The following is a 124598-nucleotide window of genomic DNA, read 5'->3' as shown; positions in this document are numbered from 1 at the left end:
AAGCTAAATGCTTTTAAACTCATAGACTACCAGCAATGAGAAAAAATATGGCTGCATGAATGTGTACTGTGTGTAAGTGATGCTACAGGCGGCTTAACGACAGCAGAATCGGGACAGACAAGTCCAGAGCAGGCATAAAGCTCACAATCAAAAGGCGCAGGAAATGTCAGGGGCCCCACCAAGCCATCCATCATGAGGGCGGGGGGGTGTCGTGTGGTAAATATTGATTATATCTGATCCTCTCCCTCCCTCGCTCCCCCACCCCCCTACAGGGTGTCAGGTCGGATTACATCAAAGACCATCGTGACCTTTTCCTGGTGGACCGACATGGAGATTTATGCTTTGGGAAGATGACACGGGGGCTACAGTATCTGTAAGTAATGGTGGTGGTGGGGCATCTGCTCCTTAAGAAATTATGTGGAGTCTGTAAGAACAGAGGACACCGCCCTGTGGTGGGTGCAGACCTCCGTGATGCTGTGAGCCCCTCTTCTGCTGCCAATGAGCTCCCCCAGAGCAGAGAGATGATGTCATCACAACAGTGCCCCCCCCCCTGCGAGGTACAATATTCAGGCCCAACCTCAATTTAAAAAAGAAAATGGATGCGAATGGATATAAAAAAAAAACTCAGCAAGAAGTTCATGAGCGCACCATGGAAGGTTCCATAAACAAGCGTGAAGCTCCTCACCTTCATTGAACGGCTGTACCAGGCCACTGGATGCAATGTATGGGTGCATCATTCCGTCACCAGGGCTCGGCAGAGGCGGATCCCCAGGGCACTCATAGCAGCCTCTGGCAGAGTGGGACAGGGAGGGTTAGCACTTAGCGATGTAACTGCACACTGCCAGGGCTGGGCTTCCAATCCTGCCTCTCGCCTGCATCATCTGCCCTGTGGAGGCCCGCTGTCCCATCCCTGTCCTGGAGCCCCTTTCGTTTGTCGGAGCCTCCCAGATCACTGTGGCTCTGTCCTGGGTGAGTGGAATGACATTAGCAGAAAACCTGCTGAGATGGCTGCTCTAGGTTTCCACAGCGATGGGATCTGATTAGCTAAGAGCTGCCAGCCCTGGGATGCTGCTTGTGCCCCGGTCTGGCTTAAAAAAAAGAGGAGATTTATGGTAATTAAGTAATTATGAGGCCGTCGTTCCTCCAGTCTGCGGTCTGTCTTCCTCGCTGTCTCAACGCGGGGCTCTGGGTACGCCATGGAAGTCCTTCTTTTCTTTGACTTAGTGTTCCTTCAGGAAATTTGAGCCATGCTTTGTTGCCATGCTTGCTGTGGGCAGGAACCTGCTTACTTTTGCATATAGCACAGCCACAAATACAAAACAAAAAAACAAGAACACAAGAATCTCTCCCGGTGATGTCAGAGGTTTTCAAAACATTTTTCAGACGTAAGATTTCTCTCTCTATCCATCCATCCATCCATCCATCCATCTAACAGTCACTAACTAACACAGGATCAGAGGAACCCTTGATCTGCTGCAGTGGGTTGGTGTCCCATTTTGGGTTGTTCCCTGCCTTGTGCCTGTGGGCTCTAGGATAGGCTCTGGTCCCCCAACAACACAGCACAGGACACGTGGGAATAGAAGATGGTTGGATGATAGATAGTTGGATCTGACTACTTTCTGACTGCAGGGATCTGTGTATTTACTGAGGAAATGGGGGTGTTTTGTGGACACCCAGTAGCCTCGCACCTTCGGGTCAGTCCCAGAGTTTACATCCCCTCCTGCAGGGGTACCAGTTTCCTCTTGCTGTCCAAAAACGCGCCTCGGCAATTCGACGCCTCCAAAGTGCCCGCGGTGAAGGAGCCAGCTCTGGCAATCGACCAGCGGATCGCTGCGATGCTGAAGCCATTATGGAGCATGGATGTAAGCCCCACGCACCATCATCACTGCGGACCCTGACGGCTTCATCAGCCAGGCAGCACACAGCCCACTGGCTACTCTCTCCCCCCATCTCCTTATCTCTCCTCCTTTGCCCTCCATCTCTTCCTCTGCATCTCTCTTAAGAAGAATCTGGAAGAACAGATGCCTGCTAGGGACCTTAATCATGATAGGAGGAAGTGAATTCCAGGATTTTTATAAAACCTTTCCCCACCCCATGTATGAAACTGAAACTGAAAGATGCTGGTCTCTCAAAAGCATCACCCCCCAACAGTTTATTCGCATAAGCAATGGAATATTGCGTCCCAGGAAACGAGACAGGAAACAGCGGCGGTGAGGGGGGCAGGATGGTTGGCACACCGCTAATTAGCATTTTCTACCGACAGAAGGGGATGCGAAGGCTCGTCCATAATGGCTGGTCTCCACGGCAATTGCTGGTTGACAGAGGAGTCCCATCAAGTCCTTCGTGAACCACTGCTCCTGAAAACGACTCTTACATCAGCACCAGCCTGTAATTTCCTGCTCGTACCCTTTTACGCATTCATGGCTGCAATTCGGGGTAAGTGACTTTCCCGCGGGGGAGTAACACTCAGGGGTCCTCTCCACTCAGAGGTTTACTTCCTTAAATGAAAAGCTCCATCATTTTGTTTGTTACTTTTTACATTTCTGCAGTAGGTACTGTACTGTAGGAGAGACACAACCACAACCTCCCACTCCTCCTGGTTAATGAGCACTGATGTCTACATTTTTATGTTTTATTTATCAGACACTGTTATCCAAAATGACATATGTTTTTTTGAGAAAGTAGGGTCAGACAGTCCCTGGAGCAATTTGGGGTTAAGGGCCTTGCTCAGGGGCCCAACGGTGACATCATTGTGCCGACTCAACATTCCAATGCCAGGCACAGCTCTCTATCAATCTGCCTTGATTATCCTTTGTATCGGCTCTCTCTGCAGGTGTTGGGCATCCAGCACCTTGAGGGTCGACTGAGGAAGGAGGATGCTGCCACCAGCAGAGGACCCCCCCCCCAATGACCTGAGCCTCCTGTCAGGTCTGCATATCATCAGCTTTTCATACGAGCAAGATCTCGTAGAAAAACAAGGACCAGCAACCAGGGGAAAGCCTCATAACAGCAGACAGGAGCATCAAAGTCAGAGCTGTATTATAAAACGGTGCAGGAGATAACTAGGAACGCTGAGATGGGCCAGAGAGTCGACCCATGGGCAGTACGGTGGCTTACTGGGTAGCAGTGCACCATCAGACACGGGGGTATGGTCCCCAGTCTAATTTATGCCCCCTAGTCTTAGCTGTACGTGTGTGGAATTGCTGCATGTTCTCTGATTGCACGTATTTCCTTCCATAGCCCAAAAATATGCAGACCCTGTGGTGGACTGGCGCCCCCTTCAGGCTGCCCTCTGCATTGTCACCCCCTGCTTCTTCATACAGACTCAGACAAGCTATATGGACAGATGGACAGATTTTATGCTCCATTGAATTCCGATACATATTAGAGTGTGGATATCCCTCAGCGGCCACAGAAAGTGATGAAGTTAGGAAGCAGCATAAATATATTGAAATAATTATCTAGTGATGAATCAGATGATCCTGATATAATTTTTAAAATGGATTTCCAATCAAACCAGCAGACCTGCTGGAATTGCTTCTTCAGACCATTAGATAAGTCTGGCCACGCAGTGGCAGGTGCTCAATGCAGTAAATGGCTTAGAACGTTTCATGCCAAAACACATTCAAAGCTAAAACAAAAAGAGGACAAAATGTGTGTATGAGCGAAGTAAACATTACAGAAACATTGCATGTACAGTACTGTGCAAAAGTCTTAGGCAGTCAAAAAAAGTTTAAAGCTATTTATCTCAATAGCAAGAGAATATTTGGATTTAACATTACAACAAATGCAAATTAACAGTAACACAATAAAAATAAACAAGAACTGTTCTTCAAAAAAATCACATCTTACATCTTCCCAAACCTCTCCTCAGGGGCACCCCAGCCATTCCAGGTATTTGTTACTTTTCAGCACCAGCTAACATAATTCATGAACTTAATTACTGAAATAACTTCATTTGTATCAGTTATCCAAACATGGCTAGTGGTCAAGCCAAAAAATACATGGATGTTTTGGATGGATGCTGCAAACACCAGAGTGACTTTCAGAGGCTTGGAAATGGCAAAGCTGACACACTTTGACAGACATAATGTCATAGTTTTGCAAAAACATAAAGTTCATTTACATTTTCTTTGACTGTCTAAGACTTTTGCGCAGTAATGTATGAGCTTTCCAACAAATACAGGACGGTATACTTACCAAAAACAGCACAGGCTTTCATTTGCACACACAAACACACAAAAACAGAGTCCTTTCAAGTGGGTATAGATTACAGGCCAGTGTCAGTTATTTCAGTATATTCTCACAGGCTCTGTAATTGTGCCCATATATGGGATAGGAGCTGAACATGGGCCCAGCCCTGGAGGTACAAACAATGTGACATTAAAACGCCAGACAGGCCCAAAGACTAAACAGCGGCTGCCGATTCTCAGGCGAATATGAGGACAGCATGTTGGTGGGTCACGCCGGACAGGGTACATGGGGGGGGGGGGGGCAGTGTTACATAAAGCAGAGATGGAGAGCCATGACCTCGAGGCACAGTGGATGGCGAGACACGCCGAGATAGTCATCTCGCAGACAGGAAAGGGGGAATCTGGAACCTCCAGCCAGTCATCTGGCCCCAAGGTCACAGGGGAGTCAGGCCGCAGCCCCCAGCGTCGTGTTGCAGGTTTCTGTAACACGCCGAGGACGCCGTCAGCATGACCGAGGCGTGCAGATTCTGCCGAGACGGCGAGTCTTTCCTGTGGAGACATATCGAACCATTAACGTCTAGCTGGCCGCACCTTCTGAACACGTGATGCTCCTTTGCAGGCCATCGCACTCCTACGGACCGCGTTTCCACTCTGCGTTACTCTACATTTACATTTATTTCTTTAATAGACACTTTTATCCAAAGTGATTTAGGTTTAAAAAGCAGGGCCAGACTGTCCCTGGAGCAAATTGGGCATGCAGGCTTTCCTAAGGGACCCAACAGAGACTCAAGGCGCTTTTCCACTGCACCAGGTACCATGCGTTTGGTACTTTGAGAAAGTACCCAGAGTTCGATACTTCAAGGTGTTGCTTTTCCACTGGTGTAAAAACTGGTACTGGTGCCGAATGACATCATAACACAAGGCAGCGTATTTTGTACTGAAATCGAAAAATTACTGTAGTATCTTATAGGGCTGGTCAATGTGCAATATTAATACCAACATCGCATGTTATGCACTTGCAATTCGTACACCGCTGGTCAGCTATATCAAAATAAGGCTTTTTCTTACTTTCAATTCTGGATGGACATTATGGCATGGGGGTTAAAATTTCACTGAAATATTTTCACTCAGTTACTCTGTCATAGGAAAAAAAAACTTAAATTATTTTATTATTCCTTTAATAGATTATCTAATATAAGTTTAAAATCAGTTTCAAGTTTACCTCTGCTGCAATTGCATGAGTGCTACATGCGTTCTCCAAGACAATCATAATCATTTTCATTCTTCCTGTTCAAATCAGTCCTTGACAGGTTTGTGACAAATTTATGAACTCCTTTTCTTGTTTTATAAACACCCCAATATTTATTACAACAACATCACATCGGTAGAACAGCACGCCAACCCAACCCAACGTACCGAAAGTACTGTACCAAAAGTACTGTAGTTGGTGTGGTGGAAAGCACCCTTTGTTGATCCTAGGATTCAAACCAGCAACCTTCTGATCACAGACACAGCATCACAACCGCCCCCACACTCGCTGTGTGACAGAGTGAAACCGAAGCGCAAACACAATCTCTGTGTCGACACCCGTCAAATAAATGCTCAGGGACACATTTACCTGGTGCCAACATGACATATTCAGGGTGAATTTACAACACCTAATTTATACTGAAAATGTGTATTAATCATGTACAAGTGCTACGAACAGGCACGATAATACATAATCACGACTGTTTCTGCATTACACCTGGCTCCTGTTGGCTGTTGCTCATTTTTATGTGGCTTCCTGCCAGGGTGGTTGTCACAGGGGTATTATGGGTATAACTTTCCTCCTATCGCTTTCTCATTGGTTGTGATTCGAAGCAGGTCTCTCAGCAGCCATTAAGGGGGCTTCTTCCCCAGCCCAAACCCACATGACTAAAGTCCCTAGTCCGGTATTTCCACAGTAGCATAACTCCACAGAGGTGACCTCTTAGTATCACTGACAAGCTGTCAGGGCCAAAAGCCGGGTTTTCTGATGCAAAGAGCAGGCTGCTATGAGGACTCTGGGTCCAGATTTAAGTGTAGGGGGGGAAGTTGTCAGAAAAAGGGTTGGGGTTACTCCAATGGTAGGAACCTAACAAAATGAGAGCGAGTTGCCTTCAAACCCAAGAAGTGATTTAACTGATTGCCGTTCTTGTTGTTCTGCAAATAGAGGGTCACAGTAAGAAGACCAGTGCATGACAGACAACCAGATACATGGCAGTCACCTGATCACGCTTTCACAGAACAATCCAGAAGAAAATCTGCAAGTGAGATGCCTGGTCAGCTAGCTTGGTGTTTCTTCTGTCAGTACGTTTACATGCACAGCTAAGTCGAGCTACGGTTATAGCTTGACTACGCCATTTAATAGGACTACCGTCCTTGTCCCAGTGTACATGCACGGGAGGGGAATCGATTTATTGACTGAAGTATGTCCCAGTCTGCTACAATAGGTGGCAATATGGCTCCTTTTAGCTTGTTAGTATTGGGCTTTTTCCGGTTGACTTATTATGTCACAGATGTAAAAAAAATAATAAAATTAATAATAATGGATGCGTGGACAAATTAAGTGACACAAGCTTTAATTGCGATCTGGTCAGAAGAACAGATACAACAAGATCAGGATAGCATAACAAGAAATAAAGTATTTTGTATAATATACTATGACTGCATGGTATTGGAAATTTTTCAAAATTTGCAATGTTATTTTGTTGTAACAAATATTGAGGTACTTATGAAACAACTCAACTTAAATTTCTCACAAACCTGTTTAGGAGTGATTTAAACAGCAAAGATGAAAATAATTATGATTGTCTCGGAGAATGTATGCAGCGCTCATGCAAAAGCAGTGGTTGTAAAACTTTAAACTGATTTTAATATTTTTATACTAGAAAATATTGAAAAGGAATAATCATTAAAACTGCAAAGCATGCTAGATTTTTTTTCCTATGACAGAGTAATGTTGTGATGGCATTCAGCGCCAGTACCAGTTTTCACGCTCGTGGAAAACCAACACCTTGAAGTACCGTACTTTTGGTACTTTCTTGAAGTACCAAAAGTATGGTACCTGGTGCGGTGGAAAAGCGCCCTTTAGTTGAGCGGTGAATTGGACAGCTTTACATGCTGTGTATTTCATACGTGCTGTACGTCCTCTGCTATGCTCCATGCTCCTTCTGTTAATTCCAGATTGAAGCCCGAGGGTGGAGGGGGACCTGTAGAGTATGTGCAGAGTGCCTAGTTTGTGTCTGACTGAATGTATACATGCAGTAAATCGACTCCCAATTGTATTATCTGGGTGTCTTAGTCCGTCTGGGTGTCAGACTGAGGCTTTGTTCTAGAGTCAGTAGGTCCCTGAGTAAGTCTGTTTACCTGGTCCATAAGCTATAAGATCAACGGTGTAGGAAGCTGGGAGCTTGTCCACACCAGACGAATGAGACGAAGACAGATATTCAGAGCTAGCTGGGTCCTGCTGTTGGCGGACTTAATCCAGGCTTGGGTTGACAGCTCAGGGGTGGACGTTTCTTGCCAACCGCCACGCGTTTCTGCTCTTTCATTATTATGATTTCTGACTGTGTGTGAGAACCTGAGGGTGTTTTTTTCGCAGCAGACGATGCTGGGATGTAGAAGCGTTCTTCTTCCTGTCTCTGTTTGGGGGCCGAGCACACACGCCCGCTGAATGCCAGGGCCACATAGAAAAGGGGAAAAAACACAAATCAAGATATTCTCAACAGATAGTATCAGCGGGAGTGCTTTTTCTGAGCAGCCCTCATGCTGTCAGCCGCCGTTTGAGGCTGGCCTGAGCTCCTGAAATCCGGTCAATAAATCAATAGGATCCCAGATGTACTAAAGGACTCCAGAGGGGCTCAGGGATAACGGCAGACAGAAAGCAGATGCCAGAGCCCAGGCAGGCAGCCTCTGCGTCCATTACCCACGTTAAGACGCCACGGGAATCCATGGTGCTCATGCTTAGGCACCATTATCGCCACGGCGACCAAGGTTAATACAGCTGCCATTGAATACAGGTAAATAAAAGCGTGTGATTTATTGTGATCACATGCTTATAATAAAACTCCCATTTAATCCTAAATAGATCCATCACCAGCATCGATCTGTCCAGTGTTTAGAGACACTCATAACTTTGCCCTGAAATCAGATCTCCAAGACTTACCTAAGTTATGATTGTCTGTATACATTTAGTTAAATGTTAATAATTATTCTTTGGGAATACTTGATGGACCAGACAGCATAAAAGTGGACACGATAAAGAGCAGACATGATGAATTGTTCCGAAGTTGGATGCTTACGGCATGATTCCCGGTCCGGCTAGGGCGTGCCTCTGCTCTGTGTACTCAGGAGATATCGATTTCTCAGTTCCACCCCTGGGGGGGCGCTCATTCATATTCCTACTCAACCCAAAAACAAACATAGGTGAGATCCCATGCCGGTCAGACCCATCTCATTTGTCACGGGCTGTGACGTGTTGACTTAAGACTTCACATTTTTCAGACCCACAGATGAAAACATTACACAGTCTAATTATATCATTATTAGTATAATTAGTCTGTTATCCCACAGCAAACATTGCAGTATCATAGCTTCAGCATTCACTGCTACAATAGATCCTTCTCTTCTGCTAGTTGATGCTACAACATTCCATGTAAGTTTGCATTGTTTACTACTGCACCACCCGCTGGCCAAAGCTTCAGCATCTGTCTATGCCACGTAACCCCCCTTCCCAAATTCATTTGAGGATGAAGATAACCTACTTTTTCCCAGAATGCCTATGTTTGTGCATGTGCTGGTTGACTCCAGGTCAACCTCGACTTGGTCTCTTTCAAACTGCCCCCCCCTCCGTGCGTTTGGGTCAGTCTATGGTCACCCGCCACATCGCCCCACAATTATGTGTTTGCTGAACCCTGTCTAGCATCAAGACCAGGACGCTATGTTTTGGCTACTGATATATTTAGGCGTAAATCACAGAGAACAGAGTCCCATCAGTCGGAGGTGATGACTGAAAAGCTGTGCCACTGCCGCGAGAAAAGAGGACAGAAAACGAAGCGGTCCTGTAGATGGCAGCTCAGCAATGGAAAGAGCGGCATTTATTTTAATAATGTTGTTTCGTGGTGGGTTTGTGTTTTGCTTCTTAGACTAAATCTGGTCCTAAAAGAGGTCCGGGAAGCACTGCATGTCAAATGGACACTTCGGAGGGCAGGGTCTAGATCAGATACCCAGGATCCCCAGGTGCAGGCATGGAAAAAAGAACAGCCGTTGGGAGCAGAAGACAGAAAAACATAAAAACATCTAAGTACTGGCATGTTTCTAGATCATTCCGGGTGATTGTGTTCCGCCTGGAATTTCATGTGAAGCCACTGAACACTAATGTGACGTCACAGCGTGGGAATGATGTTTTGTCTGCCATTTGACAACCCCTCGCTCTAAAACGACCCCGGGGGGCATGGGGGGATTTGTGGGGTCAGAATAGCCCGACTTGGCGTGACAGAGTCCCGCAGCTGTACATGAGATCAAATCACAGGGAAGTCGACCAATCAGAGGAAGGTCACTCCTGCCTTTCTACATGAAAGAGGGATGGTGAAAGGCAATACTCTCGAGAATGGATAAAACGATAATGAACTTGAAGAGGGCAGATCAGAGGTCATCGTTACTTCCAGCAAAGCATTCTTAGATGGCTCAGTCAGATCTGTCACTGTTTATAGTGAATTTACATTTTACCATGATGAAAAACAAGCTGAGGGCCATAATCATCTTTGGTAAACCGACGGAAAATCCTGCCGATCAAAGACAAAAGGGGTAATTTCCCAGCCTCTCCTTCAGAACCCATTAGTGTGTGTGTGTCTACATCCCACAAACACAATATCTCTGAAGGACAAAACATAGAGGCACATCTGAGGCTGGCCGGGCCCCAGGGCTTCATCTCCTGGCAAACACCCAGTGTAGTGGTGTAATGCTGCCATAAATCTCTGTGATGAGCACGGGGGCCTGTTACACTGGCCTCTGGAACGGTCCCAGCTTCACAGAGGACCAAACAGAGCTCCAACCTCTCGCAGGTGCGGCCCCCTGACCCCTGTGGCAGGACGGCCAGCAGACAGTCTGCGCTGGGTTGCACAGGGACTAGCAATGCATCTTCTCTAAGGCCTGTAGATGCACTGCGCCCAGTTACAACGTGGGAGGACCAGCAGCAGGATGCAGGTAGGGAGAGAGCTCCCTGACACTACTCCAGCTTCAAGCCTGGAGCCCCCACACAGCTCACCGGCTGCCTCGATGCCCAGCCGGGTTTATCCTCATTCTACCGGATCACCCGCAGCCCAGCAATAGATCCGTGCCTTTAAATATCCAGCCCCCCCCCCCGCGTCTCCTCTCTTCTTCTCCTCAGGTGTCTCCTTAGCTTATCTCCTCTTGGGCAATGGTGGGACACATGCAGCCAGCTCAGAGTGATTTATTTACTATTTTTACGCCTAACTTTGGCAGGCGGCCGACTCGCCAGGGGGAGGTGGGGGCATGGTCGCTTGGATTAGCGTGTGATCGGCTGACCTCTCCCTCGACAGGCTGCGGGCTGCATGTCCGGGGGGGGGGGGGGGGGGGGGCACAGTGCTGCGGCTCCCTACTTGCGATTATCCTCTGTTATCTCGCTGTGATGCTGGAAGGGCCTTAATGATGCCGGAAAGGCCATAATGAATGATGGCTGCCATGGAATTGGTGCAGGAGGGACCCTGGGGGGAAGGGGGGAGGGGCGAGGAAGGCGGCCTGCCTCGCTCAGTGTGCCGAATCTGGGCCGGGCTCATGGACCCCACTGCAGAGCTGAGGCCGGCTTGTCCTGTCAGCATGCCCACCAGGTGCATATACGGAAGCAGGTCCACAGGGGCACCAGCCCTAGCTGAAAGCTGATTGGCCCCCAGAGTGTCCCCTCTTCTGTTACTCATCGATTTAAAACATATCATTGGCTAATGGTAAGGTTGGCCCCTCTGTATGAATTATGGCCCCTGCCTTAAAAAATCCTAGAACTGTACTTCCCACCATTACATAACTGCCCCACGAAGGAGACATGGGAACGAGGAGGGGTGACTCTCCGGACCACTTTCACGTCTCCCAGATCCTGCCATCCATAGCTGCACCCCAGTGGAATGAAGCTCCCTTATGTTGAGATTCCTGCAGGGTTCTGAGATCAGGCTGGATGAGGCCCCTTGCTGACCTGCACGGTGAGGACAGGGACTGCAAAGGGGCGTTTATGTGGCCTCTGACCTGATACTGTGTCTACGTTCATCCTCAGGGGAATGTTCCATATCTGGGAAGGTGACGGGCATATAAAAGGCCATTCTTATCAGCCAGTTGAGTGACAGTGGAGCAGGCCAATCGCCTGTCACATGGGACCAGTGGCTCTGTGGCCTCGCCCCTGGACACGCCCCCTGGTCTTTTGTATATGTCACCAGGCACCATGTCTGCAATCACCTATTAGCTCTTCACGCCAGATGGAGGCGTCCTGCAAGCTGTCCAGCAGGCAAGAATTACAAGAAAATAGTCACAAATAAATAACAAGGCGAGTCGTATTTTAATACTCTGTAATCTCTGCCTTGGCAGTGACCTGAGGAATCATGGGATTATCCCTGGAACCTGAGGCCGGGGAGGTGAACATGAACATTATTTATCCTTTAGTGACGGGAGAACAGCCATCTATCACCACCATTTCAGGGGGTGTAGCTAACATGTAGCATTTCCTTTAAAGCCCCCCCAACCCCGCCCGCCAGAATAAGAATCGGACACAGCTCCTGCATTGCCCCCAGCATCCTGGGTTTTCAACCTGTCTGCATGGAGACACTGAATGCACTAACATCACCCTGTGACATTCTGGGAAAAGGGGTGGTATTTCTAGAAGAAAACTTACCATACAATCTCAGGTTTAAGAAAAACACTTTCTTCTAACTGGGCTTCAGTTCTGCAGACAAGTGGCCGTCTTGGCTGTGATTTAAAAAATGACTGAGTGACCCCTGGTCTTTCCAAAATAAACTCTCTCTGACCCTCCTCGCCAGTCTGCTCTGGCTCATGACCTGTGACCAGCCAGATTAAGATGCTTCACATTTTTCAGCATCTGTCCAGGCAGGCGTACAGGGTGGCAGGCTGCTAAGGCGGGACTGGGTGTATCTTGGGATTATGGGAAATGCAGCCGGAGAACATCTCATTGGAGAGCATGGCCAAGGCTAAACAACAAATCACTCTACGATGTGTGCAGGCAGAGGAGTCGCTATGCGGATGGAGCCAAAGACACCTACTGGACAGCTACTTGCTTGATAGGTATGTGACACTCCCATCTTTGGGCTCTGAGGGCCCCTGCAAGTCCATCCTCGTTATCCATTTATTTACACGTCACGAGGAAATGACTTCAGCATTTACAGAATCTCCACTACGGCATACACCTGGCCAAGGACGTATGGACAGGCGCTTCATGGCAGAACAACAGATTTTTACATTAGTTGGGCCAAACTGGTAGAACCTTCTGGAGTTCCTGGTCCTCACATCAGCTCTGAAGATGTCGTCGGGTGGATGAGGTCACAGCCGCTTTGGCAGTGAAGATGGCGTCCATGGACAAAACTGCCTCGTTCAGTGGTCGCCTGCCAGCTCTCAAGAATGTGGTGGATCAAGGGGTGCCGTGAGAGCCAGGGGTTATTTGAGGCTTAACTGAGGAAACCTGCAGAGTTCATCAAGCCCCCAGCTACTGATTCCAGATGCTGTCCATTCAGGAGGATTCATTACGGATGTGAGGGCAGTGTACGGGCATGTCGGGGTGGCTCTGAACACCGCAGGTCATACTGCCAAGTCATTGTTTAATACCGAAATTAAATAAGCAGGGCTTGGCTTCTGTTCACACGAGGGGGTGTGGGGGTTCATCGTAAACCCCAATGCTTGTGGATACGTGTGTTTGGCAAACACGCAGGCCAGGTAATTTATAAAGGCTTCCCAGTCGGATCTTGCATTTAATGTAATGCGTCTGGTAAACATCTCGACTGTGAGCTCCTGACCTAACTCTGTCTATCTATTGTCTTCCTGCAGCGTGAATTGCGATGTATATACAATGGTGCCTCGGAAACCAAGAAAAAGAAGAGAAACTCCCAGACTGGTGCTTATGTCCTTTAAAACCAGCTCTGTTGTGCTGGATATTTTTCTAATCTAATAGTTTTTCTCAAACTTGTTCCAGTACGAGCCTATTGAAATAGGCAATTTACCTCAAAGTTAGCCCATGTAATTAAATCTTTAAAGCACTTAATCATAGCTATATAAACAATCAGTTGTGGCTTATTACCTATAACTTTTTCTGTCCATGGCATCACTATACATACAGACGTTTGTCTTTTTGTGACCAAATCAAATTACAGCACACTGAAGTGGACCGGACTGAATAACATCATCGCAAACAAACCAAAACCCTCCTTGAACTGATTGAGCAATCGTTTCACGCCAAAGATTTATATCGGTGAAACTATAGGCAGGGATCTAGGCTCAAATGCTGTCCAGCTTATACGATACATAGTCATGTGACATTGTTATGTGACATTATCATGTGACATCTTGTCATCTTGATCATGCAGGGTTAATGTGGAATGTAGGCCTCTGATACACAGAAATCATCATCTCACTGCCCCTCAAACATAACCATACAGCATAACATCTTCATTCACAATGTGTGCAAAAGTACTTGACAAGATTTTACTATCCTTAACTCTCTCTCTCTGTCGCTCACTCTCTCTCTCCCTTTCTCCTTCAGGCTGCTAAATCTGATGGAAAACAGGGGCATATTGATAGAGAACATCTCATTTCAAACCCTCTCAGGGGACGTTTCTTCAAGCTCCTCCCTATCCGCATAAATAATTGCTGGATAGAATAGGAATCTCGTGCCCGTGATGCTAATCCACACACAAGTTCGCCGGGAAGGCATCCAAAAGGCTAACTGTTTCTCATATTAATGTAAATGCAGACTGTGCCTCTTTGACAATCCAGTTTGAATAGAGATCTGGCCCGCCAGGTGTCATTTTAGTTACAGGTCGGACGATCAGTGTTTCTGTGTGATGGAAATACGGGCCCTTCGCAATGCTCAGCCTCCCTGTACCAGCCAGGTCTCAGCACTACCTTCTTGCACGCTGAAAGTGTGGATAAGCTCGAGGTAGAACGAGCTCCTCTGGGAACCGAGCCCATCTGGATAGCACCATCATGAGTTGCACTTGGGCGCACCACCTGCCGCCTCTGGCCTGTGGGTGGCGCTATAAAGGCACTCTGGGGACAGAAATAGAGAATTACTGCTCCAGATGTTGTTCTCCGTGCTTCAGATACAAACGTGGAAAAATACAAAAAAGGATCAAAGTGGAATACTAATGCGGACCGGGTCATATCTATACTGACAGTTTATAGACAGATAACTCAGGTTTTGCCACAGTCTGAGACATGAAGCAATACAAGCTGTTTGCTTGATGTGGATCTTTGTGTTCATTCACTTTCATATCGCTTAATTTACTAGATGCTTCTGCAAAGTCACAGGAAAGCACCAAACCATGGGCCCCGCTGGTGGGGAGGTCTTACTATGATTGGCTGGAGGGCATCTCACTGTGATGTGGTCAGCCAGTTCCTGGATGAACCATGGCACGGAAATGATGCTCTCCTGCATAACATATTTCATGGCTCCGATATGCTTTCAGATTGTATGTGTTAATTGAAGACCAAATGTCCAAAACTCACATAATCCATGGCATACATTTTCAAGAAAGTAAGTGAAAGTGAATTTTGACAAAGCTAACAGAAATTCCTTGTTAGATTACATGAGGACTGAGCAGGGGTGTACTTACTATAAGGCAAGGGTAGGTAACCACCTGGGGCCCCCAAACTAAGGACCCCATGAAGACAGTTTTCCAAAAGTTACATTTAAACATATAACATAATATGACAATTTAAATGATAGCGACATGTATGTTATTTGCATTTTTAGCTGTAATGGACTGTTCTACTTTGAGATTTTGCACTTCCCAGATACTGCAGTGTACTGGTTGTTCACGGACAAGTGAAATGGCACAATGTAACAAGAAGTGGCACAAAGATAGCAGACTAACATTACATCACTCTTGTCTGATACTGTCTCGCTGGAGTGGTAGACAACTTGTGAACAGAAGTTGAGAGAACATAATTAAATGAATGTATGCAAAAAACCAAGACTAACCTTAGCAAAGGGAACGAATAAACGACCTAAATTTGACTAATCTGTCCAATGGTCCGATACCCCCCTCCCCCCATCAGCAAATTTTCCTGACAGCATTCCTGCCCCCACCCTGATTGGTAAGCTTTACCGCTGGCACCCTGTGCTTTGATTCGCATATTATTGATGTTCCATCATTTTTAATTCTCTCTCGTTTTTCTTTTTGCTCCCAAAAAACCCCCATAGCTCACTTAGGGGTCTTGGGTTGGAGCCCATGCCAGCCTAGGACACCCAGAGAAGCTAGTCCACCCCTGGGACTGGGTGGGTTTAGGTTCTCGGTGCTGTAACATATCATGAGTAAGCCTTACTTTAGGTCACTGGCAGTCTCAATCTCAAAAATGACAAAAAATGGACTGAGTTTCAGCTTTTTAATCACATTGACTAACGCATAACTAGCTGAGGTTTTCAGGCAACTGTGAACTTTGATTCCTGCAGTGGTATTGACCAAACCCTGAGCAGGCTTATCTATGCAAACCATCACCTTACCAGATTCACAACAAGTGTAAGACAGAAGGCTGTGGGGTCACAACCCACACAAGGAACATATAACCAGGTCAGTCTATCCTGGCGGTGGCTTTTGTTCTTGCTTTCAGAAATATGTACTCCAGATCCCCCCACCCTCAATATGAGGGGGAAGAGCAAAGCAGAGAATTGGGGTGAAAAACCATCAGGAAGCACAGCTACCCCCTCTCCCCCCACCTCCCAGCAGCTTCACACCCTAAGCGGGTGGATAGCAGGAGAAGGAAGTGAGCGTGGCGCCCCCTGCTGCTGCCATAATTTCCATGACATATGCAGAGCAGCATGAACCAAAGCGCATGGAACCATTCCCCAGCCATGCCGCGCAGTGTGATATCCTCAAGGCCAGCTCGATGAGAATCCAAGATTCAACAAGAATCCAAGAATGCCGCTATTCGCTCTTCTGTGTTTCCATACCGTCCTCCTCAGATGTTTTCTGCAGCCGGCATTTCAGTGATTAATTTCTTCTTGCATTGTTTATCAATGGTGCTAACAAACTCTGCTTGAGACAGCTGTACCTCCCGCCCCACCTCCATATAGTTTACCTTCCGCAAGTTGGTCTCCCAAGGGTGTCAGACCTTGAGCGTCTTTCAGATCCTGAGCAATGAAACAGGGGACAACTGTAACAGAGTTGACAGCATTTGCTTTGTGTGGTGTTATGAAACTGTAACAGGGCTGATACAATTCACTTTATTTGGTTGTTACAAAACTGTGACAGGGCTGGCAGTATTCGCTTTGTTTGGTTGTTACGAAACTGTAACAGGGCTGATAGCGTTAACTTTGTGCGGTGTTATGAAACTGTAACAGGGCTAATAGCATTGGCTTTGTGCGGTGTTATGAAACTGTAACAGGGCTAATAGCATTGGCTTTGTGCAGTGTTATGAAACTGTAACAGGGCTGATAGCATTGGCTTTGTGCGGTGTTATGAAACTGTAACAGGGCTGATAGCATTGACTTTGTGCGGTGTTATGAAACTGTAACAGGGCTAATAGCATTGGCTTTGTGCAGTGTTATGAAACTGTAACAGGGCTGATAGCATTGGCTTTGTGCGGTGTTATGAAACTGTAACAGGGCTGATAGCATTGGCTTTGTGCAGTGTTATGAAACTGTAACAGGGCTGATAGCATTGGCTTTGTGCGGTGTTATGAAACTGTAACAGGGCTGATAGCATTGGCTTTGTGCGGTGTTATGAAACTGTAACAGGGCTGATAGCATTGGCTTTGTGCGGTGTTATGAAACTGCAAGAGGGCTGACAGCATTCGCTTTGTTTGGTTGTTACGAAACTGTAACAGGGCTGATATCATTCGCTTTGTTTGGTTGTTATGAAACTGTAACAGGGCTGATAGCATTGGCTTTGTGCGGTGTTATGAAACTGTAACAGGGCTGATAGCATTGGCTTTGTGCGGTGTTATGAAACTGTAACAGGGCTGATAGCATTGGCTTTGTGCGGTGTTATGAAACTGCAAGAGGGCTGACAGCATTCGCTTTGTTTGGTTGTTACGAAACTGTAACAGGGCTGATATCATTCGCTTTGTTTGGTTGTTATGAAACTGTAACAGGGCTGATAGCATTCACTTTTACGGTGTTACGAAACTGTAACAGGGCTGACAGCATTCGCTTTATGTGCTGATCCGAATCTGTAATAGGGCGGATAGCATTCACATTGTGTGTTTATCTGAAACAACCATCCACTCCAAATCTGTAAGGGACTTTCTTGAAAGGGAAGGACTTTTATTTTATAGCCCAAAACTCTTTGAGACACTTTTATTAGCCATCTATGAAGAAATGGACCTTCGGGACCCAACATAAATTTTGTGACAATGTCTGGGCATTGACAAGTTCCTGATACGTTCTGGAATGTCTCAGCTAAAAACAATATCTTATCAACAAAACCTTACGACAGAACAGCTCCTTGGTCCTCCTAATCCTATTGTGTACCTGCTGGCCTCGTCTCCATGTCCCCAGCCTCCAAACTATTTCTGGAGTTACGTCTTCTATTCTCTCACTCCTACAAATGTAGCTGTGCTGAAATTTAATAATGGTGTGCTCTGTAAATCCTCTGGAATATAAATTCCATCAATCTTCCCTAGGGGGTCGATGGATCTGCTATTCTTTGCACCATCTTGGGCTAATGGCCATACTGGAGCCTTCGGAATGAATTCCATTGTGTCCAAAAAGCTGGAGACAACTTGACACTGGTTGTATGATGAAAGCGCGATGAATCTTGCACATAAGAGAGTTTTGCAACAAGTAGGTGAATGTGATTGGATTATAACCATAAATTCTTCCTCTCATTTTTTCGTAGTGGGGAGAGGCACCCAAGTCGGTAATGGTCGCATCTGAATTCTGGATTTCTGGGACAGTGCTTCAGGGTGGGAAGTAGCAGGATTTATCTCCCTGTCAGCACATATCCTGAAGAAGCAAAATGTAACAGATGGGAGGACGCTTGCAGCCGATACCCCACGCCTGCTAAATAGCAGGCTTCTCAATAGACACCCTTACCTGTCCTTGGCTTCCACACATAAATCGTCAAAAGGCCCTCAAAATTGATAGCTGTTCCCGGAATTCACCAATCCAGCCTCTGTGGTTCGTAAGCACCCACCTGCTGCTGGTTTTAACATTAAAGGGGGTCAGGTGATGTTTCATGAGAGGAGACCAGGTGGGATGAGGCCAAGACGAATCTGACTAATCGACAAGCAGCCTGTAGGTCTCCTGGCCACAAACCTTGTCAAGGCAACATACATGGCTTCCTGTCACACACATACTAAGCTCAATGACCCACAAACCAACTTTCTTGATGGTCAAAGCTGTCCTGTTGACACCCAATTCCCAGTGAGACATCAAATGCCCCTGTGGAAAATGGTTCGGATAAAACTGAAGAAATACACACCCCTTGCTGGTATGGGCAACACCTTTCTGCATCTGTGTTTCTATGAGGTAGACTGGTAAAACTGGCTAGCGTCTCCTCAACAAATTTCAGCTATGAATTGCGAAGACAGTCCTCCTGCAGTCACACCATGATGAAGAGGGGCAGAAACACAATTTCCAATTTACAGGCTGCCCTCGTTTTTTTGCCTGATGCTGATGTTATCTTTGGGTGGAGCCCAGATTGCTCCCCTGAGCTGACCTATCATAATGAGCCTTGCAAGCCCTACGTAGGATTATTTAGCAAGCAAATTTCTCATTGGCCCATGACTCCTTCCTCTCCAAGTACTGTGTAGCGAGCAGTGAGTTTCAAGCACTAATTGACTACATTTAAATTAATTTGTTATGCTCGTATTTATTTTCCAGAAATAAATCAGGGCTCTGTTTTTGCTTTTACAGAAGGATAGGAGATAAGAATCTTATTTTGTAACATTCTTCATAATTACTTATATCGCCCTAGCCGCAATTCAATTAGAATGTTTCTTTCATAAAAAACAGGAAGATCAGGACGCCGTTGATCTTGATTCAGTTCATGCCTCAGAACTGGAAGCGGCTACGTTTGTTTCTCGCTGGAGGGAAATCAAATGACTTCACAGATTTTTAAGGACGGCCGCCAAGACCACCGAGCCGTTAAATTAATTTTCTGCGTTTCCCTGCCACTCCACTCCAGAACGACCTCCGTCACCTTCCCATAGACATCGCCGTTGGTGACCCACTTTGCAGCAGACGTCGCCTTTGCGACCACACCCCCACCCAATGGGGAGATCACCTGTGCGGTGATGATGTAGCTTCATCCCATTGATGCTGTGAGATTTGTAATGCGACGCGATTGGTGGGGGGGAGGGGGAGGGCTTCACAATCATCATGACAACACCAAGCTCTGCCTTCCATGTGTCGACACAACCGTTATCTGCACAGTGCAGAGTTTCGTGTGACCTGTATGTTTCACATTCTCCCTGTTATCTTCTAACCCAATTCCTCCATCATCCATCATCTGAAAAGTTACCCCCCCAAAAATTCAGAGCTCAAAACACATACACTTGCCCCCTTAATATTCCTTCGGAACTTTGACCACTGACCCCTTGCCTGCCCTCGGCCGGTTGCAATCAGCTTTGTCACTGATGCAGCTGAGCTTTGGAGATGAAAGTCCCCTTTTCTTTTCACACAATGAAATAGATAAGCACAATTAATCCATCTGATTGCGTCTGATTGCAGAACCTAGATGGACCAGAGAGAGCCATCTCTGATGTGGTGGAATGTATATTAATGATTCTATCTGTCCAACTTCTAACTGCGAATCCTGGTTGCAGTCGTCGGCACACTTTCCTAGGTAGCACTGGGTGCAGGACTGCAGTGCACACACAAATGTGACGGGGGTGGGGGGGGGGTACGTGGCTCAGCAAGTCAGGACACTGTGTCTGTGCTCACAAGTTTGCTGGTTCAGTCCTAGGCTAGCTGTTTCATCATTGGGCACCTGAGCAAGGCCCTTAACCTCACATTGTTCCAGGGACACTTTGACCCTCCTTTCTTGAAATATATTGTTTAGGATAAAAGCAATAGCTAATATAAAAAAAGTAGGTAAGCAGTCATACTCTATGGCAATTCAATAATAACAGTTTGCCAGCCAACCGCTTGGAGAACATGCAAATGCACATGGAGCAGGGAAGTGATTTCGACCCCCAGCTCTGCAGGTGTGATCCATCTTGCCACCTTGAATGATCATTTTGTCATGCCAAAATAGTACTTGCAGTAGTAGTAGGTGAGATTATGGCTGCCATGGTTGCAGCCCAACTATGCATTCAGGTCAGGTGACTCTCAGTTGAGGGTTCAGCACCTGGATATTAGACCAGTAGGCTTCCAGCTCCAAGCCCACTCAGCCGCTGAACCCAGCACCGGTAAAAAATAGCATTTGAGTGTAACGCCATAAGCGGCATTAACATCAGTGCCTGCCAGCCACAAATGAGGCTAATTATTCCGCTCTCATTGTGTGGGACCGGCGAAGTGCCCATTAGGAATGTGGATTTATTCCCAGCTAGTGTCAGCGGTACGCTAGCGCGGCACCCGTGAGCCGGCTCTCCGTCGGCGATGAGTCATGCCACCGCGTTGCCCGGGAGACTTGCAGCCGACCGGCATCGTGGTACCTGTAATCAGTGTAATTAGCAGGACAGAGGGTGTGAGTACTGCTGGTGTCTCAGAGTGTGCGCCTCTTTGCTGTTTCACATTGCGGCACCGCTGACCCTCACGACATGGAGATGGGGGGGGGCTCAGATTGCAGGGTGCAGGGGGAGGGGGCACTGCTGAGTTAATCGTTTCCTGGGAAATGCCTCCTGGACCAGACAGCAAGCCCCGATGTCGACTGAAAGGGTAGAGCATCCAAGAGTGAAAGAAAAGGTGCGAGAAGCAAGGCATGACATCGGGGGTGGGGGTGGAGGCGGGGCATAGGATGCAGGGCCCTATTAGGGTGCATCAGTCCTAATCATGCACCTAATTAGCATCAGCCATGACCCGACGTACCTATATAAAGCCAAGGTTAAACTGACTGAAATATATACATCATTAAAATTCATTCGATCAGGGCCTTTTTTTGTATGGCTTTAAAATTCAAGATAGACACACACTAATCACTAAAAGGAGACAGAAACGGTCTCATCACGAGGTTCCCGTACTCTTTCACCATCATGAATAAAGGATCGTGTGGGTTATGGTTTGTTTAAGCGGTGCTTCATCTTAAAACAGAAAATCAAAAGTGAGTCACGCTAATATGCTTGACATTATGAAAGTAATAAATTGTAATGTAAAATTAATTTATAGGTAATGAAAGCAGCACCGGCTGTCAGGCTTGTCCCATATAATGTCCTCAATTTACGCCCAGCCAAGCGTCTGTATGTGCTGCGGGGGGACGAGCACTACGTAAAAATAAAATTAGCTGGCAGATAGCTCCTTTTCCCGGAGCAGCTCACTGGCACTTGGTTGGACTATAAAGTAAAACCTGTTCTGGGTGTTTTTAGAGGATTATTAAAATGGGAACCTGACGACCTTGGGTGCTGTTGCGTCTATCCGTGATGCTGTCTTATGGACATTCCTAGATCTTCCAGGGTTCACCGTGTCGGACAACTGGGCCCCATCAACCAGCTGTTACTTGCTGGGACGTGGCTGGGGGGGTCCTCACTGTCCTGGCTGGTGCACATTTGAGGTTTGGACCCCAAAGCAAAATGTCTCGTGCAGTTTGGTTCCGCCCCCGGCCCCGCCAACATTACCCCACGCCCTGCCCAAAGCTTCTTATCTAAGGCCAGGCACATGGCTTATCATTCCACCCCCCGCCCCCCACCTCCTCTCCACTTTGTTTTGCTACTCACAAAGTCATAGGTTACTTCACATTCAGTTCCTGCTCTGAAGATGAAAAGTTTGGACCCATCCTGGGGCGATCGATCGAATCTGTGCCTTAACTGCAGGCTGTATCTGCGCTTCGTTGGATCAAAACGAAGAAAACTGGGGCTTTTCTGAAGCCACCCCATCCCACTCACAAAATTTCCTGGCAACACCCTGGCAGCTAGGATCGTGGAGCAGCCCAGCGCTGTTCGGTGTCACACAGCAAAGGAGGCAGGGAGCCATTCTCTCGTTTCCAAGACCTGACAGCTGCATCTCCGCATCCCTGAGGCGACTCCCCAGTAGCCCTGTGGACAAGGTGGGTACTCAACTGGGACTTTGCAATGGTCTGTCCATGTCCGCTGGTCATTTATAGACCCTGAAAATCCTATAAAATCCCAGCGAGTGGGGTCAAAAACCACTGGTTAGAGAGTCTGGTCCCTATGGGGACATCAATTATTCCCCCCCAGTGTGAAGGTGCAGAAAATATACACAACGAATTCTGTTTGCATCATCTGCTAACACGTGTGCACACACACACACACACACACACACACACACACACACACACAAGTTTGCAATTATATCTTTGGGGAGACCATCCATTCATTTATATGGGCATAACCCTATTTACAACCCTGATGACCTTAACCCCTACCCAGCCCTAACCTTAACCATAAGTAGCTAAACAAAATATAAGACTTTTGGCATTTTTAGTTTTTGATTGCAGTCAAACTGAGGGGACATTTCATCCCCAGAATGTAGTGCATACCTGGATCACACACATGGGGGCGGGGGGTGACAGGCTTTTTTTCTGACCCAAATAGATGGGGGTGTCCTGCCTGCAGTCCTAGGCTTAGTTTTGATGTGAGAAATAACAGTGAGCATCCTGTCAGCTGAAAAAGCCCCCCTAAGATATAAGAAGCTTTATCGCCTCCTGCAGACAGCGAGAGGTACATGCATACATACGCAGGTGATATAGGCGATACAGGTGACATGGGCAAGACGTCACCCAAGCTGGCAGCACTCGCTGCTCAGCCGCGCCTTAGTGGGAGATGGGGGCTCTGACCTGAGGGCGGGGGGGGTGGTTAATGTCGTGTAACCATCCAGCTGGAACACACCACAGGGATTGCTCGCTCACTCAGGGGCTCGGGGGTGATTAATGCTGCTCTGTGTGATGGGGGGGTAGGAGATAGAGAAGAAGAGAGGGTAAGGGGAGGAGAGAGGGAGAGAGAAGGGAAGAGAGAGAAGGAGAGAGGGAGGGAGAAGGAAGGAGAGAGTGAAGGGGAGACCGAGGAGGAGAGAGTGAGATATGGGGGAGGGGAAGGAGATAGAATAGCAAAGAGAGAAGAGGGGATAGTGGAAGATGGGAGGGAGAGAGGGAGAGAAGAGGAGAGCGTAAGAGATGCAAAGCTATGGCGCTGTGGAGGGGCAGCTGTCTGAGGCCACTGCTCCGGACAAAAAGCCTCTCAAAATGTAGAAGAGACCGATTATGACTCAGTCAGGGTTGCTGCAGGGCCGGCATCTGTGTGCTGGGGGGGGTGGGAGCACAAGGGGGTCCCCTGGCCTGGGAGGGGGGCAGGAGCGGAGGTAGACACGTGCTCGCTTGGAGCCAGCTGTAGCCATACTAGAGATTTGGGCTAAAAGAAACAGAGCAGGTCAGAGCAGGAACATGATGAGACAATAGGGGGCAGCACTTTACATTTCAGACCCTGAAGGTTTATGCTTCAAGCCCCAGGATGGGGTCCAGCTGTTGTGCCTTTGAACATTTGAACCTGAATCAGCCCAGTAAGACACTCAGGTTAAGTCTGAAAGTGCAGTGGTGGTGGTGGGGGGGGGGTGAATTTCATGGCTGTCAGTGCTGCTGATATCCCGCTGGTCTGAAGGGGGTGCCGTGCCGATGTGAAAGCGCTGCTCTCTCGCCATCACATCGGCACTCTGTGGCCTCTCCCTGCCCCCCCTAGGCGAGCCACTGACGACACACACTAATCACCGTCCCTCCCCAGGGAGAAGTGGTGGCCCATTCCTGCCACCGCCAAAGTCATCACCCGCCCTCCCCAGCCTGACGTGAAGCTGGTGACATTCCCTGATAATGTGGAGGGCAGCACAGGTCACATCTTTTTCATTACTGCCAAACAGAAAAGCATAAATTCATCCGTAAAAGGAGTCGCAATGGACGGCCATTTGGACCAGGAAGCAGCTGTCCAGAATTTTCTTCAAAGTCCAATAATCCCACCCCCAACCCGAGATCACCTCCGTAACGCCCCTTGCCGGATCCCTGTGGCGAATTCAGCTTATCCCCAGCAAAATTTAAACATGGGATCATCGTGCACGGGCGCAGCCTTACATAACGATTCATGCTGGCGCCCACAGAGAGAAAACACGGGTCGAAGCAGCTCCCTCGTGCTCAGAATTAGCATTTTCCTGCACTCACACTTACAGATTTCATAGCCGTCATGCGTAACTGGCCTCAGACACCTGCATCTGCCAAACAAATGAACAAAACGTTTAGATACGAAAGAGTGCGTCTCTGGGGGAAATTGCTTGGCGAATACGCGGGCCCCTCAGCTCTGAGTGCCAAATTCACCTGCCTCTGGACACATTTCACGGTCCGGAATGTTCAGCGTCCCCCTGCTGTTTCACCCGATTTGATAAGCACCTCGAAAGGTGTCAGAGAGACACCACAGGAGCGTTCGGGTGACAGACCCTGCTCTGACTTGTAGCAAACTCAGACATGGACGTCTCTGTCGGTGCGATATCGCTGTATGCGTGCAGGCTCCATTTTCCGTAGGAGGGGCGTCTCTGAACAGATCAGCAGGAAGAGGAACAAAACGCCGATTCATACAGATATCATATAAAATAAAAATGAAACATGCAGACGATGCACATGGCTCAGTCTCACTTTCTCTTTCCCTCTCTCTTTTGTTCTCTATTTCATTTCCTCCTTGTCCCACCAGCCTACACCTCCGTGGTCCCCCTCCACTGCTCAAGGGTGTGTCGCTGGGGGAAGCTGGGCACTTCCTGCCCACCCCACAACTCCAGCCTGGCATGGAGACAGGCTCTCACGGGAATGGCAGTGTAACGTGGTAGCAGAGAGCCATGTATGGTGTGCAGGTGGCAGTGAGTGTGTGTGCATATCATGCGTATATATATATATATATATACACTAGAAACACATGAGTAAGATCTGCACAAGTATTTAAATACACATACACTACACCCATGTACACAGAAACACATACACTCGTGGAGGCAGATTTACAGTAAAACAGCATTTGATCATCTGCTTCCCTTTCATTTTGAGAGAGCTCCACAGCTGTGCAGGGAACTGGCAGGGGTGTCTGTGTGTGTATGTGTGTGTATGTGTGTATGTGTGTCTGTGTCTTTGTCTGTGTGTGTGTGTTTGTGCCTGTGTATGTTTATGTGTGTGTGTGTGTCTGTGTGTGCGTGTGCCCACAGCAGTGCTCACAGTCACACAGCCCTTTCGTTCAGAGCACAGTGATGATGTAAGCTTCCTCCCTGCGAGACACGTTTGGATAAAATGGCCGCTGCCTCTATTCACGCGGCTGCCTGGCTGTTTTTTACCCACTCCAGCAGTCAGCATGTTCTGAGAATGGCGCCATCTTCTGTCCTCGACTGCTGGGAGGGTCACAGGCACTTGTGTTGCCCTTGCTACCCTTTAAAGGCAGTTAAACCTTCAAGAGAATGAGGGTGTCTGAGTGGAATTGGGATGGCACCCCCTATCGTCAGCAAGGAGACAGAAGGACACGTTGGCTAGCACACAGGGAAACAGACAGGGGGCGCTCAGGAACTGTGAACCCTCACAGAAAAGTGGTGGATGGAGGTGGTATTGAAACACCTCGATTCATTAATCTCACACATCCTCACATTGTTTGAAACCGATATAAATGTGGAAAACAGGTGGATCCTGCCATCCTGAGGGTCTCCCAGATCCAGCATCTCTGTTATGATAGCCCCCATCACCTATTAGAATGTTTAAAACTTCAGACAAGCTCCTTTGCAATGGGCTTCTGGGCTCTGATTAAGCAAGCCCACTCACCTCTCGGTTCCGGAATGCCCACATCCGACTTACTGTCAGCCACATCGATGGGAATCAACTAAGATGAGCCAGCTGAGAATCTCCTTCATTTCCTTCAGAGCGGAGAGAAACAAAGGGCTTTGTCTCGTTACCACCGGGGTATCACCGGAGAGGATGGTCACTGCCATAGGATCCTCTGCCTTCTTGGGGATCGCCTCTTGTCATTTTGACAGGCTGAAATGCATTGCTCAGCGGGAGATCCGTCTTTGCCTGTACTGAGATAATGCTGGTGGTCACAGATTTCTTTGCTTAACTTCTTTTCCTGAGAGAAACAGAAAAATAGCACAGAAACTGTGGCCCTGTTGGTAGCCCCCTGGCCTCGCACCATGGGGGCTGTGGGTTTGAGTCCTGCCCACATTTCCCATGACTGGTTGGTTCCATTCCTCAACTCTGTCTTCCATATTACTCTCACTGTGTGTCCCAGCAATGGCCTCAGGGCGGATGGCTCAGTGGGTTAGGGTCCTGTGCCTGTTATCAGAAAGTCATTGAGTCAAATCCCTGGGTCAGCAGAGTGATGTCACCACTGGGCCCCAGAGTAAGGCCCTTAGCCCCCAACAGCTCCAGAGACTGGCTGAAATAGTGTCTGCTAAATAATGTAAATGTAAATGTTTCCAGTAGAAAACAGCTTACTTTGGATGAACATGCTACAGGGTAGTAGAGTTGGGGGGGGGCTCTCCAGATTCGTGTTCCCACCTATGATGCACTATGCCCCCTAGTGACTCTAGTATGACTTTACAAGCTTGTGCCACACTTCCTTTCAGCTCGGCCCAGGTAGAACAGGCAAAACCCCAGTACTGCAGGAGGGGTACCGCAACTTAAACAACCCAGCAGACCCACAGAGGGCACGTGGTGATGAAGAGCACCCTCCCACGGACCTTCGTAGCATCATTGCACCTTATTACACAGCACAGGATTGGCATCGACGCAGACATACGGAGGACAAAAATAACACACTTTTTCATACTTAAACCAAATGGACATATCGATCATTTGGTGGGGGGGGGGGGGGTTCAAGCCGGATTTAATAGTCTCTTCCCTTGCTCAGCGAGAGTTCACTGTTTATCTGGGACATATGTTATTGATTTTACCGTCTCCATTTGCCAAACTCTTTCTGAATGAAAAAAAAACAATGATTCTAGACGGCATCTGGGTAATACTAATGAAAATAATGTTTCATCATTTCTTTTTTGCCAAAGAAAATTGGAAATGGATGTCCTGCTGCACGTGGATGATGGGGGTAGAATCGCAAAAGGGTACACACTGCCCTCTGGTGGCTGACGAGGGAAGCATGGGCGGTCGCAAGGTGAACTAATTATGCTTTTGGGGGGATCCCAGCCCGATTTACAGATCTGTCTTTCATTAGTTCAGTGGCTCTAGAACAGGGCTGATACAGATCGGGAAACTCGGGAACAAGTGGGGGCCCACTCCAGAGATGGCCACATGTTAGAAGCCTAACATGTTAGCATTCAGGTAGTCCACTTTATTGCTCACCTGTTCTTTCTGCACAGTATCGGTTGATACACTGCTCCCCACCACCCCACACCCAACCTGGAAACAAGGAAGGTTGGTCTGAAACCTGAACAGAACACCAGGGTGTCATCCGGACCAGCGGGTCAACATTCCAGCCAATCAGGACCCTCACACGCCAACCCCAGGCTCTTAATCACTATTTTAAATGGATTTTATGTCTGTCATTCATCCTGCATGACGAAAAATATCATCCGGCCAGTGCCTGATCAATACGCCCCCACCCATGACTCATATGGCAGTGTCACTAGTGGCAGCCCTACATATATGTGACTCTGGGCGGCGTCACACCTGCTGACTGGCAGCCAAGGCTTCAACTTCGATCTCCCCCCACAACCTGATATACTTGTATATGCCTTGGTGTGTGAACCACCAAGGCATATACAAGAGCAGGGTCACAGGAATACTGGCTGAAAGCTGATTGGCCCCTACCCCTGTTATTCACTGATTCAAAAGACATTGGCTAATGATAAGGTCGGCCCCATAGCATAAATTGTCGCTTCTCTTAAGCCCCCACGGGGTGTCAGTGACTATGTTCTGCAGGTCGCTTACAGCCCAGATAAAAGCACAAAAGCAACAGCAGCCTTTAATTTCGATGACCCTCAGAGCAGCGTAGTGAATTAAAACGAGCCACCGTGCAGCTTTTATCATTTTTGCACACTGACCCATTTGTTGCAGGGACAACCGGGCAACCGGATGATTGTGAATTCCCATTGGCTGGTCCTGAGCCCCTCCATTCCTTGGAGGCCAATGGGGAGAGCCCGTGGGATGCGGGGGGGCAATCACTCGTATTTTCAGGCAGGTGCTTTGATAAAATGGTCTGTCTGCGACCACTGCAACCTAATCAGATTAATGGAGAATGGGGGGGGGGGGTTTAAAAATTAATCTAACAGACCATCCATCTCTACTTGGTGGCACAAGCCATAGAATGGGAGCAGGCTCTGCTTTTTCCAAAAAAAAAAACCCAGCTTGGCACCAGAGCACGACCTGGCATGGTCCAGAAACCCAAAAAAACACCTCCCCCTACCTCGCCCAGCCAGCCATACATCGGTTTAGCATCAGTCCCAGAATCCTTTCAAGATCCTTTTATATTTATACAGATGTTGTTTTGCGGGTGCAGTCCAGCTTAAGTGCATTAGGAATTTTCTTTGAATTATGGCTTGCCTAACCATAAGAGACAAAGCAAACAAAAAACTATTTGTAGTAAGACTCAAATGCTCCTTGGTGCACTTTACATTTAAACACCTGGTTATTTCTTTGATAAACAATTTTAAAGAGGCCCTATTATTATTTTCTGGTGTTATCCTTTCCTGTTATATATCTTTATGTGCATGTAAACGAAACAGTCTGCAAAGTCTTAACGCCCCAAGTACACACCCAACTCTCACCACAGAAACTACTCTTCTCTAATGTGTCTAAAATGCCTCGTTGGAATGCCAGCCCTTACTTCTGTGACATGGTGACGTCACCTCGTGACACAATCCTTAATGGCCGACTACCTCCACGGGATGAGGGCATGCTAACGAAACTATTTAAAAGAAAAATAATAAAAAAATATATATATACAAAAATACTTAGCAAATATTAAAGTGAAACCCAAGAAATGGATACAGTCGGTCTGAAGTGTGCGTTCGGGGTCGTGATGACATGCGTCATTCTCCTCCTGGGAGGCTTCCGATGGGAACTTCGCATAAAAACGCCGTATTTTACATGTGAAAGGGGTAAGTGGGGTGCTATGATAAGCAGTACCATGCTTAGAATAATGAATAAAAGGGCTTACAGTAAAGCTGGCCAAGAAGCAGTGGTCCTTATTTGGGGCAGCTGAGGTCTAATTAAGCCGCTCGCCTGTGCGTTTGGAGCGCAAACCTTCATTGCGCTCACCGTGCAGCAATCCACAGAAACTTAACACAGATAAAATAGAGGTTTACTCCAGTGTGTACAGCTCAGTGCTTCAGTAAAGGATGAAAATGTCCCGGTAAGCATTGGAACATCTTTTCCCGGATGGGGGTCTGTTCCCTGCTTTCCCGTAAGGGATGAGGATGCTGGCCAGGGTAGAGATGTTATGATGATTAATGACTGTGAGGCAGCGGGCTGGGCTGCGGAGGGGGGGGGCGCTGTTACTTGGTCTGAAAGCTCTAATTGCATCAGGCTGCTGGGTAATGAAGGCAGTGGCTTGACAGCTGCAGGTTCGCGCCACATGAGCCGGAGACGGCGACCTGCTGAGCCCACCCGCCATGCTCAACAAGCAGAAGGGGAACCCTCAGTGCAGTCCTTCAAGGAAGCGGGCCCAGGTGCAGCAGCTGCACCTTCACCTACTCAGGTAAGACATCTTCACCATCCAGGCCTTTGTGAAGATGGCATTCTTCCCATATACTGTATTCTGCTATCTGTATTTAGCAAGGAAATATACTGTATATATAATGTACTATAAATATGCAATGAAATATGTATTTTTCAGTATATATGGGTTGGTTTCCCATCCTCGGTTGTTCCTTGCCTTGCGCACATAGCTCCGGGATAGGCTCCGGACCCCCATGACCCAGCACAAGACAAGAGGTTATGGAAAATAATTGATGGATTGATTATCCAGTGTATATTAAAACCAACAGATGAAAGTTGGCGACTCATGTTTGGGGTCTTGCTGAGATAGCCCTGATCATGAGGTGCCCTGACAACTTCGGGGAGTGTGACCAAGAGGATGGATGATGCAAAGTGGCTCATCGACAGGCGAGGCGGGTTTCTCGAGTTTTTGGGGCAGCATACCCAGTCCTCCCAGTGGACTAAACTTCCCCCGACAGTGTGTCTCCTCCAGCAACACCTCAACCAGCCTCATCCTACTGCTGACCTTCCCTTGCTCTCTGTCTTTTACCTCCATTCTGATGGTTTCAATTGGCATTACTGGAAGCTCTGTTGTATTTCGCACCTACACTTAAATCCTACTCAGTTCTTTGGGCACTATTTATTTGAATAGTTTTACTGCTGTTAAGTTCTAAGCAGTCTTTGCTCAGCTTTTGTTCTTCTCTTGATGCTGGTCACTCATAGGAAGCTCAAACTAGCAGCACTGGTGCCCCTTTGGCTCCTTGACCTGCTTGTGATGTTCTACCTGCCACACTTGTACGACACTATGAGATTTCACTATGAAACATGTGTCACATATTGACACACACTCCCAGGGAGTCTCCTGCCCTCCCTCCTGTGCTTCCTGCAGGAGGCTCCAGGCCTCTGGATAAGTGGTTACAGAAGGCGGATAGATGGATATTGTGACATAATCCTAATGATAATGGTTAACACAACACCATTTCCCATAAACAAAATAAGATCCATACATACTTGCATATAAAAACACTTAACGCAAGAAAATACAATGCAAACAAAAGGCGAAGAGAAAATGGAAAACTCAGGTACTGAAACAGCTTGTTGTAATGAAGATTTTCACAAGGTCGGCGCTCTCCTATCCGCATAAACCAATCCCACATTCTGGCCCTATAGGATGTGAAGCCCCCAGGTAATCCGTTTAATCCCCACCAATAATATGTTTAACCCTCCCCCAGGTAATCTGTTTAACCCCCCCCAATAATCCGTATAACCCTCCCCCAGGTAATCCGTAACTGGCTATTTCATTGCTCGAGACCCAAACATGTTTTAACATCTAAAACATGACTCTGAAAGGGTCGTTGATTTGTCATTTGGGTTGGGTTCTGAACTTGTGTTTGCATGTTCTCTCATTATAAAATCCTTCAAAGGCCAACGGCAACACAGTTTGTGCTGTTCCCTGTGCTCATACCATGCTGTTTCCCACTACTGCTTCCAGAACATTCCATGGACATCTGGTTCTTGGTTGTTTTCTCATTCATCACAATCCTTTACAGCAACATTACCCTCGTGGTGTGAAGCAGCACTTGCCCCCGTACAATAGTGCCCCAGATGCCCTAGATCTAGGACATCCCCACCAACCCTGCCAACCACTGCCAGAGCTTTGCTGTGGGGTAAGAACTGTTTTGGTGCATATTTGGCTAATGGGGGGGGCACAGCCTCAGATCCCACCCTGTGCTGCGTGAGAGGTTTACATCTTTTCCTCTCTGCAGTGTGGGTCTCTTCTGGCCACTTCAGCAGTCCAAAAACATGAAGTCAAGATGGGTTAGACTAGTTTCTGTATCATCTCTGTGTTTGACCCTCATGCAACCAGATTGGGTCTCGCTTCAGTGTGATGCTCATGCGGTGAAAACAAGCGGCTCTCTGTAAGAAGGCTCTGCATCAGCAGATTAAAGCAGAGAGTTGTGGGATTTGTCATGTTTGTGTTAAAAAGATTATGGAAGAGGCTTAAGAGACTGAAGGTGAAACCGTGGTCCAAACTCACATTGATAGTACTCTTTCCTTTTATGCTTCTAGCAAGTGACATAGAACAGTATAGAGAACCCATTCTTTGATGGACTTTGGCTTTGACCTTCACCACAGTTTACACTTACTGTTAGCGAGCAGGCCCACTCTATTTTTTCTATAATGTTAGTATGCCCAAGGGGGTAGGGCAGCCAGTTGGCCCCCAGAGGTTTTTTTTCCCTGCTTAGGAGTTTTTCGTTCCTCTCCTCTATTGTTATCTGGCATTGTTTCTATCACTTCTTTGTCTTCCATTTTCCCTGTTTTTGTATTATTCTGTATAAACCATGTAGGAATGTGTTACAAACACACTGATGCGTAGCTCCTTGGGGCAACTCTGTTGTGAAAGGCGTGAAATAAAAATGAATTGAATAGAAATTAAAAACCTGTGTTAGGACTCTGTTGCACATTATAGGGAGTAAATGTTGTTTATGACTCTAAGTGCAATTCTACCAGCATGTCTTGTCGAGGATAATCAGTAGGGATTCAGATTAGATACCGTTATCTTCTTATGTCCACCTCAGAATCACACAGAAGGACATTTGCTTGTGTGCACAGAGTAATTCATTCTGCTGCGTACCAGTCCAGTTGCTGCAAGCCCACTAAATCACTAGGAGTAGAACGCACAGGACTTATTTAAATCGCTTAATCTGCCCTGAAAGGCGTGGGAGCGAGCCATGTTACGCCCGCTTATATTGGATCTATAAGTCGAGCAGGATCGGAGGACACCAACTTCAAGGAACCTCAAGGTTGTATGCTCGAGTCTCAGGAGAGAGGCCAATATCTGAAAAAGCTTCTTAAGCGTATATCCCACACTGTGCTTTTTGGGCGGAGGTTCCTGGAATTGCTGTGAATTGGAAAATTAGTGGTTATAAACAGTGTGATTCACCACCACTCAAGCTATGCATTTGTGTGGGGCTTGTGAGAGCCCCCTGTTGGCCACAAATAATCATCATGCAAAATATTCGATAAACATGTTCCTTATTTAAGAGAAGCGACGTGTTCTGCTAACTAGTTAGCTAGCTACCATCTGACTCTAGCGAGCTAGTTTGTTTTGAAAAGTCTGAGGGAGGCGTAGCAGGCCCCAAGTGGCTTTTTCAGTGGGGGATCAGGAACAAGGAATCTGGCCCTCAGTATGAAATATACAGTAGATACACATATTTATACAGTATACCATTAACAGAAGAATGTCATGCTTGTTGTTCAATTCTGAATTAACAACAGCATGTCTGGGCTCCTTGGTTTTAAGTCACAGTTGTTTGGCTTTCTACTGCAGCTAGGGCCCGGCTGTTTCTAAAAACTGCAGCGTGCTGTACAGACTGCACACAGATCAAATCAAGCAGAGGTGGCCAGTGTGGGTCCTGTCAGGCTGGTATAAGTGCATGTTTGACATCATTTAAGTGTTTGACTGGATTAAGTTCCCAATTTAGCCAAGTCTCATAGCCATAAGAGTGCTGGACTGTGATGCAATACCCCTGAAATACAGTGTCCATGACAGCGACTGCCTGATCCCTCTTCGCACCAGTGAAACCAGTCCACCCAGAAAAAATGCTGTTTAAATTTACACAGCATAACCAGTAAGAATAAATTCTTTAAAAAGCAAAGATGATTGCAATGAGGATAAATGCAGATGAAAACAGGCATTGCCATTGGTTTGTTGTTCCTGGACTCTGACTCAAAAAGTCACTTTAGGAGTCACTAGTATAGTGACTGGTTGTGGCCAACAGGGGGCACCACAACCCTTAGGCCATTCACACTGGTGGTAAACAGTCGCTGGATGAAAAGCGAGAAAACAAATGGTTCTCAAAGAGAGAGCTTTGGATAGGTCTGCAGATCATGGTAATGCTATAGCGTGGCGTGTAGCAGAAGTCCAGCCGCCCCCTGCACAGACCAGATGGGAGAGGAGAGGACCCACAGGAGTGCGGATAGGGAGGACAAGGATCCATCCAAAAATAATGTTGGTTTTTTATTTGAAGTTGCCACCTTGAAAGGAAAGAGGTAGCAGCAGCATAGGCAGGATGGATGGACCATTAGCCATCGTGATCCGTGCCAAGGCATATAACACTGATGTATGGGGGGGGGGGGGGTATCATGTAACAGCCACACAGGATTGTTTGTCCTGTGATAAGGACTGCGGTGGACTTTGGGGAGACCCACTACGTAGGGAAGGCTGCGCTGGCAGGTTCCAAATAGCACCACCAAAGGGAGCTCACACAATGCATGACGATATCAGTTAATCTGTATTAATGGTAGTGCTTTGCACACTACAGCGGATAGATCACATCAAAAAATCTGAAACCTCCTAGTTCCAAAAGGCAGTAAACCATGCTTGTAAGTCCAGCTGTTGGAAATAATCAAATTTTTTTTTTTTAAATAATTTCCACCCTGGGGACCAATACAATGTACACACCAATGCCCTATGCTAAAGAAGAGCGAAACATGCCAGTAAATATTTTTTTCATCTTTTCAGTCTGGAGTTGCCCTCTCCATCTTCACACCCTCTAGTGGTGAACAGGTATATCAACAGCCGACTGAGGGGCCTGATAAAGCAACTGAGGGATCGGACTCGGTCATCAAACTGTATGCCTCGTCCCCGGAGCACAGCCGCCCCCATCAGTAGGTCTGACTCCTCTGTCGTGGAATTGGCTGATATGGGCATGATGTGGAGGAACTGATCCTGGGGGGGGGGGAAGGTTTGGGGAGGCCTTGTTCTTAATGAATCCAGTTGAAATTCAGCATACATGAGTCTGTTTTCCTCACGGGCACTGGGGGTCCATGTGCCGCAGCACCAGCTTGGAGAAAGCGGCACGTCCCGGAGAAAGACGAGGAAGAGGAGGAGGGAGGGGATGAAGGGGCGACCGCCAAGGAGGGGGAGGTTAAAGTTGAGGAAGCAAGAAGGGAGGCGGATGGGAAGATGAACGAGGAGGACAGGGAGGGCGGCCCGGGGGACAGAGCGGCAGGCCCAGCCCCCCCTCTCTCAGGCACCTTCTGTCTGCTCAGGCCGCTGGAGGAGAAGCTGGACGCATGGCTGGGCGAGACCCTGGATCCCTTTACAGGTGAGGGCCAGAACCACCCGTAACCATAGCAACCCCCCCCCCCCCCACACACACACACACAATGAAGAACAAAATCTGAACAATATATCATTGCAGTGTCTCACTGTGCGTGTGGTATGCAGTGCAACACCTGTGTGCTTGCTGGAGATTCTGCATCACTTTGATACGTAGCTCCAAAATTGATACTAGCGATGAGTTAGCACTCAAACGTCTGAATGTTCAAGAACGTATATATAATCTGAAAAAAAAATCTCTAAATCAAATAATTAATGAGCTCATAAATATTATTTAGCGGCAATATAACTAATTGTGATTTGCCTGTTCTTTAATAATTTTGTCTGCGTTAGCCAATCATACTGACATAACGTCTGCGATTAATTTGTCGTTTTGTGGTGTGGTGTGGTTAATAGAATATTATTTGAATAATGGCTGGAGAAATTTGACCAGTAATTCTGCCTGAAACGCCCCTCCATACTAGACACCTGAACAGGACATTTCTTGTTTGCACTGGCTGCTCTTTCACTCCACCTGGACAATCATTCTCACTGTACTTCCTGTCTGCGCCTCATGTTACACTCCTCTTCATGCATATTTTGAACAGAACAATTTATGTAAAATGTTTTTTAAAATTTGGATATATTTTATTTGTGCCCGGTTAGATGCTACCTGGCTCTGTACCTGCACTCTGCACAATGACAATACTATAGTTGGGAACTAGTTATTTAGGTCCTTTCAGGTCTTTTTACACATTGTCATGGTAATATATTGTTTTTAATTTAAAGGGAGTAACTTTGATGAGTTAATGCAGTCTTGGGCACATCTAACAGCCATCCCACACCCTCCTCTCAAGCCAGACCGCAGGTATCTCTCCTGGCTCGGCATTGTGACACTCGCCTTTGGCTACAACATCTGGCTCATCCCAGCGCGTGCGGCCTTCCGGTGCCATACTGAGTGCAGCGCCCCCTTGTGGTTCTGCTGCGACCTGCTCGCCGACACCGTGTATGTCGTTGACATGCTTTTCATCCAGCCCCGGCTGCAGTTCGTCAAAGGCGGCGACGTCATCGTGAGCTTCGCCCTGTGACCGCATGTAGAGCTATCACTTTAAGCTTGGTATTTATTACTCTGGACACATGGAGAACATGAAAACTCCACAGGCACACAGCAGAGGTGCCATTTAAACCCCCAGCCCTGAAGGTGTCAGGCAACATCGCCACCTACTGAGCTACCATGCTGCTTGAAAGCAGACTAATTCAGTTATTGTTTTTCATATTAAATGTACTGTGTATTCCATGGGGTCCACTAGGCTCTACCAGCCAGGACCAAAGTGCTCAGTGTTCTAGATAGTGTCCTGTAGGTTCTGTTTAGGGTCCAGTATCTTCCGACCACCAGAACTTTGAAAGACAGTTGTGAGAACAGAGCTGGATTCATGGGCAGAAACAGGAGGCTCCTGATCGTGGGAAGTTGTCAGACTGGCAAGAAGTCAGTTAATCAGGGAGACTAGGACATGGGATATCTGGGGATAGACAAGGGGAGCAGGGGAATAGACTGGGGATGGTCCCTCCAGGGAACAGGTGAGGAACATTAGTCAGGAAACGGGTGAAGAACAGGAGTCTGGAAACAGGCAAAGAGATGATAATGTTTTAACCCAAATGTTGGCCCTCATCACTGGGCTCTGCTTAAACAGAGTCCCTCCTAAGCTTAATTAGTGGATGTGTCCTGGTTTTGGAGCAGAAGTAGGTTTTGTTGGTCTCCCATAACAAAGTGATATTTTTACACTCTGATTGACTGGTGTCAGGAGGAGAAGCACGTTTACGGTTTTGTAGCAATCTCATTTCACAATGGTCTGGGATGCCCTGGAGATAAAGTGAGACTTTTCTGAGATCTGTTTTTCAGATTAATTTGGGGTTTGAAAGGTGTGAGTGCTGGCCGTTGATCTCCCAGTTTTGTTTATGGGAGAGATAGAAATGAGAATCTTATATCTCACTGGGAAATTCTCCTCACCTCCAGGAATTTGCTTCAAAATGTATAACTCTCAAAAGACCCCATATGATGAGAAAAATATTGGAAACACGTTTTCCCTTGCCCGGACGTGGGTCACCGGGCCCCCCCCCTGGAGCTAGGCCTGGGGGTGGGGCTCGATGGCGAGCGCCTGGTGGCCAGGCCTATACCTATGGGGTCTGGTCGGGCACAGCCCGAACAAGGCACGTGGGTCCCCCTTCCAATGGGCTCACCACCCGTAGGAGGGGCCATAGGGGTCGGGTGCATTGTGAGCTGGGCAGTGGCTGAAGGCGGGGACCTTGGCGGTCCGATCCTTGGCTGCAGAAGCTAGCTCTTGGGACATGGAATGTCACCTCTCTGATGGGGAAGGAGCCTGAGCTGGTGTGCGAGGTTGAGAAATTCCGGCTAGACATAGTCGGGCTCACCTTGACGCACGGCTTAGGCTCCTTCCCCATCCCTCCTTGAAGGTGGTTGGACCTTTTTCCACTCTGGAGTTGCCTGTGGGGAGAGGCGCCGAGCGGGGGTGGGCATACTTATTGCCCCCTGGCTGGGCGCCTGCACATTGGGGTTTACCGCGGTGGACAAGAGGGTAGCCTCCCTTCGCCTTCGGGTGGGGGGACGGGTTCTGACTGTTGTGTGCGCATATGCGCCGAGCGGCAGTTCAGAGTACCCACCCTTTTTAGAGTCTCTGGAAGGGGTGTTGGAGAGCATTCCTTCTGGGGACTCTCTTGTTCTGCTGGGGGACTTCAATGCTCACGTGGGCAATGACAGTGAGACCTGGAGTGGCGTGATTGGGAGGAACGGCCCCCCCCATCTGAACCCGAGTGGTGTTCTGTTGTTGGACTTCTGTGCTCACCACAGATTGTCCATAATGAACACCATGTTCAGGCATAAGGGTGTTCATATGTGCACTTGGCACCAGGACACCCTAGGCCGCAGTTTGATGATTGACTTTGTAGTCGTGTCGTCGGACTTGCGGCCGCATGTCTTGGACACTCGGGTGAAGAGAGGGGCGGAGCTGTCAACTGATCACTACCTGGTGGTGGGTTGGCTCCGCTGGTGGGGGAGGAAGCCGGCCAGGCCTGGCAGGCCCAAGCGTATAGTGAGGGTCTGCTGGGAACGTCTGGCTGAATCCCCTGTCAGGAGGAGTTTCAACTCCTACCTCCGGCAGAACTTTTTTCCATGTCCCGGGGGAGGCGGGGGACATTGAGTCCGAATGGGCCATGTTCTGCGCCTCCATTGTGGAGGCGGCTGACCTGAGCTGTGGCCGTAAGGTAGTCGGTACCTGTCGCGGCGGCAATCCGCGAACCCGCTGGTGGACACCAGTGGTGAGGGATGCCGTCAAGCTGAAGAAGAAGTCCTATCGGGCCTATTTAGCCTGTGGGACTCCAGAGGCAGCTGACGGGTACCGGCAGGCCAAGCGGGATGCAGCTTCGGCGGTCGCTGAGGCAAAAACTCGGGTTTGGGAGGAGTTTGGCGAGGCCATGGAAAACGACTTCCGGACGGCTTCGAGGTGATTCTGGTCCACCATCCGGCGGCTCCGGGTGGAAAAGCGGTGCAACATCAACACTGTTTATGGTGGGGATGGGGTGCTGCTGACCTCAACCCGGGACGTTTTGGGTCGGTGGAAGGAGTACTTCGAAGACCTCTTCAATCCCACCAACACGCCTTCCGATGTGGAAGCAGAGTATGGGGACTTGGGTGTGGACTCCCCTATCTCGGGGGCGGAGGTTGCTGAGGTGGTTAAAAAGCTCCTCGGTGGTCGAGCCCCGGGGGTGGATGAGATCCGCCCAGAGTTCCTGAAGGCTCTGGATGCTGTGGGGCTGTCTTGGTTAACACGCATCTGCAGCATCACGTGGACATCGGGGGCAGTGCCTCTGGACTGGCAGACCGGGGTGGTGGTTCCCCTCTTCAAGAAAGGGGACCAGAGGGTGTGCTCCAACTATAGGGGGATCTCACTCCTCAGCCTCCCTGGTAAGGTCTATTCGGGGGTTCTAGAGAGGAGGGTCCGCCAGATTGTCGAACCGCGGATTCAGGAGGAGCAGTGTGGTTTTCGCCCCGGCCGTGGAACAGTGGACCAGCTCTATACTCTCCGCAGGGTTCTAGAGGGTTCATGGGAGTTTGCCCAACCGGTCCACATGTGTTTTGTGGACTTGGAGAAGGCATTCGACCGTGTCCCTCGGGGAGTCCTGTGGGGGGTGCTCTGGGAGTATGGGGTGCCGGGCTTCCTTTTAAGGGCTGTTCGGTCCCTTTATGACCGGTGCCAGAGTCTGGTCCGCATGAGCGGCAATAAGTTGGACTTGTTTCCGGTGAGGGTTGGACTCTGTCAGGGCTGTCCTTTGTCACCGATTCTGTTCATAACTTTTATGGACAGAATTTCTAGGCGCAGCCAGGGCGTTGAGGGTGTCCGGTTTGGTGACCTCAGGATTAGGTCTCTGCTTTTTGCAGATGGTGTGGTCCTGTTGGCCTCATCGGACCGTGACCTTCAGCTCTCGCTGGGACAGTTCGCAGCCGAGTGTGAAGCGGCTGGGATGAGAATCAGCACCTCCAAATCCGAGACCATGGTCCTCAGCCGGAAAAGGGTAGAATGCTCTCTCCGGGTCGGGGATGGGATCCTTCCCCAAGTGGAGGAGTTTAAGTATGTCGGGGTCTTGTTCACGAGTGGGGGGACGATGGAGCGGGAGGTCGACAGGCGGATCGGTGCGGCGTCCGCAGTGATGCGGGCGCTGCATCGGTCTGTCATGGTGAAGAAGGAGCTGAGCCAAAAGGCGAAGCTCTCGATTTACCAGTCGATCTACATTCCTACCCTCACCTATGGTCACGAGCTATGGGTAGTGACCGAAAGAACGAGATCGCGAGTGCAAGCGGCCGAAATGAGTTTCCTCCGCAGGGTGGCTGGGCTCTCCCTTAGAGATAGGGTGAGGAGCTCGGTCATTCGGGAGGGACTCAGAGTAGAGCCGCTGCTCCTCCGCATTGAGAGGAGTCAGATGAGGTGGCTCGGGCATCTGATTAGGATGCCTCCTGGACGCCTCCCTGGTGAGGTATTCCGGGCATGTCCCACTGGGAGGAGGCCCCGGGGAAGACCCAAGACTGGAGGGACTATGTCTCTCGGCTGGCCTGGGAACGCCTCGGGATTCCCCCAGAGGAGCTGGATGAAGTGGCCGGGGAGAGGGAAGTCTGGGTTTCCCTGCTGAGACTGCTGCCCCCGTGACCCGACCTCGGATAAGCGGGAGAAAATGGATGGATGGATGGATGTATAACTGAGGCATCACCTGTGGTACTTGGGTTTATTTTCAGATTTCTGAAATTTAAAGCAGATTTATAACTTTAATATTTAGTCTTCAGAAGAGCCAAGCACTGGCGTCCTGTGGGCCTTTGTTATTAAAATCCAGTTGCTCCACACACTTCTGTTATTATAATCCACTTACCCGCTGATCTTATTATACTCCAGCACCACGATGGGTAATAGGCTATGGGACAGCAATGTCATTACAAAGCCAGAGAATTAAAGAGTAATGTGTGGGTGCATGTGTGCATGTGTGAGACAGACTCATTTTCTCTCTTTAAATTAAGGTGGACAGGATTTTTACGACAAAGAACTATCAAGACTCCACGAGATTCAAGGTAGGGGACGTTAATCAAAGACAAAGACATCTTCTCCACTGCACTTTATCATGGGATTAATAACTCTTCAGGAGACTTGTGGCCCCAAGTCCCCTATATAATATTTTATTAAATTACCAATATGTTTTAAAATTAACAAAGCTTGGACACTGGCCAAACTATCCTAGGCAAAGGTACGTCTACAGCTTGATTTGGGTGGCCTAAGTGGTACATTGTTTGTCAATCTTCTTTTTTTAGTTTGCTTTGAGATTCTACCCATTCTTACTCTGGGGTCCTGGCACTCCAGGTTCTCCTCTCGCTGTCATGTTGGTCTTTTCGTTCTTCCTGCAGACTGACCTCATGGCGATCCTTCCCTTTGAGCTGCTCTATCTTCAGTTCGGCTTCATGTCCGTCTTCAGGGCCAATCGCATGCTGAGAGTAAGTTCCAGAATCTCAGGCAGGGTCCATGGTGCCCTGAGTAATTGTCATGTGGGACTATTGCTCAGAATGACCCCCTTTTCACTCTGTAGCTCAGATCATTCTTCGAGTTCAGCGACCTTTTGGAGAGCATGATGACGAAAACTTACATTTGGAGGTACGCAGATCAGCAGAGTCCAGTGTGGCTGCACCTCCCACGTACAGACTCCACTAATGGCCAATGAGACAGTTCATATTCACTAACTGATCTTCTAAAAGATTTACATAGGGGTCTAGAATCATGATTGTATGGTTGTATCACTTACTATAGTGACATTCTGTTTCGCCTGGTATTCCGTACTTAGACGGAAGAGTTAGATGTTGGGAATGTCGTGTGTTGGGGCAGAGTGATCCGGACCATTGGCTACCTGCTCTTCATCCTGCATCTGGACGCTTGCCTGTACTACACAGCATCAGAGTACGAGGGCGTGGGCTCCACCCAGTGGGTCTACAATGGCGAGGGCAGCGCGTAAGTAACACACCCAACCCAACCCAACCCAACCAAGGAACATAATAATGCCCCAATAGCCATATGCTCCTGGCCGTGACAGTCGATGCCCATGTGGCGCCCTGGGCAAGCTTCACCTGCAGCGCTCCCTGTCTGAGACAAAGTGAAATCAGTTCACAAAGCCGACGCCCCCACTTAGAAGATACTGTGTCGCCTAATGGGCTGACTAGCATGGGCTCCAGGGTCTCATTTACCTATGCGCCCCCTCTATCCCAGCCTCTGCTCCGTCTCCCAGTGTGTGATGTCATAGTGAGCGATTCACACGGTAACACCAGAGTTCAGGGAAACACAAGCTGTAAAATACTTTTGCCTGATCCCTAGTGTGTATTTGCCTGTCATAGATGTTAATTAATTATGTGCTAATTATACACCCCCACTGGCAGGTATTTCATCAAGCTCTTCTGTGTCACTCTTTAGCTACCTGCAAAGCTTCCTCTATGCGGAGAAGTCCCTCCTCATGATCGCAGAGCTGCCCTTGCCTGACACTTTATTTGGGCTGATGTTTCAGATGATGAACTACTTCATAGGAGCTGCCTTCCTGTCTACGTTTCTGGCCCAGGTAGTCAGCACACTGCCCCTTGTGGTTTATGTGCGTTACTGTTTTATTTATGTTCAGATAATGGGGAAGGATGAAATCATGCAAACAGCGCAGGAAAGGGGACTTTAACTTTGAAGTGACCGATCACATTTACAAGCAGAGCTACAAAGAGACGCCATATTAGGTTTCATGCATGGGTCACAAAATCTACAAAGTACCTCATGCATTGTAGGGGGAAAAAATCATGTCAGAATATTGCCAAAAGGGGACACATTGCATCAGCAGAGAGGAAATTCCCCAACAGGGACAGATGAACATTTGACAGTATAGTAGCTAAACACCACAAAAGTTCAGCCTCACAAATGACCACAGAACTGAATCCCTCATCCTGGTGAAAATGGCATGATGTGAGATCCGCAAAGCTGGAATGTATGGCTGGGGTATTTGCAAACTGCTTGTTTGCAAATTCATTGCAGAAATACACAATGTAGTGTAAGGAGCACAAAAATTAGACGCAATGCCACGTAAAGGTTGGCTCTCCCCATAAAGCCAATGCCATGTGAAAGCTGGCTCTTTCCATTAATCTAATGCAGGAGTGGCCAATCTTATCCGTAAAGGGCTGGTGTGTATGCAGGTTTTTGGGATAACCTTTAGGTCAGCTGTTCAAACCCAGGTGTGAGGACTCTTCAGCCAATCAGTCCTCTAATTAGTAATCTAATTAGGGAGTTGCAGCGAAAACCTGCATACACACCGGCCCTTTGTGGATAAGATTGGCCATCCCTGATCTAATGCCACATACAGACTGTCACTCTCCACCATTACAATGCCGTGTAAAGGCTGTATCTCTCCACCACTGCAACATCACGTGAAGGCTGTCTCTCTCCAATAATCCAATGCCGTGTAAAGTCTGCATCTCTCCACCAAATCAGTGCCATGTAAAGTCTGTCTATCTCCAATAATCCAATGCTGTGTAAAGACTGTCTCGCTCCACCAATCCATCTTTATCTTCATTCCACCAGATGAGGGTTGTCATCAGTGCTGCAACTGCCCACCAGACCTACTTCCGCAAATCCATGGACAATGCGGTAACCTACATGAACACCAACAAGATCCCCAAGCTGGTGCAGGACAGAGTGCGCACCTGGTACATGTACACCTGGGAGTCCCAGGGCATGCTGGGTAAGGTATTCCTTACATAGTAGTTTTCAATGACACATATGCATAAAAAACAAACATGAAATATTACAAACAAGAGCCCAGTAATCATGAGCAGGGATGGAAAAAGGATTGATGTTATTTTATCTAGTCATTTATTTATTATTTTATCAGATGATTTTATCAGATGCTACATGAAAGACTTTGCTGTGTTTACTGAGTATTTATTTATGTTCCATAGGTAACACATAAGTAAGTTTTATTGTATGATGTACAGAAGTCCTGATAGAATAAGCTAATTTATTGTAAACCCTCACCACCTTTGGATGGAGAAAAGCCAAAAACCAAACACATTCCTTTCCTGGCCGGGGATCCCTTGGTCCACTCTAACAGAGAAGCAGTCATCAAGACTGGCCTATCCATGATGGTATTTAACAGGACCTAGTTTGTCGTAATTATGGTTCTGTATACCTACATCTGGAATTGGCTTCATAGTAGGACATTGGTGGTAACAGCTGTCCTTTTACAGGAGGTGGGATAGGTGTGCAGCAGAGTTAAAGCGGACCTCTCTCTCTCACGCCCCAGACGAGTCAGAGCTGCTGGAGCAGATGCCCCTGGTCATGAGGACGGCCATCGCTGTGGACATCAACCTCAGCACCTTCCAGAAGATCGATCTCTTCAAGGTGAGTGGTACTCATCCTTGTCAGAGCTCAGATTCAGAAACAACCCCCTGCTGGCTTACAAAAGTTATTTTTAAGTATTTTTTTTTTATTTCTGTGAGACTGCTGTTTGAATCAGCTCATTTGTAACCTCCTTTTTTTAAAAGTTAGACCAGAATCGTTGCAGAGACTGACGTTTATGCTTATCCCATTGCTTAATGTTTGCTGCCCCTTAGTGACTGCATCTTCCACTCACATTATGAAAGAGAAATCGCATTGCTCCACAAATTCATTTTTTTCTGTCTGCTTTCCATTTAATTGAAACACTTGCCTGAAAGTTTTCCAAAGGTACTTACAATAGTTTGTTTATTAATAATTGTGGAGAATTTTAAACATGACAGAGGCTCCAAACATGGGGATAAAATTATGATGCAGACTAGTCTTTACAAGAAAATGGGATTTTTTTTTCTTTCGCGTCTTTCACCTAATGGGCTAATTATTGTAACACCTATGTGGCCGGACTCTCTTTAAAGGGCCATCTCCCATTGGTGCACCATGTGACTGGATGTTCCTTAAAGGGCCAGCTCCCAACAGTGCACTATTTGGCCAGACATTCCTTAAAGGGCCAGCTCCCAACAGTGCACCATGTAACTGGTCTCTCTTTAACGGCAAGCTGACCAATAGTGCACCATGTAACTGGTCTCTCTTTAATGGCCATCTCCCAATAGTGCACCATGTAACTGGTCTCTCTTTAATGGCCAGCTCCTAATAGTGCACCATGTAACTGGTCTCTCTTTAAGGCCAGCTCCTAATAGTGCACCATGTGGACTTTTCTGCTCACAGGGCTGTGAGGGGCAGATGCTGGTGGATATGCTGTTGCGGCTGAAGCCCGTAGTGTATCTCCCAGGAGACTTTGTGTGCAAGAAGGTGACCGTGAGACATCTGGGGTCAAATCAGTGTTCAAAGAATGGGACTTTCTGTTATGTATGGTGGGAAACAGCAAAGGGGTTCTGTTTAAATTGCTTAAAAACAAAAGAGACTGAACAGTAGGCTGTTACTTAAATTTTAATCCATTTATTCAGTTCTGCTATATATTCCACCCATTCATGATGCTGTATTTATTGTTTACTTACACATTGTGCTATGTGTATAAACCCGTATGTATGTATATTTACTCCAGGGTCCAACTCCCCTGTTTCACACTGTCCTGTGTTTTTGCACTTTAAGTCCTGTGTAACCCGGTGTATGTGGCACCGTGTTCCTGGGGGAACGTTATTTCGTGCCACTGTGCACCTGAATATAAATGGTACGAGAGTAAAGCCCACTTGACTTGACCTTTAGTGGGATGAGCTTCATGATGTAGAGGCTACATGTTAAGTTGTGTCCTAGTAGTTTAGTGGACCCCACATCCTTTGAACCAGTCTGGTCCAAATAAGTACAGTGACGACCCCGTCCCCTGGCTCCGGCCACCACCCCCTCTCCTCAGGGGAACATCGGGAAGGAGATGTACATTATCAAGGCCGGGGCTGTGCAGGTGGTGGGGGGGGACAATGAGACGGTGCTCGTCACGCTCAAGGCTGGATGCGTCTTTGGGGAGATCAGGTATGGCCTGAAGAGGTGAGGGGCATGGTCAAGCCTTATGGCCTTGTCGACCCAGATAGGTGGCTCTGCTTTGAAAATACAACATTCAGACCCCTCTTATATTGATGTGCATGTCACAGAATAGCTATGGTAGGTCTGTGAAAGACCAGAGCTAGAAGCCTGGCCGAGATGTTCTGCTCTGATGGCTTGTCCTTCAGCCTGCTGCAGTCCGCACCCAATGGTGGAAACCGACGGACAGCCAACGTCATCGCCCATGGCTTTGCCAACCTCTTTGTGCTGGACAAGAAAGACCTCAACGACATACTGGTGCACTACCCAGAATCGCAGAAGGTCCTGGCCAGGAAGGGGAGGTGGGTGGTGGTTCACATTAATATACAAAGAGGTTGATATTCATTATGCTTTGCCTGCATCTAACACAATTGATTTATGGGTGGTCAGAGGGCAATCATTACATGGTGGATACAGGGGGCTGGTTTTTCTTAGAGATGTGTGTCTGAGGTGGGGTGGCACACCCCTTTAGCCGTATGGTATTCTCCTCCCCAGGAAGCTGCTGATGGCCAAGGATCTGGCAGGGAGGGGGCAGTTAAAGGGGCAGGTCACACCCATGGTCTGCCAAGTGGAGAGACTCCAGGTACTGCTGCAGAAGTCACCTGCGTCTCTGCAGAGGGTGCCCAAGACATTCAGATCGAGTCAGAACTAGTTTGGCTCCACAAAGAAGCCCAGCACATCAATGAAAGGGTTTCAGGGCTGAGGATTCATCCTGGAGGCCTCAGCAACAGGAAGCGGCCAGCGCTGACATAGACTGAATAAGGCTGCCTCTGTGGCCCTGAAATCGGGTCACATGGTCCAACCTGTCACTCTTATCTCTGTAATTCTAATTTAACTTTTGAACATTTAATTTAGTTTTCTGTCCCCCAATTTCTCATTAGTTAGTTCAGTTTATTTATGCATAGGTAAAACGAGAAAGTATGATTTGTTTTTATTTTTCCAGGTTGTAACCTCTAATGACGATGATGAGAACAGCGCCCTCTAGTGGACATCCCTCAGGTTTATACTTAACCTTGGCCCAGGACTGGAAAAGAAGTTATGGAAGATTGATTAATGCTTAATTTCCTTTGCTTTTTTCTTTTGAAACTTGCATCAATAATTCTGGCCCCTTTCATCTAGCCTACCCTTTACATTTCAAATGCTTGTTTTGTATTTAGGACTATTTTAAAGATAATGCTTTATTGGCCATTGCACAAGTACTATATAAGTACAGGTACATAGAAATTCATCTCTTCACCTACCCTATTCTGCTCTCTATAGCTCAGGCATTACAGCACGGTGTCAATCATTGTGTGGTGCCCCTGGAGCTGGGGCTTAAGGGCCTTGATCAAGGGCCAACGGACATGTGACTGATCTGACAAGGCCAATGCTTGAACCGGCAACCTTCCGATCACAGAATCTTAGTCCCCTGAATCACTCACCACCCAAATGTGCATTCAAGAGCCTGCCAGTCAGTGGCCACAGTGTCAGGCGGGATGTTTACCTGTTGGGTGAAAAGCCTCTCACAGCTGGAGGAAGGTCGTTTGTGACACTGAAGTCTGCAGCACCGGGATGTCCTGTGTGTGCTGAGGAATAGAGCTTCTGAAAGCTCCAGAAAGAACCCGGGAATCCTGAGTGGAAAACTCTTTCCGACACTTTGTTATGCTTTGATCCATGAGAAACTGCCCTGCACCTTCACGCTCGACTTGGCTCTTTATTTATTTGTGCATTTCAGCCGATTAAACGCTGAAAGCATTATTTCATTGTAACAGTGGCTCAGCATGCAGAAAAGCAAGAGTTTGCAGTATACTGGATAATAATGTAAAACCAACTGGCAGACTGACCATTTTCAGATTTATGATGTAATATGCATTGCTTTGAATGATTTAGTTTTAGTCATGCAGTTCTTCTGGAAGAAATTAGCAGGTGGGTCCATCTAAAGCAGGAGTGGGCAATTAATTTTCCCAGGGGGCTACACATGAAACTGGCAGTGTTGTGGGGGGCTGGACCAATAGGCTGAACTCAATTCTGCTCTACATTAATTTGTTCCCTTTATAAACTGTATGGTTTTGATTAGCTGCTACTGGTAAGAGTATGTGTTACAATAAAGCAATAAAACATGGAGCAAGTGCAGTAAAAGATATTATATCACTATTTAATGAACCTTCACAAAAACGATCTTGAAAATGTGCATGTTTTTGCAGTATTTCAAAGATCAGCATTAACCTCCTGAGACCCAAGGAAAAAAGTGTCCTTCAATTTTAGGTTATTTGTCTTTGGAGGAAATAAGACATCTTACAATTTAGATTTTTTCAAATTTATTTTTATTTTTAAATTCATAGCATGTCCTCTTTAGTGTACAACAGGAATAAATACGTTTCCTAACATCAGTGAAAAGATATAGCAAAAAATAAAATGTCCACTACAATGGACATAAATGAATGGGTGGAGTCTCAGGAGGATATGTTAACTTAGTTTTCCCTCTGTCCCCTTATTGTGTGCTATTGAATACATCTCAATTATGCGCTTTTATGTATTTTCTGCTCCTATTTTAACAGGATTAATTTCTGGACTTCGTTTTCTGTTCTGTAGGAAAGAGGACCAGGTGTGACTTTGTTCTGTTCCTTTATTCCACATGGAAGGCCTAATAGCTGTACTTTGGTCTGGAACTGTCCATGGCACAGACAGCTGTGCAAAACTTTTTTTATTTACATTTTTTTGGAACAAGTAGATCATTATACTAGCAACAGAAAGGCCATGGGTTCAAATCCCCACACTTGAATTGTAACAGTTCTCTCGACTGTAAGTCGCTCATGGGAGTTTTACGTACCCAAAAATGTTCTGAGGGTGGAAGGAAAGATAATAAGATAATTGGTTCAGACATAACCAATCAGACTGCAGATGAAGCAAAACCTTTTTGGAAAGTATTACCTGATGATTGTCTGTGTAAACAAAATGACTCCATATTTAAGATAAGACCAGGAATTGAGTGGATGATGTAGATGCAGGAAACGCTGTTACTCCCCACCCTACCAGGAATGTCCTGGCGGAAAGGGCAGGGCTCCAAAGCGGGATTACTGGGACTAAAGGCTGCCGGTTGGCCTTGGGGGGAGGGGGGGTCAGCGACGTGAGGAGAGCAGCGGATAAAGTCCTGGATGACTTCCCATACTCGCAGTCGTCATCCTCGCATCAGCCATGTTCAGCAGGCTGTGGAAACTCTTGGCTCCCACCTTGCTGACTCCGATCCATGCTCCACCACCGGCTCCCACACCTGCACCAGCTCCTACTCCTCCACCTGCCCGGGTAGGACATGTTCTTCAGAAGATGCATTGGCTTGTAGAGTCCATCAGTAATACATACTGTGTGAATATTTGGTGAACATGCAGGTCATCCAGTGCCTTCCGTTGGCTTAGAGAAACACACATTGATGGGATCAGTGATCCAATTTCAGGACAGGTCTGAAATGGGGTATTTGGCTTAGAGTTGAGCAGATGAGTAGATCCTTACTGGCCAGTATTGCTGCAGAAATGTTGGGTGGTGTACAGTCCTTTCTTCATGAGTGAGAGCTACCCAGCTAGAGCCACCTACAACCTACAAGTGATGCCAAGGTGGGATTTACTGGCTGGCTGACTTTCCTGCTTCATGAACAGAAGCCTTCTGAAGGAATGGGTGGAAAGCAGAAAGATGGAGAAGAAGGACCAGCAGGTAATGGATCTGTCTGGGTCTGGAGGCCTGCAGGGGCAGCTTCAGGTGGTAGGAGATTTCAGGGGTGATTCACAGCTGGTGTTACCTTGCTCCAAGTCTGGAGCTCCCAATTTGTTATTGGAGACCTTTGGTACCCACACCGCCTGTGCTGCTTTGGTCTGTCCAGCCCCAGCCCCGGACCCCATCCCTGAGGCCCCAGCTCCTACCCCAGGCCCCCCCATGCTTGAGGAGAAGCCGGCTGAACCTGGGGAGGGGTAAGAGAGAAATACATGTGACTTGAGGGTTTTTTTGTATGTGTGTGGTGTGATGCATTTGGAAAAAAAGGAGCTGCAGATTGAGCTGTGGAATATCTAGGATGTCTATTTTCTATCTTCATCCTCTGATTTTTGGACCGTGACTCCAAGCATAGATGAAAGGAGATTATGGGATTGCCAGCACATCCAGCTTAAGGTGATCAGACATACAGCCCTATCGTAAGGAGCAGATGTACAGGCCTGTTAGGAACTGGCCCTCTGTCAGTTTCAGAGGTAAAGATTTCTCATACATTTGAGTTTGTAATTGGACTAACTCAGAGGCAGAGATTTCAGAGGTAGAGATACCTTTGAGTTTGGAACTCATGCATGTCATGTACTGGATGAGCGTTGATAGACCAATCAGAAGCTTGTTGCCAGGGCCAAAATATCCTCTGTCTTGTAGTTAAAAATTGCAATACAATTTGAAATTCTTGTAATATATATTGCAAAATATAGACTGAAAACAGGCGGTGGCACCTACTTTAGATCACCTTCCAAGAACTGGAAAAAAGCATCTGAGATCTTGATGAGACAGACAGATTTGACCATGTTTTGTCCTTTTTTCCTACATGATTTTAGTTTAGTAAAGACGTAAGGAATAGCTCCCATTGGTCAAGTGTGTTTTACCTGGTTTTTACTCTTCATTCCTCATAACCTTTAAATGGTTGTAGGGGCAGAATTCCAATTCCAACATGTACAATGTGAGTTAGGGTGAGTATTTTTATCTTATTATTTTCATAGTGGGTTTTGTCGAGGGTCCTGCTGCTCTGAAGGAGTGTCCAGGGGGAGAAAGGCAGATTAGGACATCGTCCAAGACACCTGGATTACCCCCGCTGTCCTTCCGTGAGGCCTTTAGCCAGGACCTCAGTGGGGGGAGGGAGGGCAGCACTAAGCCAGGCCTCCAGGTGGGGTCCAGTGGGGTTCTTTCACTTTGAAATGGAATCGTATGTATCAGCGTGCTGTAATATAATGTACACATAGTCATGGAAGAAGAGTGCCCCCTGCTGACAGCCCAACTGTCAGCAGGGTACAGCATGCATAGGGACACCATGCATACCAAAGCCTTTGACTTTCATTACTAAGTGGATGTTTGAGTTATGCTTACTTCAGGGCTGATATATAATGTTTCAGGACAAACACAGACAGAAAACTCCAACACAGTCAGAATTGTGCAGCAGTGTGGAGACTATAGGATCTGCTTCAGGGATGTTGTATGGTTGTAGTACTGTTTGGTAAAATAACAATCAGCAGCACTTAAAGTATCACTTAACAGCCTGGACAAGAGCACCACCTAGGGCACTGAGGGTGTCATAGAAATAATGATTTATTTTTTGTTTTCAGTCAGGAGCCGCCATCTCCGTCTCCACCCCTTCTAGTGGTGAATAAATATATAGATGATCACCTGAGGAGCCTGATAAAGCAACTGAGGGATCGAACCACGAGCTACAAGGAGAAGGTCATCGACCCGTATGCCTCATCCCCGGAGCACAGCCCCCCCATCAGTAGGTGTGACTACTCTATTGTGGAATGGGCTTTATGGCCATGATGTGGAGGAACTGATTCTGTGGGGTGGATGGCAGTTTGGGGAGGCCTTGTTTTTACTGAATACATTTGAAATTTAGTGGTAAGCGTGACACCCTACACAGATGCAGAACAGGAAGTTGTCGGTCTCTGTCCTGTCTGGTGGGCTTAACTTGCAGTGGCTCAATGTTTACTATTAACAATCTAGCACCAGTCATGAGAAAGCGATACTTCCTGAAGAGAGAGGCAGAGGAGCGAACTCAGAAAGAGGAAGAGGGGAGGGAAAAAAAGGAGGAGCAGGCTAAGAAAGTGACACAGAAGAAGGGTGAGAAGGAGGAAGGGGAGAAAAAGGATGTTAAAAAGAAGAAAGATGACAAGAAAGAGGAAAAGAAAGATGACAAGAAAGAGGAGAAAAAGGATGGCGAAGTAGAGGTCAAAGCTGAAAGCTCCTGGTCCAAGGTCATATTGACCTGCCTCTTCTCCATGACCGACATGCTTTTCAAACCGCTGGAGGAGAAGCTGGACGTGTGGATGGATGAGACCATAGATCCCTTCACAGGTGGGAGGCAGACTGTCCTGCGGTTGCATGCGACATGTCAGAACCTTGTAATGCTGGACTACAGCATTACAGAATTCTATAAATGTGACAGCCACCAGATTTCGTAACCCTAACCCCTGGCACTGAGCATGATTTAACTTCCTCCTTGTGTTGATGGCTTCCTGTGAAATGAGTCCCTCCTCACAGATCACAGGTACATCTTCTGGCTGAGCTTGGTGACTCTGGTCTACAACTACAACATGTGGTTCATCCCCGTACGCCTGGCTTTCCCTTTCCACTCACCGAGGAGCATCCCCTTCTGGACCTTCTTTGATGTCCTAGCCGACATCATCTACCTCCTAGACATAATGGCGTTCCAGACCCGCCTCCAGTTCGTCAAAGGCGGGGACATCATCGTACGCCTGACCGGCCAGCACCAGATCCTCCATATTATTTTGTAGCCTCAGCAGTCATTGAGTGCAAACACAATAACACGAAATGCTGATCTAGATAAACCCCTCACGGGTCAATCACGACATACTATTGGATGCTTTAAGAGCTGTCCACTAGTATTAATTCTTTATTAAACATTAGGTGGCTTTAACAAGTTCTCTTTTTTCCTTGACAGAAAGACAGAAGTTTAACAAAGCTTAACTACAGAAAGTCTGCGAGACTGTGGGTAGGGAAAAATGTGTCTTTTCATGGATTTAGTTTAGTTTTTTTTACTTAATATCTTTAAGTTCTTTTGCTTTGAGTCACATTTAAATCAGGAGAGCTCCAGAACATTTCTTCCAAAAAGTAAAAATGCCAAAAGTCTCGTATTTTGTTTGGTTACTTATGGTTATGGTTAGGGCTTGGTAGGGGTTAAGGATCTCATGTTGGGATTAGAGTTATCCCCATAGAAATGAATGTAGAGTCCCCACAAATATATAATTTCAAACCTGTGTGTATACATTAGGGCTGTCAAAATTAACGGGTTAACGCGGATTAATCCATCATCATGATTAATCTGATTACATTTTTTAACGCAATTAATCCATCTGCCTCGCAGAATGACTCAAAATCCCTGAAATGTCTCTCTCAACCCATTTCGGGCAGTTTTGGTGCGTTCCATTTGCCCTGGGAACTCGTATTCCAAGTTGTATTCCGGAGTTTTGAAGCCGGAAGTGAGAACATGCGTGCTCCTGTTTTTCGGAGATCCGAGAAATATCTCGGAGCAGCACAGAGGATCCCGAGTTCAGAATCTGAGATGGCTGCGCCTCTTATCAACAGAAGGGAAAGTTATAGTTTTATACTGTTTAAGCACTGCTTCTCATTTGTGACTCATTAAATCAGTCGCACACACTATACCGTCCAACTTATCTGTGGCCGTGTTGCTACAGAGTTTTATATGTAAAGCACTGCGCGTAATGTGTTATCAACTGATATTGCTAACAATGGCAATTAACCAGGGTAGAATTGGATTTCATGATTAGTCGGATTATTTGTCGGATTTACGGTAGTTCGGGCTAATTTTAAGTGAACGAAGATAAAGACCACTTAAACTGAGGTATCTTAAATACGACAAGTTGTCCGGCTAAGCAAAAAATCTTGCTTTTTGATATGGGTCCATGGTATTGCACTTCTGTGGCAGATGGAATGCATCCAACTCGTGTTCATATATATACATGTATATATATATATATATATATATATACACACTCACCTAAAGGATTATTAGGAACACCTGTTCAATATCTCATTAATGCAATTATCTAATCAACCAAACACATGGCAGTTGCTTCAATGCATTTAGGGGTGTGGTCCTGGTCAAGACAATCTCCTGAACTCCAAACTGAATGTCAGAATGGGAAAGAAAGGTGATTTAAGCAATTTTCAGCGTGGCATGGTTGTTGGTGCCAGACGGGCCGGTCTGAGTATTTCACAATCTGCTCAGTTACTGGGATTTTCACGCACAACCATTTCTAGGGTTTACAAAGAATGGCGTGCAAAGGGAAAAACATCCAGTATGCGGCAGTCCTGTGGGCGAAAATGCCTTGTTGATCCTAGAGGTCAGAGGAGAATGGGCCGACTGATTCAAGCTGATAGAAGAGCAACTTTGACTGAAATAACCACTCGTTACAACCGAGGTATGCAGCAAAGCATTTGTGAAGCCACAACACGCACAACCTTGAGGCGGATGGGCTACAACAGCAGAAGACCCCACCGGGTACCACTCATCTCCACTACAAATAGAAAAAAGAGGCTACAATTTGCACGAGCTCACCAAAATTGGACAGTTGAAGACTGGAAAAATGTTGCCTGGTCTGATGAGTATCGATTTCTGTTGAGACATTCAAATGGAGTCAGAATTTGGCGTAAACAGAATGAGAACATGGATCCATCATGCCTTGTTACCACTGTGCAGGCTGGTGGTGGTGGTGTAATGGTGTGGGGGATGTTTTCTTGGCACACTTTAGGCCCCTTAGTGCCAATTGGGCATCGTTTAAATGCCACGGCCTACCTGAGCATTGTTTCTGACCATGTACATCCCTTTATGACCACCATGTACCCATCCTCTGATGGCTACTTCCAGCAGCATAATGCACCATGTCACAAAGCTTGAATCATTTCAAATTGGTTTCTTGAACATGACAATGAGTTCACCGTACTACAATGGCCCCCACAGTCACCAGATCTCAACCCAATAGAGCATCTTTGGGATGTGGTGGAACGGGAGCTTCGTGCCCTGGATGTGCATCCCACAAATCTCCATCAACTGCAAGATGCTATCCTATCAATATGGGCCAACATTTCTAAAGAATGCTTTCAGCACCTTGTTGAATCAATGCCAAATAGAATTAAGGCAGTTCTGAAGGCGAAAGGGGGTCAAACACCGTATTAGTATGGTGTTCCTAATAATCCTTTAGGTGAGTGTGTATATACACACACACACACACACACAGTGCTTGAAGTGGGCCAGAACGCAGCGGAACGCAGTTCCGGAACTTCTGTATTTTCGTCTTTTGGGTTCCGCCACTTTTTTCTGTGTTCCGGTACTTACTGAAACTGATCCGACGCAGCGACAGTGGCCCGCGAATAGACAATATCACAAGACCGATAAAAGACTACATGTTGTTTTAATGGTTTTTCAGTATTCCATTTGTGAATTAGAAAAAAGTAGCCTATGCCTATAGGTTATTGCTTGGAAGAATGATTAAATTAAAATAGTTTTTGAACCAACACATCCTACAGACTTGATTTTTTTTTCACCGCACAAATGTCAAATGTCGGAAAATTAGAGTTCCTGCACTTATTTTTTCCCACTTCAAGCACTGTATATATATACACACACACACACACACATATATATATATATATAAAAATCAAATTTCACACTAACTGGCCACTTTATTAGGTATACCAGTTCAGGTGCTCACTGAAGCAAATATCTAATCAGCCAATCATGCGTCAGCAGCACAATGTATAAATTCATTCAGATACAGTTCTGGTGCTTAATGATCATATCAAACACAAAAATGGGGAAGAAAGGTGATTTAAGTGACTTTGAATACCATGGTTGTTGGGCAGGTATGAGTATTTCCGAAAATGCTTATCTACTGGGATTTTCAGGCACAACCATTTCTAGGGTTTACAGAGAATGGGCTAATAAAAGATAAAACATCCAGTGAGCGGCGGTTCTCTGAGCAAAAATGCCTTGTCGATGGCAGAGATTGGGAAAGAATGGCCAGACTGATTCAAGCTGATAGATAGGCAACAGTAACTTAGATAACCACTTATCTCAACCAAGGTATGCAAAAGAGCATCCCTGAATGCACATGAAACCTTAAAGCAGATGGGCTACAGCAGCAGAAGACAACACTGGTTTCCACACCTGTCAGCTAAGAGCAGGAAACAGAGGCTACAGTTGGCATGGGTTCACCAAAATGGGACAATGGAAGACTGGAGAAAAGTTCCCTGGTCAGATGAGTGTCAATATCTGCTGCGACATTCAGATAGTAGGGTCAGAATTTGGCGTAAATAAAATGAAAGCATGGATCCATCCTGCCTTGTATTAACAAGTGGTGGGGGATATTTTCTTGGCATACTTTAGACCTCTTAGTACCAATTAACCATCGTGCAAATGACATGGCCTACCTGAGTATTGTTGCTGACCATGTCCATCCCTTTATGACCACCGATACAGTATCTATGAGATATGGTTGAACAGAAGATGTGCATCATGTAGCTGCAGCTGGCAAATCTGCAGCCACTGTATGATATTATCATGCAAAAACAGACCAAAGTCTCTGATGAATGTTTCAAGCACCTTGCCGAAATATAGACCACGAAAAATTAAGGCAGTTCTGAAGGCAAAACTGGGTCCAACCTGGTATTAGAAAGGTGTACCTAATAAAGTGGCCAGAGAGTGTAAATTTGGGAAATTATTTTGATATTTTGGTTCTATGGGAATGTGTATACAGTTGTAATGTTTTCCCTGTTTTCCCCATGAACAGGTGGACATATTCTCAGTCTTCCCCTTTGATCTGCTGTACTTCCATTTCGGGTTCACATCATTGTTCAGAGTCAACCGTATGCTGCGGGTAGGTGCTGGACAATTGGATCCCATAATCCCATGAAGCATAACAGAGCTAAATGCCATTGCACTGAAAGTGACACATCATTTTGGCTGGACTAACATGGAGGGATTCTCTGCATTTCCAGCACAAGTCCTTCTTTGAGTTCAGTGACCGTTTGGAGAGCATCATGAGCAGGGCTTACATCTGGAGGTACGAAATGGAACACATGCTGTTTAGAGATGGACAGATGAAGAAATCCATCCAAGTCGCTGATGGCCAATCAGGCCAGTAGGTGCAACCCACATGACCAGACTTGCGTTTCCAATTGGTGTTGCCCTTCCTGTTGCAGAGTGACCCGCACCATTGGCTACCTGCTCTACTTGCTGCACATCAATGCCTGTCTGTACTATGTTGCGTCAAACTACGAAGGCATCAGCTCAACCAAGTGGGTCTATGATGGGGAGGGCAGCGCGTACGTCAACTTCTGTCCTTACTTCCTGCTATCTTTTTTTGATGGATCCATATAGCACAATTGCTCTCATGTTACCTATGTGTTCTATCTGTGTCTCAAATCCACAGCCTAACAAGCCTGTCCTCTATAGGTACCTGCGGTGCTACTACTTTGCTGTGCGCACCCTCATCAACATCGGAGGCTTGCCGGACCCACAGACTGTCTTCGAGATCCTGTTCCAGATGTCAAATTATTTTATCGGCGTCTTCGTGTTCTCCAGCCTTATTGGACAGGTTCTACAGTGCAGATTATGCTAACGCTAACCACATTAGCAGTGTCTGTTGCTTCCATGTCTGTGTGAGATATACCAATTGATGAGTCGTAGGCAGGCTGAATGTGGTTGGTTGACATTGTCATGGCAACTTGCACTCCATAGATGCGGGACGTCATTGGTGCCGCCACTGCCGGCCAGACGTACTTCCGTACATCAATGGACAATACGGTATCCTACATGAACACCAATAAGATCCCCAAACTGGTCCAGAACAGAGTACGCACCTGGTACAACTATACCTGGGCCTCCCAGGGCATGTTAGGTAAGAGGGCAGAAGAATCTAACTGGTTTGACCCTAACTAAGCTCACTTGCCTTGTTGTCCCATAATGAACATCAGTGATGCCAAAATGCAGTGTGCTTGTGGAGCAACAGTTTGGGTACAAGAGCCAAATGTAGTGAGTGGCATCGATGTTTACCCATATCTTGTAAATATATGGCAAATCCAGTAATCTATGCAAACCATGGATTTAGGAAGATCAGCATCCAAACCACTGGAGAGGCAGACTTCATGCACATGTGAACACTAAGATGAACATCTCCCCCCCCCAGATGAATCGGAATTGCTGGAGCAGATGCCCCTGGTCATGAGGACAGCCATCGCTGTGGACATCAACCTCAGCACCTTCCAGAAGATAGAGCTGTTCAAGGCGAGTAATGCCAAATCTCCCGACCCCAGGCAGAAGCCACACACAACTATTCAATGCCGAAACCCATCTTTGCTTGTCACAGGGCTGCGATAACCAGATGCTTGTGGACATGTTACTTCGACTGAAGTCCGTCATTTATCTGCCTGGAGATTTTGTGTGCAAGAAGGTGAGCCAATAAGTCACTGATTTTGACTGTTCAACCTGTTACATCTTTGATTAAAACAAAGACCTTTTGCCCACCACCCCCTCTGCTCAGGGGGACATCGGGAAGGAGATGTACATTATCAAGGCAGGGGCCGTGCAGGTGGTGGGGGGGCCGGACAATAAGACAGTGTTTGTCACGCTTAAGGCTGGATGCGTCTTCGGGGAGATCAGGTACTGCTTGTATCGGTGGGGGGGTCTGTCCAGGCTTGAGAGCTAATAAAATAAAATTGAAACTGGAGTTGAACTAGAATTACTTTGTAGTGGCCTCCTCAGGACAGCGAAAATCAGTTTGCTGTCTTAGTTTGAGAGAGGTACAGTCATCTCAGTAATTCTCCTCACAATACTGCGGTCACCATGTTTTTGGTAATGTCTGAGCGAGCTTGTGTTTGTTGTATCAGCCTGCTACAGTCAGCAGCCAACGGTGGAAACCGACGGACAGCTAACGTGGCTGCCTATGGCTTTGCCAATCTCTTTGTGCTGGACAAGAAGGACCTCAATGACATCCTGGTGCACTACCCAGAATCACAGAAGATCCTGGCCAGGAAGGGGAGGTGAGATTGCAAGCAAGTAAAGTGAGGGAACTGCTTATGTAACCAGAAGGTTATAATCTGAGTCCAGCTGATCATTATGATTGAAATCCCCATACTAGAGCTGGGCGATATGGCCTAAAAAAAAAATCTCCGATTTTTTCACAAAAAATCCGATTTCCGATTTTAATCGATTTTCCCCTCCCCTACTCAAAATCAAACTACAGATGACAAAAATGGTTCAAAACAAGTTTTAACTTTATTTAGCTTTTTTTTTACTTTAGGGTTAAAGTGCAATCTGACAAGCCATAAAAGGTTCTTGTGAGATGGCAGACCACGCCATTGTAAACACTTTTAGAAACCTGTCAAAACTTTTAGAAAGCTTTCTCTATAGCTTATTTTCAAACTGGCAACAACACAATACGCCCTCAAACTTATAAATAAAAGTAATAAGTAATATTGTAATAATAATAGAAAAAAAAACACACAATTTTATCATGTCAGCTTGGTATTAAGTAAATACTTTATGCCATTGGGCTTGAAATTGCCAGTGTTAAGAAAAATTTACCTGTGAAGAATGGTGCGTCGCATTAGTTCCGCTTTTGGCGCTCGTGTGTAAAAAAAGTAAGAAAATTGATTTTCATGAAAACACATCGTCCTAAACTGTAAATTCGAATTAATCGATTTATCGCCCAGCTCTACCCCATACTGTTCCTCATCTTTCATTTAGGCTATTCAGTTGGGCACTTGGATGGTACAGGAGACTCATTACTCAGATTCATAACTCAGAGGCTGTCAAATGTCTAGTTTCACAATGAGGTCAGGAAGGTCAACTGAGTATTGTGGATAATATGAACTGTACCAATAATATTCACTAAATTAGCCATATAAATGGATAATAACTGCAACTAGCTCTGACCTGGACCTTTATATAGGTAGCTGGAATTAACAGTGTTAGCAACTCCAGTAGAACTTCCCAGTTAGTGGTTGTGTGTGACCTGGATGGTAGGTGATTTTGGCCAGGAGTGCCATGGGGTGATGTTCCTCATCCACTGACTGGTACATTGATCACTGTCAATGACAGACACCTGCTGCAGGTTAGGTAGAGATCTGATGTTAGTCTGTGAAGCTGGGCGGCCTAAGAAACTGCCTCCTGGTTTATGATGATCTCTATTACGCATGGATGGTTTTTCCTTTTAAGGAAACTGACCAAGGCCAAAGGCCCGGTGCCTGCAGGTCCGGTGGAGCAGAGGAGGGGCCTGGCTTTATTTACGGAGAAGCCGCCCACTCCCAAGTTGCTGCGCGCCTTTGGGGACTTCAGGAAAGGAGGCTTCCTGGAGAAAATCAAGGTGCCACCAGTCCAGCTAATTGCCTTTTGGATCACAGTTGTCGTTAATTCCTAATGATGTCAGAGACAGCTTATGTCATCCAATTCGTTCCATTCGTTCGAAATGACATGTGACTCTTCTACACAGGCTACAATGGGAGATGCACACAAGTAGCAGACAAGGGGGCTCTACACTTCAACGCAGGAGCGAGTTTTGGAAACTGCATCTGTCGGAATGAATTTGCAATTCTTTACAAATCCATCAGTGGTTGGACTTAACCCACATTAGATGTGTTATTCAGCAACGTGACATAACACACAGTGCTCTGTGAGACCTCAAGTACTGTGCTTCTTCAGCCTAGCTGAACTGTTGGCCTGAGATTGACCAACTTCTGGGACAAACGGATAGTCAGGTGACCCATACATGTGAACATTTTAACAAGCACTCTCCAGTTCTCAGATACAAATAACCATTTTGGCATATTTCATAATTATATTAGGAAGAGAATGGTAACATGACCTAAATGCCTGTACACTATGGTAGTTTGTTACTGTATAGATTCAGGTTTAAATGGTGATGTGAATGAAAGTTAATAGACCAGCTAAAGACAACCAGCTTAGGTTCAGACGCCCATAAAATCAGGCACATCAAAGACAGACAGCCGCCCACATCTGCAGAATTACTGACATTAACATATGGAAAGTTAACCACAGAACAGGTTTGATTGGAATGCATTCATTTCCTTTAAACTGTTGGGTCATTTCAGCTTGATGGACAGATTACTTGTACCAGTCATATTTTAAAAAAAAATGTAAATTTAATCAGAAGATAAAATTCGACTTTCGAAAGACATTTCTAATTTTATTACTACCCAATCATTTGTGGATAGGTACTTTAACTCGGTCAAACCAGTTCTCACTAAATTCCAGTTAAATCGTTTTCCAGAGTCTTTGTTATGCATAAACAAAAGGGAATACAGAAAGGTTATGACAAATGATATTTCATTTTTATTATTCAAAAATTATCTAAATATTATTAATGTCAGTGGCGTTTAGCTACCCATCGCAGAATAATGATGGCGATTTGCGGTATTGAGTTGAAGTTTAATTATCTTTAGCTTTTACATCTCTATATAGGGGCTTAAATAATGTGTATAGACTAAATAGCACTGAAATGTAGCATGAGACACTAACTCCTCAAAACTAAAGCTACACTGAATGATCATCCATAAGAAAAATAACCTACATATATTGGAGTAACAAAGGCATATTTATTTTACAGCACAATATAATGTGGTGTATAAAAACAATAGTTTATAAAGATAGTATAGCATTAAAAATGGGTATAGGCATGTGTGCATAGGTGAGCAGGTAATGCTAGCTTGGAGCAGCATTGGGGTATAGGCGGGCGGGTAGTGTTGGCTTGTAGGAGCTTTGGGGTATAGGCGAGCGGGTAGTGCTGGCTTGGAGCAGCATTGGCGTATAGGCGGGCGGGTAGTGCTGGCTTGTAGGAGCTTTGGGGTATAGGCGAGCGGGTAGTGCTGGCTTGTAGGAGCTTTGGGGTATAGGCGAGCGGGTAGTGCTGGCTTGGAGGAGCTTTGGGGTATAGGCGAGCGGGTAGTGCTGGCTTGTAGGAGCTTTGGGGTATAGGCGAGCGGGTAGTACTGGCTTGGAGGAGCTTTTGGGTTGGGGCCGTTGCGCCTGGCACTTGGGTCGTGGCTGATTCATGCAAAAGGGACACCTGTCTGAACTCTGGTGGGGCCCTGAAGGACGGTCCACAAGCATTTTACATTCGAGTCTCCCATAATACACCTGGCTTTCTGAACGCATTTGGTTATTTGAAGCATTATTGTGCTATATTATGCCTGGTGACTGGCACTGTTTGGCATTTGGCTTAATAAAAATAAGGCTGTAGATATTAGGCCAAAAAGAGGATGTGATGGGATGCTTTTTTTTTTTTAGACAAGAGTGTGAGTTAAGAGCAAGTGAGATAATTACACACAGAGCAGGCGTGGGGCATGCTTATCCCGGACCGCGGGTGGGGACTTCAGACCAGCAGCCGGTGGGGGCAGGGTTAACGCTGAAGAGTCGGGTCTTCGGTCATCGGCGGAGTGATGCTGTTTGGTGGGCTCAGGTTGACCATGTTGAAATAGGCCATTACCTGGCCTGGGACCTCAGCCAGCACGCTCTGGGCCAAAGCCTCCTTGGGGCACTATGGGGAGAAGGGGGGGAAGGACTGGGGTCAGACCTTTGGCAGTGGGGGGGGGGGGGGTAAAGGCTGGCAGAGGAGCGAGCCAAGCAGCTGTGGGTTTTGGGAAGGGGGAGCATGATAAGATAATGGCAGATCAGTTCTGCTCATTGTCACTTAAGGATACAACAATCAGGCGTGATGCAAGAAGCTAGCCAGGCAGAAGAAGCACAGCCATCAGGAAGAGGGTAATACAGAGAAAAGAATACACCTGTAGGTGCATTCACATGTGCTGGAATGGCACCTCCTAGGTGTCTGGAGGTTTTATAAATGTAAATGAATAGTGAAGCAACACCTCACTATTCACATCAGGAAATATCCTGGAAGAGGGCAAGCGTGAATGCACTCTGCAGCCATGCATTCCCAGCATGGCCTGAAGAAGCAAATGAAAATAGGGGGTTGGCCTACATGTCTATGTGGGACTGGGGTCGTGGGGGGGCTGAAGCTTCAGCATTGTGAAGTAGGACACCACCTGCTGGGGCAGCTCTGCCAGTACAGACTGGGCCAGAGCCTCCCGGGGCGCCTGCAATGAGACACACACACACGGGGGCCCGTTAAAGTCTCTGCGGGGGATGCGGGGGCAGGGGCAGAGACTCAAAAATATACTAAAAATATACACTATACCAGAATGCATTTTATTTTAATTCAAATTATAATGGGGTGAATGTCTGTTATCACTGTAATAGAAGGGGCTCAAAAATATAATAGAAATATATTCTATACCAGAGTGCATTGTTTAGTAATTCAAACTATAATGGTGGTAAATGACCACAACCACACCACATTAACCACACCAAACAGCAGGCATACAATAGCGGGGTCCTGTTAGGTTATTGCCAGAGAAGGCTACTCAGATAATGTGAGAAGTCTGTAAAGATCTCTGTCATCCATCAGAAGTGATGTCAGTTGCCTGGCTGCTATCCCCACTCCCCTGAAGCCCCTCATCACCACAGCCAAGAAGATGATCCATTCCCTAAGAATGGATTCAAGCCCAGTTTGAAAGCAAAGCATTAGAGCAGTGGTTTTCAACCTGTGGGCCGCGGCCCCCTAGTGGGCCGCGACGGTATTGCAGGGGGGCCGCCAATTATTATTAATAGAAATTGTAATATTGTTAATATAATAAAAAATTTCTAGTCAAAATCAAATAAATCATAATTTGATATATAATTAAATAAATTACCAGTTTATTCAATAAAGACAATTAACAGCCTTGCTTCCGAGTACTTAGTTAACCCGACACAAAAAGCGGGATCGTTTAAATTCTTTTGCAGTGGGCCGCGGAAACATATGTGTTTGGCTGTGTGGGCCGTGAGTTAAAAAAGGTTGGGAACCACTGCATTAGAGCATTGCCAGTGACCTCACCACACAGAACGACACCAACAGTGCAGAGACAGGCTGCGGCAGAAGGGCTCGCAACTCGCACCCCAACCGCTCACACCCCTGTGCGACTCACGTTCTGAAACTTCCTGAAGGGCACGAATTGCACAATGTCCCGCATGGCGGGCTCGCCCGTGGGGGCCCGCAGTGTCCCGTCATCACCATCCAGGAATTCCATGGTGCTGAAGTCGGCGCTGCCAACCCCTATGATGATGATGGACATGGGCAGCCTAGAGGCATAGACGATGGCCGTACGTGTCTGGTCCAGGTCCGTGATCACACCATCGGTGATAATGAGGAGGACGAAGTATTGCTGTGTGGTTGACGGAAGCAAGAGAATCCATGAAAATAAGAGGTAATTTTCAACTTCACCGACAGGTGGCAGTGTTGTTCACACACACTCACCGAGGCAGTTTTCTGCTGGCTGGCCTGAGCGGCAAATTGGGCTACAGAGTTGATGATGGGTGAGAAGTTTGTGGGCCCGTACAGCCTGACCTGAGGCAGGCACTTCCTGTAGGCCTCCACTATCCCTTCGATGCCTGGGAAACAGCACACGGCACAAGTCACTGTCTGGCCTCCTCTGGGACCAAGGGGACATCCTGACTTAGGAAAGCAGTCAGGTTTCTCTAAGATGCTGAAGCATTCAAGCGGGTCGGCCATTGGACCTTTGGGAAGTACTTCACTTGAATAGCAAGGTTTAAGAAATGAGCTAAAGAGTGATAGAGAGGGTCTACAAAAGAATGAAGGTTTCTGCTTATGGGTTTAGACCTTAATTCTCTGCAGATTTTAGCGACAGCGGCAGAGTACCTGCACAGAACGGGTTGGAGGGGTTGAAGTTGAGGGGGAACTCGTGGGAGACCTGCGGGGCGTGGAGCAGAGCGTGAGCGCCACCAGGGGATGGGACACAGGGCTGGCGAGTTTAGTAACAGAGTGAGCGTATGATCTTACCTGCCAGGTGGGAGGGATCTGAGCTCCGAACCCAAACGCCGGAAACATCTTGTCACTGAGGGAAGAAGGAAGAAAATCCCGCTGACCAGAGGAACTGAGCTACAGATGGTCACTACACGAAACATTAAATAAACATTGCATCCCTTATTTAGTATATGCTGAAGCAGCATGTTCTGCTAACCAGCTACACACTCACTAGCTATTTATTTAGTGCTTGAAACATGTGAAGGCAGGGGGGGGAGGCAAGTCACTTTTTGAGGTTGGGCCACAAAAACAACAAACCCACCTCTGCCCATCCAGGAAGCACCCTGTGCTCCCGGAGAGAATGGTCTATGGAAAATGGAAAACTGTCATCCTGTTATTGACAGGAATGCCAAAACCTCTTTAACTCTCTAGGGTCGAGTATGTAGTTGGCGACATTGCGTACTTTTCGCGTCTATTTCAGTTTATATCTCGCTGAAATCTTAATGTAGAATCATGAAAAAAACGCTGGCTAAATCCGTAATCTGTCTTCTTTTCAAAACGTCCATTGTCGGAAGTATTAAAGTTTTTTTAATTAGGTTAAATCGGCAAAAAAGTAAACCATGTCATCTTACTTTGATTTACCTGCATCGGGGGCATGTAGTACCGCTCTCACCCGAAGATCGCTATTCACATTCTAAATAGCCGCATTAGCGCGTATTGAAATCGCATTCGCATGGTAATTTGATTAACAGCGCAACGGTGAAACGCGATCCAAATACATCCCCTACAGCGCCATAAAAGGGGGTTGGGGACGTGGCCAGGTGACAATGGCTCATACACATGAAAGTTGCTACATATTCAATGAAAGGAGCCAGAAATAGTGACATGAGTTAGGTTTTTCTTATTTATTTATCCAAATGAATGTTGCATCTACACCATTTAGTCATCTTCATGTAGCCAAGACTTTGGTGATCAGATATCTGGGATCAAAACAAACTGCCAGCATTGCTTACTATGTACTTTTATAATGTTTCTGCAAGTGTTCCAAACTGCATTTTGCAATGTCTATACTTTGATGTCAAATTTCAAACTTAACAAAAATCTGACATATTTACAATATATATTAAAATAAAGATGAGTATAATGGCAAAACAAATATATAAGAAATAATTTATTTGCCATGAATTAAGTTTATGATATTTGAAGAAATGTGTGATCATGCCCCAGTCAGTGAAAGTGTGTTTCCTACTCCTAGGCTCCAGAGGGTTCATCACTGATGCCTCCCCCCCTCCCCCCGCAAAAAAACAACCTTTATTAATACACCACAAGTTTCCATAAGTATCCCCTCCAAAAAAGGATTAGGATTAACCTGTCATAGTCCTGGATGACCAGGCCAACATTCCAGATGGCTGCCAGGTACTCATTGTGCCCCTGCGGGTTGATGTAGTGCAGAGAGTCTGGAGACCGGGGGTCGCCATTGGAGCCTGTGAAGTCCACCCCCACCTGGGCAAGGAGGGGGAGAGGATGGAGAACAACATCAACCCATCTGATTATACAGATCGGGCGGGAGGAACGATTAATCCCTAACAGTGTAACCCAGAGCAGAATGGGGCATAATGTCAGCATTTCCATTCTATTCAAGAAAAATAATTTCTCCCAAGTGCTACTTCACTATTCCCTCCAGTTACTTCCTGTTTTTCTTACCCCTGTTGCTTCAGTGTAATGCTCAAAAAAATAAACGAAGGGAGTGAGATAGTGAATGAGAGCAAAAAGGAATGACAAAGAGAGAGAGACAGGGAGAGAGAGGGAGAGACTATAAGCAGGAGTGTCCCTGGCAGTAATCCATCCCACTGGGGCAATTTCCCCATCCCATCAGCACCCATAACGCACTGTGAAGTTGATCTGGCATCCACCCATGATGTAGTCCAGGAATGTGTACCTCTTCACCACCTGTGTGAAGGAGGCAGGAAGGGGTGAGAGAACATTCCACAGCCCATGTGATGCCCATGTGACCGGAAGTGGGCGGGGCGACAGGGGCCTACCTGGCAGAGCTTCACGCTCACCACGCCTGAGTTCTTGTAGTTCTTCTTCTTCTGCTTCTTCTTGCTGTTCACGCAATCAAACTCCGCCTAAGAGGCAGCCGGAGAGTCACAGGTGGTGAGAGGTGGGGACATGGCAACCCAGAGATGGGCCTGGTACCAGTACTGATGGCATGACTCACCGGCGCGACGCGTGAAGCCTGCAGCAGCCGCGTCATGTTGGTCTCGAAGATGCCAATGAGGTCATGTGACCCGTCATTGTCATAGTCATAACACTCCACCTGCCAAAGAATGTGGTCGGTGAAGAATTGGCGCCTCCTTCTGGCAGGGGAAAAAAAGCTTTCATCTACACTAAAGTAATGGGGTTGTCTGGACACACCGCATGCTGTAACTATCCATGGAGACAACACACACAGCAAAGCAGAACAGACAGAACAGCAGCTCCACCATCTGGGACCAAATGGATGACACTGAGCTGTAACATGACGAAATCACAGCTTTCAGGAGTCTGCAGCAGGCAGGCGTCCAACCAACAGCACCTGAGTCCTGCTGCTCAAAGCCCAACAGCAGAGAAAGAACAATGAATGGCACACAGAGCAGAGCAACTTACTTGATGTCCTCTGGGGGGCGGGCTATACCTCCTTAAGGCTGCTTTAGCCAATAAATAAAGTCCATTAGTACTCGGCCGGCAATACCAGGCAAATAACAGTACGAGCTCAAGGTAAACCGACAAGCTACAGACAGCCAGACCTCCAACCAGAAAAGCCACCCGAAAGCTTCTGCAAAGCCACCTTAGATACGATCCAGAATAGAACATGTCAAACAAGCCTTCATCGCACATTCAGCCCCACAGGAAGGAATGCGATTATGAAATGCAATCAGTGTTACAGTGTTTAGTAAATAGTGTGAGTACAGGACCATCGTCACAGTGGCCAGGTGGAGGTGACGCTGGTGACGAGACTCACCTTGATGCTCTTCTCCATGTCGCCCCCACACAGAGCCTGCAGCGGGATCTGGAAAGGCTTCCAGGTGGGGTTCAGGTTGTTCTTGATCACCTGACGCGAGAGTGAGAACATCTCGCCTTAACGTACCCAGTCAGGGTGGAGCCTGCCTAGCCTCCCATCATCACCCTTCAAAGCGCCCTTTCGTTTTAACCTTTAAAACTATTAGAATTATCAGAAGGGTTTCAATCAAAGGCAACTGGACTTCTTTAGTGCACTTTTTTGTAGTGCACTCGACTATAAATACCTGGAACTCCCCGTCAGACTTTTAGAACTGAAGAAGCCTTTCGGATGAGGGGTGAAACGTCTTTGAGAAATTGCAAACCGAAGTCCAATTACCTTCAACTAGAACCCTTAAGATTATCATGTCCTGGATGACAGAACCACAGACATATTATAATCATAAAGATTTATTTGTTGCAGGTACTAATTAGCATAACAGAATAATACTGACTTTTCAAATCCACAATGGAAATAATTAGAAAATGAGAGTGACACATATGTGACACGTAGGTGTCAACTGTCAGGTGTACGGGACATTACCTCGGTCCTGTGGGCCAGCTGCCAACCCGTCTCTGTCTGCCTGTAGAACTCCAAGTAAGGGTCCGACTTCCCGAAAAAATCCTGAGACATCAAAAAGGGAGGATGGTTATAACCTCAGTGAATCCAGTGTATTTCAATGCTTTTCTGTCATATTCCATCAATATCTGTCTGACGTTTCCCTGAAAGGTTGTCTGTTTTCGCTTTCGTTCCTGTCTGCCGCTGCCTCCACCTGCGCCCCCAAAAATGGCAGCGTTGAAGCAGCCAGCGGAATCGGGTTTCCATAGGTTTATTACCTTGTTGTCCAGTTTCCTGGCTTCCACTTCGAAATTCACCACCCTGTTGTCCTTTATTTCTTCTGCAAAAATCTACAAAAACCAACAAATTCAAAGCTAAATCAGCATTTTCACTGAAGCTCACCACCCAGAGCAGCAGTTCTTAATATTATACTGTAAGAGGCCTTTGAAATGTATTTTAAATCTGTTCAGTCTAATTACAGTCTAACCTGTGACCATTAAATATTTTATTTTATTATTAACTGTTAAATAGGATTTTTGGTTATGGAATATAATGTAGATGCTAATTTCATCCTGACATTATGTAAATTCTGCATTTAGGACCGTATCAACCTTCAGCAAGGAAAACTAATATGGCTTTATGTATATTTAAGTTTTAATTTATATATGAAATCCCCACATCCATCAGCTCTGTCCCCCTAAGTAGGGTTACCATATTTGGTGAAAAGAATCAGAATATTAATGAGTTTTCACGTTCACTGACCTACCAGGTAGCGATACTCACATGGATATTAATGAGGTCACAGATTCACAGACCAATCAGGTAGCACTTCTCTTATGAATATTAATGAGCTTTCCCTAACCAGTCTTCAGGGTTGCCAAATTTGGTGAGCTGGCTGGCATGAAATTTTCAATTTAAGACAAGCCTGCAAACATTTACATGTATGTAAGAGTTTATTACCTTGTAAATAGTCTGTAGGGTTTACAAACTACCCCAGTGCTTTTGATCTAGCCAATTTCAGGTTTATAATGGAATAATATGAATTTGCTGTAAGATTTCTTGCGTGAGCATCTGAAAGTGTGACTGTCACGCCAGACGCACAGAGTTGGCATCCCTATGTTTGAAAGAAGATGGGGTCACATTACACTCAAAAGGTCTAGTTCTATTTGCAAGAAACACATTTTTATTGATGTTGAATATCTGGAAAACACAAATTCTGATGTAAACTAGGCTTCTTTGTAAGAAAGGTATGCAATGCACTTTGTTTTCACTTTGATATGTCAGCCATGCTCTGTGCAGCTTGTTTTCTGGGGGAGAGGCAGTGTTAAATTATCAATGAAGGTTGCAGCTATTATATGAATGTGCCTTGCTGAATGATTATGGTTCACGTCATAAAAAAAACATTACAGAGCAGTAAAATATTATGGGTATAAAGCATGTAATTTAAGGTTATTTGATATATAAAGATAAAAATAAAAGAAATGCTTGATATTAACACACCATTACAAGCCAACATCAAATACACTTGCGTTGATATCCAAATTTGGCTTTGAAATGTTTCTCAGGACACTATTACTGATACTGTCCCCTTCATAAGCTGTTTATTATTATAATTTTTTTATTAATGACATCATGTGAAACGTTACTTAGCCTAATGTAGCCCATTAGGCGTAATATGAAAGAAACCCAACCTTTAACATGGTCAGAGCATCCTGGCCTATGCTTATATTTTACATCCATCTACCCATCCATCACTGTAACCGCTTAATCCCAACTGGGGTCACGGGGGGGTGCAGGAACAATGGGTGCAGGTGGGAACCAACCCTGGGCAGACGCCAACACACCGCGGGGCACACACGCTCAGACAACTACAGGGCCAATTTAGACATACCAATCAGCCTACCCTGCACGCTTTTGGACCGTGGGAGGAAACCGGAGCCCCCAGCAAACTCCACACAGTAAGGATCCGAGAACAAACCCAGGACCTTCTTGCTGTGAGGCAGCAGTACTAACCACTGCCCTTATATTTTACATGTTTCATACAATTATCTTTACTGCAGACGCCATAGCAGGCTGCTGTTTTGGAACGTTTTTCCACAAATAGTGATCATCTTACTGAATGATATGCTACCTGCACACCCACCCTCACAGTGCTGCAGGGTCATACACATCCTCTAGTTCTCTCTCTCTCTGACACACACACACACAATAGTAGACACTATTAATAAACATATTTGAATTAAGAAAGCACCTCACCCAGAGACATTTTCAACTGCTGATTTTTTTATTCAGGTGAATATTTAGCTCTTAAAAAAATTACCAAGGTCCAGACCTTGGTGACCTCATAGCTGGCTACAGCCCTGCAAACGAAGCGATTTGCTGCTCACACAATAAAAAAATTAAGTGCCAAAGTGCCAATGGTTTCTGGAAATTGATGTCACTCGTGAGCAGCGTGACACATAGGGATGTGTATATAATTTAATTTTTGAAGTACACATGTACAGGAGCCTTGCAAATGCTGTGTGATGTTACTGAGTGGCTGTTGTATATTGAAAATTGGTCCCTTTTATTCCACTTTGTACTGCACCGTAACTTGCCACACTGGGTCATATGGGCTGCAGTGCTAAACCCAGACAAACCTTTGATTTCTGAAAAATCACCCGGAGAGGCCCGGATATATGGTACCCTACCCGTTTTGTCACGTATTAGTTCACAGTTATACTGCTCTGAAATGTGCTGCTGTTACTGGTGTGTGTTTATGATGGTTCTCTTAGAGCACAGGTGTCAGACTCCAGTCCTGGAGGGCCGGAGCCCTGCACATTTTTGTGTTTCCCCTCGTTTAACACACCTGATTCAACTTCTTGTGCTAATTACCATATAGCTGTTGAGCTGAATCATTTGTAGTGGAACAGGGAAAGAACTAAGCTACACAGGCTCCGGCCCCCCAGGACTGCAGTTTGACACCCCTGTCTTAGAGTGAACTTGCCCAGCCATGTGGGTGGTGCCATTCTGTGACATCATCTCCTCAGCTCCTCCCCATCCAGTCACAGGTCCTCACCCACCGTGATGGTTCCTTTGCCTGCGGGTCGCTTGTTCTTCAGTACCAGTGGTCGGGTCAGCTTCCTGCTGGACACGACCTGCAAGGTGGATGGAGAGGTCCAGTTACGGCCACAACCCACATGCTACTGCTCTTGTAGAAGTAAGATTATATGGATTCTGTTCTGGCAGAGCTGGGTTTGCAGGAGAAACCGTTACTGCAAAAAGCATCGACCAGACTGTGCTTAAAGCAACCGTGATAATAGGTCTGCTATTAACATGATTAGATGAAACAGGCTTTTCATTTCTCGATTTTGCCAAAAGAATGGAAAACGGATTGCTGATTTCCGCAATGGCACAGAAAACGTCTCCAAAATGGGCTGGAAAAGTTCCAGAGAAAAATCTGCATGGCGGGTCACTGCCATAAAAGGCCGGCTGCCTCCTCCCTGGCTAATTGCAGCTGACGCGCGGAGAATAAGGGGGTGAATCAGCTGACAGGAGCATCAGGGTGGCGTGTAAAACAGTGTTTATCATGTGACTTGTGCCCAAAGTGGGAGATGATGCTTTTTTGCAGTTGCCTTTACAAGCATTTGGTGGGTTGTGGGACCATTAGCAATGTGCCATGGAGTGTGTGATTAAAAATATTATTTGGAAACTTTTTCTAATGTTGAACTTTTAAAAAAAATTATGAACAGTGCACAAGGCCTGTTAGGGCAGCTTGTGGCTCAGTGGGCTAAGCCATGTGCCTATAATCACAAGGTCGCCGGTTCAAGCCCAGCCTCAGCACATCTGCGGGTCCTTGAGCAAGACCCTCAACCCCCCAGCTCCCTGGGCACCGCTACAGGTGGCTGCCCTTCGCGGACAGCTTGCTCTACAAAGAGCAAGTTGAGGGAGGGGTAAAAAAAGAATTTCCCCACGGGGATTAATAAAAGTGTCAATTATTATTATTAAGCCATATTCTGCTCACTATTACTGGAAAATGCGGGTCCTGCCATAATGACCATGGAATAACATGGGGCCTAAAGCCAAACCAGTTGAGAATCACTGATTCTGCAGATGATTTTATCCAAAGTGATGTACATTATTGAGAAGGCAGGATCAGCCAGTCCCTGGAGCAGCTGGGGGTTAAGGGCCCAATGGTGACATCACTGTGCTGACCTCTCTCTCTCTCTCTCTCTCTCTCTATTTTCTGCAGGTACTAATGAGTGCGCTGTCGGCTGGCCTATAAATACGGGCCACGAGTTCCAGCATCCCTGATGATCTCAGTCATACAGGTCTGACTAACAAGGTATGTGTATCTCAGCCATCTTTTATCACGGGCATCTCAACCACAAATCTGCACCACCGGTTAAACTTCTGGCTCAAAAAGACATGAAGGACTGGAGCGGGCAGGCACACACACACACACACGCACACACACGCACAGCTTTGACACAGATATAGACAGGGCGTGCCCTATAGATACACACTCCGTGGTCATTTTCAATGTGCAGATGGATGTGTAACATCTCACTTTGCATCCACCACCCAATCTGGGTAGGTATTCCCAGAAAAAAAACTGTTTATTTCTTGTTTTCTTTTGTACCAGTGCTCTGGGTTGCGGTTCTCCTTTTTAAAGCCACATGTCAGAACCGTGAACCCCAACTTCACACTTAAGTGCAGTTCTTGAGCCTTCAATAGTACTTCTATATATTAATATTTATAGAACAGTATAGAATATCTTTATTGTCACTGCACAAGTACACCTGTCACTGCAGAGATACAGCAAGATTTAGCTTGCAGTTTCCGTACTCAGTACAATTTACTGACAATAAATTAACTCAGTGTTTCCCAAACCAGTCCACATGGCACACTGGACCACGTCGGGGCACACTGGACAGATACACATTTTTGTTTTATTCCAGTTCCCAGAACACCTGACCCAAGCAATCAGGAGCTCTAAATACCTTACAGGTGTGCTGGGAACTGGGATAAAATAAAAATGTGGATCTGTCCAGTGTGCCCCGACGACTGGTTGGGAAACACTGAATTAACTAGAAGTAGAGCACAAAGATAGAAAAGGCAGTAAGTAGTAAATAAATAATGAAAGCAGCATTAAAACCAGTACAGTACAAAAAGCAATTCATTGAATAGCATTAGCAGACGGTTTGGGCAAGATAAAAGGAGTAAACAGTACTGAGAGAATGAAGAGTGTAAATAGCAGTATGTGTGCAGCGGCATTATGCAGCAGTACGAGTGCAAGTATCACAGTATTAATTTGCGCGAACCGGATATAAAAACCAAATGCAGGGATTAAAGTGAAAAAAAATCTTCTGACTGAACTTTTTTCAGGCCAAGCCATATTCCTTTAACAAACACTTTATTTAAATAGTCGAGACCAATAGCGTTTTAAGGGGAGATTAAACCGCTTTAATATTGCCAGTTTGCATATTTTAAAAGCTATTTGTAATCTTTGAAAAAAAATATACCTTGACAAATAATCAACCATCTACCACACATCTTTTCAGTGCATGTTTTTATTTATCTTATAACACCAAACAATGTTTTGTGAAACTCTTAATAATGAACAGGAAAAAAATGTTTTTGTGATTGTTAAGGCATCTGCAATATTCAGTTTCCTCGAGGCTAGATGCTGGGTTGCCACTTTTCCCACATCTTCATCATAGTACCGAACAAGAACATTCAGAATCCTGTCCATGTTTCCATCTGTTGCCTCATCTACATTTAAAGAAAACATCTTCGTTTTCAGCTTAGATGACAATTCGGATTTCCAATAAGCAGCAATGCCATGTGTGCACAAGTAGGAGGCGTGTGCATTAGACATAGACAATCTTGAAAGTGCACTCTTGTCTTTGACAACTGATTGCATTAAATTAACTAGCGGTTGTGAGACTGTGAACGACAGGTCATGCTCCGCTATGAAAGAACATATGCGCACTTTTACATCGCACACACGGTCGGCCATAGATGCATGAATCTCCGTTGTGGTACTTCTCGCACCAGGCAGGGAGCATGTGTACTGTAGAGCACGAACGGCAGCATTGTGACTAGCTTCTGATTAATGGCGAGTTAGCACTTTTTTTCCATTATTGCCATATTGAAGTTTCCTGTGGCATACTATGCAAAGACACGTACCTGGTTGTTTGATTTTTTTAGCCCACGAACTAAAAGGCTTGCCATTCTCCCCAATTTCGCTAAGCCAAGCCCATCTCCATTTATTTTTTACACTTTTATCAATCTCCGAAACATCGGAGCCTTCCTGCATTATAAGTGTGTCCATGCTATCTTAAATATAGTTATACCTCAGCCGTAGCCTGACATGTACTTCTTCAAAACTAAACCAAAACCAGGAGTGGATCCATACCGGAGTGATAACAAAATGCTTAGAGTGGAGAGAGGAACGTGCATTCGCTCCACTCCAGGCTTTGATCACATCCTCCTCAGCAGGCTGAATACACTTTGTCTTTCCTTAATTTAAGACCTATTTAAACTAAAATTAAGACATTTATTACACTATTTGAGAAATGTAAGCCTATATATACAGCATTAAAATTATGAAAAGTGAATTTAAAACATTAAGGACAGGCGGAACAGTGTAATTGACGGAAATCCGTCGATGACTCGCTACAATTAACGGAAATCCGTCGTAACGACGGAGAACTTTAATCCCTGTATAAAAACCAAATGTGGGTGAATTGGCATATTAGTGCTGGTGCACTGGGGTAGCTGGTAGCGCAGGTTATGGGGGGGCTGGTCAGGTGATTCAGGGCAGTTACAGCCCTGGGGGGGGGGGGGGGGCTGCTCCTCAGTCTAGAGGTGCGGGCCTCATGATTAGGCCCAATCCCAATTCTACCCCTTACCCCTACACTTACCCCTACCCCTCCGTTTGGCGCGTTCACGTGTAGGGGTAGGGGTGTCTCAATTCTCTTTTGATTGGAGGGGTAGGGGTAAGGGGAAGGGCTAGATAGCCCTCGAAACGAAGATTTTTCGGGACCTCACTTCAAACGAAGGGCTAAGAGAAATTTACAACATGGCTGCCCACTCGAGCAAGCAGACCCATAAATGTTAAGTAATTTTTGCCATTAATAAGGATTTTTATGACATTTTTTCATTACATGTATATTACCATCAATCTTGTGTTTGTGTTTACGGTGATGTTCTGTAAAGAAAAGTTTGAAAAAAAATCGCTAAAGTTTGCTTGCGGATAGCACTGATTGCACAATATTAGGAAATATATTTTTATGTCATATAACGTTACCCGGTAACTGACTGCATGTTGTAACGCGTTGTTTTGTTTTGCTTACGGCCATATGTGTACATGTAAATGAACGGTGCTTACACTATTCGTACTTATTGCAACATGACAACATTTTTGTAAATTATATTCTGTATAGGGACAGCTGAGGAAACCCGAAGGCTCATACGTTTTCGAGGTGAAAACGAACATCTGTTTTTAAAGTCCAAATACGGCGCAAAAAAACTTTGGGAGTGAGTAATCTTTACATGCTACGATGCTGACGGCGACATCTTGGAATTTGTGATAAACATCGGCGCATGTCCTCTGACGTAACGGTAGGAGGTAGTGACAATGGATGATGACGTATAACAGTGTAGTAGTGGTGTCCCATTTCTTAGGGGAAATTTTTTAACCCTACCCCTTTCCACTTCATTTCAAGGGGCAAGGGGAAGGGGTGAGGGGTAGGCAAAGGGGTAGAAAATAGAATTGGGATTGGGCCTTAGGGTGGTGTTTTTAAAGTGATAGAGAAAGTGATAGGTGCCATATTACTGCTTGTATTTATGGCTTCTATATGTTCATTTTACCCAAAGCTAACATTTAGCACCATGTCAGCCTTTGACAATAAAAAACAAACGTGACTTTATCTCTATTTCTGCCTCACACACGTTGAGCTCAAAAAATCTCCACTCTCCGGGCGCAAACTACTGCCGACTGAAGTGGAATCAGCACGCACCTGCCCCAATGTGCATTCTAGTTCGCCCAGGAAGTCGTCATCGCCGAGGTCAACCGTCTTGTTGTCGATGTCATAGACCGCAAACTTCAGCTGCTGCACCAGCTCGAAGTAGTAATCCACCATGAACTTCTTGGCAAACTTGGGGTTCAGGCAGTTCTTGACCCTCTCGGTACGACCCACCTGCCGAAGCAATGCAATAATTTTTAATTAACTTCGTTAAACTGAAGTGACAAGTACGACATGGCCTTGCTGAGATCAGCTTGGGTTCTAAGCCTCGTTATAACCTAAATATAGCACTGTTTCATCTTTGAAGCTCTACTCAATGGGAGGGCAAGAACAGCCAAGACCTCAAACCACTGTGTCCCGGACGTGTTCATCAGCAGGATGCACAACGGATCCGACTTGGAGCCCACATCCATGTCCAGCAGGTTCTCACAGGATACAGTCAGCTCCACCTTGGTGACGCACTGTGCCGCCATCCTGGTCCTCCTGGAGACTGACGCGCAATGATGTCAGTACACACGGTGCACACATACACATTATGTTTCATCATCTCTCAGTGTTACCTCCAGGGTCACCGGTTCGAATCCCCACCATGGCTCTGAGCATGTGTGGTTTGCACGTCCTCCTTATTGGCACAAGTTTTCCCGAGATATCCAAATATATGCAGTTTGGTGAATTGGCTTTTCTAAATTCCTGCTATTCTGTGAATGTGTCTCAAAGCCCAGCCTGGGTGGTCCTGCCTTGTGCTGCATGGGATGGCGACCAAGCTCAGTGTAATACTGCACTGGATGACACTAAATAAATTTCAGGTTTATTAAATTAGGAGTAGCGCTTTGGGACAGTCATGGTGTAAAGGTTGCTAAATTAGATTTACTTGCACTGTACACACACACTCGGAGGCCGTAATGCACATAGACAAAATCATCCTGCAGAAAGCAGACAGGAAAAGGGGGCATTTTAAGTCCCAGACCGTATGCCCCTGCAAGCTGGCTTGACGCCTTGTTTGCTCTCACTAAGGCTGTCGTCATAGCAACACATGTGCATACAAAAGGCACAAACGCTTTGAAGGGTGGAAAACTGTCATCGGTCACAGAGCCGTTTCACTGGACTGGTTTATTTACGCAATCACGGCACAGGAAACACTGAGTGAGTTTTTTATAAGGAGGTTTTCTTGTTTCCTTACGTGTGTCATACCTGTAATGCGAGTCACTACTGTGCCACAAAAACAGAAATGATCATAAATACCTTAACATAGGCTGGGAGCTCAAACCACCTAACCTTCCTACACCCCAGGGGGAATCACACCCTGGAGCTACTCCCAGATCGTTACTCAACATAATCTACATCCCCGGCGCCTCCCCATCTGCGTTTTAATGTGAACTATCCCGATAACGCGCGGACTATCAACCCCAGTAAATGAACTAGGGGCTACAGCTTGCGATTAAAGTAACGAAGGACCGCATATTTCCAAACCACTGTGTTACACAAAATTCCTTTTCCTGCTGCGTAAACGCCCATCGTCTGGTAAACATTAAACGCCACGTACTAGCAAGAAGGAAACAAAATAAAACACTAAACATAACCAGTGGCCTGTACTACGAAGCGGGGTTACTGGCTTATCGGGGTAACTTGTCGGATTTAAGGTAGTCTGGGCAAAATGTAAGTGAACGAATATGAAGTCCATTTAAACGTGGTACCTTAAATCCGACAAGTTACCCCGATAAGCCAGTAACCCCACTTCGTAGTACAGGCCACTGAGCGCACTGCTGAAGCACTATGGGTTACAACGCATCGGACCAGGGGTCAAAGTTTTTAAAAGAGTAACAGGGAGAGACTTTAGGGCTGCAGATTCCGCTGGCGTGTGATGGACCCGCACGGCGCAGCTGCGGGCTGCTCCTTCCCGCATACTACAGTCCTCAGTCACCCTGTCGGGTAACACATCTGCCTGAAGCCCGTGGCATGATCGGTATCAAACGCAACCATCGCAAGCATAAACTCACCTATTCAACTAGCAATCGGTCCACTCCGGAGAAACCCTTCAGGGAAAGCCAGCGACGTGAGTCGGAACTGGCGATCTGTGCACTTCCCCCGCCGCCCTGCCCAACGTAACAGCGCCCGCCTACATCCACGGCGCCTTCCTCCGGCTTGCGGTTTACAGCAGCTCCGTTTAATAAATGTCGCCTGTCATAAGAACAAAAGCTCTACTCAATGTAGATAAATTAGTCGGTTTTAAAAGAAATCTAGAAATATGAGAACCGACGGCAATACAATTTGAGAAGCGAACGACACTCTGCATGAAAAAACAGCGGGTTTATGTTTGTGATTCATCTGTTGGCCTCTCTGTACTCCCTCCCAGTCACGTTTTCTCAGTTATCCTAGTGTTTTTGAAGCACTCATATCCTGAGCTCTTATTCGGCACGCCGTTATGAAGATTGACGGATGAATAAATATGACGCTATATCATGTAATGTGAACTAAAAGAGAAGCCCAAAAGATTCTGAAAATACGAATCAGGGGGTTTCGTCTTAGATATAATATTGCACAGTAGGGTAATTCCAATGTGAACCACAACCATCCCTTTTGGTGGAGTGATGTTGCTACAGGAACCATTGTATGAAACCTTTGATTCAGGTCGGAAATGCAAGGAAGTGGCGCTTTGCGTACGTCACCGTATGTATTCCGGACGAATCCGGAGCGTCCCTAATTCTAGCATTATCCACAAGAGAGAGTCCCGTGTTGGCGGAGTGACAGTGAAGTGGAAATAGGAACCATTATGTAAGGTGCCCTTAGTTCCAGCTAAAAGTGAAGGGGGTGATATCTGAGTACGTCTTCGTTTGTATTCCGGAGGGTAGCAGCTGGCCATATCACACAAAGGGTAAATCTCAATCCACCCCCTACACTCTCGCCCTAGCCACTAATTAAAACTTCATTTGCGCGTGCACGTGGAGGGTTCTGCAAGTCCATCTCAAACTAATTACTACGGAGTGGGCGTGGACTATAAAAACATCCGATAGCGATCGTCTGCAGTGGAGCCGGTTGTATATATGTAGGACACATCACAGATGTATGTAGTTCCGTTCTACTGGTTCATCGCATCGTGGGATTTGTTGCACACAAATATTTGATTGTCGTTTAACGCTGCTTTAACAACTAAAACAGTAATGTGAGAATAAGATGGAAAAATGAAAGTATTGCTTCAGTTTTAAATACGACAAGTATTTAAGGGTTAGGGTTAGGGTTTTAGGGGTGTTTTGGGGGTTAGGGTTAGGATTTTATGGGTTTTTGGGGATTAGGGTTAGGGTTAGGAATATCGATTAGCACTACGGTAGCCTAACTCGACAAAGTAGCTCAACTTGTTTCAGATCAGCGACCTATCGGTCATTTAGAGACAGGCATGCATTCTACGGCAGGGATGACTTTTTCGGCATAACACCTGCGTACCTGGATGATCCGTACGACATTGGCGCGTGAATCGTGAGGGGCTCTGTCTGTTAATATGTATGAAATGGAGCAATGGCATATAATATGCATGCAATGTATTAATTAATAACTATTACAGAGAAAGTTATTGTGAAAACCCAAGGGGTGTGCATTGTTCCCTGTTGTCCACTGATCAAAGCACACTTCACTAGATGTGCTTGTCTTGTCTAGTTTTAAAGTTATTAATAATTAATTACCCATTCATGTATTGTCCCATTGCACAGTATACGGATACATTCGAACATTCAAAAATGTATTAAAATTCGTATGTAAAGCAATCTGGGAAACAATGGGGTGTGCAACAGTCGCCATGAGCCCAAAATACTAAACCACCATGTCATTACAGCTGAAAGGACCTATTATATTAGCTATTAACATGATTTGGCACAAATCACGACATGTTTTGAAGTGGAAAAATAATCGGTGTGCATCAATGTCTGTGTACTAGACATCACAATTCTGTCAAAAACGCCCCACCTTAGTCCCCAGAACACCAGAGCTGGTGTTCTGGAAAATAGATGGGTGTGAAAATTTCCTCATATCTTGTGAAAGATGGGAGAGGGCCAGAGGAACACACTGAATTTGGTTTGATGTTGAAATGAAGGAGGTATTACAATTTAACCAACGGCAATATTGATAGACGGTTATAGGACACATACTGTACAAGTGGTGTTATGCTAATTGGCATTGCACTTTCAAGATGGTCCCTAAATTTTCCGGCAGTTTTGTGTCAGCAGAAGGATATTCCCATCTTGCTTTGTATTTTTAATTCATATTGCTGGAGAATGTGGAGCTAACTTACAGTGTGAAATATTTCCCTCGTTTAACTTCATATGTAGAGCCTAATCTGAAAAGAATTGCCGTCATGATCCCAAAGATATTGCAGTTTAGATGCAGGGGCACCGCCAGAAATCTTGGGCCCCATGAAAGATTCGAATTTTGCCCCCCCCACTTTTTTGCGAAAAGGTAAAGCCCCTAACAGGGCCCCATGTCAGTGCTGGGCCCCTAGATTCGTTCTAACCTTTCCCCCCCTGGCGGCGCCCCTGCTTAGATGTCAGTAAATGTAGCGAATATCGAACATAAAACCAACTTCACCGCGGTTGTACGGAGTGGGTGAAGGGGTGGTGAGCAAAGACGCTTTTTTTTTTTTAGATTCGCATTGTCGCTAGGTTTAACAGTACCCTGCCAATCAGAGACTGTTCTATGGAAGGGCGAAAAGTAGTGTTGTTCAGTTTATAAAGCTACCGATATACAGTATGTGCAGTGATTTTTTAGTTCTCTTTGTAAATCGCTGCATTGGGATAACCACCACCGGGACAGCGATTAAGAAGATTTTGTCTTTTCCGCTTCCCAACTTTTCTTTTGCACGCTCTGGACTGGATTGCCGTGGAAGAGTTGATTTAAATCTTGCTTTGGATGTGTTTGATTTTTTTATTTTTATTTATTTATTTTTTTCTGGACGGAGGACTCCACGGTTGATGGCGCCCTACGGATTGGAGGTTTAATAAGGGACATTGTTCGCTGTGGTTATGTATGGTGGTGCTGTTTGCAGTTAAATCTAAAGTTGGTATTGTTGCTTAACTTAGTGCCATCCAAGTACAAAGTCAAGTGGGAATGGTTTGTTTCATAGGGGGACTTATCTAAGTAACTGAGGGTGTTAATTCTCCAACCCAGTGAGAATTTTCATTTGCTTATTTTATTAATCTGTCTTTTGAGTAATAAACCTAGCCATTATTTACTGTTTTTCGTATATCACGCTTTTGTGGAGTTCTTCTTCATATTAAGGTTTCAAGGTATCTTCTCTGGAGTAGGGGGCGCCTCAGCCTCTGCTTATGGGTGTTGCACCTTGGGGAGGGGCAAGGTAAGTTGCATTAATAGTAAAGGGGGGTGGGGTACTCCCGCGCCCACTCTCTAAACCTTCAGGTCAAATCCTGAAGCCAAGCTACCTCATTCATATAGTACAGGCAGGGTGGGCCAGAGGCGAGTTGACTTGAGGGCCAGGAACCTAGCTCCCTTGACTCTTAGTCATCCAGAGGAGAGTTTTGTACCCCTGCAATGCGGATGTAGGTCCCATCCGCTACACATATTACAGAGTACAATACGGTTGTACGAAATCCTTATTGTTGTTAATGTTTAACAATTATTTTATTGTTGTTTTTTTTTTATTTTTTAATGAAAATGTTCTATATATTATTTGTTGAGCGTTCTCTAGTCGCAGGTAATTTGCATTTTTCCCTTTCGGTTCTCCAGGCAAAAAACAGTTGGACGTCCAGCTACCATGGCCGTCACAGTTTGTGGGTGCCTGTTCCTGATGAATAAAATAAATTGTATTAAATCAATAAATAAAAATGTTTCTTTCACCAAAAAAGTGTATTCTTAAGTATTTTTGTAGATCTCATATCGAAACACTATCGAACTACTGTATATCTTTGTGTTGTCTGGTTTAATTTTCTCATATAAGTAAGGCTACTGTACACCTTGCAAACACTCATGTGAAATATCTACACAATTATAGAAACGTCACATTGGTTGGCACTGTACAAACCATTATATCAGAATTAAAACAAGAAAGAAAAAGAAAATTGCAAAGCATTTCTTACATTTAAACATAGAAATAGCATGTAAAAATAAGTCCCCAGGCTTGGAATATAGTAGTGGAAAAGGCTAAATTTGTATTTTACAAAAACATTTAAAAGTGTTTGGGGCAGGATTTGTAATTATCCATTTTGCCCTATACACTAACAATAGGGAAGCTGCCCTACATAATCTAAAACTAAAAGTCCATGGAAGTGGCATGTAGAAATGAGGCCCCAAGACATGACATATATTGCTAGAACGGTTGGAACTTGTACTTAATGAAAATGCATCAATGTGTCTGGGGCATGATTTTGAAATATCCATTATACACTATAAACTGTAACCATATCAAAAGTGCACTATATTCAAGATTCAGGATTCTTTATTCGTCACATGTAGTTATAGCTGGTACAACATACAGTGAAATGTGTTTCCCTGGCTGAAAAAAGTACTCTCCGACTGTGCTAGACATACCAAAAAATGAGAGGTAAGAAATAAGTACTAACAGAGGATAAGTATAAAATAAGAGGAAAAACTAATTTATATACATATTTCCACAGAAGTACAGATGCATTTACTATGTAATAAATAATGTGCCATAAGGTGCATACAAGGTAAGGTGCAGATGTGCCATGAGGTACAGATGTTTTTATAATTTCCAGATAGAAGAAATTAAGTAAGTAGATTGTGAGTCGTTGTCCGTTATGTGTTGTATGTGTAGTTGTCCATCATGTTGTCCAGTTATGTGCTGTGGTTTAGGAGTCTCACTGCTTGTGGGTAAAAACTCCTCCTAAACCGTTCTGTTCTTGTTTTCAGGCTACAGAGGCGTTTCCCAGACCTCAGTGGCCTGAACAGTTTATGGGCGGGATGGCTGGAGTCACTAGTGATCCTGATGGCCCGGGATCTGCACCTTTCAGTGTAGATGTCCTGCAGTGCTGGTAGAGGGGTTCCCATGGTGCGTTCTGCTGTGCGCACTACCCTCTGCAGGGCCGTCCGTTGCTGTACAGTGCAGTTCCTGTACCACACCGTGATAAGAACATAAGAACATAAGAAATTTACAAACGAGAGGAGGCCATTCGGCCCATCAAGCTCGTTTGGGGAGAACTTAGCTAATATCTCAGAGTTGTTAAAATCTTATCTAGCTCTGATTTAAAGGAACCCATGGTTTTAGCTTCCACTACAATAGCAGGAAGACTATTCCATACTCTGACTACACGCTGTGTAAAGAAGTGCTTCCTCAAATTTGTTTTAAAATGTTCTCCCGCTAATTTCCACTTATGGCCACGAGTTCTAGTATTTAGACTAATATTGAAATAGTCATTTGGCTGAACAGCATCCAGACCCGTTAGAATCTTATAGACCTGAATCATATCCCCCCTTAGTCTCCTTTGCTCAAGGCTGAACAGATTCAGTTCCGCTAACCTCTCCTCGTAAGACATTCCTCTAAGACCAGGAATCATTCTCGTAGCTCTTCGTTGCACCTTTTCTAAGGCAGCAATGTCCTTCTTGAGGTATGGTGACCAAACCTGCACACAGTATTCTAGGTGGGGTCTTACCAAGGAATTATATAAGTGTAACATCACCTCCCTTGACTTAAACTCCACACATCTAGAGATATAACCCAACATTCTGTTCGCCTTTTTTATTGCTTCCCCACATTGGCGAGAGTGGGACATGGAAGCATCAACATACATACCGAGATCTTTCTCGTAATCAGCTACCTTTATTTCAGTGGAACCCATAAAATATCTGTACTGTATATTTCTGCTCCCTGCATGGATTACCTTACATTTATCTGTGTTAAATTTCATCTGCCAAGTATCAGCCCATTCGCTAATTAAATCCAGATCCCGTTGAAGCCTCTCTGCTGCTAGATTAGTATCTGCTACCCCGCCCACCTTAGTGTCGTCTGCAAATTTAACCAGTTTACTGTATGTATTCGTGTCAATATCATTAATGTAAATTAGGAACAATAGTGGTCCTAAAATTGAACCCTGCGGTACCCCACTATAAACGGAGGCCCACTGTGACATAGTGCCTCTAATAACTACTCTCTGCTTCCTATCAGTTAGCCAGTTTTTGATCCAAGCTGCCACAGTTCCTAAAATTCCTGCAGCTTTAAGCTTTAACAAGAGCCGTTTGTGGGGGACAACATCAAAGGCTTTCTGGAAATCTAAGTAAATCACATCGTAGGCCTTTTTGTGATCAATTTCACTTGTAGCTTCCTCAAAGAACTCAAGCAGATTCGTTAAGCAGGATCTACCTCTCCTAAATCCATGTTGGCTATCCTTTATAATGTTATTTGCATCTAGGTAATCTACCATTTTCACTTGAATTATAGCTTCCATTATTTTTCCAGTAATGCTAGTTAAACTGATTGGCCTATAGTTTGCTGGATTACTTCTATCCCCTTTTTTGAATATGGGTGTTATATTAGCATGCTTCCAATCTGATGGTACCACACCCGCAGATAACGATTTCTGGAATATTAAAGTCAAAGGTTGGCTAATAATATCCCTCATCTCTTTCAAGACTAAAGGTAAGATGCCATCAGGCCCCTGCGATTTATTTATTTTGAGTTTAGCTAGGCTTAGTATCACATCAACCTCAGTTATACATATATTGGTCATAGACGATGCTGTATTCGTATTAATTGGTGGTAAATTACTTGTGTTCTCTATTGTGAACACCCTTGAAAAATAATCATTAAACTCGTTTACCATATCAATTTCGTTATCAATTATAAGGCCCTTACTATCCTGCAAATTAGTGATTTCAGCTTTTAGTGCTCTCTTGGAGTTAAAATATTGGAAGAAACCTTTACTGTCATGCTTAGCCTCCAATGCAATTTTTCTTTCTACATCCCTCTTTGATAGCCTAATGTCATTTTTTAACTCTGCCTGTAGACTTAGATACTCCTGCTTGATTTTGAAATCATTAGTTATTTTCCAGTTGTGGAACAGAGCCCTTTTCCTCCTGACTTTATTCTTAATTTCCTTAGTAAACCACCTTGGTTGTCGTTTCCTAGATTTAGTTTTGCTGGAAACAGGTATGAAGTCCTCTTGCACTTGCAACAATGTGCTTTTGAAAAATTCCCATGCCTCTTCAACTGTTTTGCTATTTAACTCTGTCCAGTTTACAGTTTCTAATTTCCGTCTCATACCATTAAAGTTAGCCTTCCTAACATTGTATACTTTTAATTTAGACTTTGCTCTTCGGACACTAAAATTAACCTCGAATTTAACCATGTTATGATCACTACCGTACAATGGGTCTAAAACCTCTAATTTTCCAATCCTATCCTGGTTATTACAAAAAACGAGATCAAGAAGGGCTTCTCCCCTGGTAGGAGTATTAACAAACTGAGTAAAAAAACAATCCTGTACTAATTCCACCATCTCAAGTTCATTTACAGAAGAGCCAGAGACTGTGTCCCACTGTATCCCAGGTAAATTAAAATCACCCATAACCACCACATCATTTTTATTACTCATAATCCTGATATCATCATATAATATTCTGCTTTCCTCTACAGCTACATTAGGTGCCCTATAACAAACCCCGACAATTAGGCCATTTGAATCTTTAGCATCAAGTTTGATCCATACAGCTTCTGAATTTTTATTTATATCAGTGAGATCCCTTGCCTGCAAGTTTTCTTTTACGTATACTGCAACACCACCTCCCTTCTTGCCTATCCGGTCTCTACGGAACAACGTATAACCATCCATATTATATTCATCACCATCATTGTCACTCATCCATGTTTCAGTTATTCCTATAATGTCGTAATTGTCTGAAGAAATTAAAGCCTCTAAGTCATTAATTTTGTTTCTAATACTCCTAGCATTCAAATACAGACCACTAATGGTAGGCCTTTTACAGTGTCTACTTTTAATATTTATTTGGGCTTTCCGTCTCTCCCCACATAAATTCATAACTGACCTCCCTGCCCCCCAAGTCCCTAGTTTAAACATTCCTCAACTATTCTGCACATACGCCTCCCCAATACACTGGTTCCCCTATGGTTCAGATGCAACCCGTCCGGCTTGAACAGGTCCCACCTGTTCCAGAAGGTCTTCCAGTGCCCCATAAACCTGAACCCCTCTTTCCTACACCACCATTTTAGCCACGCATTTAATCCCCTTATCTCAGCTAATTTTGCCTGACTTGCACGTGGCACGGGAAGTATTCCAGAGAATACCACCGTGGATGTTCTGCTTCTAAGCTTATCCGCGACTTCTATAAATTTATCTTGCAGAACAGCCCTTCTGCCCTTTCCTATGTCATTGGTGCCAACATGCACCACGACCACTGGATCCACCCCGGCTGGGGCCAAAAGCCTGTCCACTCGATCTGGAAGGTCCCCTACCTGGGCACCAGGCAGGCAAGACACCGTACGGGACCCTCTATCACGGGTGCACACATAACTATCTACACCTCTTATAATTGAATCCCCTACTACCACAACCTCCCTCCTACTGGGGTTAGGTGGCTCCTTGGTGCCCAAGGGCCCACCTGCCTCCCCAGTCTCTTCCGGCTCTAAAGCTGGAAGCACCTGAAAGCGGTTAGAAACCGTTACTTCAGGTGATGCCGCCTCTGTGAACTGTGTACGCCCTTTTCTACGTCTACGACCTACGTTCACCCAGCTCTCTCGACCTACCTGTTCATCATTCTCCCCCCTCCCCGCTTGTGACGTACACATAGTCTCCCTAGAAGGCGTATTAACTCTCTCCTTTAACTCATTGCTATGCTGGATGAGAGCCAGTCGCTCCTCTAGGTCACGAACCTGGACCATGAGTGAGTCAACTAACCCACATCGCTCGCAGACGAAGTCCGACTGGACGCAAGCATCCAGAAGGGCAAACATCTTGCAAACACAACACTGAGTTGGCCCCATAATTACCTAACTCACTATGTCCCCGTCCTTTACTCCCAGCCCAGTATATTAATAGAGATTATTTAAACTTTTAGTTGATCTAATTAACGTATAGTTAAAACAAAGTGCCGAGTACACTAAAGCACTGAATTAACACTTGCGTTAAATCGGTACTTTATTATAAATTATCCGGCAGCGTCAGCGATAACAACCTTTAAATTTTACTTTTAAAATAACCAAATTTACAATTACTTACCCGAGATTAACTTCCTGCTGAACCACGTTTAGCTTAAACTAAAGCGAAGTTGCTCTAGGGAGGCCAAAAAACCACAAAAACCCTCTCAAAGCAGGCTACTGCCGGAGCGGGAAAAAAAGTGGAAAATGTCCTCCCGGCCCCGACCGGCGACCGAGCAAAGCTCCGGAGCAACTGACCTTTTAGAGTTAATGTTACCGATGTTCGATAATATTACCCGCGGGTGTTTGATGCGAAGGACGCAAACAGAAACGCCGCTCGCGCCCGCAGCTGTCGGTAACACTCACAAGGACAGACAAGTACACACGTAAAAATAAGAGTAAAAAATGAAAACAACAACAACCACCCACGTAACCGTGCTGGCACACAAACGCTCAAATATACCTTTACAGATAATTCAAATCAAATCAACCGCTTCAACAGGCACACAACACAACACAAGTGCACACAGCGACTACACCACTCCCGATCAGTACAGCAATCCCAGCAGCCTCTACAGCAATCCCAGCAGCCTCTACAGCAATCCCAGCAGCCTCTACAGCAATCCCAGCAGCCTCTACAGTAACCCCGCAAACTCACAGGCCAGTGAGTTATCAAATTATGTGATGTTGTTGCACAGGATGCTCTCAATGACTCCAATGTAGAATCTCCTCTGGATGTTTTCGGAGATCTTAAACCTCTTTAGACGCCTCAGATGATAGAGGCGCTGTCTGCCTTTGCTGATGAGGAAGTCCGTGTGTGTATTCCAGGTGAGGTCCTCAGTAATGCGGACGCCAAGGTATTTGAAGTGGGAGACTCTCTCCACAGGGGTTCCGTTGATCTGGAGGTGGGTGTGAGTTTGCTCATCTCTCTGTCTCCTGAAGTCAATCACCATCTCCTTTGTTTTACTGATGTTCATGGAGAGGTGATTTGCCTTACACCACTTTGCTAGACCGTCCACCTCACACCGGTAGGCCCTCTCGTCATTCCTGGAGATGAGTCCTACCACCACTGTGTCGTCGGCAAACTTCACAATGGAGTTAGTGGGGTGCCTGGCCTTGCAGTCCGTGGTGTAGAGGGAGTAGAGAAGGGGGCTCAGCACACATCCCTGGGGGGCCCCTATGTTCAGTGTGAGTGTATGGGAGTACACATCCCCTATTCTCACTGACAGTGGTCTCGCGGTCAGGAAGCTGTGTATCCACCTGCACAAGGACGTACTGAAACCCAAGTCCTGGAGCTTTTCCGAGAGGGTGTGGGGGACTATGGTGTTGAATGCTGAGCTGTAGTCTATGAACAGCATTCTCACATAGTTACCACATCCCTCATCAAAATGGCTCAATGTGGGATGTGGTAACTATGTGAGAATGCTGTTCATAGTCACGTACACAGTTGTACACAAACAACATGTAGTAGAATGTAACCCTGGTTACTCCAAGCAGCTGTGCATGATAAGAGAGTAACAAAATATAGAATAAATAAGAAAAATAATAAGATAAAAAATATATGAAATGTTCAGCTGTACATAATCTATACATAAGTGATAGGTATGAGGTATTTTGCTGTGCAATGTGCAAGAGGCCTGAGGTATGTGCCAACGATTTGGACAGCATGAAGCAGTACCTAGAGGCATTGAGTATTGTCCTTGTTTAGGAGCCTTATGACCTGGGGGTAAAAGCCCCTCCTTAACCTTTCAGTTCTGGGGTGCGTTTCGCAAAACCATACTGGAGCAACACTGTTGTTAAGTTGCGTAGTTCGAACTACAGTTCTCGAGCTGTAGTTAGAAGCTTAGTCCCTGGTAAATACGTCAGCGATGGTGGAAAATGCAGTCTAAGAAGGGTATAGTCACCATGTAAGTAAATTTAATAATCTTTCATAACTAATAAGGAATAATTCACATATAATGTGAAGTTGTCTGAACATGTAGTTTGAAACGTAATTGTTTTGTGGGTCTCTGGTCATAAGTACGGTAACTGTCGGTAGTGAGCAATAGGGACACCTTGCTGGGTGATGCGGGAAGAATCCTCTGTGTGACCCATTTGTATGTTGACGTCGAAATTCAACTCACCAGTCGCACTTGCACTCTCATCTAGCACATATTGCATGTTCTAGTCACTCTTTGGCTTCTTCTCATGTTTAGAAACATGTGTGAACAGTTTTGAGTCATTGTGTTTAAACGATTACTACTGTATGGTGGCTGTGCTGAACTTCTATTTTGCATCAAAGTTCACCATGGTACAAAATGTGTTTTGATGAATGGGAATGTGTTTAGAGTTTTGCTCAGATCTGCAAATTATGTTTAAAGTTTCGCCAAACGAGTGATTGATTCAATAAATGAGTTTTGGCAATTGGAAGTTTTGTTCCAAGAATGAGGTTTAGTGTTTTAGCAATTCAGAAAAACTGTAACAGAAACATAAGGCAAGGTAAATGTTAACTTAGCAACGCTCTTTGGGGCGGTCAAACCAGATATGTCCAGTTTATACAGATACTGCACAGTTAGGGGTAAAAAGCTGTTATGGGCGGGGTTAATCAATTGTACAGTTGTGGTTAAAATGGAGTATAAAATCCTTCAAACACTACAAAAGTTATGTAAGAGAACTTTTGTTTTTTGATTCGTAAACATGTACAACTACTCATACGGTTTAAGACTTGACAGATTTTAAAGAATTTTATATTATATTATACAGTGGTACCTCGGTTCTCGAACTCACTAGAACTCGAATTTCTTGAAAGTCAAACAAACCAGTTTGACCTAGAACTCGATCTGAATATCAGAAGTCGAACCGTGAAAGCTGACCTAATACAAATTGTACGCGCCAGGAAATGAGTCATACTACAATGCAATTCTTACTTGAATGCCTTCTTCACAGACTGGACGATTAACCAAATAAAGCAGCGCAACATTACAGTAACTAACAATAAATAAACCACTAACTTACGTGTACTATTAGAGCATTTATGTCATTTATTTAAACTTTATTTTACCAGGTAAATTAACTGAAAACCAGTTCTCACTGTTTTATGTGACATTCGGGAGAAATAGCAGATAATGCATTGGAACTGCCAGGGATACAAACGTCATGCGTGTAACTAAACTCTTCAGCCAATAAGGGCAAAGGTGTGTCGTCACGGAGGCGGTTGCAGTTTTTGCAGCCGGGTGAGAAGTCGCAATGCATCTAACCATAATGCATTGTGTCAGGATCAGAATGCGTTGCTTTAAGCCAGCGCTGTAAGCAAGTTGAAGGCACCCAATGACCGGACTGGGGAAACAAACTGAAACGCGGACTTAATACAGAGGACCAATGACAACAGCCAGAAACAGCTGATCACATGGGGATCCCACACGAGGTTAACGCAAGAGCACCTGGCTGGAGATCTCCACTGTGGAGTCACTTCCGCTGCAGTCTCCATTCTCAGGACATCTCCACTGTCAGTACAGGAAATAACAAGGTGTGACTCCACCCCCTTGAATAGCGGACAGTGAGATGATGAACAGCGGTAAGTGCCTGATTTTCATTATCCACAGAAAGTAAATTAATGTAGCCTTCATTAATAATACAAATTACCCAATGTCTGTCAGTTTAGGTTGTCGTTTTAAAATTTTAGCAGCTTAATTTCCAGTTACTAAGTATTAATTTTTTTGGTGCATAGCGTAAAGAAACTGTGAATAACTGTGTTTGGATGTATAAAACATTTTTGTAAACCCTCCTTGCATTAGCTGAGCAATGCATCGTTACAAAGTTGAAAACGTGTTTCTGAACTCACAAATGTGATACATGTTTCTCATAGCCAATCTACGACAATGAGCTAACATACACAGTCGTACATAAGGTAGACTGGTTAAAAATACTTTAATCTCAATTTGCATGTGTCTACACAATGAGTTTTGAATAGTGGACTTTTCCTTGTAGTGGAGTATTTTCATAGTCTGGTATTATTTCTTTAACTTAAATAAAGGAGCTGAGAACTTCTTGTACCAGTGGTTATTTGCCTTTGAAAAGAAGAGTTAGTGAAGATATAAAGTTTTCCTATGGTTCAGGTTGTCTAGTGCAGGTAAACACATTTAAATAAAGTGTCTTTAAATTTAAACTGTAAGCAAAGATATTCTACATTTGACCAGCTGCATAACTTAATTTGAATTTAAGTTCATGTGTTGTGATGCAAATGCATATAATGCATTTTATATCTTTCGTAGATGCAACATTCAATAATTTGTGAAAAGCCTGCAGTAACACGCTGCACAAAATGCTGCAGTCTGTACCACTGCCCCCTTTGCCCCAAATACAAGCCAAGCCCACCATCCAGGCTTCAGCAGCACCTGGAAGTCCACATAAAAAATGGCTTTAATTGAATATGTTTTTGTCTTCAATTTAACAATAAAAAGTGTCTAGATAATGTGGGATTGGTGAATGAATAGCTGACTGATATTATGTCAAGGTGGATTACTTGAGCTGGCCCTGTTGGGATTTTGCTTGTGTTTGAATATTAATACTGATCATTTTAATAACATCTATTTTCAGGAAGAAGAGCAGCAGCCTGAAGACTCAGCTAGACCTGAAGATGTGGAGACAATAGTTGAAGGGGTGGGTTTGTTTCCCAGTATCTAGCTGTGAGATACTGTTGCCGCAGCAGTTAAGGTATAAGAAGACAATTTTTCTTTCTTTTTTCCATAGGACACCGATGCATCCAGGATCGTCCTTCATTGTAAACATGCAGCAGTGTGGGTTGAGGCCAACAAGCACATGTTTTCTGCCACAGTGGACCCACCTGCCGTACTGTCCATGGGGGCAGAGAATCAGGCAGAGGCTGCTGTAAAATATGGAAAGTTGTGCCATGAATACATGGATGAGCAGGACAGGGAGGCAATCCTGGAGCCTTTCAAGTTTATGTTCGATTGCATTGATGACATGTTGACATTCTGCCAGGAAATTATTGATAAGAGAAGGTATGTGACATATTGTGAATGTCGCACGAATATTACAAAAGAATAAAAGAAACAGGTCGATGATGCGCGAGGTTGTGAAATTCCGGCTAGATATAGTCGGGCTCACCTCGACGCACGGCTTGGGCTCTGGAACCAGTCTCCTTGAAGGGGGTTGGACCCTTTTCCACTCTGGAGTTGCCTGCGGGGAGAGGCACCGAGCGGGGGTGGGCATACTTATTGCCCCCTGGCTGGGCGCCTGTACATTGGGGTTTACCGCGGTGGACAAGAGGGTAGCCTCCCTTCGCCTTCGGGTGGGGGGACGGGTTCTGACTGTTGTTTGCGCTTATGCGCCGAGCGGCAGTTCAGAGTACCCACCCTTTTTAGAGTCTCTGGAAGGGGTGTTGGAGAGCATTCCTTCTGGGGACTCTCTTGTTCTGCTAGGGGACTTCAATGCTCACGTGGGCAATGACAGTGAGACCTGGAGTGGCGTGATTGGGAGGAACGGCCCCCCCGATCTGAACCCGAGTGGTGTTCTGTTGTTGGACTTCTGCGCTCGCCACGGATTGTCCATAATGAACACCATGTTCAGGCATAAGGGTGTTCATATGTGCACTTGGCACCAGGACACCCTAGGCCGCAGTTCGATGATCGACTTTGTAGTCGTGTCGTCGGACTTGCGGCCGCATGTCTTGGACACTCGGGTGAAGAGAGGGGCGGAGCTGTCAACTGATCACTACCTGGTGGTGGGTTGGCTCCGCTGGTGGGGGAGGAAGCCGACCAGGCCTGGCAGGCCCAAGCGTATAGTGAGGGTCTGCTGGGAACGTCTGGCCGAATCCCCTGTCAGGAGGAGTTTCAACTCCTACCTCCGGCAGAACTTTTCCCATGTCCCGGGGGAGGCGGGGGACATTGAGTCCGAATGGGCCATGTTCCGTGCCTCCATTGTGGAGGCGGCTGACCGGAGCTGTGGCCGTAAGGTAGTCGGTGCCTGTCGCGGCGGCAATCCGCGAACCCGCTGGTGGACACCAGTGGTGAGGGATGCCATCAAGCTGAAGAAGGAGTCCTATCGGGCCTATTTAGCCTGTGGGACTCCAGAGGCAGCTGACGGGTACCGGCAGGCCAAGCGGGATGCGGCTTCGGCGGTCGCTGAGGCAAAAACTCGGGTTTGGGAGGAGTTTGGTGAGGCCATGGAAAACGACTTCCGGACGGCTTCGAGGCGATTCTGGTCCACCATCCGGCGGCTCCGGGTGGGAAAGCGGTGCAACATCAACACTGTTTATGGTGGGGATGGGGTGCTGCTGACCTCAACCTGGGACGTTTTGGGTCGGTGGAAGGAATACTTCGAAGACCTCCTCAATCCCACCGACACGCCTTCCGATGTGGAAGCAGAGTATGGGGACTTGGGTGTGGACTCCCCTATCTCGGGGGCGGAGGTCGCTGAGGTGGTTAAAAAGCTCCTCGGTGGCCGAGCCCCGGGGGTGGATGAGATCCGCCCAGAGTTCCTGAAGGCTCTGGATGCTGTAGGGCAGTCTTGGTTGACACGCATCTGCAGCATCGCGTGGACATCGGGGGCAGTGCCTCTGGACTGGCAGACCGGGGTGGTGGTCCCCCTCTTCAAGAAGGGGGACCAGAGGGTGTGCTCCAACTATAGGGGGATCACACTCCTCAGCCTTCCTGGTAAGGTCTATTCGGGGGTTCTGGAGAGGAGGGTCCGCCGGATTGTCGAACTTCGGATTCAGGAGGAGCAGTGTGGTTTTCACCCCGGCCGTGGAACAGTGGACCAGCTCTATACTCTCCGCAGGGTTCTGGAGGGTTCATGGGAGTTTGCCCAACCAGTCTACATGTGTTTTGTGGACTTGGAGAAGGCATTCGACCGTGTCCCTCGGGCAGTCCTGTGGGGGGTGCTCCGGGAGTATGGGGTGCCGGGCTTCCTTTTAAGGGCTGTTCGGTCCCTGTATGACCGGTGCCAGAGTCTGGTCCGCATGAGCGGCAATAAGTCGGACTTGTTTCCGGTGAGGGTTGGACTCCATCAGGGCTGTCCTTTGTCACCGATTCTGTTCATAACTTTTATGGACAGAATTTCTAGGCGCAGCCAGGGCGTTGAGGGTGTCCGGTTTGGTGACCTCAGGATTAGGTCTCTGCTTTTTGCAGATGATGTGGTCCTGTTGGCCTCATCAGACCGTGACCTTCGGCTCTCGCTGGGACAGTTCGCAGCCGAGTGTGAAGCGGCTGGGATGAGAATCAACACCTCCAAATCCGAGACCATGGTCCTCAGCCGGAAAAGGGTAGAATGCTCTCTCCGGGTCGGGGATGGGATCCTTCCCCAAGTGGAGGAGTTTAAGTATCTCGGGGTCTTGTTCACGAGTGGGGGGACGATGGAGCGGGAGGTCGACAGGCGGATCGGTGCGGCGTCCGCAGTGATGCGGGCGCTGCATCGGTCTGTCATGGTGAAGAAGGAGCTGAGCCAAAAGGCGAAGCTCTCGATTTACCAGTCGATCTACGTTCCTACCCTCACCTATGGTCACGAGCTGTGGGTAGTGACCGAAAGAACGAGATCGCGAGTGCAAGTGGCCGAAATGAGTTTCCTCCGCAGGGTGGCTGGGCTCTCCCTTAGAGATAGGGTGAGGAGCTCGGTCATTCGGGAGGGACTCAGAGTAGAGCCGCTGCTCCTCCGCATTGAGAGGAGTCAGATGAGGTGGCTCGGGCATCTGATTAGGATGCCTCCTGGGCGCCTCCCTGGTGAGGTGTTCCGGGCATGTCCCACTGGGAGGAGGCCCCGGGGAAGACCCAGGACACGCTGGAGGGACTATGTCTCTCGGCTGGCCTGGGAACGCCTCGGGATTCCCCCAGAGGAGCTGGAGGAAGTGGCCGGGGAGAGGGAAGTCTGGGTTTCCCTGCTGAGACTGCTGCCCCCGCGACCCGACCTCGGATAAGCGGGAGAAAATGGATGGATGGATGGATAAAAGAAACAGAAGATTTGATCATTTGTGATTTTGTGTGTTTGTTTTTTTTAAGTTCTGTTTTTCATGGAGCACTTAATATTTCACTTGGATACTGAGGATATGAATAAGTCACTGTAGTATTTAATAGTATTTTGGTGTTCCAGCAGCCAAAGAACAGAAATAACAATTAAATTAATGGTGGCTAAAATAAGAATACAGAATAATACAACAGAAAATGTAAAATAGAATAAATAAGTTGGAATACAACAAAAGTGCAATACAGTCAAATTAAATGATAATGAGGTGGCCTGAAAGTACACTTTTTATTGTCCACAATGAAATAATGTACAACCTATTACATTGTATGGAATGTTGGATGATGAATATAAGTTAAGAGAATAAGTACACCGACTAACATTATTCCTGCTCTCTATGTATGTTGATTGCCATCATTTTAAAAATATTTGACCCAAACCTCTTTTAAAGATCCTCGGTTTACAGTAGTAACCGTTATCTGTTTTCCATAATGACGTAAGTCATAAGATCCCGCAGTACACTATTCTTAACACATCAATCATAAATTATACGAGAGACTCGTGCTCTAATTGTTTTTCTGTTGATTCATATCATTAGGCTAAACATCGGCTTTTTGTCCTATTTGGACAAAATAAATATCGCATGTAAGATACTGTCACTAGAAAAATAGTTGCTATAAATATCCACGTCAGGGTCCGTTTGCTATTGACGAAAAGGTAAAAACAATAAATACTTCTTAATATATAAACCACAAAACAAAAATAACAAAATAAGTAAATTCTAACTGTATACAACTGTGTACATAAAACGATATATACTATAGAAGAGGAATGAAGAGATTGCCGTTATATTATTGAGTACTGAATGAAACAAAGGGATTTTATTTTTGAAAATCAATTCCAGTGTAAGTGCCTAGGGATTTTATTTTGAACTGCTCACTCTCTGCTATTGAAGGGGGTGGAGTCACACCTTGTTATTTCCTGTACTGACAGTGGAGATGTCCTGAGAGTGGAGTCTGCAGCGGAAGTGACTCCACAGTGGAGATCTGCCCTCGATTAATGAGGGGGCGTTGCACACAGAAGAAGCGGACGATCAGGACAGGACAGGGGTAATATTGCAGGGGCGTAGATTTAGGGTGGACGGAGGGGATGTGTCCCCACCAATATCCTCCGACCATTGAAATGTCCCCACCAATAATTTAATCCACTTAAAAAAAAAATTAAAAAAAAGAAAACAATCGTGCTGTCAACATTACCCTAGACACGCAGAAAGGGATAAATCACGTTCTCTCCTTGAGTCCTCCCGCCCCCAAAACACATATGAACATTTTGATTGGCTGTGCATTTCCCTGCTATCATGTGAGAGGCTGTGGCTGCGTTCAGATACAAGCAGCGCCAAATGCAGTGGATTTTTTTCCCCGTGCAAGAAGGTGTGTTGGGTGACACATGTGAGGATGGCGGCAGGAAAAAAAAAGAAGCTGGACATAAGGAGCTTTTTTTCAAAGAAAAGTGTAAGTCACTTCAAGTTCGCTAGTGAATCCATCAAAGTAACGACAACAGTTAACGTTAATACTAGTTGGGTTTTTTTTTTTACCGCTTTGACGCACATTCATTATAGCAGGGCAGGCTATAGTCTGTGAATACGGACTTAAAACTAACAGCAGATTAAACAGCTAAATGTAAAAGTATAAATATGATCCCTGTCAGTTCTCCTAATCTAATGACGACTATTTGTCAGAAATCAGTCTTGTGAAAGAAATTGATATGCTACATACTAATATTGCCATGGCTAGAATTTTATTGACAGTTCACCAATAGACAATCCACTTCGCACAAATAGTTTTTAAAATGCATTCACTGACTAGGCAAACATTAATGATTTGATTCGAGATTTGCACACTAAGACTCAGAAAAAGTGAAATAAAATGATTGCTGTTTAAATGGCATGTGTTTATCCTGTTTTGTCAGGTGACAGAACCTAAACAACTGTGCTGTGTATCAGACAGTGATGGAGAGAAGGGGTCACAGGTGATGTTGAACGATGACTTGATATTATTATACCTAGTTGTCCTGAGATTTAACATTGTTACCAATAATAGGCTGAGGCATTCTCTGTCAATGCTCATAAGGAATCCCTCAATGTTTTTTTATTAGGGGACAGAAGCAGATCAGCCATGTTGTAGTTCAGGTGAAGAGGCAAGGTCACAGGAGGTGAATCTGAATGTTGATTATATATAACATATAATATGTGTGTGTGTATTATACATGTTGATTATACTAATATTTAACATTATGAGGAGTGATAGGCTGAGGATGTAAGTGATTCATTAGTGTTTTTGGCAAAAGTTTAGAACTGACATGTCTCACTTTTTTGTCACGCTATTTCATCAGATGGCAATCCTGTCAGGTACTAGTGGAGTCAGAGGGGAAGAGTTAGGGTCAAAGGTGAGGCCTATTAAAGGCATTGTCCAGCCCCCAAAAAAACTTTACTCACTATTTACTCCTTAAGTGGTTACATTCCTTTGACATTACACTATTCCTTAATTTAACTTAATGAATTGCATTTCGAGTGGATTAATATCAATCGAAGCATTGCTAGTATTAATGTAAAGTGATTTTGCATTTTGCAGCATATTAAAAAAACATGCATTCCGTGGACGGAGTTGGGGTGGTGGGGTTCGTGGGTGGGGCAGGGGATGGGGGGGGGGGGGGTGTTGTCATAGGTCCCCACCAATGTCCAGAGCAAATCTATGCCCTTGTAATATTGGGAAAAGATCTGTATTGTTTTGGAAGCCATTAAGAAAAAAATGCTCTTCTTGTTTTATCCTGTTCATTTTGTGTTTAAATGCTAAAAAAAGAAAAAAAAACATATTTAGGTGTAATTTTAGGGGCTGGGAACATTCCATTTTCCAACCCACTTATCCTACTGGGTCACGGGGGGTCCAGAGCCTATCCCAGAAGCAATGGGCATGGGGCAGGGAACAACCCTGAACAGGGGGCCAGCCCATCACATGGCACACTCACACACCATTCACTGACACAAGCACACCTACTGGCAATTGAGTAACTCCAATTAGCCTCAGCATGTCTTTGGACTGTGGGGGGGAAACTGGAGTGCCCGGAGGAAACCTCATGATGACATGGGGAGAACATGCAAACTCCACACATGTGTAACCCAGGTGGAGACTTGATCCCAGGTCTCAGGGGTGTGAGACAACAGTGCTAACCACTGCACCACCATGCCACCCCTGAGCCGGGAACCAATTAATTGGTTTTCCATTACAGTATATCTTATGGGAAAAATTCGATCAGAACTCGAACTTTTTAGGATTCCGGAGTCCGGAACAGATTAAATTCGAGAACCGAGGTACCACTGTATTTCAAAATCTAACAGCAAAACAGAAGTGTAGTGTCAAATTTCTGAGAAGTTTTATTACAATAAATGAAAGCCATTTGTGCCCAGTTTCAAATGCAATCTTTTACATTGTTTACTAGTTATAACTTTTTCATAATGCATTCATTATACATTCAAAGAACATAATTCAGTGCACCATCATAATGCATTCATAGAGTATTCATAAGCAGCATGTATCTATACCTTACCATACTTTAATAACATTAATACGATCATAATGTTTGTTATCATATAATGTTTATTATTAACGTATATTAAAGCTAATAAGGTGTGTGTCACGTTCAGCTCCGAACGCTCCTCGTGTGTGCCACGCCCCCTCATTACCTCCTGTCGGAATCCTGATTGTCGTCACCTGTTCCCTATTCCGTTTGCCTTGTCTCTTGTATTTAGTCCTAGTCTCAATCAGTCTTGTCAGATTAGTCATTGAATTGTCATGTTGATGTTACCTGTCGAGCTTCCACGGTCCTGTCAACGCTCAATAAATCCCTTTTGTACCCGACTTCCTGGCTCCTCTCCCCTGCTTGCCGGTCCGCCGGTGCCCGAACGTGACAGTGTGTTGGGATGTTAAGAAATACTTACATGCTGCTTATGAATGCATCATAGAGTGCACTGAATGTACAGTTCATGTAAAGCATTACCAACAATACATTCTCACCACCATGTTTCTCTTGGGTGGAGGATGCTATTCCTCATTTTTCAGAAGCACTTTGAAACAATATAACATTGTGAAAATGTGCTGTGTAAATAAAATTGTATTGAACTGAATACTTATGTACAGTACTGTACTGTATTATAGCATATTTGAATTATACCCAGTTCATTAATTTAAATTGTACAGTACTGTAATTTGAAAAGCGTTTGAAGCAGCTGTACTGTATTTTGAAATCATCAATAAAATTCAGTAACAACGACACTGTACAGTTTATTACCATTTATTTGTGTAAAAATACAGGGCTGTGGAGTCGGAGTCGAGGAGTCGGAGTCGGAGTCGGCAAAAAGTTAACCGACTCCGACTCCGACTCCTACTAAATTTAAATGGGAATTAAAAAAGTAAGTTGAAATGTCCCAATTCACAAACAGTCATAATGAACTACTTTTCTGCTGTAAGAATAAAGCCCAATGCATGCAGTGCATAATGTTACCACAAAACGAACATGTCAAGTAACCATGAAGCATGCTTTTCATTGACTGTATGCGTCACTATATGGGATGTAATGCACAGGTAAGGTGCGGCACCGCTTTCCATTGTGTCGTGTTCCACTGTTACAGGGAACTGTGAACCTAGCCTAAAGCCCCCCATACATTTACAGATGCACTGGCGATTTTTCGGCCGTTCAACGAGTCATCACGCGTCAAACGCCTGAAAAATCACCTGGTGTGTTCTCAGCTCCGTCGGCTCCCCTTCGCTATGCGCTATCCTTGAAACCTTGTTTTCATTGTGTTTGTCTTTAATCTGGCATTATAGTAGAGTGTTGGCTTCCTAGCCAGTAGTTCTGTGGTGAAATTACATGTATGTTGCCTTCCTTTCCTTCAATGTATGTAGAAAATACATTAGCATAGTTTATACATACAGAGGAGTCGGAGTCGGGGAGTCGGAGTCGGAAGATTTAGAAACTGAGGAGTCGGAGTCGGAGCATTTATCTACCGACTCCACAGCCCTGTAAAAATATACAAATCTCAATTATATGGTAATCTGCCTGAGACATAAAGAAGAAAAAAATCAGTTATAACGATCATCTGCTTATTACCAGGGATTTTAGGTCCTGGTTTTCCTCTCAGACCCTAGAACACTCTCCCAGGCTCAGATTCCCGATTCCAAATCTCGCTGTAGCCCTTCCCAAGATCCGTCTCACGTTTTGTTTTCCTGTGTCTCTCTCTTGTTCTTGTGACAAAATGACTTTTTGTCTTTTATACATCGTCATGGTTCTGATAACCATGATTATGACCCTAGTATACAAACATTATACAAACATTATACAGTTACTTAGAGATACTGTGATGTGGAAAATGTGAATTCAGTTGCTTGTTCTCCCTGCACCTGCTGACAGTGTGTCCACAGTCAGATGGGTGACTGTACAGAGTGGAGAATCTGTCACCATCCCTTGTTTTTATGATGATTTGTATAAACCTCATGTGAAATACTGGTGTAAAGGGAATTATTGGAATTCATGTCCTCCCATAGTACACACTGACTCTCCAGAGGAGAGTAACGTGTCAATCAGAGATGTTCCTGACCAGTGAGTCTTCACGGTGACCATGAACAATTTTACAGCTGGGGACTCTGGTTGGAACTTATGTTTTGTAAATATCAGTGGAGCTGCAGATGTTGGAGATCGGGTTTACCTGTCAGTCACTGAAGGTAAGATGTCTGTACAAAATATCTGATCAGACCCTTTTCATACATACACTCACCTAAACGATTATTAGGAACACCTGTTCAATTTCTCATTAATGCAATTATCTAATCAACCAATCACATAGCAGTTGCTTCAATGCATTTAGGGGTGTGGTCCTGGTCAAGACAATCTCCTGAACTCCAAACTGAATGTCAGAATGGGAAAGAAAGGTGATTTAAGCAATTTTGAGCGTGGCATGGTTGTTGGTGCCAGACGGGCCGGTCTGAGTATTTCACAATCTGCTCAGTTACTGGGATTTTCACGCACAACCATTTCTAGGGTTTACAAAGAATGGTGTGCAAAGGGAAAAACATCCAGTATGCGGCAGTCCTGTGGGCGAAAATGCCTTGTTGATGCTAGAGGTCAGAGGAGAATGGGCCGACTGATTCAAGCTGATAGAAGAGCAACTTTGACTGAAATAACCACTCGTTATAACCAAGGTATGCAGCAAAGCATTTGTGAAGCCACAACACGCACAACCTTGAGGCGGATGGGCTACAACAGCAGAAGACCCCACCGGGTACCACTCATCTCCACTACAAATAGGAAAAAGAGGCTACAATTTGCACGAGCTCACCAAAATTGGACAGTTGAAGACTGGAAAAATGTTGCCTGGTCTGATGAGTCTCGATTTCTGTTGAGACATTCAAATGGTAGTCAGAATTTGGCGTAAACAGAATGAGAACATGGATCCATCATGCCTTGTTACCACTGTGCAGGCTGGTGGTGGTGGTGTAATGGTGTGGGGGATGTTTTCTTGGCACACTTTAGGCCCCTTAGTGCCAATTGGGCATCGTTTAAATGCCACGGCCTACCTGAGCATTGTTTCTGACCATGTCCATCCCTTTATGACCACCATGTACCCATCCTCTGATGGCTACTTCCAGCAGGATAATGCACCATGTCACAAAGCTCGAATCATTTCAAATTGGTTTCTTGAACATGACAATGAGTTCACTGTACTAAAATGGCCCCCACAGTCACCAGATCTCAACCCAATAGAGCATCTTTGGGATGTGGTGGAACGGGAGCTCCAGGTTCTCATCCCTGAGGTGGTTTGTCGTGTGGTGGGTGCAGCAACCCACTCTATCAGCACACTCTCCTCACCTGCCTTCAGGGGTGTACATTCCCACCCATCCATTCGTCTGTTCATCTATCCATCCATTCATCCATCCATCCATTTTCTGTAATCACTTCCCTTGTTCAGGGTCGCAGGGGGTCCGAAGGCTATGGGAGCAAGACAGGGAACAACCCAGAATGGGGCGCCAACCTGTCGCAGGGCACGCACATAGACACACAAGTCATAGGTAACACAAGTTAATCATAACTCTGATTTATTATTCTGCATCCAAGCAGTTTTTCTGTTGAATACCTTCCGTAATTTATATTTTAGTTTCAAGAGAGACCTTTATTGACTAACAGAACGCTGCTTTTTTATTAACAATCCTTTCTCCTGTTTCCATTGCTGCCCTTTTTGCACATGATGAAGATGGAGAGAATAAAGAAAAACTGAGGTAATCATTCAGCAGCATTTACAGTAGTGTGAGGGTCCAACTAGCAGCATTTACCTGGTCACACGTTCATGGAAAATTTCTCTTTTATTTATTAGAAAAAAAAAGAGATCATTTAAAAAATTTATTTTCTTAATTATAATAAACTTGAGATGGCATCCCATCCAGGGTGAGCCCCTACCTTGTGCCCCATGCTGCTGGGGATAGACTGCAGGCCTCTTTGGAAGATAAATGGATGGATGGATTTTACAAAACAGTATCTTTACAAAACAGTAACAGTCAAAACAGTATCACACATGCTGTGTGATAATCCAGCTATTTTCATGCTCTTTGTTAATGTCTCCTGCTCCTCACATGTATCCTGTGTAATTGTACAGATGTGGCTGTACCTTGTTGCTATAAAGCATGTACCGTATTTGCCGGCATATAAGACGACTTTTTCCCCCTGAAAAACATGCCTCCAAGTGGGGGGGTCGTCTTATACGCCGGGTGCACTTCAGTTGGGAGAGACATAGCTGCCCATAGTGGCCTCCCGATGCTCGCCCGCTGCCCATAGTGGCCTCCCGATGCTCGCCCGCTGCCCATAGTGGCCTCCCGATGCCCGTCCGGTGCCCATTGTGGCCTCCCGATGCCCGGCCACCTCATTCTACATACCATCCAGTATCGCGCGGTATCCAGCGCGGTCGCGGTGGGTCATCAGCGTGGCTGCGGCGAGCATCAGCAGCCAGACAGGGGTGCCAGCCTTTTCGGCGTGACCGGCCCGTTCTGCTCGGTGGGAAGCAGCGGCGCTCCGGCCCGCCCCTTGTCTACGCAGAGCTCACACATGCGCACTTGCGCACTAGTGCCGGTCACAAGGAGACGCAGGGGCGGGCCGGAGGCGCTGCGGTCGCGCTGCGGCCGTACAATGGTGACAATGACAGGTACTGTAATGGCACTAATACTAATGGCACTCATGTAATACCGGTATAATACCGGTAACAATAATAGCACACAGGGGTGTGCAGAAGAGGGGGTCGTCTTATACGGTGAGTATATAACAAACTCTATATTTTGAGTGGAAATGTTGGGGGGTCGTCTTATACGCCCAGTCGTCTTATACGTCGGCAAATACGGTAAGACTTTACTGTTCAAATCCACTCTCAGCAGCTAAAAGTTAATGCTTTTATCCTTTTCCAAAGCCGACTGGACAGGGGCACAGTATCACAATGAGAGTGACACGTATAGCAATAATGTACTGACTGGGCAGGTACATCTATACCTCAGCTGATCTTTCAGATCCATTTGCATCAGAATTAGCTGTAATGTACAAAGAAGTACCATGATACCCCTGATATTTTACTGTGATTCTCATGGGAGGTTTGGGAGTTTATGGATTTGTGGTTTCTGCACAAAGGTTGGTCTTGTCCCTCTACTGTAAACAGCTAAATACTCTCATCAGGTTTCCCCTAGATGTTCTCCACACTGTCCTGCTGTAGATGGAAGACTATGGTGAGTGATTTTTTGAGCAGATTTTAACAGCCCCTGCAGTGCCCTTCTGTTAGCAGCAAAGCAGTTCCTGTACAGTACTGTAATGTCAGAAGTGAGAATGCTCTCCACCACACCCCTGTAGAATGCTGTAAGGCCCAGGATGCTGAGGCCAGCACACTCCAGACTCCTAAGAAGATAGAGGTGTTGCTGGGCCTTCTTTAGGATACTGGCTGTGTTGTTGGCTCATGTGAGCTCACTGGAAATGTGCACCCCCAGGTACTTAAAACTGGGGACCATTTCCACAGCAGCTCCTCCATTGAAGAGGGGACGGGGGTGTGACCTCTCCTCCTGAAGTCCACAGTCATGTCCTTCGCCCTCCCCACATTGATACAGAGGTTATTTACTCTGCAGCAGTCCTCCAGGTTTCCCACCTCCTGCCTGTACTCAGACTCGTCATTGTGGGAGATCAATCCCACCACAGCTGTGTCATCTGCAATCTTCACGATTGCTCGGATAACTTGCTGAACAGTCATACGTTAGTAGCATGTACAATGGAGGACTCAGGATACATCCCTGGGGGGTGCCTGTGTCGAGGGTGATGGGGGTGGATGAGATGCCATGGATTTAAACAGTCTGTGGCCTGTTTGTCAGAAACTCCAGGACCCAGTTGCAAAGTGATGCTTTCAGACCAAGCAACAACAGTTTGTTGACTGATTGTATTAAAGGCAGAACTGTGGTCCAATAAGAGCAGTCTGACATAGGAATCCCTGCTCTCCAGGTGGGTGAGAGCCGAGTGGATAACAGAAACTGCATCTGTTTGTCCTGTAGGTTACTGATGGGGGTCCACACTGATGCTGATGGTGTTTTTTTCATGGGTCTGACCAGGCGGTCAAAGCATTTCATAACATTTGGGGTGAAAGCCACAGGACGATAGTCATTCATGCATGTCACTACTGATCCTTTGGGCATGGGGATGATGGTAAATGTCTTGAGACATGTCAGCACCACAGCCTGGGAGAATGAAGTATTAAAGATGATAGTCAGCTCCCATGCAAGTTCATGAGCACAGTCTCGCAGAAACTATCCTGGGATGTAGTTTGGGCCTGCTGAGAGTAATCATATTTTGTGAATTTCTTTATTTGTTATATACATTCAATGGCATCCCATCCAAGGTGAGCCCCTGCCTTGTGCCCTGTGCTGCTTGGGATAGGCTGCTTGTGGAAGATGGATGCATGGATGGATGGGTTTTACAAAAGATATGACATATCATGGGACAATCAGAATAAATCTGGCAGTTAAAATCCTCTTGTTAATGTCTCCTCTCCCTCATGTGTAATAGTACAGATGTGGCTGAACTGTGTTGCTATAAAGCTTGTAAGACTTTACTGCTCAAATCCACCCTCTTATTCAGCTCTTTGGACCAGCTGGCTCTGTATATAGGACTGGGCTTATTGATGCTGCTGTTGATCATCAAGGTGGTTAAAATTATGTCAGAGTAGATTCACTACATTATTCTTCAGGATTAAATGTGATACATGTGACCAGGGGCGTCGTAGTTGGGTGAAAAGTGGGACTAAATTACCAGGGCCCCAAGTGGGGGGAGGGCCCCTGAGGAGTGAAATTTTATTTTCCTTTAAATATAATTTTAAGATCACAATAAATGTTGTTAACTAATGTAAATGTTAATATTAAATGGGTAAATGCATCAGTTGATTGATGTATTAAATGGTGTCCAAGTACATAGGCTATAGTGTCTGAGGACAGGCACCCTCTCCTTGCACAAAATGGTTTAGTCCACCTTCACCGGGCTTTTTGACTAGGCACATTTGAAGTAGCGTTCATTCTGCTGAAGCGGCAGACGGCAGTGCATGAAAAATGATGTCAAAGAAAGGTAAATCTGGTTTTCAGAAGAGAAAAGAGAGGCAAGAAAGGGAGAAAAAAAGAAATGAGGGAAAGCAACTGCTTACCAACTTCTTTCCCAAGAAAGGTGAGCCCAAAATGCTAGAGCAAATAGTCTACAAATGAACTCCTGCTGTGGTTACTTAAAGTGCCCCTATTATGCCTTTTCATGCCATATCACTATGCCTTGTCATGTAGCTGTATGTGAACATAAATTACCTAAGTTGCCGACAGTAAACGATAAATGAAGTTTTTGTCTATCAAACAGAAAAGAGTCGACTCACATTCGCCTAAACGAGTCGTCAGCAATTCGAATCTTTTTCTGTTACGGCCACGTCACACACGGAGTAACATATTTGCATAATGTCCGCCCACGTTCTCATAAAACAATATTAGCAACCTTTAAAATGACATAATAGGGGCATTTTAAATACCACTGCGATTATCAGTGCTAATAACACAACAGCATAACACAAAATTAGAAATTACATGATGCCCTGTTTGCACAGCCTACACCATTTCAATAGTATACTAATTCGAAAACTAAATTAAAATTTGTTATTGGACTATAATTGTCACGTTTCGAGGGTGAGCGAACGAGCAAACAGGCGAGTCCACTCAGGCATACGGGGAAACGGGGTTTAATGGAGGTCGACAGAGGCAGACAGGAACAAGACTTGACAATACAATGACTCATCTGGGGAAGACTGACTCTGACCAGGACTATATACAAAAGACAGGGCAGACTAACAAGGCACAGGCGAGAACAATCAGGTAAGAAACACGAGGTAACAAGGTGGGCGTGGCACACAGGAGGATCGAACGGAGCGGGGCGTGACAATAATAGTCTAACTTTGTAGGCTCAATGTCATATAGGTTCATGAGGATAGGCTGTCATATTAGTAGCAAAGCTACCTGTAACTTATGAAATGCATGGCACTCAGTTTCAGAAACTGTCACAGAGGGTGATGCAGCAACAGACCCCTCATCATCTGATACTGTGGACTTAAGACAAGGTAAGCCTATACTGTAGTTTAAAATGAAAGCACATCATTTTAGCTGTTTATACTGTAATGTGTTTAGCAACACTAAGTCATGCTCTGCCTTTTACTGTAGTCTAGCTGTTTGGTTAGACTAACTAATAGACACATCCATAAGAAAAATGGCACTTAGTTTTTATTACGTGTTATACAAAATATTTAAATGTTAAGCAAGTTCAATTACATCCATTAGGCTACATTGGAATGATATATCTTTGCTTCATACGCTTGTAGAGGGGTCTGTCCAGCTAGATAGAGATGTGATAGAGGATGATGGAAGTGAAGGAAGTGAAAGCAGAGAAGGTTCGGAAGAAAGTGAAAGGGATGAAGAGAGGTCAGAAAGTAGTCAGGGCAGCGCAAAGGAGCCATTGCCTGAGGATCCAGTACTATAGCCAGAGAAGTTGACTAATGAAGAGAGAGACACAATAGTACGCAGATTGGCAAGCAAAGAAAAAACTAATAAAATCATAGCAAAAGACAAGGAAGGGAAACCATTTCCTAACTACCTTCAATTTGCAAAGTCAGCCAATGGCCGTGAGAAAATCAAAAGAGATTGGCTAATATATAGTGAAAGTGCAGAGGCTCTGTTTTGCATCCCATGCCTTCTGTTTTCTCACGAGCTTAAAAAGCCATCTAGAAGTGCTCTCAACAGTAACGATGGTATGAAAATATCACACATGAAATGGCAAAGAATGTACCGAAAATTACCAGAACACGAAACAAACATGTCTCATAAGGAATGTTATTTGAAATGGAAAAGCCTTCAGCATTCATTATTGTCTGGAACAGGAGTTGATGGTCACATTCAGAAACAAATACAGACAGAAATAGAAAAGAATAGAATGATTCTTGAGAGGCTTTTGGATGTGACCCTTCATTTAGCATCAAGAAATCTTCCATTTAGAGGCAAAACTTCAAATCTAGGTGATGTACACAATGGAAACTTTCTCGGCACTTTAGAGTTGCTGGCACATTATGATTCCGTTTTAGAAGAGCACTTGGAGAAATTAAAGGAAAAGAAAGAAGGTTCAAGGTTGACACACTATCTGAGTCCTGAGACACAGAATGAGTTTATTGATATATGTGGCAAAAGAGTGCTGAACACCATCCTGGCAGAAAGAGAAACTGCAATCTATTACTCTGTGATATGTGACTCAACACCAGATATCTCTCACACTGAACAGAATGTACTGTTATTAAGATATGTGCATCAAGATGTTGAAAGCAGTGTTTGGAAGATAACTGAGAGATTCTGTCAATTTAAAGACTTTTACAAAAAGACAGGCAAGGACATTTCTGAAATGATTCAAGCTGTGCTGCAAGACAGTGGCATACCATTAGAAGACTGCAGAGGACAAGGTTATGACAATGGAGCCAATATGTCAGGGAAACTGAAAGGCGTGCAAGCTCAGATTCTAAAAGCAAATCCGTTTGCAATATACTCCCCCTGTGCATCTCATACCCTAAATTTGGTGGGTGTACACGCAGCTGAATCATGTCAGGAGGTTGCAACATTTTTTGGTAATGTTAATCGCCTCTATAATTTCTTCAGCGCTAGTCCAGAGCGATGGGCAATCTTGAAGAAAGAGACTGGATGCTCTCTTCATCGCCTGTCTGACACTCGATGGAGTGCACGGATTGCCGCTGTGCGGGTTGTGGCCTCTCATTTACCCTCTGTTCTGGTGGCACTAGAAGGTGTATTAGACACATGCAACCTTACAAGTGAAGCCAAGTCTGAGGCAAATGGCCTAAACAATTATTTCAAGACCTTTGATGCAATAGTTCTCCTAACTGTGTGGGTAAAGGTGCTACAGTGTATTGAAAATCGAAATCTAATCCTTCAGACAGGGGATATTTCTTTGGATAGTCAGGCTGCAAATATCAAGGATCTACAGGAGGAAATACAGGCTATTCGTAATAAATGGGACTCCCTTCTCACTGAAGCCTCCTTAGTATCCCAAGCCATGGAGATCCCTTCTCAATTTAGAAGTGAGGAGAGGCGGAAACGGAAAAGGAAATTAATGTCTGATGAGAGGAGGAGTGAGGATGAGACTGAGTGTAGTGCAGAGCAGGCATTCAGAAACAATGTGTTTTTTGTTGCCATTGATAGCATCATCAGCGATCTAAGTGCAAGGTTCCAGACTACAGCCACCTTATGTGAATCTTTTGCACCTCTTCTGAGGTTGGGGAATATGTCAGAAGAACAGATAAAGGCAACATGTCGGGCTCTGACTAGAACATACCCAAAAGATCTCACAGTTGAATTTGAGAATGAGATGCTGCTCCTAAAGACAGTGTATAATGCCACATTTGCCCATAACCTGTCCCCTCTTCAGCTCCTTAATGCCATATATAGGCTACAGCTACAGAGCATTTTTGGAGAAACATGCATTGCACTGAGGATTTTCTGTACCTTACCTGTAACGGTTGCTGGTGGTGAGCGTGCTTTCAGTAAGATGAAACTGGTTAAAAACTACCTGAGATCAACAATGAGTCAGGATAGATTGAACAGCCTTGCCCTTCTCTCCATTGAAAGTCAGTTGGCAAGTAAACTGGACTTTAAGGACCTCATCAAGGATTTTGCCACCAAGAAGACCCGTCAGTGGGCACTAACTGGGCTATAAATTTCAGTGTTTAGCACTTTGTGAAAGTTTTTTTGTCCTTTATTAACGGAAATTGACAAGTGAGGTTTTTTTTTATCTTTCAGAGTAAATTAAGCATTTTGTTAATGTGGAACGCTGAAATGGCATTTTTCATTATTGTAATATACTCCTTAATAAAAAGCTGTTCTCTTCAGCCAAATGAAAAAGTGTTTCAATTTTCATGCAGGTCTATAGTGTTGGGGGGGGGGTTTCGGGGGGGGGCCCATGGCCACTGCTTGTGCATAGGGCCCAGAATTTGGTGCTACGCCCCTGCATGTGACTGACAGACACTATGATGTATTATGTGTAACAGGTGGGAGTAGGTTCTGGATGCTGTACTGAAAGCTGGGACTGGTGTGTTTGATTTCCACCATCATCACCACTGAATTGCACTGGAGCACCTACACTGTAAAAAAAATCCCGTTGTTTTTACGGAAAAAAGCTGGCAGCTGTGGTTGCCAGAATTATTCTGTAAAAAATACTGTACAGGTGTAAACAACTTTACAGAAACATCTATAAATTGTACTGGATTTCAATGTAAAACAACCACCAACTACATGTAAAGTTTACTTGGTTTCAGTGTAGAATAAACAACGATTAGATGTAAATTATACTGAAATAACTGGTACAACAGCAGCATGGCCCTGCTAAATGAACAGAAAGAAGATGTTGAATCTACAAATTAACTATGTAAAAGTTATAAAGCTGTTTACATTCTTAACGAATTTATTTAGAGAATTACTCTGGTAACCACAGCTGCCAACACTCTCTTGCCGAGGTAACAGGCTCTTTATTAGCAGTCCAGACAAGAATTACATCAGGCACCCAAAGAGCACCGAACCACTTATATACAGGAAACACGAGGTTGTCAGACGCTCAACTGTAAGACGCATACACGGTGGGAGATTTACGGACGCTAATTACACACGAGGATCGGACAGGGTACACATACAGTAAGACACAGGTAAACACGCACGACAATAAGGAAATATAACCATTAGCAATAACAACAACAATACAAGGGCTATTTACAAATGCACGCGGGGCATGCTGGGACATGAGCCCCACCGGTGCTGCAGTATTTTTTATCACCTCAGTGGAAAAATACCTTCTTATCAACGGACCAGAGGTGTTGCCATGAGGCGAAGTTCTGACGGTAGCCCCAAATGTACCGTCAAAAGCTGTCTGACAAACCAGAAATCCTGAGTTGTGTGGACTATTTCTTGTTGGTTCGTAACGCACGTAGCAAAAAGCAAGTGTTGATATATCATTTAAAGTTTTATTGTTTCTCATCTGTAAAGCACAGAATATTAATTTGTAAAATGTAACACGGTTTCTTTCAGTATAAACAAAGTTGACCTGATTAAAAAAAATATTATTTTCACACCGTTATGGTGTAATTTTAACTGTATTGTACTGGTTTTTATATTACAGTTTGTTTGCGTTTAAACTACAGTAATTTGTTAACTCTACCAAATTTAAAAAAAAAACAAAACATATTTTTACTGAATAATTCACAGTTGTTTTTTGTTAAGTATTTTACAAAATCTTAATGTCAAATATACGCTGCTCTATTGTTTTTCCTTTTACAGTTTTTTTATGTCGCTATTTTACAGAATTTCTCAGTTAATTTCACGGACATTTTTTACAGTGTAGCTCCAATGACAGGGTTGGATTGTCAGCTGTACCATTGACGGCCACTTCTTTGCAAGCGCTTTGCTGCCACCCTTTGGTTATTGTTTAATATTGGTTTATTCATTAGTGAAAGGAACAGGAATTTTTAATGTATTGTATACTAATTCGAAATATTTATTAAACTGGTCATAATTTGCTCTGTTTGAATAAATGATTGATACATTGATAGTTTACATTATATTTTGTATTTTTATGTTGTTGAATATGCAAGTGAAATATTCTTTATTTTTAATAATCTAGAAGTAAATCGTATGTTGTTTTTTAGGTTATGCCTCATGACCTGCACCAATCAGTAACCCTCTCAGAGTGTGATGTAACACACTAAACCAGGGCCGTCCATGTATCACTCTGCAGTAAAAACACGCCAGTTTGTCTCAGCTGTCAGCAGCCCACACATATTACATAAGGGGAAAGGAGACATGTTAAAAGTAAAACCAAAAAACTAAGGTATCACATACATATTTGTCTACCTTAAATGAAACATGTCCCTGTGTAACCTAGTTCTGATAAAACCGCCAAATAAATGACAGCAAGTTGAGTTGTTGTCCATGGTGCTGACAATCTGAATCAGCAAATTTCAAATTAAATTACTTTACCTGACATAATTGTAACCTTCTTATTTCTTTGCCAAAGATGGTCTGTTAAGTTGAAAGATGTGGGAAAGAAAGGATTACATGGCATACAGGTGGTTTAAATGAAGGAAAGCTTTGGACAGTCAGTTCATCTGTGGGCTATCAAGCTCCTCAAAAACATTCCCTGGTGTGTAATGTCACCTCTTTCACCGCTTTCTTCCTCATTTTAAGAACAACCTTCTCAAAGACATCTTGATATCAATGCCACATCGACGTCTGCTCTTCTCTCGGTGTGACGCTCAATAAGTCCTGAACTGAAAACAAAAGGCTGTCTATCTTATTTGATAGCTTTCGATTGCAGCGTTAAAATTAGGCAGCATTCGGCAGGTAAAAGGGCAATGTTTGCCGACAGGCACACGCAAGGATTAATCTACCCAGTTCCGACAAAGTAGTAAGGAGAAGAAAGTCTGCCCATCTGGCAAGATCAAATTAGTTGCTGCAGGCTGCCGGCCGTGGAATCTGAAAAATGTTGGGCGGCCGTACTGGGGGCAGGACACCTGAGTTGATGGTGGGCCTGCAGGGTGGGTGGGGGAAAAAGCAAGGAGCAGGCTAGGGTGCATGAAATGTGCCGGCGGCTTTGATACGCGTCGACTATGAAACGGCTGATTCTGGCCGCTTCCCTCGCTTACGGCCATACCATTCCGACTGCGCCCGATCTCGTCTGATCGCGGAAGCTAAGTGGGGCCAGACTTGGTTAGTACTTGGTTGGGAGACTGCCTGGGAATACCAAATGCCATAAGCATTTTCTTACTTTCACTTTATCCAGAGGGCCCTGCATCTTGCCATGAAAGTAAAGGTGTCACTCCCCTTTCATTTCACAAATTTCCTTTATTCGTAATAAACTGGCAGTTTCCGCCCACTTTTGCAGAAAGTACTCAAAGCAATCGTGTACAACTCACCGCTCTCTTCCTCATTTTAAAAACGACCTTCTCAAAGATATCTTGACATTAATGCCACTTCAACATCTGCTCTTCTCTTGGTGCGACGCTCAATAAGTCCTGAACTGAACACAAAAGGCTGTCTATCTTCTTTGATAGCTTTCCATTGCAGCTTTAAAATTAGGCAGCATTCGGCAGGTACAGGGGCAATGTTTGCCGGCAGGCACACACGAAGATTAATCTTCCCGGTATCGCAAAGTAGTAAGGAGAAGAAAGTCTGCCGATCTGCCAAGATGAAATCAGTTGCTGGAGGCTGCCGGCCGAGTAATCTGAAATATGTTGGGCGGCCGTGCTGGTGGCGGGACACCTGATTTGATGGTGGGGTTGCAGGGTGCGCGGGGAAAAAAGCATGGAGCAGGCTAGGGTGCATGAAATGTGCCGGCGGCTTTGATACGCGTCGACTATGAAACGGCTGATTCTGCCCGCTTCTCTTGCTTACGGCCATATCGTTCTGACTGCACCCGATCTCGTCTGATCTCGGAAGATAAGCGGGGCTGGGCTTGGTTAGTAATTTGTTTGGGAGACTGCCTGGGAATACCAAGCGCTGTAAGCTTTTTCTTACTTTCACTTTATCCAGAGGGCCCTGCATCTTGCCACGAATGTAAAGATGTCACTCCCCTTTCATTTCACAAATTACCTCTATTTGTGCAATGACGGTACTCCCCGCCCACTTTTGCAGATAGTACTGGAAGCCATCGTGTACAACTAACCGCTCTCATCCTCATTTTAAGAACGACCTTCTCAAAAACATCTTGACATCAATGCCGCATCGACGTCTGCTCTTCTCTCGGTGCGACGCTCATTAAGTCCTCAACTTAAAACAAAAGGCTGTGTATCTTATTTGATAGCTTTCGATTGCAGCGTTAAAATTAGGCAGCATTCGGCAGGTAAAGGGGCAAACTTTGCCGGCAGGCACACGTGAAGGATCACACATGCACATATCACAGGGCCTAAATTCCAGGTGGCCTGAGACAAGGCCGAGCCTGGTACGAGAGGCACCAAAGGGGGGTTACACACATAAACACAGATAACAAGGGAGGCCAGCACTCCAACTTTTATTGCCCAAAGATTTAGGGACCTACAGACAAGCAGAATGGACCTAATGGACAGGGGTCCCTCGACTTGGCACACAACCCCCTCCCCATACATTCTGCCTCACATATCACTCACGCAACAGACAAACACCCTAAAGGAAATTTCATTTAAGTTTGGCTTTTGTATACCCTGTATATTGATTTACTCATGACTACTAGTCTCAATATACAGATAGGTTATGTTTCCATGTGTCCTTAGACAATCTTAGTGTTTTGTGTGCCACCCTTATAACCATGTTCACGGAGTATCACCTATTTTACCCCTTTGCACTTGAACACATATAAATTTAAATAAATAGATAGGTATAGCTACCATTGTATATATGTTGTCATGGTATACCAGAAGAATCTGGAAAGTGAGTGTAACCAATGTGCCCTAACTTTTAGAGAGTCTTCTTTGTTAAAAACCCCCCCTTCTCTTCCAACATTCCTTTGTGGTCCTTATCTGATCTTGGTGGACCTTACCAAGTTTCTTTGTTCTACCATGCTATATTAAAAAGAGCTGAATTAAGGTGTACATTATCCATTTTGGAGAAGATCAATTAGAATAAGCCACACCAACCAAGATATGTTGTGTCCAGATGTGCAACTTATATTGATATTACCACAAACTAATGGCCACGCCTATCTATGTAGAAGGTGTGCTATTTGTAATATGAATATTTGATGTAATGTCTGCACAAAGTGTAACATCTTTTGAGGTGCAACCCAAAACACCTGTATCCAATACTGATGTGAATCAGTCACATAGATAAAATAATTAATTGTTTAATCAATTAATACAGATGGTATGAGGTATGTACCTGTGAAGCTGGTATGGCATGTTTGGTGTCAAACTGATTGTTAATCACCCCTGATTCCAAATCTGGTCAGTGATTACCATAAAAGTGGATGTATCAAAAGTTATAACAGCTTAATGAAGATCATCAGTAAAGGGAGAATCAGTCGGACCATAAATCCCAAAAGGACTGATACAGACCCCCTTCCGAAAGCCCGCCAAATGGATGGCCAGCCATTGGGCCAGGATTCGAATTCCTGGTCATCCCTATTCATGAACTTTAGACCATAAAAACCTGGACCTCAGAACAAAGGTGCGCAGAGAACAACCATCAGCCCGAGGAAAGACCATCAGCCCGGGAGAAGAGAAGCCCACAAAAAGCCCTCCGGTGAAGGCCCAGCTGAACAGAGAACAGCACCCAAGACAAAGCTTCACTAGGAGAGAGAATCCAAAGGGGCTCCACTCCACCGCTCCAAACGCCGCGCCTTCCTGAGTGCCATCAGCTCATCAGCCTCTGCAACCAACTGCCAAGACCCCCCCACTCTGCAACCAAGTAAACCAACTTCCTTTCATTCTAACAACTTAAGCTGTTCTGTTAACCTGCTATAAGACTTTACGGTCATGTTTCCACAAACTGTGCTTGCTTTGCAGAACAGTATTTCCCATTTAAGGTTACTCATTTAAATCCGGTCATTGCATTTTCATAATTACATCGTTTGTTTTATTCCCTTATTTCATGTTTGTTGTTTGTGTTAGGTGTAATGTCTGTTTTATGTTAGTTGTAGTGTTAGCTTGGAATAAATGCATGTCTTTTACACAACTTTAGCCTCCTTCATTGAGTGTTCCACAATAAGTTCCTGCCTTTGTGCGATCTTGCTACAAGCTCTGAACCTCAAACTCGCCTGAAACATCGTGAGACTCTCTCTCATTGGCTGTGAGGGGAGCTTCGCTACCAATTGTGTACATTACCTGGTGATGCAGCTTGCTGGACGAGCCTTCTAACCCAGGTTACTAAGCGATACTGGTAATTAGTGAATCCCATTTAAGTCTCACATTAATAGACTCACAAGGATTCCGCAATTGAGTTTGGAGGAGCCGACCATTCGGCATAAAGATTGGTTAATAATCAGCATTAAATAATTAATTAAACTTTAATTAATTTCAAACATATTGGTGGAGATATTAAAAATTACCTGAGCTAATAATTCCTACACACGCGAGGATCAATCTACCCGGTACCGCAAAGTAGTAAGGAGAAGAAAGTCTGCCCAACTGGCAAGATCAAATTAGTTGCTGGAGGCTGCCGGCCGAGGAATCTGAAAAATGTTGGGCGGCCGTGCACGGGGCGGGACACCTGATTCGATAGTGCGGCTGCAGGGTGGGCGGGGGAAAAAGCAAGGAGCAGGCTAAGGTGCATGATACGCGTCGACTACAAAAGGGCTGATTCTGGCCGTTTCCCTCGCTTACGGCCATACCGTTCCGACGTCACGGGATCATTCCGATCCCGTCCGGCTGCGTGAACGGTTGCTTGCTGTGTGAGTGTGCGGTGCGGAGCCCATCCTCCCGGTGCGCCGTTGACTCCTGCCCAGCACCCGGATCACTGACTGCACCCGCTGCGTCAGGGTGCGCTTCCCGGCCCGCGTGGTTTACCTGCCCTACAGCGCCCGTTTCGACACGGCGGAGTGGCCCCGCTACATCAGGGTGGCCCATGATAATAAAGTAAGACTGTGTAGGATGTGTATGCAGCCGGGCCACATCCTGGCCGACTGCCCGCAAATATGTCTGCTGTGTCTGTGGGCAGCAGGGGCACTAAGCCCGGGACTGTGTCACCGCCCGCTGTGCCGGCTGTAAGAAGGCCGCCGCTCTCTGCGCCTGCTCTGCCGCCCCTGGTCACAGGGGGGAGGCCTCCGCTCTGGGGGGCCGGGGCTGACCCGGGCTCTCACGTTGGGAGGGGGGACTGGATGTCTAGGGCTGTGTCTCTCCCTCAGGCCTGCGGTGCTGAGCCCGTCGTTCCCGCTGTGCCTGCTGCCCCTGTTGCTGCTGCCACTGGCTGCCCGGATCTCAGCTTGTCCACCTTCATCTCCGGACTCGAGGCTGCCTCTGCCGCCGGTGCCACTGTGGTAGGGGGTGGTGTGACCGACTGATCGAGGGAGGTTACTGGAGTAGCCATCCTGGGGGTGGATGCTGTGCTCTTTGGGGGGGCTGGGGACCCCTCGGTCATGCAGGACCCTCCTGGGACGTCGGGTGCTGAAGAAATGGAGCTGCCCTCCCGAGCTGTGGGTCTGCCAGACCTGCGACCGCCTGTCTCCCAGACTCTCTTTTCTGAGCACCCTCCCCCCATCTCTGATTATGTCCATCCCCGCAGCTCAGGCCGCGGGAGAAGCGCGCCCGGCGTCCCATCTGGCTGGGGGTAGGACTGCTGATGCCCCCCCTTCCCCTGCTCCCCCCCCACCCTCTTGAGGCACTGTCCACAAAGTCATCAGTGTCACCCTGGTCCCAGTTCCCCTTTGGGAGCGACACTCTTCGCCAACTGGATGCCTCGGGCCAGGACCCCTTCGTCACCCCTCAGTCTTACGGACTTGTCCAAGTCTCCCGTCAACAAGCTCTGTAAGGCCAAGTACAAGCTCAAGAACACCAAGGGGTCTCGTCCCAGGGCAGCTCGTCCGCCCACCCTACCTGGTCTCTCCAGTTCCCTCCGGCGGCTGGAGGAGCGACGGCAGTCGGCGGTGGCGGCCCTCTGTGCTGCGAGCCGACAGCGGCGACACGGACTGACCCCCTCTTTGCATTGACTCTCATGTCTCTCCTTCGTTTTGGTGTTATTGTGTTTTATAATAGTGTTGTTGCTGTGTATTGACTTCTGCTGCCCTCTGGTTCCCTCATCATTGTCATCTCGTCTGTCATCGTAGTCCCCCCATTAGAGCCGCTGTCGCCCCGTAGCTGTCCCCCTCCCCTGTGCTTCTAGTTACTCTATTGATTAGTTGCTACTTGATTTATTTATTCCCTTATTTATTCATTATTATTTAGGGTGCTTTTATTGTGTTACTTTTACCTGTGTGTTTGCAATGACATCGCTACACCATCGGGGTGGCTTAGTGTGGTGGTTGTGTGGGTGGGCCTTTGCTGGCTGGGGGCGTCTCGCTTTTATATGTGCATTGTTGCTTTTCGCTCCTGTACCCCGCTTCGTGTGTCTCCTGCCTAGTGTGTCCCTCTGCCTGGTGCCAATACAAGCGACTTTTCTTCAATGACTGACTCTCACCTCCCTCAATGCCCGGGGGCTGCGCTCCTGGGCTAAGGCCTGAGCAGTTTTAGTCGTGTGTCGTGATTTGTCTGTCGTGTGTCTGCAGGAGACTGGCTGGGATGGGGCTTTTATGGACAGGGTGCGGGATGCATGGATGGGGTGATGTCTTCTCCACTGCCTCGGGTCATCGGTTGGGGTGTCGCGCTGCTCTGTCGCCGCCCGCACGTCCAGGCAGCTTCCCTGCTGTACTCGAACTGGGGGGGTGAGTGTCTGGCTGTCAGACTGTGTCTGGGAGGGGGCTTTGCCTGCACTCGCACTCATCCTCCGTATGATGCGTGCCTGACATCTCATGGATCTGTGGAGGGATCGCAACCTTGATCAACGCATCCTCTCTAGGATGCAGCGTGTCAGGGGGGTGGTGCAGGGAAGCAGGCTGTCACTGCCCCTGTCCGTGCAATGTCTTATCGGGAGTGCCTCTTGAGCGATCACGACTACGTCATCTGTGCTCTCGATTCTGGGCTGGTGCTGCGTGGCGGGGCACATGGATCCTCAACCCCTCCCTCTTAAGCGATGGTAATGTTACTGCTAAGGTTAGCTTCACATTGTGGTTGGGGGTGCGGTCACCCCTGTTCTCTCTCAGACATTCAGGCAGGGTGGGAATTGATTAAGCGTGAGGACAAGCTGGCGCTCCTCTCTGAGTGGAGGCAAGCCGGGGTGGTGTTGTGGAGTGGGGTGCATTTCGTCGCCCCGGGCGAGCTCTCCCCGTGCTACTTCAAGGGGTTGGAGGAGTCCCGGGGGGCTGCGAGGCTGCTCCGCTCGGTGCGCTGCCCTGATGGCCAGTTGGTGACTGACACGCCCGGTGTCTTGCGCGTCGTGTGGGACTACTGGGCCGCCATGTTTTCCAGCGAGCATACCGATCTGGATGCCCTCTCCCCCCTCGTGGGGCTGATCGAGGCGCGCCTCTCACCCGAGGAAGTCGCCCTGTGTGACGCCCCCTTGTACTGTGATGAGAGAGGGGCGGCCATTGTCCGGCTCCAGCCGCGTAAGTGTCCTGGCTCTGACGGTCTCACGGCAGACTTTTACAAGGTCTTTAGGGGTGATCTGGTGCCTCTCTTGCAGACCCTTTATAGCGATGTCCTTGCCTGCGATGAGATGCACGGCACCATCGGGCTGGGTCTCATCAAAATGCTCTTTAAGCACCCGGGAGACAGGGGGGAGCTGGCTAATTACAGGCCCCTCACCATGCTCAACACCGATTACAAGGTGTTGGCGTCTGTCAGGGACCGAGATGGAAGGCACAAGGAACACAGGCGAATTAGGAAAAAATCCTTTTTAATTCACAAAAAGCAATTTAACAAAGAAATTTAACAAAAAAGTCAACTAATCAATAACTAAATAACAACCTACACCAAACAAACTGACCTTCCCCTAGACAAGACACCATGAGGGCTATAGGGCATTAAGTTAAGCAACAATACCAACTTTAGATTTAACCGCAAACAGCACCACCATACATAACCACAGCGAACAATGTCCCTTATCAAACCTCCAATCCGTAGGGCGCCATCAACCGGGGAGTCCTCCGTCCAGAAAAAAATAAATAAAAATAAAAAAATCAAACACATCCAAAGCAAGATTTAAATCAACTCTTCCACGGCAATCCAGTCCAAAGCGTGCAAAAGAAAAGTTGGGAAGCAGAAAAGACAAAATCTTCTTAATCGCTGTCCCGGTGGTGGTTATCCCAATGCAGCGATTTACAAAGAGAACTAAAAAATCACTCCACATACACTCACCTAAAGGATTATTAGGAACACCATACTAATACGGTGTTTGACCCCCTTTCGCCTTCAGAACTGCCTTAATTCTACGTGTAATTGATTCAACAAGGTGCTGAGAGCATTCTTTAGAAATGTTGGCCCATATTGATAGGATAGCATCTTGTAGTTGATGGAGATTTGTGGGATGCACATCCAGGGCACGAAGCTCCCGTTCCACCACATCCCAAAGATGCTCTATTGGGCTGAGATCTGGTGACTGTGGGGGCCATTGTAGTACAGTGAACTCATTGTCATGTTCAAGAAACCAATTTGAAATGATTCGAGCTTTGTGACATGGTGCATTATCCTGCTGGAAGTAGCCATCAGAGGATGGGTACATGGTGGTCATAAAGGGATGGACATGGTCAAAAACAATGCTCAGGTAGGCCGTGGCATTTAAACGATGCCCAATTTGCACTAAAGTGTGCCAAGAAAACATCCCCCACACCATTACACCACCACCACCAGCCTGCACAGTGGTAACAAGGCATGATGGATCCATGTTCTCATTCTGTTTACGCCAAATTCTGACTCTACCATTTGAATGTCTCAACAGAAATCGAGACTCATTAGACCAGGCAACATTTTTCCAGTCTTCAACTGTCCAATTTTGGTGAGCTCGTGCAAATTGTAGCCTCTTTTTCCTATTTGTAGTGGAGATGAGTGGTACCCGGTGGGGTCTTCTGCTGTTGTAGCCCATCCGCCTCAAGGTTGTGCGTGTTGTGGCTTCACAAATGCTTTGCTGCATACCTCGGTTATAACGAGTGGTTATTTCAGTCAAAGTTGCTCTTCTATCAGCTTGCATCAGTCGGCCCATTCTCCTCTGACCTCTAGCATCAACAAGGCATTTTCGCCCACAGGACTGCCGCATACTGGATGTTTTTCCCTTTGCACACCATTCTTTGTAAACCCTAGAAATGGTTGTGCGTGAAAATCCCAGTAACTGAGCAGATTGTGAAATACTCAGACCAGCCCGTCTGGCACGAACAACCATGCCACGCTCAAAATTGCTTAAATCACCTTTCTTTCCCATTCTGACATTCAGTTTGGAGTTCAGGAGATTGTCTTGACCAGGACCACACCCCTAAATGCATTGAAGCAACTGCCATGTGATTGGTTGATTAGATAATTGCATTAATGAGAAATTGAAGAGGTGTTCCTAATAATCCTTTAGGTGAGTGTATATACCCTGGTTGGCCAAACCACAAGACACAAAAGGGGAAAACCAACAACAAATACCACAAATGCACCAATACAAAGTCAGTTAATGTTTCAAACAAAACAAACAAAATCAAGTTAAATTAAATTAAACAAAAAGAAACTAAATGCAAACTATTCCACCCCGCACTGCAAACAGCTAGTTGGAGTTGTCCAATTTCCTGCATTTAGCCCAGCTTCCATGTTGGCCACCTCTTTGACTGGAGCAGCAAGGAATCCTCCCCTGCACTCCACACACAACATAGAATAACAAATGACCATAAATGATACTTCCCTTCAAATTAGCTGTGTGGCTGTGGGGGCAGCCATCACACACACCCCCCTCTTCAGGAACCTCGCTGCAACAGCGGGACAGGTAGTCGGCCGTGATGTTATCCCGGCCTGGAACATGGACGATTGTAAACCAAAATGGCTGCATGGCCAGATACCATCTCGTGATCCTCCCATTATTGTCCTTCATACGTTCCAGCCACTGAAGAGCCTTGTGGTCAGTCTCCAACATAAATTCTCTACCCAGCAGATAGTATTTAAAGGAATCCAAGGCCCATTTAATCGCCAAAGCCTCCTTCTCAATGGTGCAATAACGACACTCCCTGGGAAAAAGCTTACAGCTTATGAAAGCTACAGGATGTCGGTCCTCTGGAAGTCCCTGCAAAAGCACAGCCCCAATTCCCCTTTCAGAAGCATCAGTCTGTACAATAAACGATTTATTATAATCTGGACTGTGGAGCACTGGGTTCATACTCAAGGCCTGCTGGAGATCATGAAATGCTGCCATTGCCTCAGTAGTCCACTGCACCTGATTGGGAGATCTTGAACCAGTCATATCAGTCAGTAGAGCAGCTCTAGACGAAAAGTTGGGTATAAAACGATGGTAGAATCCAGCCATCCCCAAAAAGGACCTCAGCTGCTTCCTCATCTGTGGCAAAGGACACGCCTCAATAGCATGGACCTTCTGAACCTGTGGCCTTATCATTCCATTACCTTTAATGAACCCCAGATATTCCGTCTAAGTTTTAGCAAAAACACACTTAGCAGGGTTGACGGTCACACCTGCAGAATGCAGACACTCCAGCACCCTCTGTAAGTGTGCCAAATGCTCTTGCCAGGTGTTGCTGAAAACAACAATGTCATCCAAATAAGCACAAGCAAAATCCGACAGCCCATCCAACACTTGATCCATCAATCTTTGAAAGGTCGCTGGCGCCCCATGTAGGCCAAAAGGAAGAACTGTAAACTGGTAAAGACCCCAAGGGGTCCTAAATGCTGTTAATTCCTGAGACTGCTGGGTCAAGGTCACTTGCCAATAACCTTTACAAAGATCAATTGTAGTTAAATACTTTACCTTCCCTAAACGTTCCATCAAATCATCGATACGTGGAGTTGGATATGAATCGAACTTTGATACAGAGTTAAGATACCGGAAATCAATACAAAAGCTAATGGTTCCATCCTTCTTGGGAACCAAGACCACTGGATTACACCACTCACTCTTTGAAGCTTCAATAATCCCCCTTGACCGCATGAAATCCACTTCCTCCTTCAAGGCTCCAAGAAGGTGTTCTGGTATCATATAACTCATACGTTTTACAACCGCATCAGGTTTCAGGCAAATATCATGTTCCACCAAATGTGTACAACCTGGAAACTCCTTAAATACATCTGGATTGAGTAAGGTTTTCACCTGCAAGATGGCTCAGATCCACTTCAGGGGCTAATGCTAGAGGCAAGTACTGATCGACCTCTTCCTCTTCTTCCACACTCCTGATCAGCAACACCTTACTTCCTTGTTCAGGCCTTGGCACCCACTCTTTCAGAAGGTTCACATGAAGCACTCTGCTGGACCGATGGTGTCCTGGGGTGGCTACTTGATAAGTAGTAGGTCCCAACTTCCTCTGCACCTCAAAGGGACCTTGCCACTTTGCCAGCAACTTGCTTTTACCAGTAGGCAACATCACCAAAACCCTTTGACCTGGAGTAAAACTCCTCTGACGAGCTGATCTATCATACCAAACCCTCTGACGATATTGAGCATCTGCCATATGTGCTTGAGCCAACTCACTCATATCTTTCAATTTCTCTCTCATCTGTACCACATATGAAATGACATTGACAGACTCAGTCCGTCCCTGGTCCCCTTCCCAAGTTTGTCTTAAGAGGGAAAGTGGCCCCCTGACCTCATGCCCATAAAACAACTCAAAGGGAGAAAAACCTGTAGAGGCCTGCGGTACTTCCCTGTATGCAAAAAGTATGTAGGGGAGCCATTGGTCCCAATCTGAACCAGTGTCATTGACAAATCGCCGAAGCATCTGCTTAAGAGTTTGATTAAACCATTCAGTAAACCCATCTGTCTGAGGATGGTAAGGTGTAGTCCTTATACTTTTAATGCCAAGTAGCTTGTACACCTGTTGAAGCAGTGTGGACATAAAATTAGTTCCTTGGTCTGTTAAAATCTCCAATGGAAAACCAACCCTTGAAAATAGTTGCATCAAGGAAAATGCCACAACCTTTGCTTTAACAGATTTTAAGGGGAAAACTTCAGGATATTTAGTTGCATAATCTGTAACCACCAACATGTACCGATTACCTATCTTGCTTTTCTCCACTGGACCAACAACATCCATACCCAGTGTAGGATCACACATGCACATATCACAGGGCCTAAATTCCAGGTGGCCTGAGACAAGGCCGAGCCTGGTACGAGAGGCACCAAAGGGGGGTTACACACATAAACACACACACACACAGATATCAAGGGAGGCTAGCACTCCAACTTTTATTGCCCAAAGATTTAGGGACCTACAGACAAGCAGAGTGGACTTCACGGACAGGGGTCCCTCGACAAGGCACACAACCCCCTCCCCATACATTCTGCCTTACATTTCACTCACCCAACAGACAAACACCCTAAAGGAAATTTCATTTAAGTTTGGCTTTTGTATACCCTGTATATTGATTTACTCACAACTACTAGTCTCAATATACAGATAGGTTATGTTTGTATGTGTCCTTAGACAATCTCAGTGTTTTGTGTGCCACCCTTATAACCATGTTCACGGAGTATCACCTATTTCACCCCTTTGCACTTGAACACATATAGATTTAAATAAATAGATTGGTATAGCTACCATTGTATATATGTTCTCATGGTATACCAGAAGAATCTGGAAAGTGAATGTAATCAATGTGTCCTAACTAGAGTCTTCTTTGTTAAAACCCCCCCTTCTCTTCCAACATTCCTTTGTGGTCCTTATCTGATCTTGGTGGACGGTTACCAAGTTTCTTTGTTTCTACCATGCTATGTTAAAAGAACTGAATTAAGGTGTATTTTATCCCTTCTGGAGAAGATGAATTGGCATAAGCCACACCAAACAAAATATGTTGTTTCCAGATGTGCATCTTATATTGTTATTACCACAAACTAATGGCCACGCCTATCTATGGATAAGATGTGCTGTTTGTAATATGAATATTTGATGTAATATCTGCACAAAGTGTAACATCTGTTGAGGTGCAACCCAAAACACCTGTATCCCATACTGATGTGAATGAGTCACATAGATAAAATAATTAATTGTTTAATCAATTAATGCAGATGGTATGAGGTATGTA

At 45.6% G+C, this 124598-nt stretch overlaps 3 protein-coding genes, 1 long non-coding RNA gene and 2 pseudogenes across 10 annotated transcripts; 4 read left to right on the top strand and 2 right to left on the bottom strand.

Annotated features, from left to right (window-relative positions):
* Window positions 1-22234: 22234 nt before the first annotated feature.
* Window positions 22235-48016, top strand: LOC111834030 (cyclic nucleotide-gated channel beta-3-like). Of its 5 annotated transcripts, XM_023792897.2 has the most exons (17): window positions 22235-22588; window positions 25227-30215; window positions 34740-34885; window positions 35056-35325; window positions 36180-36388; window positions 40897-40947; window positions 41278-41364; window positions 41457-41521; window positions 41750-41872; window positions 42329-42470; window positions 43469-43628; window positions 44190-44287; window positions 45107-45196; window positions 45750-45865; window positions 46063-46215; window positions 46409-46496; window positions 46857-48016. In XM_023792897.2, the coding sequence occupies exons 2-17, from the start codon at window positions 30130-30132 to the stop codon at window positions 46896-46898; spliced, it is 1926 nt and encodes a 641-aa protein (XP_023648665.1). In that variant the 5' UTR covers window positions 22235-22588; window positions 25227-30129; the 3' UTR covers window positions 46899-48016. The 5 variants fall into 5 exon arrangements, with proteins under 5 accessions (XP_023648665.1, XP_072567589.1, XP_023648664.1 ...); XM_072711488.1 differs by lacking the exon at window positions 25227-30215 and adding an exon at window positions 31707-31881 and having other exon boundaries at window positions 46409-48016; XM_023792896.2 differs by having other exon boundaries at window positions 45107-45190; window positions 46409-48016.
* Window positions 48017-49576: 1560 nt separating this feature from the next.
* Window positions 49577-61932, top strand: LOC111834035 (cyclic nucleotide-gated channel beta-3-like). The gene is made up of 17 exons (XM_023792904.2): window positions 49577-49597; window positions 49764-49851; window positions 51195-51392; window positions 51620-51970; window positions 52157-52365; window positions 52578-52628; window positions 56446-56532; window positions 56654-56718; window positions 56858-56980; window positions 57111-57252; window positions 57396-57555; window positions 57844-57941; window positions 58024-58107; window positions 58198-58316; window positions 58544-58696; window positions 59874-60021; window positions 60148-61932. Exons 1-17 carry the CDS (start codon window positions 49577-49579, stop codon window positions 60172-60174), a joined length of 2124 nt encoding a protein of 707 aa, XP_023648672.2. The 3' UTR covers window positions 60175-61932.
* cpne3 (copine III) lies at window positions 60985-78696 on the bottom strand. Of its 3 annotated transcripts, XM_072711492.1 has the most exons (17): window positions 78144-78692; window positions 76488-76636; window positions 76141-76320; window positions 71197-71271; window positions 68413-68484; window positions 68120-68200; window positions 67541-67630; window positions 66758-66856; window positions 66579-66665; window positions 66427-66486; window positions 65906-66039; window positions 64573-64627; window positions 64432-64483; window positions 64030-64163; window positions 63701-63937; window positions 62656-62770; window positions 62071-62211 (listed from the first exon to the last, which is right to left on the bottom strand). In XM_072711492.1, exons 2-16 carry the CDS (start codon window positions 76617-76619, stop codon window positions 62660-62662), a joined length of 1599 nt encoding a protein of 532 aa, XP_072567593.1. In that variant the 5' UTR covers window positions 76620-76636; window positions 78144-78692; the 3' UTR covers window positions 62071-62211; window positions 62656-62659. The 3 variants fall into 3 exon arrangements, with proteins under 3 accessions (XP_072567591.1, XP_072567590.1, XP_072567593.1); XM_072711490.1 differs by lacking the exon at window positions 62656-62770 and having other exon boundaries at window positions 60985-62211; window positions 76488-76629; window positions 78144-78696; XM_072711489.1 differs by lacking the exon at window positions 62656-62770 and having other exon boundaries at window positions 60985-62211.
* A 3351-nt stretch (window positions 78697-82047) lies between these two features.
* LOC140588886 (uncharacterized) lies at window positions 82048-87844 on the bottom strand. The gene is made up of 2 exons (XR_011990132.1): window positions 83623-87844; window positions 82048-83215 (listed from the first exon to the last, which is right to left on the bottom strand). It is a non-coding gene; the product is annotated as an uncharacterized lncRNA (long non-coding RNA).
* A 24682-nt stretch (window positions 87845-112526) lies between these two features.
* On the top strand, window positions 112527-112645 carry LOC140590385 (5S ribosomal RNA; annotated as a pseudogene).
* Window positions 112646-113274: 629 nt separating this feature from the next.
* Window positions 113275-113394, top strand: LOC111834040 (5S ribosomal RNA; annotated as a pseudogene).
* Window positions 113395-124598: the final 11204 nt, after the last annotated feature.

The sequence above is a fragment of the Paramormyrops kingsleyae genome, chromosome 4 (assembly GCF_048594095.1).
Source record: "Paramormyrops kingsleyae isolate MSU_618 chromosome 4, PKINGS_0.4, whole genome shotgun sequence".
In the NCBI taxonomy this organism is placed as follows: domain Eukaryota; kingdom Metazoa; phylum Chordata; class Actinopteri; order Osteoglossiformes; family Mormyridae; genus Paramormyrops; species Paramormyrops kingsleyae.
Note: the sequence above shows the minus strand (reverse complement) of the source record. Positions and strands in the feature narration are given on the sequence as shown.

Coding starts and splice junctions, on each gene's coding strand:
- LOC111834030 (XM_023792896.2), top strand. CDS start 30,130: ATGCTCAACAAGCAGAAGGGGAACCCTCAGTGCAGTCCTTCAAGGAAG. Junction 30,216..34,739: donor CTGCACCTTCACCTACTCAG/GTAAGACATCTT, acceptor TCATCTTTTCAG/TCTGGAGTTGCCCTCTCCAT. Junction 34,886..35,055: donor GAGCACAGCCGCCCCCATCA/GTAGGTCTGACT, acceptor CATGTGCCGCAG/CACCAGCTTGGAGAAAGCGG.
- LOC111834035 (XM_023792904.2), top strand. CDS start 49,577: ATGGAGAAGAAGGACCAGCAG. Junction 56,981..57,110: donor TATGATGGGGAGGGCAGCGC/GTACGTCAACTT, acceptor TGTCCTCTATAG/GTACCTGCGGTGCTACTACT. Junction 60,022..60,147: donor GCTTCCTGGAGAAAATCAAG/GTGCCACCAGTC, acceptor TCTTCTACACAG/GCTACAATGGGAGATGCACA.
- cpne3 (XM_072711490.1), bottom strand. CDS start 76,619: ATGGCGGCACAGTGCGTCACCAAGGTGGAGCTGACTGTATCCTGTGAG. Junction 66,487..66,578: donor TGAGCGTGAAGCTCTGCCAG/GTAGGCCCCTGT, acceptor TCCTTCACACAG/GTGGTGAAGAGGTACACATT. Junction 64,628..65,905: donor GTCATCCAGGACTATGACAG/GTTAATCCTAAT, acceptor TTCTTCCCTCAG/TGACAAGATGTTTCCGGCGT.